Raw genomic sequence first — 144,179 nt, 5'->3', positions numbered from 1 at the left:
AAGGTTACCTGTAACTAAATGACTTTTAATTTGTATTGTTTCTAACATGGGCAGTTCCGATGACTCGATAATTCATATTCTGGTGTGTTCCGAAGCGACATATTTACGCCTCCTGCACAAAAGCGTGTGATTTATCGCAGGAACTTTACGTAGGTTGGACAACAGACGATATCAGCTAAGGGCTTCCTCAATAAATTGTCCATCCAGGACAATATGCCAGAGGGAAGAAATAAGGCCATAGATAGATGGCACTTGTTCATGAAAGGGAAGATTTATTTCGTGTAGGATGGACTTTATCATAGGAGACGGTTAGCAAACTATGCCAAGTATACCCTAAAAAGGTGTAATTAAAAGGTAAAGGAAATGGAATCTAGATAATAAAAATGCAAGTTCGTCTTTGTAATTTATTATTTATATTATTTATCCCTCCAGGTCCTTCAGCATTTTTAATTCCAAGGAATCACTTTGCACTTACGTATCATGTGGTATTATATATTATATATTATTATTATATATTATTATATATTAAAATTAAAATCGAGTCTGTCTTAGACTAGAAAGTTATATCGAATTCAGTAATTGACAATTGACATTTATGTCTTTATGGGTGAAACAAGATTTATTGTCATAAAATTTTATAGTAATATGATATTAAATATATAAAGGTGTATGTTATATTTTTGAAATTTTATAAACTATTTTTATCTATTAATAAAAAGAATAAATTATTTTCATTTAGGAAACTATAATATATATCATTGTTTATAATTAAAATAACTATTTCCAACAATATAAATAGTACGACTGAATGAACTTCGTCTCATACTAATATTAAAGAAAACATGTATTGAAAGATGTGTCATTAACGCTAAACCTTGGTATGCTGTTATAACTGTTTTCATAAAGAAATGTGGAGATAATATTTTGTTACTAGGAAGTACTGTGCACTTGTAGTAGCGATTATATAATACTGCCCACGAGCCGAAAGTATAATCGCTATCATGAATGCACTGTACTTCCGAGTTGTGACGTAACAGTGGAATTAGCCGTAGGAAGGGTCTGACGAAAACTCAACCTTCAGCTAAGACGTAGCAAAAAGAGGGTGGGGCTGAAACTGTGAGGAGAGCCGATGGTTGAACGGTCTGCAAGGAAGACAAGACTAGCTTTCTTAAGACTCCTCCCATGTTAAAAGCGGTTGTAAGAAAACGGTATTCCAAGATATGGAGATATTTACAGTTCGCGTGAAGCTTCTCAACCTCGATGAAAGATCCGAATGATATAGACTGGAAATATTCTGTCTTTCCTTGTATTTTCAGCTTCTAAGAGCCACACCTGTAGTCTACACCCTTCGATGGGGGGGGGGGGGGGTAAGAACAGGAGGATAGTCACTAAAACAAAAGATAAATGGCCTCCGTGACCTTTCGCAAAATTCCAGAAAACACATTAAAAGTGTTCCGAATGGTATTTCGTCCCCCCCCCCCTTTTCTCTCCCCTCCTCCAATTTCAGCGTCCCTTTTTTTTTTTATTCCAAGATTGAAAATCGGAAACCAGAATATCATTCGCGGACGACAACATTCTTTGAACTTTTAAGTCTGCTGAGTTTTATGATGTTGGCGAACGAAGCCTATAATTTCGTTTAAACCACCGTTTCCCCAGTGAAAAGGAATCGCATCGAACAAGTACAGCAATCAGTACATTCCAACGCCAGCCATTACCAAATTACCCTCATCTTAGATTCACCCCGTACCGTCATTTAACTGCATTGGACGCCTGAAAGTACCCTCTGCTGGGTTAGTCTAATTGCATGACAAAACCGATTAATGATATCTGGGTTGGGCTCATCGATCAACAAGCTAGAGCCCGACCCCTTCGAAAAATGTCGATCTTATGAGGTCACGTGACAGGCTACAAACCCTTGAGGTGCGCCTTTAACTGCCTAAAGGGAGGGGGGACGGGAAAAAAAAAGACAACAGTAATAAGCCCCACAGGTAAGTTAAGGCTGTCGGTTCACATTGCAACCGCAAACCTACTGCTCGATGTGTTGAACGAAATTACACTGCTATCTATTGTATGCAGATATGTTGGCCGTGTAGCGATCGTGTCAGACAGCGTTCATCGCATTTACCCCCCCCATCTTTTATCCCCCATCGTCACTTGATTTCAGACGCAACATTGTTTTTAATGCAATGGTTCCTGTTTCTTTTCCTTAATATTACGTTTGAAGGAATATCCAGTGTTTTGGGGGATGATAATTTATTTATTTTTTTATTTCGTCAAGGTCCCCCCCCCCTCCTTAAATATTCTTCTATAGATGCAGACATGGCTACGACCATATTTCACTTTACAAACTCATCCCCTTGCCTTTGGCTATGAGATGATATCTGTGAGTTCATCCTAGCATTATGGTCCTGAGTCAGTCAAAATGCCAACTGCCTAACCTCCAACTCGACTAATGAGAAGGCCACCTATAATTAATGACATGGTCCCAGAAAGAACAAAGGAAGGACGCTCAACAGTCATTAGTTAATAGACCAAACTGCTGATGTAACCTTTGTTACACTCTATGGGACAACGTTTTCTTTCTGATGGGGGGGGGTAAGAAAAAAAGAGGGGGAACGAAGGATGGATGTAAGGGAAAAACAGTTCGCAGAAAGGGCTCAACACAAAAATAAGATAATTTCGATAGGTATAATTTTCGGGCTGATTCCGATGATGACCCATTAGCCATCACAAATATGTATGCAATATAGACACACACAATAAATAGTTTGAACACGCGAAGGTTTGAGCCTTTAGTTATTTTACGCCGTTTTTTTTAGTTAGATGAACAATCAATTCTATCATTTTAATGTTTTAACAGTTGTCTGTACTCAAAAATTTCCTTTTAGTCAATAAATATCATCAGAAACGACATCAGACTGTTATTAGATTTACGTTTGTCAAATGAAAGACAGAAAAATAAATCTACAGATGATTTACAATGCATGTACTTAATTCAACACTTCAGCACCGTTTGTGGAATTCCAACCAGCCGATAACTATCTTAACAGCATACTAATCCCTTTTTAGTTTACTCGTTCTTGAGTTCTTTTTTTATTTTATTTTATTTTATTTTTTTTTTTTTTTAGAGAGAGAAGCAATCCACGCAGTTATATTGTGAGAACTGCCCCACCTTTCCTTTGCCAGATTTGCTGGTAATTATAGACTGGATGACCTAACTAGATGGATACTAAACAAACCTTATGTTTTAATGTATGCCTGAGCATTAAAAGCTTTTCAGAGAACGAATCTATTTATTTTTATTGCTCAGGATGTCTTGTTATTGGTACTTAGGACGTTTTTACGATATTTTTATCGACCTCTATAATTTGGGATCTCACATTTTGAATCCCTACTATATTTTCAAGTCGGAGAAAGGGAGGGGGGGGGTCAGCCTCGAATCTATACACTTGATGTTTTTGGAAACTGGTTGTCTGTTGTCGTTTCGATATCATTAAAAGGAATTTCGTACAGATAGCTGTGATGATTTAGTGCTAGGGGGGAACTTCAGTCCGGTACGTGCCTAGACAGAGGTCATCAAACAGTATCTCAAGTGGTTATTAAAAGCAGTTAATATCCGGAGCGGAGTCGAATTCTGTAGGCGTAGTGCCAAAGCGACGAATTATTGTCCTGAAGTCGAACAGTATGATCAATGTAATTTATTTCGGGTTAATGTGTGAGAGTTTGTAAGCCACTAATGGTGGGTTTCTTCGGTCATCCTGTCTTTTCGTGAAAAAAAAAAAAAAAAAATAAATAAATAAAATAAGGTTTTCAATAACAATAAATAGTTTCATGTTTAAAGAATTTATCCCTTCATTTCTGGAACCATAGATAAAATAATTAACTTTTTTTTTTCATAAAAAACTCTGCAGTCGATCACTTTTTAAGTTTTGATACCAAAACTTAAAGAATTTTCTAGTTTTACATTTATTAAATACGTGTTTTTTAGACTATGCTTTTGAACACAGGAAAAAAGACTGCACATTTTTTCTCGCTAGACTTCACCAGTTGCAAAAAAAAAAAAAAAAAAAAAAAAAAAAAAAGATGACAAAGAAAGGAAAGAAAAAATAAAAGAAAAAAGTATCTCTTCTGCAAGCATTTCTTGTGACATAAGCTAACAACCGAATATAAGATAAAATTTTTTGGGGGTGTAGTGGAAATGTACTGAACCCGAACTGTTCCGATCGGGTTCGGTACGATCTGAACCCGAACTGTTCAGATCGGGTTCAGTACGATCTGAACCCAATCTGAACAGTTTCAGTTGCAACAGGGAAAATATCAGTTTAGACGTATTTTCCCAGAGGTGATGTTTAAAGATTATTAAACATGACCTCTTCTGATGCTCACACTGTGCATTGAAATATTACTAATTTCATCCCCCCCCCACACCTGCACCTATAAAAATATTTGTGTTAAACAACAAAGAAAGTTTTGCGCACTTCAACTGATTGTTACCATGGTAACGTTAAGTCATTCCTTGTCTTATTCGTCACACAAATCTCATATCTTAATTAATCTATTTATGTCTGATTAATAATTTTAGAGCATGGACTGAATAAACTATGCTGATAAGTAAGTAAGTAGATGATAAAATAGAATGAAGAGTAAATATTTCAATTAGAAATGGGAAATATCGTTCATAGCGTCACTGCTACACAGGAAACGGTGGTTAGAATGACTTACAAACAAACATGAAGAAACAATTTATATTATTAAAGAATAGAGCCAAAAGGATTCAATTTGATATTCATAGATAAAATATTGGAGGATATTATGAATCCATCAGTATTTTATAGCAAAATATTGAAATCAATTCAAAAACGTTTCGAAATTTACAGAGAACTTGTAAGAATATAACATCCATTATTTAAATTATCTTAGTTTATGCTACATAAAAAGATCCAAGTATACAGTATTTGCTTTTTTTTAACAGTGCCAAAGGTTATATTCTTATAAGTTCTATGATAAATTTTCAAACTTTTTTAGAGATCTTTTTCATGTTTGGCTATAAAATATCGATGGATTCGTAATATCCTTTAATTTAGTATCAAAAATTTGTGATTTATTTAATATTTGCAAATAGAGTTGCGTTAACGCTTCACCAAGAAATTAGAGAAAAATATAATAAAAAAATTCCCTACCAGTTTAATGAAACTTGAATCTAATATAATATATAATACGTTGTGGTAGAGAGGCTATGTGGAAAGCGAGGGATGTGTTATGAGTGCTGGTGTAGAATGGACAATTACAATTGCTCAGTTTGAATTTTGTTCATCGGTTTGCGTGTCCTGGTGGTTTACAAGAATAAGTCAATTCATCCAGTGACTCGTTCCTTTGCTCTCTTTAGTTCCTTTCGATTCCAGACTGAGGTCTCTACCCGTAATTAGTATAATTGTACTCTTCTGCATTACATTTTAATTGCGGTTTTTCTTGCTTCTCTGATTTCTACCAATTTATGCATCTGCTTAAATTGAACCAACATTTACGATGCGAGTTTTAATCGGAGAGTGCGTATTAATCTTCTTCTTCATCTTCCTAACATGGAATTTAGGCCAAGTGGCCTGTTCCGGTCTCATGCCATCTCTTTCTTGGTCTTCCGATTCTTCTTTTCCCACTTATTTTATGTTTGTATAATATTTTCGGTAGTCTGCTGTTGTCCATTGGATTTAAATGTTCTATCCATTTTTGTTTATACTATCTTATGTAGTAATTAATTGGTTTTATTTTCAGGGATTGTAACATTTCTTCATTGGTTTTGTGGTCCCACTTGGTATATCCAGCTGTTTTTCTGAGGAACTTCATTTCTGCTGTTTGAATTCGTTTTTCATCTTTTCGTTTTATGGTCCATGTTTCGCTTCCGTATAGTGGAGTTAGTTTTGACAAGACATTATATAGTCTGATTCTACTAGGGATGGCTTAAATATATTATTTATTATGCCATTTACTTGGACAAAATTTGATATTTTGATGTCTATGTCTTTTTCTTCTTCGTCATACTCCTCTTGATATATCTTTCCATTCTGAGATGTGTTCTAATTTAACTGCTATTTTATTTCCTGTATTTATTTCTTGAATGGATTGTAAAAGTTGGTTTGGTATGTTTAAATCGGTTAATATTTAAACGATTTTTGTCTACTAATTTTGTCAAAGGCTTTTTCATAATCAATAAAAGGCCACGTGGGTTTCTTTTTGAAATTCTCTTCTCTTTTCTATTAATAATTTTAAAGTAAAAATTGGATCTATGCAGGATCGCCTTTTCAGAAACCATTTTGTTCTTCTAGTAGTTTGTGCTCTACAATACTGCTTAGTTTCTCTTTTAATATTCCTGCTATTTTATATCCTATATTTAGCGCAGATTAATTCCCCTCTAATTATTGCAATCGTCTTTATTTCCTTTTTTATAGATTGGGATGACCAGTGCTTTTTTCCAAGAGTTAGGGGTTTTTCCGGACATCCAAACCATATTAAAAAATTTCAGAAGTCTTTTATTAAATTTTTCACCTGCATTTTTGTATAGTTCTATATTTATATTGTCTTTCCCTGGTGTTTTCCTATTTTTCATCTTCTTTATTACGTTTTTCAGTTCTAACATTGCGATATTTTCTATTAGGTCATTCTTTGTCTTATAAAATTTTATTTCATTGTTCTCATCTGTCCAGAGATTTTGGAAATAGGACACCCATTTTTCTAAATCTATTGTTTGTATTTTTATCTTTTCTTTATTCATGTATTTTATTACTTTATAGGTTTTGGGTTGTGGCTTAAATAAATCCTTTTCAAGTTTTGTTACGAAATTGTTCCATCTTTCTCTATGTTTTTTCCTTACTTCTCGTTTTGCAATTGCACTGTTTCTTTTATAAGGCAATTAATTAATGAACAATATTTATTTAATCAATCAATAAATTAATAATTAATTATTATTTATTAATAAATTATTTGGATATAGATTATGGTGAGCCATTTGGGTCCTGTTTTTTGGGGAGGTGGGGAGGGGATAGCTGAGACTATGATACCTGGTTAGAGACCAGATATCATAGTCATTTTTTTTTCACTTTGTTGTTGTTGTTTAGACTGTGGGCAAGGCTATTACGGCCATTGTATTAGGTCAGTTAAATGCGTGTGTTCTCCGGCCGGTTTTTCTGTGTTGTTGAAGAAAAAAAAACAGTGTTTCCAGAGTGGGGAAGAGCTTCCACTTTCAAATCAAACGGACCAAATCACCTTCAGTTGAAAAGTTATTATTATTAAGGGAAAAGTTATTATTAAGGGATTTTATCGTTATTCGTACAAAAGAAATTTAAAAAAAAATACTCATGGTAAATACAAGAGGGTAGTGTATTTACCTACGGAAAAAAAAGTATGGGTGATTCCGTCTGGCGAGATGGACCTATGCTGATAAATTACAATTCTCGTACTATAGTTTCTTCATTCATCGCTTTCTCTTTTAACACCTGCATCACTTTTTAAAGTTACTTTAAGAAATGCAACTTGACCTCATTGCATTCAGTCAATGGTTTGTGTAATCATCTGAGATCGTTCTACAAGCCATGGAGTTCTTTATGTAAGTCTTACACTAAGGTTTTGTTAATTAAAGATATTAAGATGCATTTGTAGCTGTCTATAATAAATGTCGTCATGGAAACGTTACCATGGAAACGAGGACAGTTCAGTTCACGTCTGTTTCTCTGCTACAAACAGCATTATTCCTAGAAACAGTACCACCTGCCTGTGTCGTTATTCCCCTCGTCGGGGAAGCCATATAAATGCTACGCTCGCACCTTCTTTGATTCCCACGAGCAGTTAATGTCGAAGCCTCTTCTTTTATTCCTGATTTTCGTCGAGAAAAATTCTCCCAACTTTCTCTCCGTCTCTTCAGGCATGAAGCGACAATCGTAAGTGGCGGTTGACCTTGCGTTACATGCAGAATGGCGCCCGAGGGATTGTTTTGCATATAATTTCGGATGGGCAGAGACATGCATGCAAAACAGGAGGGTCGAGATGAGATTTAGGTCGCATTTGGACTCATCGTAAATCATAGTTGCTCAGCGAACGAAGGTGCGCAATTAGCTAAAGGACGCGAGCGACAGAAAACACTAATTCTAGAAGTGGACGGCTACTGAAAGATTCAGGCTAAAAAACGAAAGAAAGGTGGGGGGGGGATCGATGGTGACGGTGTCAGTTTAGGGGAGACAAAAGAAGGTCCTTCTGATCACAGTGATTATCAGCAGAGACGGTAACGACCTGGTGCTGTATCACATGAGCGGCTCTACCCGTAAACCGTCGGGGGTCAATCGAGAGGATATCTGTTCCAATTTTGTCGTCACTCCCCTCTTGCACACGAAAAGCGATCGGTGTCAAGATGGAAAACCGGTCATTGTGTGGCAGTTGTACTAACTGTCTTGGAACGATAGCCCCTTCTGAAATTACAGCAACTGCTTCTTCTCGTGTGCCTTGTTATTACTTAGTCACAGTGGAATATGGATGGCTTTTTGTTTTTCTCGGACCTCTCCGCTGGGCTGGGATGGGACGGGACAACTTTTAACAAACTTGTTCTGTTTTTCCGCCACATATATAATCATCTCCTGTGCTGGTTCTCATTTAGTGTGTTTTTCTTCTTCCACAGAAATATACTTTCTGTTCTTCTTCAGGAAAAATTGCTTCTTATGTAACTTCTTTTTGTAGAAATACGCCTATTCTCAACTTCTTTCATTAAAATGTCTTTTTTCTTCTTAAGAAGTATGCAGATTTTATTCCTTTTCTTTTTCTCCTTATGTAGACGTAAATACTCCGTTTCTTCTTCGTAGAAGTAGATTATAACAACTTGTCACCCACCCCTTTTTTTTTGTTTATAATAATCGCATCTATGAAAAGGTGGGTGCCTATAGCATAGGTACGAAGTTTTTAGTACCTGTAGGATTACACCATCTGTTCCGTCTAGTGTCCAAATAAAGAACTAGACACTTCAGCCTTTAATAAACAAAAGCTGTTGTACTATTGGCTATTAATCATCTATCGCCGAAAGATGCCGACAAACATTCATGTCCTCAATAGGATTCAGTCTGTGTGAAAAGCAAAGACACGATGACTTCAAACAAAGCTACTACCAATATTTCCTCTGGTATTACTCATATTACGAAAAGAAATAAGGTCAAATGACAATCCTCTAAATTCGATTTTCAATAGAAATTTAAAATGTATCTTGAAATATCTTCATAAACACGTGTACTTTTAGCAAGATTATTTATGTTTTACTAAACAGTGATTTGAAAGGAATCTAGAATCCCTTCGACCGGGGATTACGTTTGTCTTTCAAGTCCCTTTTCAAATGTATCTCTCACAAATCCATATAGGTCAGCTCGCGAAGTTTCTTCAAGATGGATCAAGGAGTGATCACGGAAGGTAGATAAACTAAATCTCTGAAAAACTGAGCCACAAATATCGAACAACATAGTTGAGTTCTGCCTCGCCTACGTAAGAAACAGAACACAACCCCTTTATCCCATCCACTGTTTATTGGCTAGGGGGGGTCTTTAATATGATTCTTTACTTCACTTATGGTTTGTGTTGTGTACTCAGTATGCTTTCATTCGTTCTTCTTTCTCTTTTTTGCTTTTCGATTTTTTCCATTTTATTTGTTTGCAGTTTGGTCCTAAAGGGATCAAGTGATGAACGTCACAGACATGCACGAGATAACGGGAAATGGGGAGTTGTATAAATACTTGACGACTAGGAACTCTTATATATTGATATTTTACACCAATTGCCATAAGATAAGTGCTATAAAAATAAAATTAAAATATTAATTCATTTAATTTCACTGAAAAACAAACACATTTAGGCCCAATGATCTTTGAATGCACTTGCTCTCCGTTCGATTTCTCTGTTTACAGGAATAAAAGAATTCCAGTTGCAATCTTCGTCTGTGATCCACTAAAACAATCAACTGAAAATCCGTTATAAATCCGTAGCAGTTCTTTCAAAAGATTATTTCGGTTTACTTTATTTTTGGCTCCTATCATTGTTTCAAAAATCGCTTTTTATATAGAATAAAGACAAGATGGCGCTGATCCCATTAATAGATATGGACACCAGCCACTTACTAATTCCGAGAACTGTGCTAATACTAGGATCAGAATGAGCCACTGATTGAAGTAATCTTTTTAATTCCAAGGCACGGTAGTGTATTGTTACTGACCTGGTAAGTTAACTTAAGCGGTATACAAAGATGGGCGAGTTTTTCATAGCAGAGGGATGACGATACCTATCATAAAGCAGGTTTTCTTGAGTTCGCAAGATTAACCTACATCCTTTGAATTTAAATAAATTTCTTTCGGCACTGTCTTGCTTACGCAAGCTAACCACTAAATTTATTTGCTGTACTTATAAAGGACAAATGGGCCACAGAAGATGAAAATTAAAGGAACCATCTAAGTGAATAAAAAATTTAGAATCATAAATAATGTTATAATCGATTTTATCTTTCTTTTTTCAATTTAATAAAAAATACGAAATATAAACTTAAAAAGTGTTATACACCGTATTCATATTTAAATAATGAGACGTATAACGGCTAACAGTGGTTATCTCGTTTGTTTTGGAATAAGTTTCTTTTTCATCTATTTTAGCTCGTCGACATGACATTACTTTTGCTTCTGTTCATTTAATTACCTTTCTGTCTTCGCACTATACCTGCGCTAACGTTAACTGATCAAGACCTGTGTTAAAAGACTTTCCCGCTTTGGCCTTCTGTCTTGTCCACTGTCTCTTATCTTACAAGACAGGAACGAGCAGTGAAGGGGATTCCAGACTAGGCTGTTGTTTTCCCAGGCTTGTGATAACAGATTCTTTCTTATCAGCAGCTGTGTGTCCGTTGAAGGGGAAAGGTATTTAACAAGCTGGAGATTTTGTGCTACTTCCTTACTGGTCACCTTCAACTGGTGGTATGTAGACCTTACCATAGCTTCTTTCTTTTATTTTTATTTTTTTTTTTCGTGTCGGAAATTACTAAGTAAAGAACTGTTTCAAAAGTAACATTTAATTTTCGTATTTAGCAGAGAAAAAAATAGTTGGTTTCTAAATTATTAGTATTTATAAAAAAAAAAAAAAAAAAAAAAAAAAAAAACAGTCGAGACTGACAAGATGCAACTAAAGACAGCAATTTATTTATTTTATTTTATTTTATTTTTTTGGCTAGATGGGCGAAGCAAGAATGCTTTTCATATTTATCTGTAGAGGAAAATGTAAGGATAGGGTAACAGCAATAGCCGAGCCTCAGTTACCCATTTTAGTCGCTTCGTACGACATGCATGAGCTGGTATATAAGTAAAGCCCTTTCTAAAAATTAAGACGATCCCCGGATCACTCCTCGCGAGTGGCCGAAAGATCGTCCATCTCAGCGTTGGTTCCACTCAGTGACAGGCCTCCCTCCCCCTCCCCCACCACCGAGCAGAACTGCTCACATTCCAGGGAAAAGCATCCACGGACAAGGCCCCTCACGGGCCACGCCAAGAGCACCCTTCCCAGAGACTCAAAATGCTCTCTCAGGGTAAACCCCCCGAAATCTAAGCCTCACTCACCGGGAGCAAAATTCCGGAAGAAACCTAAAAGAGAGAAACTCTGCGTCCCATTTTAGTCGCCTCTTACGACATGCATGGGTTACAGTAGCGATTTTTAAGTAAAGCCATGTTTAAAAATTAGAACGATCCCTAGACCACTCCACAGGGGCCGAAATATCGTCCAATTCAGCGCTCGCCCACTCAGTGACAGGCTCACCCTTCCACCGAGCAGAACCGCTCATATTCCAGTGAACGGCGCCCACACGAGCCACTCCGGAAAACACCCTTCCCAGAGACTAAAAATGCTCTCTCAGGGCAAACCCCCCTCCGAAAACTAAGCTTCCCCTCACCGGGAGCAAAATTCCGGAAGAAACGTAAGCAAAATTCTGCGTCCATTTTAGTCGCCTCTTACGACATGGATGGGTTACAGTAGCACTATTCTTATCTCGGCCACCACACGGGGAGCAATTTAGTTCAATATATATATATATATATATTATACTTATATTCTTAAAGTTCTTAAAAGAACTGGGAGATGGACTGAGTCCTTGACTCTTTATCCCATCATCTGAATAAAGAAAATCTGTGTGGATGGGGTGTTATGAGCTAAAAGCTCTAGTCATGGCTGGGTAACGGCAATAGCAGAGCCCCAGTTAAAACTTCATTGGCTTCAGCATTGCCATTCGTTACCCTGGAAGGCCTAAAAAGAACTTTTTGTGTATATCTATTTATCCCTCATTATACTTATATAGTCCTTATAAGGACTGGCTTAAAGGGGCGAAGCAAGAATGCTTTTCATCTTCCCCGTTATCTGTAGAGGACAGTGTAAGGATAAGGTGTTATTGAGCTATTAAAGCTCTGATCGTGGCAGGAGGGTAACAGCAATAGCCGAGGCTCAGTTAGAGTTTCATGGGCTGCAGCATTGCCATCCATTACCCTCCAAGGGTGTTAATCACCGCATCTCACCTCGTCATTATACAATTGACAATTATGACTTAAGGGGTGAAGCGAAAAGCTTTTCATATTTTCCGTTGTCTGTCACGGTCACAGTGAGGGAAAATATTATGAGCAGTTTGCTCGCCCAGAATGGGCATGGAGATTATACATCAATGAAGGAAGGTAAAATGGCTTTTGGTCTTTTGTATTTGAATGTATCCATAGGCTCATAGGCTAGAGTTTGCTGAACTAGATCACTGGGATGAGTGGACGTCTTTAGGAAGAACTTTGCAGCTAAAGCTTGCAGGAAGGAGAAGATATAAGGAACATTTGTATCTCGGTGAAGTTGATGATTTCTGATGAACCATGGGACGTTTAGGATCATTCTCAAGCATTTGTTCTGAACCCGTTGCAATTTGATAATATTTGTAATGGAAGTGTGGCTCCATGCTGGAGAAGCATAAGTAACTATAGGACGAATCGTCAGCTGGTATAAAAGCAGTTTGATTCTGATGTTTAGCTTGCTGCTTCTGTTTATTAGGGGTAGATCTGAGCGATGGCTTTAGATGCCTTTGTACATGTAGCCGTGATGTGTTGGTTAAAAGTTAACTTTTTGTCGAGGACGATATCTAAGTAATTTGTTTCCGTCTGCCAGGGAATTTTGGTGTTGAATAATAAGATGTCTCCTACAGAAGATATCGACCTTTTTTGTGAAGAGAATAGCTGATCTTTTTAGGGGATTTACTTGCAGTCTCCATTTGGAGAACCATCTTGCTAATTTTAGAAGGTTTTCTTGAAGTTTTCTAGTAACGAAATGTGGTCGAGGAGATTTGACTAATAATGCTATGTCATCTGCATTCAGGGCCATGATGGATGTCATTGGGTTGTGCGGGATATCAGACATGTATACAGAGAATAGCAATGGAGCCAGTAGTAATCCCTGTGGCACTCCAGCCAAGATGGGTCGCTGAGATGAGGTAGTGCCGTTAATCTTGACATGCATGGTCCTGTTTTTCAGATATGAACTAACTAAATGTGTTAATTTCATTGAGTACCAGCTGAGATAAATTTATGTAGCAATCCAAAGTGCCATATTTTGTCAAATACTTTGGATAGGTCAAGGAAAACAGCTCCCGTATATTGACTTCAGTTGTAGCTGGTTCTGCGGATTTGGTGGGTAGTACTATGGCATTGCCTTACTGCTCTTTAGGAAGGATATCTAGTTCATTTATTGAAGCTTGAAGACGTGCGAGGATGACCTTCTCCGCAATCTTGCCTAGGTTGGAGATGAGACTGATTGGACGATAATTTTGAAGCAGGTGAGGATCCTTGCCTGGCTTATGTATAGGAATTACATTGGCCAGTTTCCAGGTAGAAGGAAAATAGTGAAAACTTAGGATTGCATTTATAATTATGGTCAGGTGCACTACTGCTTTTCGGACAGAAGTTTGATCACCCGATTAGTAATGCCGTCTGGCCCAGGAGCTTTTTTGTTCTTTAATTTTTTTTAATAATGTCATATATCTCAGCAGGTGATATTGGTGCAATATGGTCAGTGCTGGTGTCAGGAAGTTTGAGTGAGTATCTGACTTCTGTGAATCTTATATATGTGGTCAAAGTCAAGGTTTTCATACGAAGGCCTGCATTGCTCCTCCAAATTGTTTGCTATAATTTCTGCTTTGTCTACATCTGTGTGAGCAAGGCCCTGGTCAGAGAATATTGGGGGAAGGGATCTTTCTGATATTTTTCAGTAGTCCCCAGATGGAGTAATCACTAGGTGAAAAATGGAGCTAACTTTTCTTCCCATACTTGGTCTCTATGAGCTTTGAGTGCATCTCTTACTGCCCCATTTAATCTGTTTAGAGCTATTTTATCTTGTGGTGCACATGTGTTACGAAATCTTTTCCTAGCTCTGTTTTTGTCTCTGATCAAGTTCATGATGTCTTCAGGCAAACGATCTGGCTTGCGGGCAGATTTTTAGGAGGTAGCTACCATTATAGCAGAATTAATTTGTTGTGAGAGATTTGTAACTGCTTTCTACTTCTTCTTTTGTGCGTATGTGAGGAACAGGTCCAATATACTCCTTGAGAGCTGTTGACAGTCTTTCCCATGTTATGTAGGAGTCAGAAGGAGGAGACAGGTATTCTTGTTTTCCCAGCTGTAGTAGAATTGGGTTGTGATCGGATGATAGTTCATCCATACATATAACTTGTATTGAAGTTTGATCTCCTGCAGGATAGCTATATCCAGGATGTCAGCAGTGCCAAACGTACTGAGATGAGTTGGTTCGGTGAGGCCTGCCACAACAGCATTGCTTGATCCTAAGTAATTATAAAGGATGCAACCATTCTTGTTGGTGGTTGTGCAATTCCACGCAGGGTGCTTGGAGTTCAGATCCCCGGCTATAATGGTGGGCTCTTTGACGCATAAGATGGGATTTAGGTTAGAGTGTAGTAGAGATTTTGGGAGAGGGTTGTAAACTGAGTAGATTTTCAATCTGCCAGCGGAGCTGATGACTACTTCCACGCCTGTGATCTGAAGGTTAGTGGTTGAAGGGTTGCTCACAGAGTGGTGCTTAATGTAATTTTTAATGAAGATGGCAGTGCCGCCGCCTCTGTAGAGTAATCTATCATTTCTGTATAGGCGATAACCCCTTATTTTAGGATTTTCTGAGGGTCTTAAATGAGTTTCACTGATTAATATAACATCTGGTTGATACCTATATGTGAAATCTCGGATTTCCAGAATTTTGTTTTTGAGGCAATTTGCATTCCAAGCAACGATCTGAAGAGATGCTGGAATGAGTTTGTTGCTATTCATTTATGAGAGCTGTGAGGATGACCTGCGTTTCACGAAGTGGAGGTTGCAGTAGGGTTTGACAGGCTGAAATCTCGTAGCATGTTTGCTAGTGAGGCCGTAATAACAGCTGTTAGATTTTTAGGTGCTCTTGGTTGATTTTGTTCTGGTGTATTTACTTTTTCTTTTTTATGGTGTATACGAATTCTTAGTTTTTTTTATGAATAAAAGTAAAACAAGAGAATTCATTGCGAATTTTCATTAATTAAAAAAGTAAAAAAAAAAAAACATTTTAAAGTAAATCTTACTGTAATTCCAATCAACAGCGGAATAGAATTTGTGACTCAGTACAGACAGATTCGAAAACTATATCTTACAAGTAATAATCGCAATTGATCATTTATATGAGGACTGTCCACTGCACTGCCCCGGGGCCGCATGCGGCCCGCCTGTGGGTTCTGATTTTCACGAGCGAAAAAATAAAACAACAATTTGAATCGAATGCGCATTAGATATTTGAATTCTCTTACTAATCGATAATCTGGATGTTGGCAATTTTATTTGGTGTTTTTACATCACCACTGATGTAAAAACACCAAATAAAATTTTAAAAAAAAATTCCTTTTTTTTTTTTTTAAATGCGGCCCTCGGATTACCTAAGGTTGGACAGCCCTGATTTATATCATACATACGAATGTATTCATTTTGTACACATGAAATTAATTCTGTTTAAAAAAAAAGAAACGGCGGAGATTTGAGATACTTTCAAAAATGAACCTGTAGAACGAATTGAGGGCGAGTGGCTTTCTTAGAGACACCACAATAATAACAACGAACGGAACAAGGCAATAAAGAGGTCCGATTAGCAATGGCTTCGTATAAAATAAACTGTACGCTCAGCCTTGTAAAATCGGGTAATTTCTCCATTACACCAAAAAGAGTTTGCAAACTTTTTAGTTGACTCCGAATCGACCACATGACCATGAAACTACCAACTACTCGAGAACTGTGCATAAACCCATTCGCGCATTAAGGGTGTGCGTGCGTGCGTGCATGTGTACGCCTATACTTGGCTTATTTGTCTTATTTTTGAGTCCATCGACTCGCGTAAAGATTCGGTTTCTTGAATCCACTGTGTCCTAACTCGCCGTAGCCGGCTCCAAGCGTGACCAGACCCTTTCCGATTATAAATTAGCGGAATGGATCTTCTGTCAATAAGAAATGACACAGCTATTCATTCCACTATGATCTTTAAGACTCCCACTTGTCGATAACTTAATCTATCTGTTTGCTTAAAGAGATATCGTAGTTTACCAGACAACAGTGAAGACATTTTTTACAAAGACCTGTTTTTTATACTAAGATTCATACGCCAGCAAGACGAAATGAACTCTAAAATAAACACGAGGTCTCTTCTCTATGTCGCAATGCTGTAACAAAACCATTTTCACTCCCTGCCCATTTCCTTTTTTTTTTAAATTCCAGTATATTTTTTCCTGAATAAAAATTAGATTTTTAAGTTCACGCATCCAATTCTTTAAAATTTAGCTGTATTCCAACATATATATATATATTGGAATATATATATATTTTAGTAATATATATTACAAGGTTCCTTATAAGGACTGGCTTAAAGGGGCGAAGCAAGAATGCTTTTCCCCGTTATCTGTAGAGGACAGTGTGTGGATAAGGTGTTATTGATTGAGCAATTAAAGCTCTGATCATGGCAGGAGGGTAACAGCAATAGCCGAGCCTCAGTTAGAACTTCATTGGCTATGCATTGCCATTCATTACCCTCCAAGGGGTATTGGATTGAATGAATCAATCACCGACTATGTAAGTAAAGGTGAAATCTCAAAAATACGGACGATCTCTAGGCCACTCCATAGTGGGCGAAAGACCGTCCTAATCTCAGCGTTGGTTCCACTCAGTGACGGGCTCCCCGACCACTGGGCAGAACCGCTCATATTCCGAGGAAAATAATTCACCGGCAAGCACCCCTCAGCGGGCCGTGCCGGAGAACACCTTCCCCGGAGACTCAATTGCTCCCTTAGGGCAAAACCTAAGAGAGCGAACTCATTAACCCAGGATAACAGCAACAGCCGAACCTCAGTTAAGCTTCATTGGTTCAGCATTGCCATCCGTTACCCTATATGGGCATCTCATATAAAATCAATCACCGACTATGTAAGTAAAGGTGAAATCTCAAAAATACGGACGATCCCTAGGCCACTCCATAGTGGGCGAAAGACCGTCCTAATCTCAGCGTTGGTTCCACTCAGTGACGGGCTCCCCGACCATTTTAGTAATACGGAGCCTTATCATCTTTACCTATAGAAGTTGCAACAAGGTGTTTTTATTTTTAATAAAAATCTCTGGAGGAGATATAGATGTAATAAATTTTTTAACTTGGGAATATTGTATATTAGGATAACCAAGTAATTTTATAAACTTGGTTATTTTAACTCCTAATTCCAAGTATGCAAACAAATAAGTTTGCGCCTGAAACAAAGTTCAAGTCTAAAGATGGTACAACACCAGGGCAACTCGTAAAAGTGGGTAAAGCTCTGATCACTATTCTTAGTATTTTCCCATAATATATATCAGTGAGTACAGGAGGGAAAAAGTATACAAAACACAAAAAAACAGAATAGCAAATCAACGCTATCTGACCGTATCTTAGACGGAATTAAAGTTAAGTACCTTCACATATTAATCCGTGGTCGTCTTCCTTTTACCCTTCCAACAAAGATTTTTACTAGACCCATTCTTCTTCTTGTTATGACTCATTTCCATCGCATGTGTCGTTCGACCGGAGAATTACTGGCATTCAGCCATTGTTATGGTAAACTATATGTCTTATCAGATAGCATTAGATGTTGGCTATCAGCTTAACCGAGTGACATTGCGGCATTTAAAACAAATATCCAAACTCTCCGACAAATAGAATTAGCCGCCATTACAACAGCTCTGTTTAATCAGTTTTTTTTTTTTCGGTCAACTCGTGATCTAAGAGGATCTAGCGCGATTAAAGGAGGGGGATCCGATTCGAATCAAAGACTAGCTAAGTTTTCTGTTCAGCTAAAATCACTTTCTTTTCAGAAAAAATAGACACACCATCATCAATTTTCTTACAACTCACGTAATTCTTATGAAAAATGAAAGAAAAATAACACTGAATATTAAAATTAATGTTTAGGAGCTTAGCCCTCGCAACTCTATCGGCGTTCACCTTATCTGTCTGTCCGTCCATAGGTGTGACACAATTCGGTAACCGATTGACCGATTTTGATGAACTTTAATATTTAATACTTCAAGGAAACTGTCATGAAATTTAATTCATCAAAATCCAACCATAATAACTACTAATTTATATAATTGCTAAAATACCTTTCTCATCGCACCCACGCACAGTAGGGTTACTCTTGGGTGCACGTGATTTCAAGTACGCGCAGCGAACTCCATCGTGTTTTTCCTCTTATCGCATTAATCAGTTTTGACTTTTATTGATTAAGCGTCAAATTCATATCTGAGCACATGTTAGTTTAGACCAACACGCAGATTCCAGCATTTTCTTTTAAATATTAACAAGTATCAAGAGATCTCCGATTATAGTGAAGTGTTGTGTTTTTTTTGAAGCATTCTTGGTTATTGATGTTTAAGCATGACATTTTTAAAAGCTAAGAAATTATGCTCCAAGGAATAATGACTTTGAACTTTCTATTTGGGGGTGGAAAGGGGGGGAAATATAATGTGTAGAGTTCAGTTCCTTCAGAGCAGAATACTGTGTCCCCCCCCGCGTCTTTCTCCATTATTGACGTAATACTTCCAATGCAAAAGATGCACTTTTCCCACAAGAAAAATCCCATCAGTTTCATGTACCGTTTGAGGTGAAGACAGACTGTCTGTCTCTCTCTCTCTCTCTCTCTCACACACACCTGTAGTAATAATGTACACATACTTTTGTATTAATAGTGCACATGTAGAGTAAGATCAACCGATTTCCCTGGGTTTGGACAGCCCGTTAGGAGAATTTGCTATCGGTGTTATTCGGCGCGTCCTCCCTACCACCCTTCACACGAGTTGTCACAGGAAATTTGGGGTTGCCTGTTTACATCAGCGTATCTTTGCTGCGATTATATCTTTGTCGCGGACAGCGTTGGTCAACAGTGTTCCTCCCTCCTCTTCTGTTCCCTCCCTCTCTCCTCTCCGTATTTGCCGCTTTAAGGAAGCAGGGAAGTAAGCACAACCAGCAGGGGTGGACAACGCCTGTAGTCGAAGTGCCGTGTGCCACCTGTTGCAGACCCTCTTTCAAGTACTTTCCGGACTTCCTTATGCTGCCTCCAAAATTGATTCATTAGTCACGCCTGGGCAAATTTGAAACCAGATTGAATATACATTGGAGGAAAGATGCGGAGGGTTGGAAGATCTAATTACTGAACGCATATCATATTCTATTTTACTTAACGCGACCCCACAAGGGGCTCCACGGATATGACTAAAAAGTATTCACTTGTGTTCTATGGCTACACTTAACATCTGGACCACGTCTTACTTCTACTGCTGCGTGTGTTGAAGGAGAAATTTAGGAAAGAGGAAGGCAGGCAAAGCCGACCCACTTCGCCAATGGAACAAAGGAAACATCCTAGTTGAAAACCCTTTTACATCGCTACGTATTATATTATATTATATACTTGATTACGCAGCACGTCAGGCTAAGTTAATATTTAAATTTAAACATATTATATTATATTATATACTTGATTACGCAGCACGTTAGACTAAGTAATATTTAAATTTAAACATACGCTTAATAATGGCAAATACTTGTTGGATTTCTGCTGAGGACATGGACTAGTTATTACTAACACAATATTCCAACATAAAAATGTGCACAAATTCACATGGAGAGAAAAGGCAAGGAATAAGAAAAGTCTCATTGACTATGTTATTGTTGATAGTGATGTTTTTTCCCTGGTGCAGGACACCAGAGTGTACAGAGGATTTGAAATCGAAAGTGATCACCATTTAGTCTTGAGCAGGATAAAATTGAATTTCATATTGAAAAGAATAACATGTAAGAAAGTTTTAAAGTGAATAAACGTTGAGCAGCTCTCAGATGTGAACTGGAGACCAAAATACACAAATATTATTCAAGAAAAAATGAAAGAGTTTGAAAACAGGAATCGAACCTTGGAGAATCAGTGGCAAGCCTTGAAGAAAACCCTGATTGACTCAGCTAGAGAGGCATGTGGTGAAGTTGTCTGCAAGGACAGAAAAATTAGAACTCCATGGTGGACACAGGAAATTAAAGAGGCAGTGAAGGAAAAGAAGAAAGCATATCAAACGTTCCTGGCAAATAAGTCAGCTTGTGCTCTTAGAGAATATAGAGACAAATGTAAGAAAGCTAAACAGTGTGTAAAACTGGCTAAACAAAAGTCATGGGAAGACTTTGGCAAGAACATAGAAAATAAACATCAAGAAGGTGGTAAGATATTCTGGAGGTTGTTGAAGAAGCTTAGGAATGGAGGAAAGAGTGTTGTAAAAGGAGTTAGATATGATAAAGGTGACATGAAAACAGGAGAAAAAGATATCCTTGACCTATGGAGTAATTACTTCGAAAAATTGCTAAATGAAACAAGCAATGATGACAGCACAGTGGTAAAAAACACTGACCAGGCATGCAGTCAGGAATACATATCCATACTTGAAGTAGAAAAAGCCATCAAAAGCCTGAAATGTGGAAAGGTAGCAGGAGCGGATGATATTCAACCAGAAATGCTCAAGTAGTGGTCGTACAGTGTTTGCTCTGCATAGTTGATAATACTGGAGTCTTAACGTTTAGCAGACTGATTTGGAGGAAAAATTGTAGATACGAAATTAGTAATTATGTAAATTTTTCATGTAGTACTAGCATATCCTGTACATTCCTTGAGCTATATATATATATATATATATATATAAACCTCATAAAGGGGCGAAGCAAGAATGCTTTTCATCTTCCCCGTTACCTGTAGAGGACAGTGTAGGGATAAGGTGTTATTGAGCTATTAAAGCTCTGATCATGGCAGGAGAATAACAGCAAAACGCCGAGCCTCAGTTAGAACTTCATTGGCTACAGCATTGCCATCCATTACCCTCCAAGGTTATTGGATTCAAACCCTTTCAACTCTGTATATAAAGTTCTTAAAAGAACTGGGCGATGGACTGAGTCCTTGACTCTTTATCCCGTCATCTGAATGAAGAAAATCTGTGTGGATGGAGTGTTATTGAGCTAATTGAGCTAAAAAGCTCAAGTCATGTCTGGGTAACGGCAATAGCCAAGCCTCAGTTAAACCTTCATTGGCTACAGCATTGCCGTTTGTTACCCTGGAAGTCCTAAAAAGGACTTTGTGATCATTCTCATACCCCTCCCATCCTCTGTATGTATGTATGTATATAAAATTTCTGCTGTAATTTAATTATAATATTGCGATATTAATTATTTAAATGTGTATAATTTATTTTTATAACTAAATAAAAAGTAAGGTATTTTATTAATAATATTTAAGTATTTCAAATTAAAATATAGCTTACATTATTAATTCATAAAAAATTTTAAAAAATACATGAAAATATTTAGTAAAAATCTGAAAAAAATAACATGCGACGTTACGGTTGGTTTTTAACAACTGCCAAACAAATAGAAATTTATGTATTGTACTGTACCATGGTATTATATCTTAGAATTTTATTATTTAACTGTTGAAAACTTAATGCAATAAACAACTGGTTATTTTGATTATGTTTGTAACGCAAAAAAAATCTGAGACGAACTCTACACAATTGAATGATGGTGCATTATTGGCTTCAAATGCCTGTTTCTAAATCATATAATTACAGCATGCAGATCATAACTATTAATTGAATAATTAGGGATTTGACATACAAGAGAGGAATATGCATTTACCCATCGAGATTGAGTCTCCCAAGCACACATGCACCAACAAGAATCTTGTACGTGAACTTACGACCCTTTCTCTCACATTAAATACCGGAATTAATTATGAAAAGCTACACGGGAACAAAAAAGAAAGAAGAGCAAAGCAAGGGTGAAGGACTATATAAGCATGCGGAGTTAACTGCTAACCCCCAAATACCTGCATCGTAATAACATTGGCTTTTTTTTTCCCCCTAACTACGATGGCAAATACACATTACTTTTATTACCATAAAGTCTCAGATAATAGAGCCTGTCATTTGTCATCGGTTGTGTCGCGTAGGGGCCCATTACTCAAGATGACATTGTAGAACGGTATGCTCGGCTGCCTGCTGGCGAGTCCCCTAATAACAGGTGTGCTCTGGTGGCTCCCATCTTCCCCTTACCGAAAAATACATTAACAAATTTTGGAGAGCTGCTATGACCGGGCCTCGTTGCACGCAAACGTCTTCAGCAACCGACAGGATTGTGTACTATCATTATTTCCGAGAAAGCTTTGTGATTAGTTGAAAAGGTCGCAGTAACAACTTACCAGCCGATGCGGCAAAGAGTGTTTTGTAGCATACTAAACAAAGCTCAGGGTTATTAAAAGGTCTCATGAGCCGTTGACGTGGTCGCGTTTCGTGGAAATCTGTTTTTATACACTTTTCGTCCATTTTGCCACCACTTTTTTTTTCTTTCTTTCTCTCCCCATTTTGGTTCTTACCGTTTGTTCCGTAATGGCGTTGTGCCGACGTAATTCCGTACATTGTTAGCGGAGAATTCCCTTGCCTTTTTTTTTTTTTTTTTTTTTTCGCAAATGGAAATCACCTCACTTTTACGTAATAATAATAATTTCCAGCGAATGTGCACTTGTCACTTTAGTCCAACACCTCCGTTTCGTAGAAATCTATGGAAAGGCCAAAATAATAACTAACTACGTACTTCCTGTTGGATTTTTAGAGGAGAAATGAGATGATACAAAGCTTCACCAGGTGTCATTGTAATCTGTGTAAAAACCTGTTATTTATTTTCACTTGTGCGATCTGTTTTAATGTACTCGGAGATTTCAATTGAATGGGCTATGATTCATAGATATGGAAAAAGGTTGAAAAATTATAAATAAATAAAAATAAGACAACGGCTGCTACATAAGTATTGAACTTGTAGCATGCTAGGCTCGGATAAAAATAAAGTAAATTTTGGTTCTGACCAGCGAAATCTGGGACCTTCGAGTTGGAAAGATTCTTGGATTTTCCTGTAGGCACTAACGAAAAGATGATTCTGAGTATGACTACGATCTATCTATCCATCCCTTTGAGTGTGCATGCTGTCACATGTGTATGTATGCGTGTGTGTGTGTGATAGAGAGAGAGAGAGAGACGTGCAAAAATTACCGATTCGAATTTGAACGAATTCATGTATTTATTAAAGTGTCCCTGGTCTTTGCAGTAATCACATGTTTCAGATTAAGTTGAAGCAGCGATAGGAATGTCCAAATGGACACCTGTGAGAGAAATAGACGGAATGCGACATATTAACGTTAAGTTAATATGTCACAATTTTTCATAGCGTAATTGTCGCCCATTAATCAATAGGATGTTCCTGCCATCAATTTCTATTCCACTTGGCCAACTTTCACGGCTTTCAACCATCATTAAAGTGCATGCTGGGAGACAGCAGCGCCTCGAGCGAGTAGAGGGAAAAACTGTGATAAATACAAGTACAGTATCAATGCGATTTGTCCCTCCCATTGGTAGACCGTCAGTGAGTTCACATTACGTGAGGGAGATTAAGTTTCTCCCCCCCCCCCACTTCACACCAACTGTTGTCTCTTTGTGTGTGTGTTTTCTACTTGGATTACTCAACTTCCTTCGCGAACTTCCTTCCTCTTATACACGAAGGTAAATCCACAAAAAACTAAAGTTAATTTAGTTTCTTTTTTATTAAATCTAGAAAAGCTCAAATAGTTAGTGTTGATGTCAACACGGTCCTCTTGTTTTTCTAAGCACTATTTTTAATCCCATCTGAGAACCTTTATCTGTTCATCGATCCTATGGAACCTGCTATTGTCATAGAAAAACGGTAATATGATGTCGTACTTGTCAGTCCTTAAAGAAAACGGGAAATTATTTTATTATATAGAGTATACTGCCTTGATAATGATGGATGCACAGTCATACTGATGCACAAAAGAAAGGCGACAAAGTTGGTGGTTGTGCTAAAGAGAATTCAATTTCCCTCATATTACCGGCAACACGATTAAGGCTCATGACGTGTAACCTAGTCAGAGAACACACACGTGATTAACGGATATCTTTGGTTGCTTTGACGTAATTAATAAACAATCAACCAAGCTTTAACGGAAAGATAATATTAAACGCATTAATCTGATTTAATTCGGGTTTCATTAATGAAAAACTGGAGAAATACCGAAGTTTTGAGCACGATCTCTTACAAAGGAAGTGGATAAACGATTTGGACCAATATGGACGAATAGTGTTGGTTCAAATCCACCTCCTTTGTAATAGATCGTATTGAGTTTAAGTCTGTTTAAAACCGAGGACTGCTTGGCGCACACTGTCCACTTATTGTCCTCCTTCTGCAACTGGATCGCCAGTTTCTTATCTGGTCGTACCAATGCCGGAATTCCCCAGAACTCTGTACTCATTTCCTACACTCTTCCTCCTGTATGATAATAAGGTTTTCTCCCTCACCACAAACTCTATCCACTGGTGATCGAATACATTCGAAGTTTCAACATCTTCCATAGCCAATGCCTTAAATGCTAAATTCCTTACCATTCTCCAGTAGATGATGTTTGACAACCTTGTGAACTTCAATGCCATCGTGTTTGGAGATCTGAATATTATGAATAAAAGGAAACGCGAGGTTCGATCTTTCTTCAATTCAGATATTTTGATAACATTCAGATCTCCAAACACGACCAGAATTCTCTTCCAGAGTTGCCTTGTACTTCTGGCACAAATGCATTACTTCCATGGCAGTAATGGCAGAAATGGTCCTTCTGTCTTCCGTTGAAGACAGAAGGACCATTACTGGCCTGTACGATTCCTAACATTATTAATCTCAAATTCACCCAAGCACTTCTCACATCTAAGCATGTGAAAAACCTCCCTAAGAATGCTTGATGCTGTAGAGAAAAGGGCAGGCCTTCCCGTTTAATAGATGACCTCTCTCTCTTCCTGACAGGTCTCATACGGAGGTGGCAGCGTTTTTTCACCCCAAAAACTCAGGTTTATTCTTTCACAAAAACAATAATTACACTGCCTTGTAAGCGTTAGTTGCTTCTTCCTTAATTCAAAACAACTCTCTCTCTCTCACACACACACACACACACACACACACACACACACACACACACACACACACACACACACACACACACACACACACACACACACACACACACACACACACACACACAGCAAATCACTTTTCACTTGACTTTCTGCCTTGCACCTTTTCTAATTCTTCCACGAGGCCGTTCCACTGACCGGGCTTCGTCTTTCCTTCACTTTTAACAAAAAAGTGATCATAGCTCGCTAATTAATATCCGTCCGCAGTCGTGCCGAGACTTTTCGGCGGCAAAGATTATGTAAAAGATGGTGCTTCTTTGGTAAGTTATTTTTTTCTTCCCACACTAACGCCTATGTTCTCCCCTCTCGAATCAATTTCTTTTTATTGATATTTAGAGGATTAAAAAAAAAAAAAAAACACTTATAAAAAGTATAAGTGATTATCGGAGTTCCTACTATCATCTCACTGCTTGCCCCTCTAAAAACGATGCCCGAGGCAATCGCCTTGTGGTGGCACCTATCTGACCAGCCTCGTTCACAGTCTAAGAAGCGACTTCTTCTCCTCCACTTCATCCACTTTTATTCTTTAGTTAACACACGGGTTAACCTAAAGTATTTCTGCACGTTGTTGTTTGTAGGATACATAAATAGAAAAGTCTGCGTGATTATTCTCGCCATTTGTGTGACTCGGCCTAGTAAGATTTTGTTCCTGTTTTGTGTCTGCATCTTAGTTCAAATATTATTCCTGAATGTGTATTGTCCATCCATGACGGTATTTTGAGGTGGTTGGAATCACAGTTGAGTTTCCCGACTACTTACACTGCAAGAAATTTTCCACAACCGTCTTATATTTCCACAAACCACGTGGATCATGTTAATATGGCTGTTTGTGGGGATGAAAATCCTGAGATTCATTGATGAAATGTCCCCGTCGTTTCTATCCACTTTCTGGCAAAAAGCTCGTCTAAAGGTTCCTAGGATTCTACGAGATTCGAATTCCGGTCTTTGCACTACGACGACGACGGGGGGGGGGGGGGGGTCAGAATATTAAATTATGTTACTGTTCATAGACAATGAAAAAAATGTAGCAGAATGGTGAACTCCGAAGTAAGATATTCTATAAAGAGAAGAGACATTTGTAATGAGAAGTTCACGTCATACAATTCTTATTTCAATTCCATAGTTAAATGTTTTGAATGAGGTTGCAAAACTCAAAATTCATAGACTAATGCAATTGTTCCTCTCATCAAATTGTCTCACATACTTTGTAAGAGACCGAATACAAATATTGCAATGCGCTAAGCTTATTTTCTATTTAATACCACTGCTGCCATCTACGGGCCACACGCACACTCAGGTTATCATCCTTTCCTTCAATAATCATTTTTCATGATTTTTTGGTAGGTTCGTCGTGATTTTGCATTTTCAGTCCTTCTGTTTCAAGTCAGTAATTTCGTTCTTCCAAAATGATTTTCGATTTCTATTAGAATTTGTATTCAAAAGTTCTTCCGAGTGTATTTAGCTCGGTTTCTGTTTAAATTTCAGCTGGTGTCATATTTAGTGACAATACTACGAATGTTTTGCAATTGTTCTACAAATGCGTGTGACTGTTTGTGTTTTAACGTTCATGTGATTTCGATGTTACGTAGTTTAAGCGCAGCTTCGGTTTCCTTTTGTAGCAAAGAAGTCGTAGGATTAATCAAGGATTGTGTGTTGAAAAGATGTCACAAGTTAAATTTGCGCCTTGGGAGGATCTTCCACTCGCTTCTGATGGTCCACTTTGATTTTACAAAGGTCACGGTGACATTGTAAACTATCGTGGGGAAAAGTCAACAATACGGACAAAAATATATCAACAGTAATTCGGAATTTTGAAACATGGATTCCTCTAGAAACATTAATTTACGACATCGGAGCGTGTTTAGCCTAAGGTAAGAATCGTGGTGTCGCAGTATGAGTTATTATATGCTCCCATTTCATAAATAAGGCTTTTCTGGATGCATTGTCCTTAGGAAACTCTTAGCGATAATTGTGTTAGATCTGTGAGCGTGCTATAGTAATCCTGCAAACTTCTTATCAAGGACTTCTAGTTAATATACTTGATAATCATCCTGTTGTTAAGTACTTTAAAATTAACGGCCTGATAACAAAGATTTACGAAACTATTTTAAATTATATTGAAAAAACAGTTCACAAATATAATTTAGTGTTTCACCATCGTAGCAAATATGGCAGAGTTTATGTACAGTATAAAGAGTGCTTGTATTAATTTTAATTACAAAATCAGTTGCTGTTATTAGCCGAGTGGTTAACGTACTCGCTCTCGAACGAGGAAGCTGTGAACATGTTTGGGGATGTCTTTAGATGGGAGATGAATTTCGTCATTTGATTCCAGATCCTCCTTCTCCTTTTATCGGAAGCCTCAAACACTTTAAGAAATTCCATGTTTGGTGTCTAGAGTAGGATTTTCGGATTGTGTAAAAAAATCCTAAAAATACAAAAAACAACAACAACAACAACAAATTATAAAAATTAACATCCTTTGCCCGCACACAGTACTAATGTATTATAGGTTGACAATTTTTCATGTGTGGAAGACAAAAAAATAAAATAAAAATAAATAAAGGGGGAAGGCGTTCGAATCCGGTCTAGGTAAGAATAGAAGGTGAGTTAATTAGGAAGGCTCCTCCCATTTGTGATAATGAGTTAAGTATTTTGGTCCGTTCTCAGTAGAACAGGACTACCGTCCAAAGAGACCGCACTGATCTGGCCCTCATCTGACGTTCCATTTCATGTTGAGAGTTCTCTTGGGTTCAGATCAGGATGCTGTGAAAGTAGTTCAAGGGTTGTTCAAGACCGTTTGATTTAAACCATGTTACAATAGTAACCTGCGGTATGGCATGAGTTTGGTAAAACTTCGAAGTACTACATCATCCAGAAGCATTGCATATCCATTGGATCTTTCTTCCAGATACTTTCATCAAAGATCCGAGTCCATACCAGGGATAAACAGCTCCCGACCATTACACTTCCGCCACCAAACTTCATAGTTGGGACGATACCCTCGGGAGTAAGGCGTTTCCAGGCATCCGACACACCCACACACGCCCATCTGATTGGGAAAAAGGTGATTGTAGCGGGGGTCATCGCTCCACCCAGATTTTTAAATGATATCAAGAGAATCGAGGGTATTTGGAGAAGATCCACTAAGTGCATTGGAAGGACTGCATTGTTCCTGTCGTTATGACAGGTTGGTTAAGTGCGTCAGTTGTCAAAATTGTCTTACAGAAGAAGAAGAGACAGAAGGGAAGTTAAGTTAGTTCGTGTGATAGATGAGAAAGATGGCAGAATTGATTCGTAGTTGACTCTACGACTGGACATAATAAATAATTAGTGAAAGAGTTAGAACAAAGCGAATGAATGTATTTCTTTATTTTTATGGTTAAGGGTAAAGGTTATTAAATGGCACACAGCAACACTGCCTTTGCAAAGAATTTATTTAAACATTAAGAAAGAATTAGATAGTTGGTGATATGACTGGAGGATATGTTCATTAAAATTTGTATATGATGATTGCGATGATCTAATTCACCACAGTTAAACATGTCGGCATCGTTGCGTATTTCTGTATAAATATGCATGTAGCAAATTAGCTGATGCCATTGCCATCTTAATTCATCTAGGATGAACTAAGATGTATTTAAAGTCTAAATACTTATTGCAACAACCCGAACAACCACAGTTCCTTTTCTTAGTTCAATGATAAGCTAGCTATTTATACAAAATTGCATCAAAACATCAGCTTGATACGTCTATAATAACAATATCTGGACATCCAAGGAAGATCTAGAAGTAAATGACAGACAACGATCTATTTTTGTCTTCAATATAGCTTCGTTAATTACACTTATTCAAGGGAATTTAAAATTTGTAAAACTATAATCTAGAACTCCCTATAAATTACTAATTTCACTTCTGTCCTAAAAAAACATAATTGCACATCATAATAAACCTGACACAATAAGACATTACATTTTTGCATCATATTTCAAGTACTAATTACTTTCTTTTAGTTTTCTATAGAGCACACTTATTTTCTATTACGCGCTGAAGAAAAAAGAAATGTATAATTATCGACAATATTAAACTTTTATTTAGCGAAAGTAAATAACATATTTGCCGTTTATATATGTTTTTATAATTTTTTTTTTTTTTTTGCAATTTGTAAAGAATTTACTTAATAGTTGAAAGAGCAGACGATAACTCAATTGCATAATTACAACTAATTGTCGTCTGACAATTATAATGTACTGTCTATTCTGATACGGTAGTTAGTTTTTGTTATTATTATTCGAGTTTGTTTTCGTATTTTTCAATTGCGCATTTCTTAAAACTTATTTATTTATTTATTTTTTTTTTTAGCGCAATCTTTAATTATTACTTAACTGAAGTAGGTTCTGCAATATATAGTGGTTTAATCTTAAACAAAAACAAACGATCAAAGCTGTAATTCTGCTATAAATAATCTGTCATCTTTACAATTCGTCAAAAGCCTGCTGGGCTCACAATGGTCTCATTAGATATGCGATTGTTTGCCGATTTCTTTCATTTGTTATAATGTCATAATGGATCGTTTACCGAGCTTGCTATTCTTGCTAAACCGGGTACAAAAACAATTTTTCAGTCTGCTACGTGCTATGCGATGAGTTGATTATGTTTGGCTTATATACTTCGTGTATTTACTTGGTTCTCATCCTGCCATCTACCGGTCACGTACAAAAACTCTAAGAAAGAACAATCATAGAGTAATTAAAAATGATGTGGGGACATTCAACCAAGAGAGAATTTAAAACGAAACTCGTTAACTATTATTTGTAGATTGTTTGGAGTTCAAAAACTTCATAATTCATCTTCCCCACCACCATATTATACCCTATATATATTTTATTTTTTTATTTTTTACAGAAGGAAATGTGTATAATTTGTTTGCTAAATACATGGGGTCGAATCTTGGAATCAGAGATTATTATTGTAAAAATGATTTGCAGTTCTATGCATTTTATTTATTTAGCTATTTTTTAATTTATTTTTAGGTATTCTATTTTTCTGGAGTAAGTTTAATTTATGATATCACTTTTATTTTATTTATTTATTTTTTTTGCTTCATCATTATTCACATACAGTTTTTAAGAAGATAAAAATTTAAAAAAAATTTTTCTTTTATTTTATGATATTATGTACGCTGTCTATTATCTCGCATCAACAGCATATTTTTAGTTGTTTAATTGTTATCCGAAATGTGTTTCATTTGCGTTGCCAGAGTGTGTCTTCAGATGGGAATTTAATTGAAGGTTCTTGTTGAAACCGAAATGGGTATGCGCTGTTTCTGCTGATTCTTTAAAAAGCCTATCAATATAATGTTGCAGTGTGGCTATCAGCGCATAATGGTAAAAAAAAAAAAATAAAAAAAAAAAAAGTCAGCTTGAAAAGGTAGAACGTTAAACCACTAGAAAACAGAAATTGCGTAGATTCGATACAACTCTATCTTCCTGTTTTGTACCAGAAATGACTTTTTGAAAAAGACAGAGAAGAGCAAATGAAATAGGTGATGCTAACCCTAATTGTGATATACGTGTTGTGACGGCCAGTAAATCTGATACTATTAAAGTAGAAGAAACAAGCAGTTCAAAGAAAAAATACAGTAGGAAATATAACAGTTCATATTTGGAATTCGGGTTTACTTGGTGTGGAGATGAAAGTGAACAGAAACCTCAGTGTGTTTTTGTTATGAAGTGTTGTCTAACTAGTGCATGAAACCTGCGAAACTCCGACGACATTTAGAAACTAAACACTGTGATGTGAAAAATAAGCCAATTGAATTTTTTTTCAGCGACGCTTAGGGACATTAAATCATGGGAAAGATATAGTTTCGGCCATGGGTTCCATTAATAGCAAGGCACTGGAAGCATCCTATCTCTTAAGTTTGCGCATAGCGAAAACAGGGAAAGCTCATTCTATCGGGGAAATTTGCTACTTCCAGCTTTAAAAGATGTGGTAAAAACTATGTTTGGCAACAAGTTACTAAAAGATGTTGATTTGAAATCTGAGGACGCATTTCTGAGGAAATGCTCTTTCAAATGACACGGTCGGTCGCAGAATTAATGATATGGCAGGTGCCGTAGAATCTCAGTTAATAGAAAGAGTTAAAGAAGAGCCCTCGTTATGCGTTAAAAATAGACAAGATGTTACAAATGATGCGCAGTTAATATGCTACTTAATATATGCACATAATAACAACATTCATGACGATATTCTGTTTTGTAGAACTTGGCTATCCCGAACCAACTGGAGGAGAAAGATTTCACACTCTCAATAATTACATAACACACAAAGGGATCCAGTGGGGAAAATGTGTAGGTTTCTGTTCGGATGGAGATCGCTCCCTTACAGGCAGGCATAGTGGGGTTGTTTCTATGGTCCAGATATGAATTGGGTACCATACATGGGGAAGCGTTAGCCTCCAGAGGAATGCCACCAGAATTTAAAACTGTGTTATACAACGCTGTAATGCTAGTTAATTTTATTAAAGCTCGACCGTTAAATAACAGGTTCTTTTCAGTATTCTGCGATGAAATGGGCAGTGAATATATCCAACTTTTGCTTCATTCTGAAATTCGCTGGCTTTCCAGGGTCAAAGTACTAACAAGGCTATTTCAATTAAGGTACGAAGTTTTATTGTTTGCAAATGAATAATTCTGATTTTGCGTCACTCCTTGTTGACGAAGTATGGTTATCAACACTATCCTATCTTTTAGACATTTTTTCGAAAATAAATGAACTAAATTTCTCCCTTCAGGGAAATTCTTTAACTGTTCATGATGCTTACGACAAAATAAAGGCATTCGAGAAAAAACTGGTGTTATGGATAAGTTGTGTAAAAGACAGACAGTTTGCACCTTTTCCAATATTGGAATCCTTTTTAGTGAAAGTGATCTTTTTGTTGATTCTGAGTTTCTGGAAAGAAACTCAGAATCAACAAAAACTCTGAAACAGAATTTTGAAATATATTTTCCGAATAACTTTTATAAGAAATTTCTATGGACTTAAAATTCAATTCCGTGATCTTGGTTTGGCTCGATTCTGAATCTCACCTTCAGTGAGAAGTGAATTTCTCAAATTATCTGAAGAAGTATTGAAACCCATCATGCAGTTTTCTACAACCCATCTTTGTGAAAAAGGATTTTCATCGTGCCTTCAAATAAAAATAAAATACAGAAATAGTCTTCGTGTGTGTGTGTGTGTGTGTGTGTGTGTGTGTGTGTGTGTGTGTGTGTGTGTGTGTGTGTGTGTGTGTGTGTGTGTGTGTGTGTGTGCGTGCCTATCTTCAACTGAAGTTGACCAATATTGAGCCAGATATCCATCAACTCTGCAAGGGCCGAGAAGCTCATCCATCTCATTAAAAGTAAGTAGGAACATAATTATATCATATTATTTATTTGTTTAATAAAAAATAAAACTTTGTTCAATGATGATACACTTTTAATTTTACTTCCAATTTAATTAATTATGTTTCCATGTGTATTCAAAACATGCTTTTAGATTTATTATGTTATAAATGGCACAGTTTTTATTTTTCCCAAATGCTGGTAATCCCCACATAGGTTTTTTATTTTTAGTTTTAAATGACATAATTTAGTGGTCCGTAGAATTATATTAGGCATTTTACGGGTCCTTGGGCTTAGAAAGGTTGAGAAACGCTGATCTATACTATTAATTTGATTAATTCTTGCAATCAGCTAATATTATTTTATTATTCATTTTATTAATGATCTGTTATTATTGCTTTCAAAGAAATATGAAAAAATAAAAAAACGATGTATTTAAAATAAAAGGTTACGTCATGCAGAAAGTAAGGGATCCTAAGACTATCTTAGACTGCAAACGAAGATTGGAATCTATAGCGAGGAAATATTTCCAGACTATTACACCTCCGATGCCAACTGTACTATCGGGATGATGCAACAAGATGGTCTCCCAAGCATCCGCCACATCCACACTAACCCATCCGATCAGAAAAGGGGATAACTTAATTATATATAATTACAATTATCAGATAAATTATATAATATAATTATCATGTAAATATATAATTAATGAAAAGAAATATCAGACATGTGCTGAAATATAACATCAATCTGGTTTTTCATTAATATTCGATTCGGACAGATAAATGTTTGAGAACGCTCGACGTAAACTGTCACGTGCCACGCGAAAAATGCAAGAGTAGTTCACCGTTACCATGGAAACAGTGAAATAGCGTCACTTCCGCTTTTGTCAAGTAAACAAGTAAAAGAATTATTCTATTAAGCATAAAGAGATAAAAATCGTCCGACAAAGGAGTAAGAACTGTCTTGAAATTATTCTAAGCATTTTTTTTAGTTAAATTAAATTTTAAAAAAATCTAACCATGTAAAGAGCGGCTGAAGCTTTACAATATACGAAGCGGTTGAAAGCTTCGTGTATCTTATTATTTAAAAGGAAGCAGATTATGAGGTTTGGTAAATTGTTACCGATCCTGGAAGTTTAATTTTGGAAGAAATTATTATTATTATTATTATTAGTAGTAGTAGTAGTAGTAGTAGTAGTGCTAATTAATGCAAAACGGATACAAACAATAATAATAATAACAATAAAATACGCACTTTTAGCAATAGCGGAAACCGCCACAAGAGGGCGTACTGTGCAACATTTTAGCATGAAGTTAGGAGATTCAGGATTGTATTTTTTTTTTAATTGAAATAAATTGTAACAAAGAAATTGCAACTTCTTTAAATAAGTTTAAATATTACTTATATTTAGACACATTTATAGAATTGAGTTAGCACTTATTAGATTCGTGTTATTATTCCCCCCTCCCCGTAAGCATGGAATAATTCCACTGTGAGTGGATGAATTGTAACGAAATTGGATATTTAGGATCTTTTCTAAAATTCATGTCCTCTTAATTTTTTTGGGGTTTAAATTTGATTCAGTGTTATCTTACAAACGACAATAAATTCTGTCTCAGTGATTAAGAGATTATTCAAGATAATTTCGGTGCTCAATACAAATCCAATTGGCTTTTACACATTTTGCGAAACTCGCCTGTAAAAACCACTCTAAATACATTGCTGAGGAAAAAGGATGACACTGCACAAGAACAGTTTATGAAATGTAACTTATTATTATTACTGTTGTCAATCATTTGCTTACTAGTTTTGAACTCTCTGATGATGTGTGCGACCCCAAACTCGTTGAAATATCATTCTCCAAATTTCTTAATGCTTCTATCATGGAATGACCTCATATATGATGCAAATAATCGTCAAGTATTTTCACACGTCTGTTTTAGCAGAATGACAGGATATTCGCTCTTCGGTTCGAAAAATCGAGGTTCGAATCCCGTATCAAACGAGGAAGCATTATAATGACTTTTCAGTTGAAAGTGAATTAGTTGGCTCATATGCAGAGGAAGGATTTTTCTTCTACAAAAGTCAAGTGTCTATTCCAAACAAAAGTCAAACCAGCCGGAGAACTCACGCAGTTATCAGACACGATATAGTCGTCTCATTGTATAGTTGCATCAACCGTAACCTCAATCAATTTTGGTGAACCAACCGAAATGTTGACATCACTTCATTCCACATATATAGGAAGCAATATGTTGACAAATCACATGACTCTGGAATTCTGGGAGCAATCAAAATCTCACGGTACTACTCCTCTGGCATTGACCAGAGACACGCCATATATAAGACATGAAGGAGGGATCTTCTCTTTGTCTGGTCCAAAGATTCATGTAAAACACTAATGTCGACAATGTTCGAGAAGAATTTAACCTCGTAATTAAAAAAATAAGTCCTAGTTTATCAAATTTTTATCAAAGATAGTGTCGAATTACTATTTATGCTTATTTTTTGCTCAGTGCGGCCAGTGAGATTAGCATTTTCCGGTCACAGCGATGCAAGTTAGCACCGCTGCGTATAGAAGGGAGTCTTCGTAAAGTGGACTGTGATATACGAACAACCACAACATTTGGTCATTCGCGTTGCAGGTAGTCATTCTCAACAAGTGCCGAATACCTGTGAGGATGACGCTCATTTTCGTGGGTAGGTCCGATTACGGTGAAGGTCATGGAAGAAACGTGATCTTCCAGCAATGCGATGTCATTACACCGTTTACCGTATCTCTTTCTATTTCAGGAAACGCCACCCAACTGCGATTCCCAGTGATTACCCCGCCGACATCATGTTTATTACGGTAATCGTTGCGATCCACCTTCCAATGTCGTAATTATCCGTACAGTCGTTCCGTACAGAACCCACTTACGAAATCGTTTTGTCTGGCGATTATCTGCCGGCACAGTTTCACCCGTAAATTAACTCCCATTGTAAACTCGGTCTTCTATGTGCATCCCTTTTCTCCTCTTCTTCCCTCCCCCCCCATCCCAATCCCCCGTTTGTGAATTAGTTACCTATGAGACTGCAAGATTAGGGGCTATTACTATCCCCCTCATCGAGCTGGAAAGGAGGGTCGTGTTTCACGCCTTGCAAATGCGATCTTCACATACCTCGTGATGACTTCAAACAGCATTACAAAGAAACTAAACACTTCAGTTGAATTTTTACCTCCCACCCACCCACTCCCCTCTTATTTCAAGAAAACCTAGACCGAAGAAACTCATCTATCCATCTGCTCGTCGTGTCAAGCGAAGGTTGACAAGATGAGCACAGATTGGCAGACAGAGATCGCATTTCTTGAAGAACTTCGTCAGTATCTAATAACTTGACACGGTAGTATACGTCTTATAGTAATCACTCAATTCTTCTAAAGAAAAAAGAAAAAAAGAGAGAAGAAGTTCCCAACATCTTATCAGTCCATTCTGTTGCAAAAAAAAAAACAACAACACACGCTCAAGAAATGAGCCACTAATATAGAACCCAAAGGCAGGTGTTCCCATGGTAACACGAACGTAAGTGGGTGTGTCAGGGAGGTAAACAACGTATTGTTGACGACGCCCCCCTATCTGATGGACGGTATCGAACACCGATCCCGACCGGGCTTGTTATCGCTCGATTAGTTTTAATTTGCCTCCGGTGTCAGTGATAGACCGGTCGTGGCTGCTCCAAGGCCGCCATTTGACGGAGTGTTTATCTGTTCGTGATATAGCCAAGAGGCACCAACTTTCTCGTGGTGAGATTTATCTGAATGTCGCTTAGAGACACGAAACTTTTAATGGGAGCATAGTTAAAACAAATAAACGATAAGACTTCGTCTTTATGGCCCACCGAATTTGTTCGCTCTCCGAAGAATCAACCTGCAGAGGATATTGCTAGGTACCGCCAGAGGGCACTGTAGTGACCACCTTTCAATCAATCATTTTTTAGCCTTGTACCGAGAGGCCCTTAATGAGCTGTTAGCAGGAAGAGATAGCAACTTGCAGAATTGGCCGATTGTAAAACCCACAAGACTACGCCAATCTTTCTCTCTTTTCTGTTCTTGGGTTTTTCTGTTCTTTTTTTCCCCCCTTCTTCCTGTCGTTTCTTCTGCTTTTGTAGATCCTTCTTTCTTCTTTAGCAGTTCTTTGTTTGTTCTTTCTTTCTTTCTCTATTAAGAAATATTGTCCATCTGCTTATCTCTCTAAACTTAAGTTTTGTTGTTCTTGACGAAGTACTACACTCACGGAATTTGGATCCAGAGATTCCATATGTGATTTTTGCTCTTTTGCTGGTGGTTCTGATGGCTTACTTAGATCTATGTAACAGATATGGAAAACAATTTTTAAAAAATATATATATCACGCAGCTTAAAACACTGACTTGTTTTTATAGACGATAAATAGAGATAAGTTGGAACTACTGCAAAGTACGCCATTTGTAAACAGAAATAGAAATAATAAAAACATGTGCTTCAGATAGCGTTTAATATATGGGAACAATGATGTTTACTTCGCACGCACACACACACACACACACACACACACACACGTATGATGCACCGTTTTATCATGAATGTATATTCTATCATAGACCTGAAATTAAAATTATTAATGAAAATGAACAGTCCCAAAGCTTCAGGAACAGCATGTTCAAACCGGCCGTTCCAGAAATTTGGAACGGATGTCCTTTAAAAGGCCACCGTTCAGTATCTGCGATCCCCAAAAGGAGTTAATGTCCCAAGTAGTTGACAACAAATGATTACCCAAAAGGGTCATTGTCTGGAATCTGAGAAACTCCATCTGACAACCAAGCCGAATCCCAGCTCAGCACAGCCAGAGACAAGCCCGCCACCAAGCGGCAGACAAACCGCCAGAGTACACGTGCCACCCTGTTATTGTTTCAATTTTAAAACGAATTTTAGACCCAATAAATTCTTAGACTTCAATAAATTAGAACTAAGATTTACAAACTGCATAGAATCCTATTGACCATCGGAAATGATGGCCTGATATTATTTTATGTAATATTATGATAGAAAAATACTAAAGGTGTGTTATATTTAAAAAAAAAATTAAAAGAAATTTTAAGCTGTTTAAAATTTTCAGTTTAAAAAAAAAAAAAAAAAAAAAAAAAAAATATATATATATATATATATATATATATATAATGCAAGCCTTTATTTCTTTATTTTAGGCTTGGTCTTACTCTTGGATGCTGCTCAACCTTCGGAAGCTTAAAAAAAAAAAAAAAACAGCAGTTTAAGATTTACTTAAGAAATATTTTTCTGTTCATAATTAAGCCTTAAATGATCTATATAAGAAAACTTGAAATAAGCCCAGAGAAAAACTCAGATACTCGTCCCCGTATGGTGGCCGGGATAAGAATAGCTCCACTGCAGCCCATGCATGTCGTACGAGGCGACTAAAATGGGTACCCAGGGAGGGTAATGGATGGCAATTGCTGTAGCCAATGAAGTTCTAACTGAGGCTCGTCTTTTGCTGTTACCCTCCTGCCATGATCAGAGCTCATAGCTCAATAACACGCTATCCTTACATTGTCCTCTACAGATAACGGGGAATATGAAAAGCATTCTTGCTTCGCCCATCTAGCCAAAAAATAAAATAAAATAAAATAAAATAAATGAGATACTCGTTTTAATTTTTTTAAAATAACAAGAATGTTTGTGTGTAGGTGAATATATTTGTCAGCGATATTTTCTGAATTGGTAATAATGAAAATAATAAAACTGAATCAATGACCTCATAAGGTAGAGGTCATTGATTCAATTAAGCAATTTATGCTAATTCACTACGGCTCTAAAATTCTTAGGTGGCGCTGATGTGAGGGCTGAAGTGACAAGTGGTCGCAGTCACTTATAAATAGATAAATAAATAAATAGATGCTTCAATTCGGTTTCATTGCTAGATTAGGTACTTGGATTTATTTATTTTTAAATGCTACGTCGCAAATGCTGCCAACACCCCTTAGATATTATTAGCTCTTACATCATACACACACACTTCGCAAATCATGATTGAAAACACACAGCGGGAAAGATTCAACATACGTGATGATCTTCAAATCAATTTCAAATGCTTAAAGGTCACAGAAATAGGAATATCCCACCACAGTCTAGTTTAAAAATAATCCGATGCTCCAAGTTATTCAGTTTTGAAGTAAACAATAGATTTTCATGATCGAAAAGAGTAACCTCGACATCAGACGAGTAAACTCGATCAAAAGAACGGAGTCTAGTGCAAAATTCACCCAGTTATCAACATATACTATTTGATTCTTCTCTATTCATTCTGTTTTGCATAACTATGAAGTAGATGGATAGAGAAGGGATCGACAGACAGCGCGTGTTCGTGTGGCCGCCTCTTTATTGTAGTGGTTTAAGTAGGAGAGCCATTTTGTGTAATGGAACCCAAATTGTGCTAGCGGAGTCAATTAAACCTCTTCTCCAACAGTTGAGGACTATCGGCCAGCACGGGAGATGTCCCATACGAAAGTTATCGGCGGAGAAACTGGAGTGGCTCTTTCTGACCGAATAGCAATCACGACTGTAGCGAAAAGACCTTGTATCTATGGAAACGCACTTTCGTCTTTCTGGCAAGAGTGGAGGGAAATTGCGTTCTGTGCAAATATCCCGCCGGAGATGAAGTAGTCCGCATGCGATTGTAATCGATTGTGTCTTACGTCATTTCGCCTGGAGTACTTTTGTAAATGCGCGTGCAAGTCCTCCCTCCCTCCCTTTCCCCCGATTCCACCGTGTCTTTGCTAAAGGGCGTTAAGATGAGGTGATATTTGCTAGGCTGCGGGCTTTATTCAGCAAACGGATGGTAGATGAGACTTGTGTAGCTGGGAGGCGTCAAGTGTTGATATTAACACCTGCAGCGCCTGTCGTGAAATATATCGGTACTGCAGTTCATTGTGCTAGCCGAAAAGCTTGTTAGAGGCATTGCTTTAAAACCGTATATCGCATCTGGAAGAAGAAAAAAAAAAAAAAAAAAAAAAAAATGCTGCTCAGTTTTGCTTTATGTTCATTGTGACGTCACAGCACGTGTGCTAATCACCAAAGCCGAATGCTGGATGTTATTGTTCTGAGCTGCGATTATGTCATTCTGATTATGCTTTGACTAATTTAATGGTAAAGGGATGAGTATGGCGAGCTCACAGCGCATTTCAAGTGACCTTTGAACCAAGATTATTCCGCACACGATTTGGTCAATTACTATATGATGTAGAGTGTAGCTTAAATGTTCCAGGTTTTTCTATATTGAAGAATCAGTGTCTAAATATATCGAAGTATCGTCAACAGACAGTATATGTGCACATATATTCCCAAGGTGTATAAAAAAAATTTAAAAAATTTCCTTGTATAGCTTCTACTTGGATAATGCACGAGACAAGTGTGAACTGCATGAGGCCCTTAACATTGTTACGAGTTCATACAAATGCCATCAATAGCGGCAATCAAGTAAAATATATTTTGTAGAATGTAACTGAATATTAGAAAAGCTATTACTGAACGAGGTGCTTTGATTACTCTCTTTCTAAGCGGTGTGCATATGTGTCGAACGTGGAATGATGTTAACAGTAAATGTTTAATTATATTTTGTTTAATTACATATTTAATTAAATGTACTTTTATTATTAAATTCTTTGTTTTGTTCATTAGCACTGCAAATACATCGCATGTTTTGATTACACCCTCAGAGATCACTAAGATAGTTCTACACTCATTTTGGGTTATCACACCTGATGACCCCTACAATGCCCCCCCCCTCTCAGCTCGACACAGAAAACTGCTCTTCTCTTGAGCAAAAGGAACACTTAACAGTTGCAACAGAGATCGCTCTCGTCGATGAATCCAGTCGAGGTTGGACTCCGCATACTGGGAAGACCAGGACACGAAACAAGCAGTCTATAGAATGTATACAGCGACACGTCAATGCGTTGTTTCTGCTGCGGACCTATACGATCTGTAATAGGGTTCATCAAAATTTCACTCGCTGCTTCTAGTAGTATCTCATGCCTTGACATTGGGACTCAACATCGTGCACTGAGATAAGAGATGAGCTTCCTTCTTGCTCATCACCTAGTTTCAATTCTAGTAAGCATTCCCCCCCCCCCCTTCTTGCAGACCACTTTTATAATTCAGTTTCTAGATAAAAACCGTGGTTTTAAAACCTAAAAGAGTTCTACGTGATATTAAGTTGACTCTCAACTGACCACTAACTATTTTGTGTGCATTAATAGGCTACACTGTCTGCGGTAAAGACACATAAACCTGCGAAACCTTTTGACCTCCGTGCACTTTATTTTGGATCCAAAATAGTTTACAGTAGAGAGAGAATAAAGTTCAAAGGCAACCACTAATTGCAGCTGACTTTGTACCCCGCCCCCCCCCCCCCGAAAATTTGCAATTTAGTAGGTCTCTGGCGTTATCCTTTGCAAACAAGAAATTAAACTTTTGCTAATCAACAGAAATTGAAAGATTGAAATCAAGGCTTAAAGAAGGGAAACGGGTTAAAAAAAAAAAAAAAAAAGAGCAAATTACGTATGGGATGTTATCTTTATGAAATAACAGTCTCGTCATGGGAGCTTTATACAAAATAACGTATTTGTTGCTAGACACCCTGATAAAAGTAAAATCCGCAAGCTGTTTGATTTTCTTACATATCAGAAATTTGAGGAGAAAAAGAAAAAACGTTGTTTCAATAGAACTTTTTTCTTTTAAAATAATTTTTCTCTCAGACCACCCGCGGAGTGATTTGTCAGTGTAATCCCCCCCCCTACCTTTCGCTATCTTCTAACATCCCGCATGTATTCCATGCTGAACTCTAAACTTCCTCGAAATTTGTCTTCATTATTTCCCAACATTTCTCACACGGGCTCTTCCTGTTGCCTTTTCCATGTTCATGACCCCTGTTTCAACGTGTCCTCCTAATATTTACTTTATTTCCTTTTTTCTTTCTTTTTTTTTCCCCCAAGCAAAATTCTTCATACAGGCAAGCTTTCCCCAGAAACTTGGATGTAACTCTCTCTCTCTCTGTCTCTCTCTCTCACACACAGTTGATACGTAATACACTCGCTTTCATAGCCTTTTCTTAACAGAAATTGAAAGATTGAAATCAAGGCTTAAAGAAGGGAAACGGGTTAAAAAAAAAAAAAATTATTATTATTTTTTTAATTATTTATTGTACTTTTACTTCGATGTGTTGATAAATAATAAAATCAATGTCAATTTAATACGTTTCATTTGGTTTTTCTTCCCCCCCCCTACAAGAATGCACTCTAGTTATCCAACTCATGCTACCATTTTTCTTTAAATTGTTTCTGGCGAAACAATTTAAAGAAAAATGAGTGGAGCAGCACTTCATAGTATTTCTCATTGTAATTATTAAAACCTGTGATTTGGCATTTCTAATATCTGATTATCTGAGATAAATCTGATTTTCTTTCTACTGGTCTCAATTAAGTTTTAAAAATTTGAATAAAATTTCATCTTGTAAACTACCTTCTGCTTTTTTTTTTTTTTTTTTTTTTTTTTTTAATTTTAGTGGCTGGTCTGCTTTCTCTACCCTATCATCGATGACTGTTTTTCTTCCGCCATCTTGGAATAGCTCCAAGTTTTTAACTTCTTTCTCTAACAATTTGTTTGTTTGCAAATTTCTAGAGGGATGTGATATTATGCATTTTATTACTTATTTTTTCAATAAAATTTATATTTTGCTTAGAAATAATAATGTAACCTATATTTTTCTTGAAATTTTTAAATAAAAAAATTTCAAAATTAAATCAGTTATTTCTAAAATGCTTACATATTATACACACCTTTATTTAATTTGCGATTTAAATTATTTAAGTAATATCGCATCGTTTTAGAAGTGACGTTGAAAAAGATTCCGTAACCCGTGTGCACAACAAGACAAAACAAATCTAAACAGACTAAATGGGGCAGTAAGAGATGCACTGAAAGCTCATAGAGACTATGTATGGGATGAAAAGTTATCCTCCATTTCACCTAGTGATCACTCCATCTGGGAACTACTGAAAAATACCAAAAACAAAGGCAGATCCCTTCCTCCAATATTAATTGATCAGGGCCTTGCTCACACAGATGTGGGCAAAGCAGAGGTTATAACGCACAGCTTGGAAGAGCAATGCAGGCCTTCGTATGGAAACCTTGACTTTGACCACATACATAAGATTCACAGCAAGGTCAGACACTCACTCAAACTTCCTATCGCCAGCACTGACCATATTGCATCAATATCACCTGCTGAGATATATGACATTATTAAAAATTTAAAGAACAAAAAAGCTCCCGGACCAGACGGCATTACTAATCGTGTGATTAAACTTCTGCCCCGGAGGGCAGTAGTGTACCTGACCAGTATAATAAATGCAATTTTAAGATTTCACTATTTTCCTTCCACCTGGAAACTGGCTGACGTAATTCCCATACATAAGCCAGGCAAAGACTCACACCTACCCCAAAATTATCGTCCAATCAGTCTCATCTCAAATCTGGGTAAGGTTGCAGAGAAGGTCATCCTCTCACGACTTCAGACCTCAATAAATGACCTAAACATCCTTCCAAAAGAACAGTTTGGTTTTAGGCAACACCATAGTACTACCCAACAAATCCACACAATTGTTGAATACATCGCAACCAGCTACAACTGGCGCCAGTGCACAGGCGCTGTTTTCCTAGACTTATCCAAAGCATTTGACAAAATCTGGCATTTTGGACTCCTGCACAAGCTTATCTCAGCCGGCATCTCACCTGGAATGGTTCATTTAATCCACTCTTATCTTCAAAATAGATCAATGCAAGTTAAAATCAACGGTTCTACATCCTCCCAGCGCCACATCTTTGCTGGAGTGCCGCAGGGATCTCTACTGTCTCCATTACTGTTCTCTATATACATGTCAGACATCCCGCACAATCCGATGACTTCCATTTTGGCCCTATATGCGGACGATACGGCAATACTAACCAGATCTCTCAGACCCCTTTTCATTACCAGAAAGCTTCAAGAAAACATTCTAAAGCTGGAGGGTTGGTTCTCTAAGTGGAGATTGGAAGTCAACCCCCAGAAAAGCTCAGCTGTTCTTTTCTCAAAAAGGCCAATGTCTCCTGTAGGAGATTTGTTACTATTCAATACTAAAATTCCCTGGCAGTCAGAAACAAATTACCTGGGTGTAATTCTCGACAAAAAGCTATCTTTCAATCAGCACACCAAGTCTGCATGCACAAAGGCATCTAAAGCCATAGCACAGATCTATCCGCTAATTAATAAAAATAGCAAGCTCAGCAACAGAATCAAATTGCAGCTATACCAGTTGACGATTCGTCCTATAATCACCTATGCCTCTCCGGCCTGGAGCCACACCTCTAATGCTAACATCATCAAAATACAGCGAGTGCAGAACAAGTGCCTGAGAATGATTTTGAACGCCCCGTGGTATGTTAGAAACATTCAACTCCACAGAGACACAAATATTCCCTATATTTTCTTTTTTCTACGATCCTTAGCCACCAAGTTTTTCCTAAAGACGTCCACACATCCCAACGATTTGGTTCAACAAGCTTCAGCATACGATCCAACGGACATATTCAAATATAGAAGACCAAAAACTATATTAGCCTCCTTTAGTGATGCATAATCTCCATGCCCTTTCAGGGCGAGCAATCTGCTCATAAATTTTACCTTCACTGCAACCACAACAGATAGCGGGGAATATGAAAAGCATCTTGCTTCACCCCTAAAGACATAAATGTCAATTGTCAATTGTCAATTAGAAGTGACGAAAAGAAGATTTAATGTTCTTTCAAAAAATTCCCATGTTCTTTCCCTCTCTTCTTTCAACAAGAGCTTGGATTTAGAAGGCTTCTTTAAACCAAAATCAAGGTATGTACATAATTTTTCAACATTTTTTATTCTGCCATAATTGCCTTCTACACTCGCCCATAATGCCCTAAAATATATATATATATATATATATATATACCCCTTTTGAGTTATGTTAGCCAATGTATTAAATATAAGGGACACTCCTAAACAAAAACAGGCTAAAATAGCCGTTAATTATATTAATAGTGTTTAAGAGGAGTAGCATGGGAATTTCCCAGAAATTATACTTTGTTCTTTCAAATTTTTTTTCCACTATCAGCTTCACATACGAGAAGTCTTAACACTCGGGAGGTCGAAATTTTGCAGCGTAGGACGAGGTATATCTGAGAGATACATTCATTACTAGTGTGTGCTAAAGTGCAAAAAAAAAAAAAATAGGGAACATAGAGAACAAACATATCTGAGAGATACATTCATTACTAGTATGTGCTAAAGTGAAAAAAAAAAAAACAGAGAACAAACTCTGCAACAATAATACTTGATGGTACAAATTAAGTGAATATTGAATCCAACATTATTTCATAGCTAAATATAGAAACTATAAGAGTTTCTTGTCGAAAATCTATATAGAAACTAAAAGTCTCGACGGAAACAAGCATAAGTAGTGCAACTTTGGGCAACTCGTTGCAAAGGTGGAACAAGCTACAGGAGTCTCTCCTTAGTATTTTCTATAAATGTAAAACACATCTCCTATATGATAAAAATAATCTTTGGCTCTCTATTTCAGTAATACATGATGGTTTATTTATTTTCAGCTACAATCTAGAAATTAATGAAACAAAGAAATATAAAGAATAAAAATTTTTGTTACAAAATAAGCAAGTATCTGCCGCTACCTCCGCAGGTCAAATATTACAAATCTTTGCATAACACGTGTTAAACCAACTAACAGCAATAAAAGTGCGAAATAGCACTCATAATATACTCATGTTAACATCAGATTCATGTTAACATTGTTAACATGAATCTGATCTGACAGATACAGGTTAACAATTAGCATGTATCTGTCAGATCAGATTCGACCTCCCGAGTTAACGTTAAGACCTATGCCACAGCAATGTCGTGTGTGGACAGGACAGACTGTAGGCGAATTGATAGAACGGGGAAACGGAGTTTTTAATTCTAAGAAATTTCCAATTTAATATTAAAATTTTTAGGCAAGAACACATCTTTAGCTTCCTGAATTATCCGGATGGAAACCAACCAACAAACAAAAATCTATTTCATCGTAAACAGGACTGATCCTAGAGCGTTGTTTCTTAATCTCTTGGGTGTCGCCGTAGCACAGTTGGAAGAACAGCGGAAGATTGCGCCTTTCGATTGGAAAAAGACCTGGGTTCGATTCTCGTTTTAATGAGGGGATCCTTATATGGGCTTTTTCAATTGAAGGTGAGTTAGCCGATCTCATACGGGCGTAGCAGGGTTTTTTCTCCCGCGTACAGACAAATCGGCCTTCAGAACACACGCAATTTACAGATGAAATAAAAAATACTGTTGTTGATGATGGGCGGTAGATGAAGTTGATGGTAGTAGTAGTAATAATGTCGTAGTAGGAGAATTAAGTAATAGTGGAGAAGGCGAGATGTATTTAGAGTAGAGAGCCCTCCCGCGACGAGTCCTTGGACTCCCTGGAGGTGTCACGTAATAATAATAATCTTCAGGTTGTTGTAGCAGTCAGCTGTTTGTGGGCTCTGCTAGCTTCCATAGTTCAGTCTGCAACAACGAGGTTCTTTGGAACAAAAGGCCTAAGTTCGAATCCACTCTAGGAAGGAAAGAACCTTTATAAAGGTATGTGAAGTTTATAAAGAATTACAGATAGGCACTATCAAATTGGAAAATTCGGAGAAAATAGCAAAGCTAATAAGTATCTACTAGATTTCTGTTCTGTCATGTACTAATCAATAACTGTATGCTATTGTTGTAGATAGTAATATGTTTAGACTCATTCAGGGTATTGAGTGTAAAGGGGATTTGAAATGGGAAAATGAGTATCGTATAAAAATAAATAAAATGAAATAGACGGAATTCTTACAGCCAACTGTATTTCAACTTTGCAGGCACACTTTTTAGTGAAGGTACAAATTAAATGTGGAAACTGATAATGAAATAAACAAAGCTGTTATGGTGGGGAGTCAAGTGTATATATGTGTGGAATAAAAGAGAAATTAGTCCAAACACGCAGCTAGCAGTATGAAAGAGAGTGTTAATACCAGCTTTAACCTGGATCTGAAAGATGGGCTAGAATTTGAGTTCTGAGAAAAAAAAAAGAGCGTGAAAAGACGTCGAGTATCCCATACATCCCTTGAAAGAGCATATCAAGAATTTGGTGATGGTGTAGACTAGTTAAAATCATTTTTTTTATTTCTTTTTAAATACCATCTTATTCTTTTATGTGCCGTGTTGACTTTTTTTTTTCTAAAAAAATTTTAACATTTTAAATGCCACACAGATTTTAACCAACCGCCTATTTATACTGTTCTATTTATTCTACAAATTCCATGTGAAATTTGAATTATTAATAACTTCACTTCTACGCAAGATATAAACAATGTGTAAAATGTAAGAGGCAGGGAATTTATTCAAGATTTAAATAAACTTTAAACTTATTCATTAGTTCTAATTTTCTTCCTTATAATATCCAGGTTCTGTACTTATACTGAATAGCTTCAAATGTAAAAAAGTCAGTTGTGTTCTTTGGTAGGCTGAGCTGAAGTCTGTATCATCACTCAAGTTAAAAATTGACTCCTTATCAAACAAGGAAAAGCCGCACAAAACTTCAGTTTCAAAACTGGACAAAAATTTGCAATCGCTTTGTGTGTGTGTGTGTAATAGTTTGATGCAGAGAAATGCCATGGTTGTTAATTTTATACTGATTACAAATGTTATTAATTTGTAATCTGTATCTGTACGAGTTAGTTTTGATAAATTAGTTACTATCTCGTAAAGAATTTGTAACGTGCTTTTGCTGGTCCCGGATTTATAATATTTATTTGGAATATTTAGATTTGTGCAGCATATCCCTGTATCAAGTTGAGTGTAGTTGGATGACCCCCCCCCCCCAATAGGAAATGTTTTCCATATAAACACTATATTAGAACAATTACATGCAATACCGCCATCTAGTGTCTTAAACATGAAACGGCAAAAAAAAAGAACTTTCTGTTGAAATGCATATATACCATTTTATAGCGTCACTTATTAATTAGATATCAGAGAAATACAAGGGCAGAAGTGATATGATTTTAATTCCCCAAGAATTGCAAAAACAACAGTGGGAAGAAGGCATAATAAATATACATCAGATGGAAAAACTCATTCGGCATCAGGAATTTGTATTCTGTTTTCGTTCTGGGGAAAAAAAAAGAGAGAGAAAGAGAGAGACTCTCTGTTTTTTTTTACCAAAATTTAAGTCTATCAATTTCTAAACTTTCACTATCTTATTTATTTTGAATATGTTGTGTGGATTATTCGCAGGGATTACAATGAAATCAAAGTGGTTCAGCGAAATATTATAAAAATAATTCCGTTGCGAAATTGAATGATATGAGTGTTCATTATCAAATTAAAATAAAACAACAGGGAAATAAGAAATCTATAGGTAGAAGTAGTCACGCATTTCTTTTGTCTGTTTTTATTTTATTTTATTTTTTCCATAGTAACCTCAGGTTGGAACCAATAAAAAAAAAATAATAATATGTAGCAGACGAAACAAAGGAAAATAAATACATAATCACCATTCTCAAACTAAGAACATGATAGCGACCTCTACATGATTTCTACGAATATTTGAAGGTAGTTGTTAAACAGTTCAGATATTCATTAAAAATTCACTTCATTATACCGACATAAAATAATCCTATCCTGTCGAAGAAAAATTGATTGCGTTGTTGTTACCAATTGCGTAAAATGTTTAATAATTTATGTCATCAAACCTCATAAAAAATACATCATTGTTCTCTACAAATTCCTTTTTTTAAAGATTTATTATTTTTTTTATTTGCGTTTCCATATATGTAATATGCAGTCAAAACTGCGGTCTTTCGTGTCTAAGTGGAGACGCAACATTACTAGGGATTCCGGCATTCCTGCATTAATCTTCAATTTAGCTGGTCGGTCATTAGAAGCGTTTGGACATTGGATTACTGTTATCAGTCCAGCTTCATCTGCACATTTCGGGTTTTATATTTGTTGGAAGAGTAGCTTTTGTGTGAGTCACTGCTGCAGACAATTAACTGCCACGGTCGGGAGAACTGGAGTCTAAAAGAGCTTCTTGGAAAATAAAGAAAAGGGGGGGGGGAGAAGGCCGGGGTCCATAATTGTCACGTTCCTCCTGTTTTTGTTTCTTGGTAAGGTTAAGGTATTGGAAATCATAGTTAATCACATGTTGTTATTGCACAGATTAGAGAGACGAGACTTGGAGGGAATTACCAGCAGAGACAGAATGCTAAAAGATGTTTCAGAAGAACTCGGAGATAAGAAGGGAATGAAACTAAAAATAAATATTCCTCGATCTAATGGAGGGAGTAGCATGTGGAATGCATTGAGCAGAGAAGAGACAAAAGGTTGTAAGGGGAGAGAAAATTGAGTTTAAGTGGTGTAACGAGGGATCGTATGAAATTAAGGCCTGTCTTTGGAAAAGAGCAAAACTTTTCTTGACGATAGCGGTACCTTTCGGCGTGTGTAAGCCCACTAAACAAGTTGGTCGTACTTCAATAAAGATATCCAATGAACACTGCGATAAAATTAGAATCGGATGTGTGATCACTAAAGATAAGACTAAGATGAAAAGATTCTTAAGACATTCTTAAATGATAACGACACATGTTAAATAAATATATTATGGAACGTCTGTCATGTACAAGATTGAGAGTGATGATATAAATAAGATAAAAGAATATTTAATGATCTATCGGTAGTAAATTTTGTTGTCACAGGGCAAAGGAAGTCTATTGTAACAAAATTATTGTAGTTTCGTTTTGTCATGTTGTTTGGCGAGTGTAGTAGATTGATAGAGAATTCCATCAAGTTGGCAGGACTGTGAGCACTATTAATAATTCCTCTTTGGTTAGACAAATTTTAATGAAATTTGGCATTTAGGAGTCTTTTAATAAAGTTTATCGACTCATCTTGATTTCGATATAATGACACGTTTCTGGTCCCGAATTAGGCAAAACGATTCCGAAATGTACAAAATTATGTGCTACTAAGTATAGCCCATAAAGTTTCATAGGCCAAAAACGAAGATTACATTTATATTCGTGTTTGTTTTAATTTTTATTCGATATTTATTTATATTCCTTCATTAGCTGAAATATTTTTTTGGGATGCGTGTTAACAATGAAAGACGTATTTAACTAAGTAGATATTGGTAGAAAAATTTCAGTTAACCAATATTATTATTATTATTATTATTATTATTATTATTATTATCAATAAGACTTTCTTGGTGCTATAAAATACCGGAATGCTACATGCGACGAAAAAAAAAAACAAAAACAGGGACATTTTTCGAGCCTTGCGTGAATTTAATTTTTATAATAAGCTTTTGTCCCTTGTAAAATGGTAAATTCCTCTATAACTCATCTGAATCCTAAATCTGTTTTAATTATATATTTCGAAAAATATCAAATAAAAGATGTTCTTTGATATGTTCCACTCTCTGTATGTATGTACGTGTTCATCTGTTTTTAACAGGCAATTAGAAAAAGAAAGGGGAACACAAATGAAAAAGAAAAAAATGCTTTAGTCTTTTCTGTACACGAAATGTTGAATTGTTGGAAATTATACAGGTCTTTAACTAACGGTAATTAGTAAAGCGAGATAACCAACCAGAGCGATTTGAGGGTTCCCTTAGGAAGAGACCAATCTCCAGCGAACAACTGAACTTCACCAAGGCGAATATTATTATATTTCTCATTTGCCTATTACATTTATTCAGCTTAATTGGTATCAACGATGTTCTTTGGAAAGACTGACGTTTGAATCCTGTCCAGAACACAAAGCATCATTATAAGTTTTTTCCCTCCTCTCATCTGAAAGTAAGTTTTTCGGCATTATAGGAGGTATGAAGATATTTTCTGCCTGAAACTCAGGATTTTCATACTGAAAAACAGACAAATTGGTCACCAGAGCATACAAAATTAACAAATAAAATTAGAATGATCTCATAGCTTTAATTACTTCGGCCGTAATTCAAAACGGCTCGACCCAACTCTCCAAATGCTCATTTCATCATCCTCTTAATTGCAGAGGGAGGATGGACATCATTGTACCTCGCTGAACTGATGAGCCCAACTGCAACACATTATCTCACACCATAGACTATGTGACAGTAAAGACTGTGAATGCTTATCACTGGCACACAAACTGCCATGAAATACCATCTCAACTCCTATTATTAATTTTCATCATGTTATCTTCTCCTTAACGTATTAGGCTACCAAACTAACTTGGCTTCATGCATACAAATTAATCGTATATAAGGTTGATAACCTTATTAGCATTATCTACCATGGTTGTCCGTTGGGAGTATCCTCTGGCGGCTTGACAAGATCTGGGTTCCAGTCTTGTCTATACTTCCAAGAACCTTCCTAAGGGCTTTTCAACTGAAAGTGAACTGGCAAGTCTTAAATGGTGGTAACAGGAATTTCATTTAAAAAAGGAAAAACAAAAACAAAAAAAAACTGGCAACTTAGACGGATAACATGGTCAATCAACAGACATTATACACTAGTTATATGGATTTGGTTCCGTTTTGTTGTAATAACGACCGAAGAGACTGACGTCAGTGTACCATGTACACTACTAGGAAAGAAGTCAGTGGACATACCCATGAGCAAGCTGCATCGTGCCATGTAACGCGTCACCTTTTGTAGCCGGCATAGATTAGAGGAATATGATACTCCCAAGTCACTGTAACTGTGTCCGGGTGAAACAGCTGCGAATAGGGAACTGAGAGTTTCAAAGAGGGGTTCTGATAGGATGCCATGTCACAGCCCTATCTGTCCGGCAAATTGTTGAAAATTTGAATCATTCCAGGTCAACAATCAGTGATACCATACTGTGATAGAGACACAGGGAGTCAACTGCGAGTGCTACCGATAGGGGACGATTCACCACACTCAGCCGACACGCTGAATACAAAGTTCCGGGCATCGACTAGAACACGAATTTCCATAAAAACATTCAGAACCGGTGCTCATAACATGGGTTTTCATGGTAGGACCGCAATATGCAAGTCCCTCATTACCCGAACCAACATGCAACGTCGTCTTGAGTGGTACAAAGAGCATATACAGTGAGATCTGGAAGCTTGGAAATTGTGTTACAGTGCGGCGAATCACGCTGCATCCTCTACCCAGCAGATTAACGGACGTGGGTGTAACGGATGCTCGGTGAACGTCTCTTACCAGAGTGCGTAACCCCAACTATGAAATTCGGAGTTAACTGTGTGATGCTATGGTCTTGTTTTTCCCGGTTTAGCATCGGATCTCTGTTTGTGGTGCCACGAACATTGAACTCCTAGAGGTATCTGAACATTTTGGACAATGTAATGTTTCCTACTTTGTGGCGTTTCTACGGAACTAACCGTCTCTTTCAACAGGACAATGTGCCTGTCGTAAGGCTATTGCTGTAACTGCATAGTCTGTGGACATAAACCTCATCACTGTTGACTGGCCTTCACAGAGCCACCATCTTAACCCTATTGAACACCTGTGGAATGAACTGGAGCGTCGGGTGAGGTCAAGGGACGGCCGCCTCAAAATAATCCAGGATCCCATTACATCCATGCAGTGAGAATGGTTCTAAAATTCCCACTGATCGCTATTCTACACGTGTGAAAAATATGTCCCTTAGGATTGCCGCAATCATCGTGGCGAAAGGAGGCCCTACATCTTATTAAGGTGGCTATTTGTTCCTCATACTATGGTGTCCATTGACTTCTTTCCAAGCAGTGCATGTTTTGTGTGTGTGTGTGTGTGTGTGTGTGTATGTGTGTGTGTGTGTGTGTGTGTGTGTGTGTGCGTGCGTGCGCGCTCTGCCAATTTTACTATTTTGAGGAATAATTAGAAAATTAGTATTTCTGTCAGGGAAAATCCTTCCAGCCAACTCATCTCTAACTGGAAAGTCATTATAAAGCTTTATCCCATCCCGGATCCTATCCACACTTTGCAAAGAGCTTCAGAGACTTGTATAACCTAATATTATGATTGACTAAAACTTCATCTACAACTAATTCTAAAGTACAGTACCTATAGATAGACATACACCATTCTCTGCAAAAAGAAACAACTTTAATCACTGCATTTTCTAGAGTGTCTGCTTGTACAATGATCCTGCACACCATATGGCATTTAAAACTTTTTTTTCTACCAACACCCAGTGCAATTTAACAATAGAAATAAGATGATAGTATAATCTGCAATAACATATATATAAAACACTTCATATTTCTTTAACTTTATTATCTTTTCTTCAAAAACCATCATAAAAATTGCCCGATTTTTCTTCTTCCTTCCCTTCTCATTCATCCCTTAGGATGGGTAGAGTTTTCTAAGGAGGGGGTTTATGATGAATTAATGCAGCCAACTCGTCACTCCTCTGCTGCCTCCCCTAAAGGCAAATATTCATTACTGTAAATCCATGTGTGCTCACGGGGTCAGTTTGTCTGTTCTGAGGGACGAAAATCCCTTTGCACCCGTATGAGACCAGCTAATTCACCTTTCATCGAAAGAGACCAGATAAAGATTCCTCACGCCATGGACGGGAATTGAACCCAGGTCTTTCCGACCAAAGAGCTTCGTTTATACCGGCTGAGCCACAGTAGCTCAGTCGGTATAAACGAAGCACTTTGGTCGGAAAGACCTGGGTTCAATTCCCGTCCATGGCGTGAGGAATCTTTATCTAAATTTTGATATTACATTGAAATTTATGATGGATACGAAGCTTTTGAGGGTACGTATTTGATCTTTAATGGCCGGTAAGGGGGTTAAAAAGTCATTTTGTCACGAAGGTTACGATATCATTTTCATGTCTCCGTACAGCCAATTGAGAAAGAAACAAATCTTGACTATGGTTTGTCTCTTTCCCGAGATAAACTATGGTTTGTTACCAAATAGGCAAGGAAAAAACGAAACCAGTAACAAAACTCACTAAGGCATTGTCAGCGAATGCCACTGACTGAAACAAGCATATTTCCATAATAGAAAACATTGTAATTTAGTAGTAAACAGTTCCATCTAGGTTAGAGTTTTCCAATAATAGCAGTGAAGAGAAAGAGACAATGAAACTTGATATATTAGTGTCCTCGGTGAGAAGGTTAAATTTTAATTTGTGAATGATAATACGGTAAAGACCGCTGCTATTGTGTTCATTGGCATAATTAAGAATTTTCTCCTTAGCCTTCTGCTAGATAGACATCAGAAAACACTTAAACAATTCGGATACCAAAAAAGGCTTCTGGTCCTTATTTAATCTCATGCTCAAGGGAAGTGTTTCTGAACTAACACCGCTTTTTTATCATCTGTACACTATATTATACTCAGCTAGTATACACCCTACAGCATGGAAGCAAGCCCACATTCAACCAATTAATAAAAAGTGATAAAAAGTGTATCATTCAACTATCGACCTAATACTGTCACCTTAATGTGTAATGGGGTCATACAGTCATCTTCGATATTTGGAGAATTATCAACTAATCAATGACCACCAATATGGATTTCACTAATCAAGATTCGCAGCAGATCTCCTGGCGTACACCACTCACCTCTGGATACGTGTCATGGAAAAGATGGGAAAAATCTTTACTGTCGTATTTGACATTTCCAAGTCATTTGATAGGGTATGGCATTGAAGGCTTCCCAGAAAACTGACATCTTATGGGCTCTCTTCCTTTCCTTCATAAATAGATTACTACTTTTCCCGCGGCTCGTTTTCTGCATGTAATGATGAAGGGTGTTCTTTCTTCCGATTTTTCAGTTAATGCAGATGCTCTTCAGGGCTCTGTTATTTCATCAATCCTCATCTTTGTATATAAGTGATCTGCTCTCACTGACCTTAAATGCTATTGACAGTTTTACTGAATAGCTTTTGCCACTCATCCTGCTTACATGATAAGCCTTGCAGCTCGAATTATCTATTTTCACATCATCCTGAAATGAGCAACAAACCTTATTACTTTCAACGCTTCCAATTCAGAGTTTTGCCTGTTTTCTGAATCGTGCTCCTAGCAAAACACATTTTTGCTTAAGACGTTACTTTTCTCCTATCTAGTTGCTTATTCTGTATGAATCTGAAATCCTCTTAACCTTGGGATACTGCTCTCATATTTGTGGTGAGACACATAAAACTTCTCTAAAATTTCTTGATGAAGTCCAGAACAGAGTGGTTAGTCGAGAGAGAGAGAGAGAGATTATCCCTCTCTTACTGGCTCTCCTCAGCCACTGTTTCATGACCAGTTTCTTCATTGTATCTCTCCTACAGATATTTTTATGGCTACTCTTCAGTAGAATGCCTTCCCAATTTCTGCTAAACTTACAGGGTTATGAACAGCAGCAGCTGAACTGCAGGCTCACCGAAACTGATACTCCTGCTAGTCTTTAATTCCATCTATGGAACATATTTCCCTATGAAGCATTTCCCAAGGATTACAACTTACAGCTCTTTAAGAAGAATAGCAATGGATTACTTTGCTGTTGACCCTAGCCTATATATTAAATTTGCTTGCTTTACTTTGTTTCCTCTTGTTTGTATGTGTGGGAGTGATATATAAAGTTGTAGGTTATAAAGATATATACAAAGAGGTAGGAATAAGAAATTTCTGGTCTATGGCTAGGTGGCACTGTTTGCAGGATGTACCATTCCCCTCAATTATGTATTACTAGCATAGAATTAAGTTACTTGGTCATTGGACATTAATTTCAAAGCTGTAACTTGAATTTTCCGGAAGAAATATTTTATTGAGTGTGTTGTGCCTGTACAATTTCACTTTATCAAAAATTGCAGACATCAAATTATAGAGCATGTATAATCTAGTTCAGCTTTAAACTGTCAACAATCGACCCATAAATAGTTAAAATTTACATTTAGAGGCAACTAGTAAAATTTAAACATTCCACTAGTTGTACGTTTAAAAGTATGCTTGTGAGGCCATGTGGAAATGACATTTGCTTTCATAGCGATAGATCTCGAAAAGAAACACCATTATAAGTCCCTTTCTAATTGCGTAGTAGTGGAACTTTTTCTATTTTTTAAAAGCCAGTTCCGGAGTAAGTCATTCTTTGGCAATATGCAAGTAAAGGTGTTTTCCTAGAAACTACAATCTTTAACCTTGCGACTCAAGAAAAATTGGATGTTCAACTCATACTATTTCAGACAATAATATAGGATGTTAGGTTAGGGACCACGAGATGGCTATACTTTCTTCTTCAGATGCCTTTGAAGTCATCGATAGCATTGGACCAGCTAGCAGCTAAAGGTGGAGAATGGCTGATGTTTTTTTCAAAACGGCAAGGATAAATGGCTTAACCCAACAACTCCCTTTGGGGAATAAAATATGTTAGAGGATTTATTTATGTTAAGGGAAATAACATCTCTAGATGAAGCAGAACGTTGTGAATTTCGACTGACATGTGAAACAGTTAAACTCAGGGGTAGCTCGTGCATAGGCACTGTGGCACCCCCAATTTTTCTCGATATTTAAATATATTTATTAATTTATTTATATTTTCTTTAATATTTAATTTTATCATCAACACTCCTATACAACGGAACTGGCTTTAAAAAAATAGAAAAAGTTTTATTTTATATAAAAATAATAAAAATCCATCTTGTAGCACCTAGGAGGACGAAGGACACTAGCAGCACTGTGTTTACCACAGTGTCATATTGCTACGCGCGCAACCATATGCACGTCATAGTGAGATGCGAGCTATTAGCCTAATGCGGCACTGTCCGTTGCGCAGTTCCATTGTTGTTTATATGCAGTTTGCGCCAGTAGTAGAGTGTTCATAGTGCTTATCGTGTTTACTCCGTCTCTTTAAATATTTAGACATCACAATTAAAAACTAGTTTTTAATTGTGATGTCATACCATAGTTTTGATATTTTATCCAAACACGTATATGTATATATTTTTTTAATATTTTATAAAAAAATTGTATATTTAAAAAAAAAAAATACATATAGTGTATATGTATATTTTGAAAGTCAGCGCCCCCCCACGATTTCAAGCCACGAGCCGCCACTGGTTAAAATATATCCTCATGTACACGTTTCTTTTCTGGTGTTTAGTGGCATCTACAGATGAGGTGTAGAAAATCAGTTAGAGTGGTCCGACTAATAACAAAATTTTTCCAAACAATAAAGTCAGTGCTAAATTCACTGCATCAAGCAAGCAAAAAAAAAAACAAAAAAAAAAAACCTAGAAGTGGGCATTATTGAATAGAATATCATAGAATAGCATGTGAATGCTATTATCCCAGAGAATACTACAAACCCTAGACTGATCTTCAGGACTTAATACGTTTTCTGAAGTTTTCTTTTTGCTAGTTGGTTCTTCAGCTTTTCTGTCTTTTTCTCTTGCAACCCCATCCATTAATAATATTCTGATTATGAAAAAGAAATTCATGACCACTCAATAGAATATCTGAGTGACCACTCAGATGTTCCACTGAGTGGTCACTAGACAGAAAGGAAGAAAGGACAGCAGAATCCAGCATTTTATTTATTTATTTATTTATTGCACAGCATAAATTTAGGCGAACTTCGTGTTTTCTGCGAAATAAACATTATTGAACTATTGTAAATCTTACTGTTAATTTTTAGCAGTTCTAAAAATCCGCTTCTTTTGTTCTTAAGGCCTATTTATATTAAGAGACACTAAAAACTTCCAGAACTTAAATGCTATTCTCAAGTTATGTGTTATGTTTTACTTTTCCACTAGCAGAGGGTGACATAATACGTGAAGTTTTCTCTTTTTCTCGGTAGGGGTTTACGTTAAACAAGATGTCGTCTTCAACGATAGATCGAGCGTTAGAAATTATTCGTTTTTTACCCCGTGTATCATTGCAGAATTTACGAAATAATCCTGGAGGAACGATGAAAAGAAAAGTGTGTATCATATTTTAACTTCATATTTGTGTACTAAAATATTTGTTTTTACATAGTTAATTTTAAAAATCAGTAGACCAATCTCAGCGTTTCTCAAAGTGGTCTACGGTACTAATTCTTGGGGGGTAAAAATGCCGTAGCTCAAAAAATATACAAGTGAAATACAGTAGAGAAAATCAAGCTGTAAAGGATATAAAAAAACAAAAAAAAATAATCTGTAATTATTGTATATTTAAGTTGAATAACTTGCATAAAAATAAAGTTTAAATACACAGAATATGTTTAAGGCCTATTAGCCAACCATTATCAGATAACAGTAAAAGTATTAAAATATCAGTAAAATAAAAGGTTATTTTACTGATATTTTAATTCAGCAACTTACATGGGTAGTTGTGATAAGTCAGAAAAAATATGCAAAAAAAAAAAAAAATCGGCCTTCACTGTGGAATTGTGGATGAACGATAACGTCTGTCAATGCAGTGTTAGTAAATGTGAAGTTTTTACTTTGGCGTGAGGCGATATCTAACAATATATTATATTGGTGGGATTATGCTTGGAGTAACTGACGAGGCTAGAGATCTTGGAATTATGGTGGATAGAAAGCTGAAGTTCAAAAGTCACATAAAAATTTCAAATAGAACTCAGAAGGTAATTGTGATGTTTGGTGGTTTTTGATTCTTGTGAGAATTCAGCTATATAGGGGATTACTATATGACTGAATTCTGATACTGTTTCAAATCTCTTGAATACTCTTTTATCCTGAACCATTCTGAAAAATATTACAACCAACAATAATTAATCAGTAAGACCTTTCTCATTCTTTTGTGTTCCCTCCATGTGAATTTATGTTCCCATGATGTTAGTAATGTCTAGTCCTGTACAGAAATACAGTAGATATTTGTCGTTATTATTATCATCATCATCCTCCTTGGTCTTTTCTTCAAATTTTTCCAAAACGTGTATACACATACATGTTTTGGGAAAATTTGGAAAACCTACATGCACACAAAAAACTGAAAATAAAAGTTAATATATATATAAAAAAAAAGTTAATATATATATATAATATATATATATATATATATATATATTAACATGAATCCCATTCACGAGAGGTCAGAAATTTGTAACAGAGTAGGATTGTGGGTAAGCTAAGGGTTAAATAATCCAGAGATAACTGGTCCCTACTCTAGAGACCAGTTATAGAACATTTTCAAGATACTGTAGGGCACAGTAATTAGAATAGTGATCTCACACTAGTGATGAAATTCATCTGCCACTTAAATACATTGAAAAATATATCTGTGCTTGCAGTGAGATTCAAACCCCATGATCTGGTTGGAGAGTATAAGTGCTGTTCACTCAACCACTAGGGCTGTCATCATCATTCAGTTTCCTGATAGCTTTTATATTTTCAGGAAATCACAACGTATACTAGAATATTAATTATAAAAAAACTTTAATTAATAACTTCCAATATTTTGGCAGTGTTACATTGGGGGACCATACAATGCATTTATGAAATGTGCATTCAAGCTAACACAGTAGATGAGGCTGAATAAAGGCAACAAAAGTCAGGCCTAGAGTCCTAAATGGTGTCCCCTATTGTAGTTTGCAGCTGCATACTATGGCCAAAGAGGCAGGGCAGACAATATCAGGATATCCGAACACAAGGACGACATCCATTTCTACCAATACAGCCACTCAGGACTTGCTCTCATGCTTTGGACACTCACCACAGGATATTCTGGAAAAAGGCCATTCTATTACACCATAGCAAATACAAATATGAAAGACTGTTCATAAAATCTGTCTCAGCTTTGAAAAACTTTCCAAACATCAACAAATTTGGGTGAATGAAACTGCCTCAAATCTGGGAAGCATACATTTAAAGATCATCAGCCTAATGGTCAAAGACAACCCAATTTAGCCTACTAGGAGGCATCATTTAGGACTCTAGGCCTGACTTCTGTTGCCTTTATTCAGCCTCATTTGCTCAGTGTTAGTACCTACATTCACATATAATTTTTTTTTTTTTTTTGTGATTGCTGATGATGGCAATGTAACATTGCTGAAATATAGGAGGGTATTAATTAAAGTTTTTTATAATTAATATTCTAGCATATGTTGTCATTTCCTGAAAAATTAAAGGCTATGTTTAATCAACGTATAACTTATCTACAAGAATTTTCTGATATATACCCTCAAGGGGTGTTCAGACTACTATGACAGCACTACATGATTAAGTTTACATTATTATTAATCTCCTATCTACAATTTTCCTCCAACTAGTCTGTTACTTGTCAGGACTCCAGTATTGTCATATCTAACATTTTGTGCTTCTAAGGCACTTCTGACTGAATCAAGCCACCTAGCCTTTAGTCTTCTTCGGGGTCTCTTTCCTGCCATCTTGGTATCAAACACCCGTTTTGTTAACCTTTCTTCATCCATTCTATTTAAGTGGCCATACCACCTTAGATTAGCTCTGCTGACACATTCTTGAATGCTAACAATGTCAAGTTCCTTTCTAATATCTTCATTTTAGGCTGTCATATGTCTGGAATTCATATTCTACTCAGCTGCTTTGGTCTCCAACAGGAACCATTTTCCATTTTTCTCTATAGACTATAAAAAAACTAGATACAAGAAAGTATTTCTAATCTAAATAACCAACTATTTCAAACTGAAACTTATGAGTCATCTTGACAATCCAAAAAAGGTAGAATAATAACAATGAATTTCAAGTGAGTGACAAACCATATGCTAGAGTGGTCATAGTACAGTAGATATGAAGTTGTTATATTAAAAAAATATTGTTTACAACTAATATGAGTAACTTGTAAACACCCTAACCTGAATCATAGTCATTATGATTCAAGTTGGGATGAAATGGCAGTACTCTCTTGGAATATATGCTCAGATTTGAAATGGCATCTATGTAAAAGATGGTTCCTAGATGAGAAGTTTCTGTGGTTATTGTCGACCCCATGCTGAGCTAGACTAGACTTATGGGGGATTTTTATGGAGGATGTAGGACTGATGTTCCTGCAGTCTCTTCTTAGTGGAATGCCATGTGTCCGAAATATGAGAGAAGATAATCACAAAGAACCTGTTAAATGTGCCTGGGAGAGAGAAATCGAGGAAACTGCTTATCCTTGGTGGAAGGAAACATGGCAGAGAGTTTATTGACAAGAAATAAAGTAGGTACAAAGTTATACTTTTTCAGGATGTTTGTAATTGATTCAGATATTCCATTGATGTAAAGGATAAGAGCGCTATATACAGGGTTCAAGTTTTTAGGAACAGCTTTTACGTTTGTATTATGGACTAAATTTACTTAGATGCCATTTCAAATTTGAGTGCTTATTCAATCAGTGCCAAAGTGCTTCTACTTTGCCCTAACTTGAACCATAACGACTGTTAATATACCAGAAATTTGGGAAAGTCTTATTCTTATGAATGTAAGTGATAATTTATATACATAGTAAAACTTGGTTATAATGAGTGCCGCAGAGACCAAACAAAATTTCTTCGTTATAACTGCTACTCACTATATAAATGATAAGTTAAGTCTGCCTCTGTTTTTTTTTTTTAATTGTCAATAACTCCATAAAATATAGATTAAAAATACAAAAAAAGTATTAAACCGAAAAAATATAATTGCATGCCTAGATTCGTGCAGTTAGCCTAGTGGTTATGCGCTTCGCAACCATATGCCTCTGGAAGGAGTGTCCTAGGTTCGATTCCTGTCGGAGACGTGAGGAGCTTGAGGATCTTCCTCAGCCATAGCCAAGTTAGCCAGTCTTGGGTGCGGGCAGCAGGGTTATCTGGGGTTTTTCATCCTGCAAGCAGACAAACCGGCCCCGTGAACACACACGGATACAGTTGGGGATATTGCCCTTAGGAGATGCAGCAGAGGAGTGGCGAACTGGCTGCATTAATACAGCAGTAACCCCCTTCATTAGGAGGGGACTCAACCCGTCCTAGACAGATGAGATAGGATAGATAGATATTATTAGTATGGATAGGCTTGCATAAACAACAATATGCCAATATTAAATACAATTTATTTGTCCCTAATTTTAGAACCATACACTTAACACAGTTTATTTCTTCATAATTAAAAACAATGCTAATTAATATACAATTTCAATTAGTCTTTTTTAAATTGACATAACATTGTTATATTGGTTTTTAAATCAATCCAGCCAATCGTTGTTACATACAAAATCATAGCCTCCAAATCATTTAGCAAATTTTTTTCACTTGAGCCTTTAAGAATGGACAAATTATTGAGAATCCAGCACTTTGTGTAGCGAACCATTGAAATAATGTTTCATCGATGTTAAATTTTTTCTAAATTTTTTTTTGGTGCTGTTGTTTTTCGGTGTCAATATGTAAACACATCTTTATTCTTCCACAATGTTGATACTCTTGAAGACAAAGAATACTTTTTACACACTTCAGCCTTTTTGCACTGCGTTCTAACTTGTGAATAATTTCAATCTTTTTGCAAACTGAGAGATACTTTCTTTTAGTAGACATGTTTCCAATGGTAAGGTTTGTTTTAAACTGATTTTACAGTTGTGGCAGTGTTTGGGTAAAGTGAGGGAGGACAGTAGACTAGGCACTGGAGGGTGGGTAGAGTGGGATTGGTTCCCAAGGACAAGGTTGTTATAATCTGATGAAGGTGGTCCTAAAAAGCTAAGTCATTCCTTTCATTTTTGTCTATTCCAAGAATCACCTGAGCAATTAAGAATGTTTGCATACTATATTCTCAGGGGCTCACATTAGACCTGATCTTACTTCATACAATATACACTTGGTATATCATATCTGGAGACTGGTCTTCTTACCCCCCAGTGCTATTAGAGCAACTTGAGGGCGAGGGGGTGACTCTTTCCTCTCAAACTGTAGTTTTCACTATCTAAAAAAAGCAGCTGAAATCAGGTTAAGGAGTGGTGGTTGACACTTGATGAAAATTTAACCACTTAAACCGAATGAACTCTAACCAACCTAAAGATACATGAATTTGACCGGCTCGACTGTTGCCTGGTCAAACATGGGTTGCGCCCACTATTAGGGAACCAAGATAGTGAAGGCAAAAAATATGCTATTGGAACAAAACATCACCTAATAGACAGGAAAAACATAACAAGCATAGGAACATGGAATGTAAGAACTCTTCACCAGGAAGGAGCATTGGAAATACTACTGCATGAATTAGACAACTACCGATGGGAAGTGATTGGACTCTGCGAAACCAGATGGACTGGAAAAGGAGAATTCCATCATGGACAGTACAAAATCTTAACTTCAGGCAGGGAGGACAACAAACACCAAGGAGTAGCACTTATATTAAAAACAAAAGCTCAAAACTCCCTATTGTCCTACAATCCTATCTCACCTAGGATATTTAAAGCAAGATTTAAACATCAATCGTATCACTATTATTCAAGTATACTCGCCAACTTCGACATCATCAGAAGAAGACATTGAGGAGTTCTATATAGATTTGCAAAAAGCAGTACAGCAGACATCATGTCAAGATCTCCTAATTGTAATGGGGGACTTAAATGCAAAAGTAGGCAAAGACTGGGATAATACCTGGCCAAGAGTAATCGGAAAGTTCGGGTATGGAGAAAGCAATGAATGTGGCGAAAGACTGCTAAACTTCTGCTCAAATAATAGACTAACAATAACCAACACTCTCTTTAAACATCCAAAACCCCAAAGAAAATGGACATGGATATCACCAGACAGACAAACCAAGAATATGATAGACTATATTATTGTAAATCAAAGATGGAAATTAAGTATCCTAAACTGCAGATCCTTCTCTGCAGATTGTGGATCAGACTATAAGCTAGTATTAGCAAACCTAAGAATAAAGTTAAAATCTGGAAGCACTTTTAGAGTCAAAAGGAGACTGAATATAAAAAAACTACAAGACAACAATATTCTAAGAAAATATCAACTAGAACTCCCGAAGGAACTACCAAAACAGAATATAAACATCGAAGAACATTATTTCCTTTAATTGGTGCAAATTAAAGGAAATAATATTAAATTTGGCAGAAAAAACAATTTTTTACTTTCTCTTTCTGTGTAACCTATTGGATCTCAAATGAAGTAAAAAGGTTAAGCGATCAAAGGAAAAGCATGAAACTAAAACAGAAACGAATATAATAGATTAACCAGAGAAATTAGAAAACTAGTTAAAAGAGACAAGAATAACTGGTTAGAAGAAAAATGCAAAATGGCAGAAAAGCTATCAAAAGAAAATAACCTTCATGGATTTTATAAACAAATAGACCAAATTAGTAAGACACAGACAACAAAAATTATAATGATCAAAAACAAAGAGGGACAACTAATTGAAAGTAAAACAAAAAGAATGGCCAGATGGGAAGAATACTTCAAAGATTTATATAATAAAAACAGCTCCCAGGATATTACGATTTCAGCCACTGAAATGGAAGAGGAAACAAATATCCTTACCAAAGAAATAATAGCACACAGCAAAGAAAAACTCAAAACTAGGAAAGCACCTGGCATTGATCGAATACATGCAGAATTCTTAAAAGCAGGAAAAGAACAACTTTTGGAACCATTAAAAACATTATTTGAATGGATCTACAAAAATGAAGCAGTGCCTACTGATTGGACCAAATCAATCATAACTCCTATTTACAAAAAAGGAGATAAAATAGAATTGTAATAATTACAGAGGCATTAGCCTCCTCAGTATTCCAAGTAAGGTTTTTACGAAAGTACTCCAAAAACAAATTAAGCCATATATAGAACTGGCACATATAGAACAAGCCGGTTTCAGACCAGGGTGAAGCACAATTGATCAACTATTCATCTTAAGACAGCTAATAGAAAAGACACTAGAGTACAACCAAAGTTGCTACATAAATTTCATAGACTTTCTTCAGGCATTTGATTCAATCCGTAGAATTTGAAATTTCCAACAAAACCATAAGAATAATAAAGAATCTATATGAGAAATCTGAAAGTGCAGTATACGAATGGAGGACACCTTAACCAACTGGTTCCACACAGAGAGCAGAGTAAGACAGGGATGCAATCTGTCACCAGACCTGTTCAATCTTACACTGGAAGAAGCAACCAATAAGGCCTTAAACAATGAAGACTCCAGAATCAAAATATATGGGAAGAATGTGACAAATTTAAAATTTGCAGACGACATTGCATTACTTGCAAGCACAGAAGAAAATCTACAGCAAATTTCTGATAAAATAAAGGAGTGTATAAAATGTGGATTAAACATAAATATAGACAAAATAAAAATTATGTAAATAGGAAAAAGAAACGCCAATCTGAAAATTTAAATTGATAGTAAGAATCTAGAGCAGGTAGAAAACTTCACCTACATTGGAGGAGTTATTGAGTACAATGGTGAAATTATAAAAGATATTAACAGACGAAAACAGAAGATATAAAAAGAAGACATTGAGGAGTTCTATATAGATTTGCAAAAAGCAGTACAGCAGACATCAAGTCATGTCTGTGTTGTGTCAAATCACAACAAGCGACACCAACCTGGACAGAATTGTTTGGACTCTCCCGGGACAGACAGAAGTGGAAAGAGTTCATTCGGCCTCATCATCATCATCCACATAGATGATGGAAGAGAGAAGAAGAAGAAAGATGCATAGTATGGGAATTAAGAATGTATGCAATCGTATGGGAATTTGTGTAAATTAAAATCATTATGGATTTTTGCTCATTACAGGTGTGATCTCATTATTTCTGTGCTCATTACAACAAAGTTTGTATATATGTGTGTGTCAGTTTCACATGTACTGTACTGTGACTACTCTAGCAAATGGTTTGAGTTCATTTCTCACTTATGAAATCCACTGCTTTTTTACCGTTTTGAATTGTTAGTTAAACTGAAGATGATCTGTGTGTTTCAGATAGCAATATTTGGTTATTTAGATTAATAATAAACTGTCTTGTGTTTGCATGTTCTTATAGTCTACATCTATGCCATAAGTAACACTTAAAACTTTGTCAGCCTCTCTCTCTCTCTCTCTCTGATGACCTCAAAAGTCCCTGTGCTCTTTCTTATTAGAATCTTCCATGGGGCTATAGATAAAAATAATTCTCCCTTTCTTTTGATAACATTCTGTTCACCAAAAGAAAGGGAGAATTATGGCCTTCAAAAAGCTTGGCATTCTTTTTTGTTCTAAATAGTACTATTTCTCTTCTGCACAACTCCTGACATTTTATAAATCTCAAATCTGATTGACTCTAGAATATTTTTCTCACATTTGGGGTGGTACCCTAAAATCATTATCAGAGAATGCTTGATTGTATTCAGAAGAGAACTGTATGCTTAATAGATGATCCTCCTTCTCTCCTCCCCCTCTCACTGACTCCCTCCAGTTACTTTCCCATAGACACTTGCTGCATTATGGTTTTTTTTGTAAATATTTCTATGGCTACTGAATTGGCCAGTATCATTCCTCCACTATCCTCTAATCATGTATATACAGTTCAGCTCCAAACTTCTCAAAGTAACTCCTCATTCTTTTCCTTCATTCCATATACCTCTGTTCTTTGGAACAGTCTTCCCCATACTGTTCCCCCCCCCCCCCCCCCAGCGATTACATCTCTCAGTTCTTCAAGAAACACATGAGCAAATTTGTTTCCTCTAACCACTTGCTCATAAATGCACTGTCATGTCTTATGTTGTAGAATCTTGTGTGGGACTGATATAAAGCATATCATCTTCCTCCTCCTTTTTTCCCATATTAGGCCCTGGTGGCCTGTTACGTTCGTATTAGGTGTGGCCTGTTACAATTTGAAACTGTGACTGCTTTGAGGATAAGGTGGTTAGCCCTATGCCTCTCAATGTGTCCTATGTCTGTAGATGCATGTGTTCATGGGGGTGGTTTGCCTGTTCCAGAGGGGAGGGGGGATGAAAAACCTGAATTTTTCTCCCTACCTCCATATGAGACCGGCTAACTCACCTTTTGTCAAAAAAGGCCAGATAAAGGTTCCTCACTGACGGGACTCAAACCCAGATCTTTCCGACCAAAGTACTTCATCTATACCGACTGAGCTAGGAGGCTCTAAAGCATATCATAGTTGTCCTAAAGAAAAAAAAAAGATTTCATTAAAGCATATGCACACACACACACACACACACACACACAACAAAAAAAAAGATTCTTGCATTGGTGTATTGATCTCTTTTAAAATATATATGTATGTATGTATTTTTCCCTTCATCCTGTTGGCTGGTGGAGTAGCCATATGCTACAATACCAGGGAGATGATTATGGAACAAGGTGGTTTCCTGTTGCCTTCCTTGCCATAAGTATATTTATGACTGTAGCCATGTGTGTGTGTGTTTTAATGGGACCAGTTTGCCTGTTTTGATGGGTGAAAAACTCCACTTACCAGGAGAAAAAAACCCTCCACCTCCACATGACACCGGTTAACTCACCTTTAGTCAAAAGATACCAGATAAAGGTTCCTCACATAATGCACAGGAATCAAACCCAGGTCTTTCTAACCAGTGAGCTGGGTTTGACGACTGAGCTATGGAGGCTCCATTTATATATATAAAAGCTTTTACAGGTTTTTCCAATTCCTACATTAAGAATTATTATCATCATCATCATCAACAACGGGTTGGAAGGGCTAAGGATAGCCCCGTAACAGGCCACTAGGCCTAATATGAAGGGAAGAAGAATCATCATCAAAAACAGACCTCCATGGAGTCAAGAGACTTAGAGTGGGAAGGTCCCACTCTCACATGCACAGCTCATTGTACCTTGACTTGAACGCATTCACTGTCCCTGTACTCACCACACTCTCAGGCAATGCATTCCAATCACCCACCACTTTCCATGCAAAAAATCTACTCCTTGCTCACACCCACCTTATACAGCTTCCAGGGATGACCTCTTGTTCTCCCGTCTCCAGATATTCTCTGAAAAATCTCATGCACGCTAATCTGGTAATTACCCCTTACCAACTGGTACATCTTGATCATGTCCCCTCATCCTTCTATCTGCTAGCCTGTGTAATTTGCATTCTCTCAATCTGTCCTTATATTCCATATTCCAGAAACTTGATCACTCGTCTCTTCAACGTCTCATCATCCTTTTGAAATCCTGGCCACCAGATCTGTGCACAGTGATCCATATGCGGCCTGATATCAAAGCCTTGTACAAAGAAATCAAAACATCCTTACTTCTACACATTAGTGTTCTCTGCATCATTCCCATAATCCACTGTGCCATCCTCGCATTTTAGTAAAATGTTCAAAGAATTTCAAGTCCTTATCCGTCACAATCCCCAAATATTTCATCTCCTCCAAAATATCTCCACCAATCCTATACTCTGTATCTCATCTTTGCTTCCCAGATTTTAAAACCTTACACTTTGCAACATTAAACTGATATCCCCACACACTCACCTTCTACAACATCTGCTCTACTTCTCATAACTCTCCCCAACTTTGCATCATCTGCACACAACTGTATATCACCATTTAAGCCTTTACCAATGTCTTTTACAATCAAATTAACAACAATGGCCTCAAAACAGATCCCTGGGGCACACCACTAGTGACTTTCTCTTCTGGGATATCAATCCCCCATACATAACCTGTTGATACCTATCATACAGCCAGTCTCCAATCTAATGCACTAATCTACTATCCAATCCCATCTGTTCAGTTCAACTACTAGTTTGTCATGTGGCAGTCCATCAAAAGCCTTTGCAAAATTCCGAACATTTTGTTTCCACGATTAAGGACACACATCTATTAAAGGATCTCTTAGCCAGCTTTGACATCACTTCTCTGTTTACTAATGTACCCACAGAAGAAGAAGAAGTATTAGTTCTTTTACAAGATAAATTTATCTTAAAAAAAATCACAATTTAGGCTACTTCATTTTGGAAACATAATTTACAATTCAAAATTACAGTTTAGCAATGGGCAACCTCTAGCTGTACTAGCAAATATATACCTAGAAGCTTTCGGAGAAACAGCAATAAACTCCTTTCAATTGAAACCAAAATTGTGGAAAAGATATATAGATGAGGTTTCTTGATTTGGAGCCATGGTCTAGATTCACTCCAAGAGTTCTTGAATGACCTGAACAACAACATCCTAGGATAAAATTTACAGTGGAATTAGAAATTAATAGTTTGCTTCCTTTTATTGTTGTAAAATTTACTTGTTCACTTGAAAAACAAAAAATCACCATTACTTAAATTAAGGGGATATTAAATCCCACATAGTTTTAAAACCGAATAAGAAACTCAAAGTTTTTAGGTCTACCTACTCACTGATGAAGCCTCAAAAAAGGCTGAAACCGGTCTGGGTAGTGACCTCCCCCCATAATGTAATAACAGCATACATTTCCTAGGAAATGTGTTTTTACATTATGGAAAATACCTAAGAATAGCGATCTGAACTTCCCCCACCTTTGCAACGAGTCGTCCGGCATTGTACTACGTACTAGGATCACTTGCATTGGCTAATGCTAGTGTCGCCGATACTTTATAGTTTACTATATTCGGCAAGAAACTCTCTGATTCCAATCTTTGAGTTTCTTATTCGGTTTTAAAACTATGTGGGATTTAATATCCCCTTAATTTAAGTAATGTTTTCATTGCCGAAATGAAGCTTATTAGCTCTTTATACTTAAGTAAAAAATCACCATTTACAGAAAGCCTATGCATACCAACAGATATTTTAATGTTCATTATCATCATTATCCACTTCAAAAGTTTGGCATTATTTCTACTTTAGGAACCCATGTGCATACTCTCATCAGCAATGAAGAAGTGATTGGCAAAGAATTAAAGCTACTTTATCAGTTTTTGAGAAGAATGGTTATCATAAACAGTCAATTTCTAAACTCTTGTTTAATCCTCCTACACACTGTGCCAAAAATAGCAATGATGTGAAAGGTTATATCACCATTTTGTATATCAGCTATTTCTAACAAATTAGCAAAAATTCTCCAGAATATAAGATTTGTACCTTATTTGATCCTGGCTTCAACTAGTAAAACCTAAACATAACAATTTGAAGTATCCATGTGTGTGTGTACCATCTTTGTTGTGGCTGTAATTTCCCATATTATGGACAAACAGAGAAATGAATTGAGCTTTGTATCAAAAAACATCTCGAAGATATCACCTGAGGTAGAACCAGGGCCTTATCTAGTCATATTTTTAATTCTTCTGAACCCAATGACCATCAGTCCACTATATACTCAGTAAACTAGGATAGATCCAAAATCATTTACAAATGCTATGATGAACTTGAAAGAAAAATCTTAGAATCAACAGAAATTACAGCAAATTCTATTCACCTTAATTTCAACCTCAGCCACGACTTTTCTGATTGTTACTCCACCACTATTCAGCTATGGCAGTGACGAGACTACATACTCATGCACAAGAACAGCAGTACAGCTAGTCCACAAATTCATTCTAATGTGTGTAATCCATTAATAATTTAGAACTTTGATGATGTACCCAAGTAATGTTTTATATATATACACACACACACAGCATTCTCTCTATTAATGCACCCCGATTAGTGCATTTTCACTTCGTGCATCTTTTTTTTTTTCCCTATACCTAAATGCAATTAGTGCACCTCTAAAATTTGATTAGTGTGTCTATATACAGTACATCTTAAAAATAACTGTTACAGATTTAAAAAATTTTCTATCTATACATTTTTTATGGCTAACTATTTTAAAAAATCATTCACCAGAATGAAATAATTTAGTTACCGATTTAAAACATTTCAAAATATTATGATTAAATTAAAGAGACTTCTTTCTACATGGATCGAAGATTGTAACCAAAAATGGATCCCACTAAGCACTGACCTTATTAAATCAAAATCAATAGCTTAAATTTTTATTTAATGTCTAAACATTTGACTACTTTTTTACAAAAAATTAAGTAAAGATGTTTGAATCGCGCTCGACTTTTTCATCTTGTCATGCAATTTGCGATAGCTGGTGATCGCTTTATCAAGAATTCGGTGACTTCGAAGATTCGTTCCATATCAGGATCAGCATCAAACAAAATTTCATTAGCATACTCAATGTGATTAAAAACTAGCTCAAGTTCTTTTGCAGTTATCTTCTTAGTCGTAACATTCTCTTCTTGTTCGCACTCCTTATCTTCTTCTTCATATGCAGGCTGTTCTTAGAAAGAATGATCTCCTAGTTGAAGGAGATCATGCTTAACTGTTCTGAATGGGAATCATGCAAGTTTCTCACATCTTCATTATCCAGTTCATTAAATTCAAGTTCTTTACCAATTGTGCTGATTTCTTCAATAATGTTAGATCTTGGATTTTGCGCACAATAAACTAACATAGACTTGAGTTTAAATTGTCTTCTGCATTGCTTCCTAATAAAAGCATAAGATGATCTTTAGATACTTTGTATCCTGGTTGATGTGCTTCAGTTTTAGCTCGGAAAGTTTTTGTTGGCATACGCTTCCAAAAGAGACCAATTTCGTCGATGTTGAATATTTGCCAATCGTCATAATCACCCTCCTGAATTATTCTTTACAATTCTGCAGGAAACTTTGCCTCTGAATCTTTATCAGCACGAGCAGATTCCCTAGTTATTCCTAGGTTATTCAGTTTTTAAAACAGTCAAACCATCCTAAGCCCAAAGTAAAGTTTTCATATTCCTCTTGAAATTTGGTCTCTCTCTCTCTCAATGAGGTAAAAATATTGAGAACTTTTGCCTGAATATTCCCTGTACTAAGAGGTATTCTTTTTTGATCATAATCCTCAATCCAGAGTGATAGAAGACGCTCCATCGCGATCATTTAATGGCTTCTATTTTGGGTGATCTGCATTCTTAAAGAAGCAGTAGCAACTTTTCCTTGTTCTTTGTATTCTTTGCTCTTATTCAATATAGTCCAAACTGTAGACTCGCTATATCCCAGGTCTTGCACAGTCATTGTATTACTAGCACCACTTTCATCTCTCTTAATGACTTCCAGCTTTTCCGCTCACTGCAGATTGGTGATGTAAAATTTAGCATGACGTAAAAAATCGCATTAACTGATTAATCACTTGCTTAAAACGGGAAATAGTATCATTTCACTCAGTCATGCTAACTGATTATCGTGTATATCGAACGCATTAAGTGAAGTTTACCTGTATTTCATTGTATGTTGTATTGCTATCTGTTCAATGTTTTTCATTTTATAAAAATTTTTCATTTTTGCTGGTGTGTGAAATTAATGGATGTGAGGCTGTTTTTGTCTGCTGTGGTATCAGGTAATTATAGTGCCTAATAGTCAGATAATTGATCAATCAGTTACTTGATATGGTATCAGGTAATTGACTGACATTATTGTTAGCTTAATCTGCCATGTTGGCTTGGACTCATGTTTTGTGTAAGTTTTTTAAACAATGTTTTACCACTATAAGCATATTAATGAAAAACTTAAAAAATATTAGGAAAATGAGTTGCATATACACAAGAATTAATAATATTGCATTTTGAGGGGGCGGGTGCGAGGGACTTTCCCACCCGTCTCCTCAAACACACAAATCATTCATAAAGAACTTGTGCCTTATTGACATAGTTCTGGACCTAAAAACATGCTTAAAGTGAAACTGAGATGTTTGGTTTAGAATGTTTAGCAGCATTTGGAAGTTGTTCTAGTGTAATAACTAGTACTTGAATAATATGTAGTTTATTGATAATAGGCAAATTTAGCATCTTTAATGTTTCTTGATTAAAGCTAGTTTCAGGGGGAAAATTTGCTAATTTCTGAAAAGATTTTTTTTGTTTGTGTGCATGTGCTCTTTTCCTACATTGTTCATTCTTATTGTGTGAATTTATTATCTTAAATATATCTTAAATTTATTGAAACTATAAAATTTGGAAAATGACCAGACAACTTCTATGAGAATATGGTCTTTGATATCAAATTGCCAAGGTATTGCACTGCTTAAAACATAAGACTTTTCCTTGTAACCCATATTTTCATCTTTTATGAATCTGTTTGGAATTGCTATATTTGGTTCTCTTCAGATCTGGTAGAAACCTTATGAGGACTAAAACCCCCATCTCAGTATGACAGCAGTCCCAATTCTGAAATTTATATCTTGCATAAGTGAACTCTTAACTGGTGTATAAGTCATAAACATTGACAAACAAGAGAGGCTTCATTTGGTCAAGTAGTGCTATTTAGAGTCAGGACATTAAATATTCACCTTTCTAGAGCTAAATATGAGAATATAACCTTTGGCATTAGAGTTGCCTATGTATTGCACTACTTAAAGACAAACTTTGCTCGGAAGACTATTTGTCCTTATGCAATGGATGAAAGTTCACTTATGTAAGATATAACTTTCTGACAAGAGATTGCTGCAGTATTCAGATGAGGTTTTTCTCCTTCATAGGAGAAAAACCTCATCTGAATACTGCAGATGTTATCTATACTCTTTGAAGAGTATAGATAACTTAAAACAGCTGTTAAGTGAGTGAAACCTTGATCGCATGCACTAATAAAAGAGATGAATATACAGATTTCTGAACAATTTGTAATTTTTTTTAGCAGTGCAGTACCTAGGAAACTGATGCCAAAGGTTGTACTGTACTTCCACAGATGCGAGACCCTCGACACTTTTGCGCATGTCAAAAGAAGGAGAATCCACTCCGATAATAGGGTAATCAATCCGTATTGTGGGATGAGTTGTTTATTCTTACATGTCGGAAAATTAACTTTTCTTTTATGAACAGTGTAGTTTTTAAAGTGGTAACTATTTGCTTGTATAACAGTTGGAAAATTTTACGCGAAATCACCTATAAAGCACGTGATTTCACGTGTTGGTGACCAATTCGTGCATCCTTTATTTCTTTTCCCCCTTCAGCTTGAATTAACTCTTCTTGGCACGTTGCCAAACTAGGCTGTCGGATCTGTGGTCATTTTTGAAATTTTATGATGTCAGTATGGGGAAGGCTGAAGAAAGGATAGATATTTATATCCTTTCTTTTAATAAAATTTATGAAAGGGGTCTATATGTGATTTTTTTAAAAATATTTTATTTGTCTACAAGTTTTTAGTAAGGACATGTATTTAATGAACATAAATGGTAAAAAAAAAACCCCAACTCGTCTATGAATTAATAAAAATAAAAAATAAAGTATGAAGGTGGTCTGAAAAGTCTCGGCCTCGACTATAGATGTCAACACTATTCGCATGATTTTTTTTTTCTAAGTTGGTACATCTGTCATAAGCATCCATGTGAAATGGCAAGTCATTCTATCAAGCAGTTTGTTTTATACAGCTGTCTGAAGCAAAAGTTGTCTGTATCCCTTGAAATGGATAAAATTGAGTATCGTGCGGTTATAAAATTCTTTGTAAAAGAAGGTTTAACACCAAAAGAAATTGATTCAAAGTTCATAAAAGTTTATGGGCACTCTTAAGAAATGAGCTGCTGATTTTAAACGTGGCTGTACCAGCCTTGAAGATGATCCATGTGAAGGCCATCCAAAAAGTGTAACACCAGAAATCATTGATCAAGTGTACAGTACGATATGGTATTGGACCGGTGAGTCAAAGTGCATGAAATTGCTGAGAATAGGCATTTCAAAAGAACGTGTAGGATATAATTTGCATAAAGAATTGTAAATGAAAAAGCTTTGTGCAAGATGGATGCCATGCTTGCTCACAGCAGATCAAAAAATCACTTGCTTGAAAATCTCTGAACAATGCTTGGAGTGTTTTAACAAGAATAAAACTGATTTTGTGCATCGACGTATTACTATGGACGAGACTTAAATTCACCATTGAACTCCACCATTCAAACAGCAGTCATAACAGTGGACAGAAGCCGGTTGTTCAATGCCAAAGAAGACAAAGTCAGTTTCATCAGCAAGAAAGGTCACATGGCATTGGTGTTTTGGGATGCTAAAGGCATTTTGTTTATTAATTATCTTGAAAATGGTAAAATAATAACCGGGGAATATTATTCCAGTCTTTTAACCAGACTAGACAAAAAAATTCGTGAGAAAAGACCCGGTTTGCAGAATTAAAAAAATCATCTTTCATCAGGACAATTCATCTGCCCACAAAGGTGTTTTGGCAATGGGAAAATTAAGGGATGTGCACTATGAATTGTTGGAACATCCACCCTATTCCCCGATTTGGCTCCCTCTGACTTCTATCTTTTCCCAAAACTAAAACTCTTCCTCGCTGGTCAGAGTTTTTCTTCAAATTTTGCAGATCTTACTGAGAACCACTACAGGGATGGGATAATGGTGCTGGAGCATCGCTAGAATAAATGCATTAGTCTTAAGGGAGATTATATTGAAAAAATAAAATTAATTTTGAAATTATAAATTTGTTTTTTCATTGTTAGGCCAAGAACTTTTCAGACCCCCCTCGTATGTATATTTAGAGAAGTTTAACAGAATGTTATTCAAGTTAATATAGTATTTTGGAATCTTACAGAACTGAGGAGGAGTTTATTTGTAAAGAATGTTACATAATTAAATTTTTGAAAGTGGCACTGCTACTTGTATGTTAATTATTTGAATTGTTTTATTTTGTATTCTAAATTAGATTATGCTTTTTATTTATTTATTTATTATTTTTTAAGTCAGGTAAGCGAGGCGATCATGGAGGAGGCACTCATGGTCATGGTAACAAGGGATCAAAACAAAGAATGAGTTATGCTAAGCTTGGTTTTGAAGGTGGACAAACACCACTGATTAAAAGAATCCCATCAGAATATTACTACAAAGGCCATCAGTAAGTATAAATATAATTAATTTATTAAAATCACCAGAATTAAATATACCAATATTGTCCCATAATTCTTAATTACAGACACGGTAGGCAGAGGCTGTTTAATAGAGATTAGAAATATACAAGTTTTTTCTCATCTACTTTTTTTCATTGGCTATTTTTATGTGGCTCTCACCCATGAAAAGTTTCAGTAAGCTTATGGTACATTCGTACTACTGTGAGTGTACTAAGAATTTTTAAAATTAATTTTATATACAGGGTGTTCGGGATAAATTTGACAGTTTCGTAAGGAAAAAGTAAATCTTCTTTGTATCTATTAAATTTAATGAATTGACAAAAAAACATTACAGGCAGAGTTAATTACAATACTATCAACAAGATTTACTCAAAATAACCACCATTAGCATCGATCACAGCTTTAATTCTGCTTCGGAACCTCGAACAAGCTGATGCTACAGTCTCCCTGGGAAGGGCCGCAAAAACTGTTTTAATTTTATCCATTAACTGGGCTTTTGTATTACTGGAAGTGCGATTGGTGTCTTTTTCAACTGCGCCCCATACAAAATAATCCATGGGGTTAAGGTCTGGGGAGTTTGGAGGCCAAACATTTGGACTGGTGAAGTCGTAGAAATTTTCAGACAACCATTTTTGACTTTTCCCAGAGGTGTGGCAAGGGGCCGAATCCTGCTGCCATACATACGGCCTACCATTGGCTACCCTTGTTATCCAGGGCTTGACTACAGTTAGCAACTCCACGAACAAAGCCCGAATTCCAATGCCAGGGTTCTTCAACACCTGTTCCTGCAGATTTGCGAGGAATTCTGCTGTACGAACGCAATCAGATCGTCTGCTAGGGATCTTTCTTCTTGCTACATCCTCGTAGTCACCATTGCAAGTCTCTAGTTCATGCCTGATTGTTTTTACTGTATTCAGGGAGCATTGGGCAGCAGTCGTAATATCCTTATTTTGATGGCGGGCACGAATCATCATGATACAAGTTATTCTCTTCCATGATTCAGGTGGGTTCCAGCTATCCATCCTTTCTGACATCTTGTATATGAATGAAGAAGGGTCCAAACTTTTAAATGAAGAGAAGTGTGTGTTAATACATGTAACTTACGGAAAAATATAATTAATTATAAACATGTCAAATTTATCCCGAACACCCTGTGTATATATATATATATATATATATTTAGTTTAGACAGAATTGTTTGGACTCTCGCAGGACAGACAGAAGTGGAAAGAGTTCATTTGGCCTCATCATCATCCACATAGATGATGGAAGAGAGAAGAAGATATTTGGTTTTTAATTTAAATTTAGTTTAATCCTTTATCCAAGTGTGTGCAAACAAAGTTTGCACCTGAAAATATCTTCAGGACTGGTAAGGTAGTACAACACCGGGAAACTCGTAACAAAGGTGGACCAAGCTAACATCACTCCTATCTCAGTATCTCCCATAATGCAAAACACATTTCCTTGCAGATATGTATAATGTTATGCATTAAGGGAAGGGCCACTACCCAGACTAGTTTCGACCTTTATTGAGGTCTCTTCAGTGGGAGCCAGGACCTGAAGTGGAGATACCAGGCAGAAGCAATGGCAAGGTCATCTTTACCTATAGGAGTTGCCAAAAGGTGTGCCACCTTTTTATTAAATTACTCTGGATTTAGAGGAAGATATTGAAAGTTTATTTTTCACTTCGTTAGACTATAATAAAATTATTCTCACACCAGGCAACGAAAATCACCTCCCACCTGAAGACAATCACAAATATCCATGACCACAGTAGGATTCAAACCCACCCCGTTAGTTGGATAGCAGGTATGTTAACCACTCAGCCAGCCAAGCTTTCATTAGATATAATCATTATGAATATAGATATAGTTGATGCAAATTTTTGAAAATCAGTTCAGCAAATGACAGTAATTAGTATAGTTTTGTTACCATGCACCATCTTTTCTAAATTAACTTTATTTAATTTAGTTCAAAGATGACATTGGAAATCATGACTCTTCTGTTTCAGACACTGTGATAAGACTCGATCCCACTGTTTACTTATGAAATAAATTCTTTACTTTCTCTATACTTACCAAATGTCACTTTATTTCTACTTACAGTTGCAGTAAATTGGATGACTATCCAAATTTGCATGAATGTGCAACATGTATGACTACACAAATAAAGGAGATAAATGGTTTGCTTTGAAGTCATTTTGATCCTGTATGCCAAATCATGTGTAGATGAAAAGAGTCAAATTTTGGAGGAGAATGATAGATGCCATTTGGAGAAAATGTCTTTGTGCAACTGCTCAGCAGTTCACATCCCCAGGTTTACAGCTGGCAACAAACTGAAGTTCATAAGTGACTGATTCCAAAATATGATCATGTAGGCTTCAAATGCTGACTGACAGGAATCAGTACTCATTTTCAAAGAGCTGGACAGACAAGCATTTGTTATATATAATATTATCCCCCCCCCCCCCCCCCCATCAATATCAGTGCTCATCTGGACAAGTGGCTAAGAAGGAAGGCAGAATCTCGATGTTTTTCTTGAATATTTGGAGAATTTTAGTCCTTGTAAAAAAAAAGCAGTTTGAGAAAGACTTCAAGGATAAAGTTCAGATCTGGATACTTCCCTCCATCAATTGAAAGGTGGAGTATTTGTGTGAAATCAATAAAGTGTGAGCATCACTTTTTTGCTTGAATTGGCTTAGCACACCTTGTTGGAGAACTAAGGCTCGAATAATGAGCAGTAATTTTGGGTGGAATGAGGAATGAAAGTCTTTATTTCAACAATAATTCTTGCAAGTCTTTATTTGCAAGAATTATTTCAGTTATTCCACCAGAGCAGGTGTTTTAGGTCAGTGATTGGAAACAATAGAAATCATGGAAATCATACCATTTAGCACCACTATTGTACCAAAGAAGAACATGCAGTTAAGAGTTTCTAGAGGAAGGAATCTTAGATGAGGCTGTTGTCTTAATTTCTAAACAGACATGAATTTTGTAGTATATTTATTTTTGAAGGAGAACGGGTTAAGTATAAATCAAGAATATTGAAAGAATTAAAAGGGTTATTTGGTACTCTGGTAAATAAGTAGACAATTTACATTAGGTTATTACTAATAGCAAATATCTTGGCATTTCTTCCAACTTACTTGGTGAAAGTGGAAATGGAAAGTTAATTTGAGTTGTGAACATTCAAGGATTTCAATGTATGTCTCCTTTAAGACTTTGTCTCATGCACTTCATGTTGCAAACTAGCAATAACATTGAATGTCCTGTTATTAGTGTGAACCACAGCTGAGAGAAACAGAATGTCATTTCAGATAATTTAATTATTTTAGAGTTTGGTAATTTTTTTATGTGGCTCTCACCTATGAAAGATTATAAACCTATAGTACATTAGTTTTGTGGGTGGATTTAATTTTTTTTTTTTTTTTTTTGTATTTTTGTTTACTTTATTTTACTGTATTTATGTATTTATTTTTTTACATATTTCAGAAATCCTGCTACAGAAACCGGTAACTTTTCCAATCCACCAACCAATAAGTTGGGCAGTGATCTCACACTGGGAAATTATTATATCATGTCAACTGCTCTAGTTATGTTATAATTCCTGTTAGCTACGTCATTTATTTTATATCTCTGTAAAGAGACTGTTTTTTACATGGAGTTTTTACATTGATGGTCGACTGCACCATTGTTATTATAGCACATCAGCTGCTCCAGTTATGTTATAATTCCTGTCACCTGCATCATTTATTTTATATCTCTGTAAACAGACTGTTTTTTATACCAAGTGTTAGGTAAATATACAAGAGTTCGATCTGATTGATGCAATGACTTTTAACTCTATTCCTTTTAGAATCCAGGAAATTGAGTTGAGACCAAATAAAAAATATACATTTAAGTCAGTCTCAAGTAGAGTAATGTGGGCAAATATGAGAATGGGGAACTGGACAATGAGACTTATTTGTGCCTATGGTCCCACAGAAGGTTCTACTAAGGTAGAAGTGGAGGAATTTTTTGAGGCTTTAGAGAAAGCAACTGACACAATTAAAAATGAAAAGTTGGTCCTTGTTGGGGATCTAAATAGCAGAGTAGGAAATGTTTGTGAGACATACAAAAATATTTTGGAAAAATTTGGAGAAAAGAGCAAAGCTAATAATAATGGCAAATATCTGTTGGATTTCTGCTCAGGACATGGACTGGTTATTACTAACACCATGTTCCAACATAAAAATGTGCACAAATTCACATGGAGAGAAGAGGCAAGGAATAAGAAAAGTCTCATTGACTATGTTATTATTGATAGTGATGTTTTCTCCCTGGTGAAGGATACCAGAGTGTACAGAGGATTTGAAATTGGAAGCAATCACTATTTAGTCTTGAGCAGGATAAAATTGAATTTTATATTGAAAAGAATAACATGTAAGAAAGTTTTAAAGCGAATAAAAGTTGAGCAGCTCTCAGATGTGAACTGTAGACTAAAATACACAAAGATTATTGAAGAAAAAATGAAAGAGTTGGAGAACAGGAATCAAACCTTGGAGATTCAGTGGCAAACTCTGAAGAAAACATTGATTGATTCTGCCAGAGAGGCATGTAGTGAGGTTGTCTGTAAGGATAAAAAAATCAGAACTCCCTGGTGGACACAGGAAGTTAAAGAGGCAGTGAAGAAAAAGAAGAAAGCATATCAAAAGTTCCTGTCAAATAAGTCAGCTTGTGCTCTTAGAGAATACAGAGACAAATGCAAGAATGCTAAACACTGTGTAAAACTAGCTAAACAAAAAGTCATGGGAGGACTTTAGCAAGAATATAGAAAATAAATATCAAGAAGGTGGCAAAATATTCTGGAGGTTGTTGAAGAAGCTTAGGAATGGAGGAAAGAGTGCTGTAAAAGGAGTTAGAGATGATAAAGGTGACATGAAAACGGAAGAAAAAGATATCCTTGAAGTATGGAGTAATTACTTTGAAAAACTGCTAAATGAAACAAGCAGTGATGACAGCACAGTGGTAAAAAACACTGACCAGGCATGCAGTCAGGAATACATATCCATACTTGAAGTAGAAAAAGCCATCAAAGGCTTAAAATGTGGAAAGGCAGCAGGAGCTGATGATATTCTACCAGAAATGCCGAAGTATGGTGGTGTAAAAGTCTTACAGTGGCTGCACTGCATGGTTCAGAAAGCCTGGACAGAGGCAAGAATTCCCGATGATTGGAGTAGAGCTCTCATAGTACCCATATATACAAAGGGAAATAAAACTGCATGTGAGAATTACAGAGGTATTTCCCTACTGAGTGTTCCTGGCAAGATCTATGCAAGTATACTTGAGAAACGGTTGAGAAGAATTGTAGAAGAAAAGCTTTTTGAAGAACAAGCTGGATTCAGGCCAAACAGAGGCTGTCAGTATCAGATCTTCACTTTACGACAAATAGTCGAGAAAGCATGGGAATATAACAAAGATCTGTATTTAAGTTTTGTCAATTTGGAAAAGGCATATGACAAGGTGCCAAGAGAGAAGCTATTCAGTATGCTACAGTTATATGGTGTCAATGAGGCATTATATCAAGCAATACTTAGTCTTTATTTGAGTTGTAAGTCAGCAGTTAGAATTGAAGGAAGTACAGGAAGATGGTTTAATGTTAAATCTGGTGTGAGACAAGGATGTACATTATCCCCTCTGTTATTCATTATCTATATGGATCACATTATGAAGGAAAGTGGTATTAAACATGATATCAAAATTGGAGATGTTAATGTCAGCTCTTTGCTTTATGCGGATGATGTTATAATTCTAAATAAATCCGCTACAAGTCTGCAAGATTCTCTGACTAAATTGAATAGCTGTTGTAATAGATATGGTATGAAGGTCAGCAATAAAAAGACAAAGACAATGAAAATAGGCAGAATCATTGAAAATGTCAACTGTGTTGCGAATGGAGAACCTGTGGAACAAGTAAAAGATTTCAGCTATTTAGGCACGATTTTTACTGAGGATGGTAAATTAAATATAGAAATAGACAGCAGAATCGGAAAAGCTGGTATGGTGGGAAGTCAATTGAATAAATTCGTATGGAATAAGAGAGAAATTAGTCGGAACACTAAATTAGCTGTATACAAGACAGTGTTCAAATCAGTTTTAACTTATGGATATGAGAGCTGGGTCAGAAGTAAAACACTTGATCAAAGAATAGAGACCACGTATATGAGAGTGCTGAGAAAGATTATAGGTGTGAACAGATGGCATCAATGGCAATATCATATTAAAAACGAGGATATTAGGAAAGAACTTGACATTGTCAGCATCCAGGAATGCATTAGCAGAGCTAATCTCAGGTGGTATGGTCACTTAAACAGAATGGGCGATGAAAGATTAGCAAAACAAGTGTACTCTGCCAGGTTGGCAGGAAAACGACCCAGAGGAAGACCGAGATATAGATGGATATTGATACGGTTCAATCTGCCTTAGACGATAGAAATATAAGATCTAATAATGTTGGAGTCTTGACAAGTAACAGACCTTATTTGGAGGAAAATTGTAGAGGAAATTAATAATGATGTAATTTTTTTCATGTAGTACTATCATATCCTGTACACCCCTTGAGGGTACATGGCAGGAATTTGATGATGATGATGAAACTAAAACACTATATACATTGTAAATAAAATTAAATTGATAATTATAAAACTAATTGGATTCCCAACCTTATAAATTAAATCTATACTTTAGAGATCTCCTTTATCTTTAAAGGAATATTTTCATTCTTTCACTGACTCATTCTATTATTGATTTGTTTCACATGTACTTAATCAGTCTACTAGACTGAACATTTTGTTTTTCACAATGAATAATTGTGAAATTGAAATTCATCTCCCACCTAAAGGCCTTCGCAAACATATGTGCTTATAGTTGATTCAAACCCACAGCCTGTTGGTTGGAAAGCAGGTACATTAACCACTCAACTAACCAGGCCAATACCAAACTCTTTCATGTAATTTGTCCTTCTTTCTTTCTTGATATCTTGTTTCTCTTTCCATTTTTCATATGTTTGTTTCAGTTTTTCAGTGAAGAGTGTAGATAGTAAATATATTACATCGATATGATAAAAATGAATTAAGAAGGGCTATGATGGCAAATGATTCAATGTGCAAGCTGTGTAGAAGGCATGGCTGTAAATTTTTGGATGTGTGGAGCAAGTTTGAGGGAAGATTAGATTTGTATAAAAGGAATGGCCTACACCTTAATGCGTTTGGTATCAGGAGTCTTGAAAAACTAATAACTGGTATGAGACCTAACAGAGAGAATCAGAGAAACTAAATTACAATGAGACGAATGTTGAGAATATGAGTGTAAGAAGTGACAATGTTATGTAATTGTGCTAATGACTGGAATGGGCATTATCATGGAAATGATTATGAGGAGAGAACAATTTCAACTTTGTGTTCCTCCAGTTCAGACCCATTAAACATGTGCAAAGATGTCTACATATATTATTATTATTATTATTATTATTATTATTACGGGCAACTCCAGGGAGTCATTAGACTCATCGAGGGAGGCCCCAAATCATTTTCATCACAACTATTCGACATTCATACAGTATCTATCATACCTCGCCTTAAACTCATTCACTGTCACAGCATCCACCACAGACTCAGGGAGCGCATTCCACTCATTCACTACTCTAAAAGTAAAGAACCCAGCTCTAACACCTTTACTAACCACACTTTTGCCCAGTTTCCATGGATGTCCCCTAGTCCTCCCACAACCAGCCCTGTTCTCAAAAATATCTTCTGAATTAATTTTATAGAAACCCTTCAGTAATTTGAATGTCTCAATCATATCTCCCCTCCTCCGCCTATCAACCAATTTTTGCAACCCACAAATCCTCAACCTGTTCTCATACGGTTCATTCCACAGACCTGCTATCATCTTGGTCACTCGCCTCTGGATCCTCTCCACCTCCTCCCCATCAAGAAGAAACCTAGGTGACCAAATCTGAGCACAGTAGTCGAGATGAGGTCTTATCAAGGCTCGATACAGAGGAACAATAACCTGCTTGTCTCTGCTTGTCAACGTATTCTTCAGCAACCAAGTGATTTGATGAGCTGATTTGGCCACTTTTGCAATGTGTCCCCTAAATTTCAATTCCTTATCCACCAACACTCCTAAATCTCGTGCCTCATCAATTTCCTGGAGCACGGTTCCACCAATGCAGTAAACTGCCTCCCATCTTTTCACCCCAAAATGCATAACCTTACATTTTGCCACATTAAATTGACATCCATTCTCCCTAGCCCAGACCTCCAATCTATCCAAATCATCCTGCAAAATTTTGACGTCATCTGCATTCACTATTGCCCTACCCAACTTCGCATCATCCGCAAACAAATGAACTGTTCCTCTCAGATCCTTTCCTATATCATTTATGAACAAATTAAACAGCAGTGGTCCAAGAACAGATCCTTGTGGTACACCACTAGTCACAGGCCGTCTAGTGGACTCTACTCCTGAGTAAACCACTCTCTGATATCTCTCCGTCAACCACCCTCCTATCCATCTCACCAACCCTATGTCCATTCCCATATGCTGCAATTTACTGATTAGAGTTCCATGTGGTATCCTGTCAAAGGCCTTAGCAAGGTCCAGCAGAATCACTGTAAACCCATTACCCTTATCCAGTTCAGCCGTCACTGTGTTATAATACGTGAGCAAGTTACTGAGGCATGACCTACCCTTCACAAAACCATGCTGTCCCCGATACAGTATCCCATTTTCTTCTATCCAATCTTGTATTTTCCTCTTGACTATTTTCTCTAAGACCTTGATAATGATTCCTGTTATGCTGATTGGCCGGTAATTTTCAACAGCAGCCTTGGAACCACCTTTGTGCAGTGGAACTATTTTCCCCTCTTTCCACCCCCTTGGGACTGACCCAGTCCTGAGGCTCAAATTAAACATAATGGTCAAGGGCACTGACAATTCTTTGGCCGCTTCACGTACGACACGAGCTGGTATACCATCCAATCCCACAGATGTATTGACATTGAGGTTCTGTAATAGACTAGTTACCTCTACCTCATTCATCACAATTCCAGTATAAGCTGTTGGTTCCTCCATTTCCGCAAAGCCACCACCTGGATGATATACTCTTGCAAAGTGCTCGCTCAGTAATTCCACAACATCGACTGATTCAGTTACCTCCCTACCCTCAGCATTTTTTAAGATCATTCTACCATGAGCATTTTTCCTTTTACTTGCAACATATTGAAAAAACTGTTTGGGATTCTCTTTAGCCTGCATGGCCAATTTCCTTTCGTAATCTGCTTTTGCTTTTCTTACCACCCTTGTTACCATCCTGGCCTGAGCTTTATACTGTTCATGCACCTGATGGTCACCCTTCTCCTTAAATTCCCTCCACAATTGTTTCTTTTTTTGCAGCTCAAGCTTAATAGTGTTATTCATCCATTTAACCCCTACCTGATTTATTATTCGGACTCTTGGTATACAGTCAACCATTGCCTCCTGCAAACAGTTCTTAACCACCTCCCATGCACCATCAACATCCAGCCCTTGCAGTTTTACATGCCATGGCATTGAGCCAAGCACACACCTAAGCTTGTCATACTTACCAGCCCGGTAATTCCACATATACCCTGTCTTAATTGTAAATTCGACTCCTTTAGCCACCTCCCAAGTCATGACCTTATGGTCACTCTCACCAATTGGTGGCAACATGGTCATGTTCGTTATAGCTACATTCTCAGTTGCAATTACTAGGTCCAGCACTCTCTGCCCCCTGGTATTTTCCAATACATGTTGCCGTAGATAGTTGTCCCTTAATAACTGCATAAAATCCAATTCCTTCCTCCCATGTGCCCTCTCCTCTTTCCAGTCAATGTTACCATAATTGAAATCACCCATAATAATTACCCTCCTTCCATTCATTTCTTCTATTTGCTTATGCATACTATTCCCACCATCCACTCCATCACCCGGTCTATAGCAGCACCCAATTGTATATTTTGTTCTGCTAGATTGTATCTCACACCAAACAGCCTCAAATGTGCTTTTTTCCCCATCCTGCAGTTCAACTTCTATACTCCTTGGCTGAAGCTCATCAGCTATCATCAATAACACTCCTCCCCCCTTTTTATTCACCCTGTCACTCCTGAACACGCTATACCCATCGCATTCAATCCCACTAGCTTTATCATCTTCTGTCAGCCATGTTTCACTAATACCGACAACCTGTGGCCTGGAAGTGCCAACCATGGCCAAAAACTCTTCCTTCTTGTTCCTAATACTCCTGGCATTAGTGTACATGAATCGCAGAAGCCCATTTGTCCCATCCCTACTTTGATTCCTTATACTAATTATCCCATTCTGATTTGTTGTCCGTCGTACTCGCCCGGGCGTAATATACTCATTCATACACTTAACTGCCCCCCCTAAAGTCTGCATATCTACTCCCCCCCCTCTTAATAAATCTAGTTTCCCTGAGTCTGTACATCCACTTCCACATCATTCATCAACACTCTTTCAAGTCTCCGTACACCAACTCCATTCAAATGTAACCCATCCATCTTATATAAGTCCTTTCGCCCATCGAACTCATTCCACACATCCACAAATTCCACACCACTCTCCATGCATAACCCACGCATAAAGTCATTGGCAATTATGGCCCTCCTTCTAAACACTTCGCTGTCATACCGCGGTAAGATACTCACCATCCTAACTCTCTCACTCTTCTCTTTTGCTACCTCAAACAACTCCCTCACATCCTCTATCATTTCCATTTTGTCCTCTTTCAAATCATTCGTTCCTGCCACTATTATCATCTCTTTCACCCTCTGTTTTTGCAGTCGAATAGATTCGCTGACGTCCTTTATGTTCGCACCCGGCTGGTACGACTTCGTTAAACTCTCAATTATTACGCCTCTTAATAGCGAATCCCCATACAGCACTCGCTCCTTCATTTTATTGACGTTTACGTACATTCTATTTTTTGCCGTCACAGACTTCCGCCGGTTATTTGTCGGTACGTTCAACACACATTTTTGCATACGCTCCAGTTGTCGTTTGGCTCTGTGTATCGCGCCATGTAAACGGGCAATTTCGCTACTCGCAATTATCTCACCATTTTCATTATCGATCAAATCATCCATTCCTTCGGTGTTTCTACCTTCATTTACACTTTCAGCGACGCTCTCACACATATCTGGCACTACCACGCAATTCTCTAGTACACCGCCATTTTCTACATTCTGACTACCGTTAACGATATCAGTCTCGATACACGAAACACGCTTGAAGTCTTCATTCTCTTTACACTTTCTACACATATTAACTCCACTATCACTTTCTAACCAGACTCCTACCGCTCTTCGCAAGGCATACATCTCACAGACAGCACATTGCATAAATTCTTTTACATCAAAACTCTTAAGCAAGCATGGCGACCTGGCCGCCATTTTTTTCTTTATCGGTGCCATGTGTACGCTATCTTTTCTTAAAAATAATAATTAAAATAACAGAAAACACGCAAAAATTGCACAGACACACCAAGAATCAAAAAGCAAACAATACTACTTAAAATTCTGGTAAAATATCTAATGTTAACACAAAATAATACTGATCTTTCCAGGAGCTCACGACAAGCCGACGATCTAATCCGTGCGACACCAAGCGACCGCCTATTAGGCACTAGAGAAGAATAGAGATTTTATTAGGCACTAGAGAAGAATAGAGATTTGCAAGTTGTCCAACTGTGTCATGCAGACAAAAGTATACAAAAGAACATGCAGTAGATTATTGTGTCTATAAATGAATTCCAGAAGTATCAGAAAAAAAGGGTTTCTGATAGCAACAAGTTTGTTGCCTTGGTCAGTATGTTGGATCTTAGATTGTAGGCATTAGTGAGACCTGGCTATCAGAATTGGGCATACTAACTGGTATTGGGTGTGTAAAGGGTACAGTATATTTAGGAAGGATAGACAGGATAGGAGAGCAGGGGGGGTGTGCTGCTAATGATATTGAATGACTTGAATCCATTTAGTGTTGAGACCTATGATTGTAGTACTACTACTACTAACAGTATTTCATGTGGCAGTGAGTTTGAAGCCATCTGGTGTGAGGTGGAATCTAACAAGATCAATTACATAGTGGGGTGTTGTTACAGACCTGGCAGATTAGTTGCTGGTGATGAAGAAATGCATTGCCAAATTGAGATGATGGGTGCGGAAAGAGTAATCATAATGGGAAACTTTAATTTTCCAAATATCGATTGGGTAGCAGTAAAATCTCACGAGAAGAATGAAACTGAAATTATTGAGCTCTTGTGAGACAACTTCAAGCAGCATATGGCAGAAGGAACTAGAGGTCAAAGAGTGTTAGATTTGATTATAGTGTCACAGGGTGTTTCAGTTAAAGACATAACTATTCTGCCTCCGGTTGGTGACAGTGATCATGCGGTACTCACTTGGGAAGTTTATGAATTTTACTAAGTTTATTTTTTTACTAAGAATTTTTTTTACTAAGTTTATGAATGTTCCATTCAGAATAGGTTACATGCTGAACTGCAAAGCAGGAACTTATGACCATCTGTGGAGTATACTAAGTTCATTGGAATGGTATCAGTTGCTGGATAGGCAGAATATTGACAGTGCATGGGAAGCATTTAAAAAATACTTAAATGATGCAATATCAGAATGTGTCCCAAAAGTTCAAAGAATAAATAAGGTAGGTGTCAAATAGATGTGTAATCTTATTAAGCAACAGATTCGTAAGAAACATGATGTGGAAGGAATACTGTGTGCATAAGGATGATGTCCATTATGAAAATTTTAAGCAGCAGGCTAGAATGGTCACAGAAAGCTAAGTCTGAGTATGAAAAGAAATTAGCTCTGCAAGCTAAAAACAACCCACAAGAATTCTATCGATATGCTGCAAGTAAAAGAAAGAATGAATATGAAAGAATAACTCTTCTGATTGCAGAAGAGGTTGTTCAATTTGAGTGCCCATTTTGCTAGGAGCTATCAACCTGGTGTATGCAGCATTGAGTTCACTGCTACCTCTTCACTGAATGCAGAAACTCAAGTGTATGAAGCGGAGGTATCAGCTGTTGCACAGACTGAATAGTTGAATGTTGCACAGACATCAGTCCCTATTCTGCAATAGCGACTGATGGGATATCAGCATGAGTGCTAAAAGAATGTTCATCTGAATGACTGTTTCTTTGACCAGTCTATATAATTTGAGTCTCAGAACAAGAAAGATTCCACAGGAATGGAAAGAATGTATGGTAATCCCATTACACAAGGATAGTGCAAAAACTGATGTGTCAAACTATCGAACAATCAGTATATCAGGAGTGGTAATGAAGATTTTGGAAAAATTTGTTAGGGATAGCATTCAGAAATGGGCTGACAGTGAATCTCTACTTTTCAACGAACAGAATGGGCTTACTAAGGGAGGGTCACATTTTAGCAACTTGCTCATGTTCTATAATAATGTTACCATTGAACTAGACAAGGGGAATGGATACACCATGATACTTTTGGATTTTGCTAAGGCTTTTGACAGAATACAGCATGGAAGACTGTTGCATAAATTGGTGGATATGGGTTTGGATTATAAAATATTAGCATGGATAAGAGGATAGCTGACTGACAGATATCAAAAAGTGATATACTGGTAACTAGTGGTGTACCACAAAGATCAATCCTTAGTCTACTGTTATTCAATCTGTACATTAATGATATTGGGAAGGATTTGATATGCAACATACAGCTATATGCTGATGATGCAAAGATAGGCAGGGTAATCAGGAATGCTGCTGATATGCAGTACATCCAGAATGATTTGAATAGGCTGGTATTGTGGGCATGGGGAAAATGGATGTTAGTTCACTGTCAGTAAATGCATAGTCATGCACTTTGGCATGATTAAATATCCAATGTCATATTATATGGTGGGTTATTGCTAGAAGAAACTGATGAGGCTAGGGATCTTGGAGTGTTAATAGCTAACAAGTTGAAGTTTAGGGGCCATGTAGCAAATAGGAGAAAGAATTGAGACTTACGAACTTCTGAAAGGATCATACACGATTTCAGTTGATGGAATTTTTCATTTTATGGAAGGGGAGGAAAGGACAAGAGGGCATCCTTGGACGCTGAAAATGAATGCCGGAGGTGAGGGCTAGATTTTTCTCTCATAGGGTGGTTCGTGATTGGAATGGATTGCCATTGGATGTTGTGTGTGTGCAACAGTGTGGATGAATTCAAGAATATGTATGATAGCTGGTGCATGTAGTATGTGGCCTCTCTTGATGAGGCCCTGACTCCCTGGAGGTAATAATAATAATACTAGCAATACAAAATTAATAACGGAAAATTAAATTACATTTATATCTTAATTGACTTTTAGTAATTCAGAACATACAATAAAAAGCAAGGACCATAACTGTAGAATTAAATATAAATATCATAAATTATTATTATTTTAATTAAATTCCTTTTGTTATTTTATTAAGAGACTTCATTATTGGTTTTCTTCTAGTAGGTGAAAGAAGTAGGAAAATAATAGGTTTCTCAATCCTAATTGTTAGTTTTGTTAGATCTCAACTACACAGTTTTCAAAAAAAGTAATGCCAGCTTTTTAAATACTAAGATTTTAAATAATAGTAATATATAGTTGAAAAAATTAAGACTTAATGCTATAAAATATTGTGAATGATAGACAGTGAAGTCCCCCCCCCCCAAAAAAAAGAACTTCAGTGTTAGTACTAAATTACACTCACAGAGCTAACACTGACTCTCTTTCCTGAAATGGGTATCAAAGTTTGTTGCATACTGTTTACAAACTGTTAGAATGCACTATCTAGTTGGAAATTATATCAGGAGGTTCTTCAAGAAGCGAAAGAATATAATTTTCTAATGTATTAAAAAAAAGCAATACTGTTTGTTTTTCTTTCTCTTTCCAAAGGGGGAAAAAAATCTTAATACTTTTGTGTTTATAAGTGCACACCACATATTCACTTTTTTGTGGGATATGGGGAAAATCATGGAAATTCTAGGTCTAGATATTCAGTGGGTAAACTAGACTCAGACATCTGTTTGTAGTGCCATGAACATTGAACTCCAAGAGGTATCTTAATATTCTGGACAATGTAATGCTTTCCTTCTTGGTGCTGTTTCTATGGAACTGACCATTTTCTCTTTCAGTAAGACAGGGCACCTTGTCATGAGGCTGCTGTAACTGCCTGGTTTGTGAAAATGAACGTCACCACACTTGACTGGCCTTCACAGAGCCCTGATCTCAACCCTGTTGAACATCTGTTGGATGAAGTGGAGCATTGGGTGAGGTCAAAGGACGTCCATCCCACAACCTCATTACATGTCTGCAGGAAGAATGGTCCAAAATTCCCATTGAATGTTTGTGGAAAGTATGTCCCAAAGGATTGCTGCAGTCATCGCAGCAAAAGGAGGTCCGACATCTTATTAAGGTGGGTATCATGGCTGTTTGTTCCTCACACTATGATGTCAGTTGACTTCTTTCCAAGTAGTGCATATGGATGCAAAATTTGAAGTCAGCCTAAATTTAAAGCATAACAAAGTTTCCTAAGATTGCCAGACATCACTTTAACTATAGATGCCTATAATTTTTTTTCCCCTGCTCATTCTTATTGATCTCTGAGTGTTTTACATCACTGGGATTCATCCCAGTGCTGGACAATAAAGAGTAGCTGTTTGATAAACACCTCTCCCCTCCCCAAAGCAGATTTTGTGATCTCCAGAGCTATGTTTTCGCCAGGGAACCAGGGCGAATATCGAAAAGTCAGCTGCTGGAACATATCTGAAAACACACCCCAACTCAACATCACCAGAGTTAAAGATCGGTACTATCAACATAAGAAGTCTGAATGGCAAAGAAATGGTGCTAGCTGAGGAATTAGATAAGTACCAGATTGACATAACAGGGGTGACTGAAATAAAAAAGACAAAAACTGGTGAGATCTTTCTGAGTAATAAATACAAAATGTTATATTCAGGCAATGACAATCAAGGAAAAGGAGTAGCAGCCATAGTATTCAACACAAAATACGAGGCTAATCGTCTTGAATGGCAGGCAGTCAAGTAGAGTAATGTGGGCAAATATAAGAATGGGGAATTGGACAATGAGACTTATTTGTGCCTATGGTCCCGCAGAAGGTTCTACTAAGGTAGAAGTGGAGGAATTTTTTGAGGCTTTAGAAAAAGCAACTGACACAATGAAAAAGGAAAAGTTGGTCCTTGTTGGGGATCTAAAAAGCAGAGTAGATGATTGTGACACATACAAAAATATTTTGGGAAAATTTGGAGAAAAGAGCAAAGCTAATAATAATGGCAAATATCTGTTGGATTTCTGCTCAGGACATAGACTGGTTATTACTAACACCATGTTCCAACATAAAAATGTGCACAAATTCACATGGAGAGAAGTGGCTAGGAATAAGAAAAATCTCATTGACTATGTTATTGTTGATAGTGATGATTTCTCCCTGGTGCAGGACACCAGAGTGTACAGAGGATTTGAAATTGGAAATGATCACTATTTAGTCTTGAGCAGGATAAAATTGAATTTCATATTGAAAAGAATAACATGTCAGAAAGTTTTAAAGTGAACAAATGTTGAGCAGCTCTCAGATGTGAACTGTAGACTAAAATACACAAAGATTATTGAAGAAAAAATGAAAGAGTTTGAGAACAGGAATCAAACCTTGGAGATTCGGTGGCAAGCCTTGAAGAAAGCCCTGATTGACTCAGCTAAAGAGGCATGTGGTGAAGTTGTCTGCAAGGATAGAAAAATTAGAGCTCCATGGTGGACACAGGAAGTTAAAGAGGCAGTGAAGGTAAAGAAGAAAGCATATCAAAAGTTCCTGTCAAATAAGTCAGCTTGTGCTCTTAGAGAATACAGAGACAAATGCAAGAATGCTAAACACTGTGTAAAACTAGCTAAACAAAAAGTCATGGGAGGACTTTAGCAAGAATATAGAAAATAAATATCAAGAAGGTCGCAAAATATTCTGGAGGTTGTTGAAGAAGCTTAGGAATGGAGGAAAGAGTGCTGTAAAAGGTGTTAGAGATGATAAAGGTGACATGAAAACGGAAGAAAAAGATATCCTTGAAGTATGGAGTAATTACTTTGAAAAACTGCTAAATGAAACAAGCAGTGATGATAGCACAGTGGTAAAAAACACTGACCAGGCATGCAGTCAGGAATACATATCCATACTTGAAGTAGAAAAAGCCATCAAAGGCTTAAAATGTGGAAAGGCAGCAGGAGCGGATGATATTCGACCAGAAATGCTGAAGTATGGTGGTGTAAAAGTCTTACAGTGGCTGCACTGCATGGTTCAGAAAGCCTGGACAGAGGCAAGAATTCCCGATGATTGGAGTAGAACTCTCATGGTACCCATATATACAAAGGGAAATAAAATTGCATGTGAGAATTACAGAGGTATTTCCCTACTAAGTGTTCCTGGCAAGATCTATGCAAGTATACTTGAGAAATGATTGAGAAGAATTGTGGAAGAAAAGCTTTTTGAAGAACAAGCTGGATTCAGGCCAAATAGAGGCTGTCAGTATCAGATCTTCACTTTACGACAAATAGTCGAGAAAGCATGGGAATGTAACAAAGATCTGTATTTAAGTTTTGTCAATTTGGAAAAGGCATATGACAAGGTGCCAAGAGAGAAGCTATTCAGTATGCTACAGTTATATGGTGTCAATGAGGCATTATATCAAGCAATACTTAGTCTTTATTTGAGTTGTAAGTCAGCAGTTAGAATTGAAGGAAGTACAGGAAGATGGTTTAATGTTAAATCTGGTGTGAGACAAGGATGTACGTTATCCCCTCTGTTATTCATTATCTATATTGATCACATTATGAAGGAAAGTGGTATTAAACATGATATGAAAATTGGAGATGTTAATGTCAGCTCTTTGCTTTATGTGGATGATGTTATACTTCTAAATAAATTCCCTACAAGTCTGCAATATTCCCTGACTAAATTGAATAACTGTTGTAATAGATATGGTATGAAGGTCAGCGATAAAAAGACAAAGACAATGAAAATAGGCAGAATCATTGAAAATGTCAACTGTGTTGTGAATGGAGAACCTCTGGAACAAGTAAAACATTTCAGCTATTTAGGCACGATTTTTAGTGAAGATTTTAAATTCAGTATAGAAATAGACAACAGAATCAGCAAAGCTGGTATTGTGGGAAGTCAATTGAATAAATTCATATGGAATAAGAGAGAAGTTAGTTGGAACACTAATTAGCTGTATACAAGACAGTGTTTAAACCAGTTTTAACTTATGGATCTGAGAGCTGGGTCAGAAGTAAAACAATTGACCAAAGACTAGAGACTGCAGATATGAGAGTCCTGTGAAAGATTATAGGCGTGAACAGATGGCATCAATGGCAATATCATATTAAAAACGAGGATATTAGGAAAGAACTTGACATTGTCAGCATCAAGGAATGCGTTAGCAGAGCTAATCTCAGGTGGTATGGTCACTTAAATAGAATTGGAGAGAAAAGATTAGCAAAACAAGTGTTCTCTGCCAGGTTGGCAGGAGAATGACCAAGATGTGGGTGGATTGATACGGTACAAAGTACCTTAGATGATAGAAATATAAGATCTGATAATGTTGGAGTCTTGACAAGTAACAGACTGATTTGGAGGAAAATTGTAGATAGGAAGTTAGTAATGATGTAATTTTTTCATGTAGTACTATCATATCCTGTACACCCCATGAGGGTACATGGCAGGAATTTGATGATGATGAGAGCTACATTGTAATAATTTCCTTAAATTACATGAAAAAGCTTATGATACCTGATCAGTTAGCTGGAAAATTGAAGCTTAATTTATGATATTAAAATAATATTGTGTTAAGTTTGAAAGTTGAGAAAAGTTTTTTAGCATGCAATTGTACACCTAAGAATTTTATTTTATTAAGAGGATTTAGGATACTAAATGTTTTCAAAGTTTGTTTATAATGGCAGAAAATAAATTGTATGCTTTTTTTTTTCCCACATAGGCAATTCAAGACATAAGTGTTAGAAGTGAAAACATAGCAAAAAAAGTGGTATTATTGATAAAAAAAAACAATAATAAATGGTCTTGTATCACTTAAATTCATGAATTTTTTTTTTTTTTTTATAGACTCATAAACATACTAATACATAGGTAGTTAACATATTTACTTCAACTCTGGTATGCAGGGTAAAAATTAGCCATAGCATTAACAAAAGCTTATCATTTGACCACATCCAGGAATAAACATGTGACTCATATAATAGGCAACTGTGGTAGAGTACATGTAGGCTAATATCTGACAAGTGAGATATTTGCCTGACTGGTAAGCCAGCACAAAATTTTTCAAGCTGCTGATAGGATTAATAAACCATCAGTGCTAATACATGAATGTATGGTCAGATGGCAAATATACCAGTTGTTTATAAATTGGATGCATTAGAGGCAAAAGAAGAATGAGGCATCACTTGAAAATTTGGTTTAGGACTGAGGAATGAAGCAGGAGAAAGGATGTTGGAATTTTAAGTTGAGAACAGATGCTTTATTGCAAACACTTGCTTTCAACAACATAAAAGAAGATTGTACACATGGACTTCACCTAATGGAGAATACAGAAATTAGATAGATTATATTGTTGCCAGCAGAAGGTGGAATGTTATCCAAGCAGCAAAAACTACCTGGTGCAGACTTTGGGACAGATCATGAATTATTGATAGCCAAAGTTAAATTGAAATTAAGGGCTAAGAAGAAACAAAAGGACAGTATCAGATTTGATTTAAATGCTATAAATGAAGCATTTAAAGTAGATGTCAGAAAGAAATTAAAAAGTTTGGAGAAAACAGGAAGAGAATTAGAAGAACTAATTGGATGTCCTCATGGAGAACACGGGAGTATCCGAGGAAGTTAAGTTTGTTTGCAGTCAAGAAAGGGGTAAGAGCTAGGTTTTTCTCCCAGAGAGCAGTGAGTAAGTGGAATGGTTGCCTTTAGGGGTAGTGAGTGCATCTAGTGTGAATGAATTTAAGGGAAGGTATGATAACTGGTTTGGGTGATTTATAGCCTCCCTCACTGTGTCCTTGACTCCCTGGAGGTCTTAGATGATAATAATAACTATGGGAAGAAATAACGTACAGTCATGGAAGCAACAAAGAAGACACTAAATAAAGCAACAAGAAAGAAAGATTGTAAATGGTTGTCAGAAGAAGCTATTCAAGTAGTGGAAGAAAGAAGAAAATTAAACTTTAGAGAAACAAAGAAAGGGTTAGATAACTGAGTGCAGATTTCCAAAGACAGGCTAGGAAAGATAAGGAAAAACATCTAAACAAAAGGTGCAAGGAAATTGAAGAAAGCAATATGATGAGTAGAACAAGGGTCTGTTTAGAAAAATAAATGTTACAGGGAAATTTATCCCTATATTAGGAGTTATAAAAGTATTAAAAAGGATGGAAAGAGTATGTGGAGGATTTGTACATATAATAATATTGAAAGAGAATTTTTTGAGGAACCCATGATAATGAAAAGTGAAGTGATATCAGCAATGGAACAGTTGCCAAAAGGAAAAGCTCCTGAAGCTGATGGTGTGTCAGTAGAATTATTGAGAACAATTGGGGATGATGTAGTGAATATATTGACTGAAATTTGTCAACAGGTTTGGAAGAAAATATACTGGCCTAGAGACTGGAAAACATCGGTATTCATCCCAGAAAAAAAAAAAAAAAAAAATCAAATCCCATTGATTGTGAGAAGTATAAGAACCATTGTTTTAATTTCACATGCAAGTCAAGTTATGCAGAAAGTGATCCAGAAAAGGTTGGAGACATATGTGAATAGAGAAATGCCACAAGAACAGGCAGTCTTTAGGAGAGGTAGAGGAATTAGAGACCAAATATCAAACATGAGATGGATAATGGAAAGAACCAGAGAATTTCAGAAGGAAGTATTCATCTGTTTTATTGATTATAATAAAGTGTTTGATTGTGTGGATCATAAGATACTGTGTATTGTAATGAGATCAATAGGAATACCTGAACATCTAATTCTTTTGATAAGAGAGCTATATGACAACCATGAAGCTTCAGTACAAACAGTCTTTGGAGAAACAGACAGTGTTTGAATGGAAAAAGGGGTGTGACAGGGTTGTATAATGTCGCCCTACCTTTTTAATATTTATAATGAATATATTATGAGTGGTTGATTTAGACAAAGATTCAGCTGGAATTAAGATTGCTGGCAGAAAAATGAATAATTTAAGATATGCAGATGATACAACCTTCTTACAGAAACTAAGGAAGATCTAGAATGATTGATTCTATTGGTTAAGATGAAAGTAATAAAGCCAGGCCTAATTTAAACATCAACATAACAGAAAAACAGTGATGGCCTGTCTATTCCCAGTGATGGCCTCTGGCAATTTAGATGCATTTATGATTAAGGGAGATAAAATAGAGGTGGTTGAAAGTTATGATTTACTGGGGTCCAGAATACTAAATGATGATAAATGTAAAGATGAAATTAAAAGGACAGTCATGGGGGGGGGGGGGGGGAAAGCTATGTTAAACCTGACAAAAATTTGAAAGATCGAGGTGTAAGACCACGAAAGTTAGAATTGTCAAAGCAGTGGTATTTCCAGTAGTGATGTATGAATGTGAAAGCTGGATTATTAAGAAGAAAGAAAGCGAATTGATTCATTTGAATTATGGGTGTGGAGGAGACTATTAAAAGTCCCATGGACTGCAAGAATGACCAATAAGGTGTTAGAGAATATAAAGACAGAATGCTCCTTGCAGGCAATGATCGCTAAACAGAAGTTGATATACTTTGGACACGTTATGTGAGCTGATGAATCATTGGAAAAGGCAGTTATGTTGGGAAGATTGATGGGATGAGAAGACAACAAAAGAGTTGGATGGACAACATAAAAGGACTTACCAACTTGATTATTAGAAGGACAACATAGAAGAACTTGCCAATTACTGAAAGGAAGGATAAGAGGCCGAGTGGAATGAATAGCCTTTGTTCGCAGCATCACCAAGAGTCGAAAACGACTGGATGGGACATAATAACAACAGAGGCAAAAACAAAAGTGCATCACAGAAACATTAGTATTTCTATCAAGAAAAGACCTAAGCATATCATGGATTCTGGATAGATCCTTGGCATTTATTTGAAACATTTTGCTATCTAAGATAAACTGAATAACAAATGGTTATTCAGTGTGAGGATAAAACAGTTGATGCTGAGTATTGAATGAGATTCTGGTATTATCCTTATTTTTACAATGAGAAATACATTTATCATCATGTTATTATGTTTCAGTTTAAAGTTTATTCATAATTTTTTCTAGATATTTCTTCTGAGTAAAGTAAAGGTTTGCTTTCTTTATAAGTAATTATTTTTTTAATCACATTTCATATAGGAGCATTAAATAATTGGTAATTTTTGTGCTTTCTAGCTTGAGAAGACAGTATCCTCCATTTTCTTTAGCTGAGCTTCAACTTTGGATTGACGCAGGACGCATAGATGTCACACAACCTATTGATTTAACAGCTTTGTGCATATCACATCGCTTTAAAATGGATCCTCTAGAGAGACACTTTGGAGTTCATCTAACAGATGAGGTAGGATGAACCAATTAGTATAAATGAATGATTAACATAAAGCATAAGAAATTCCTACGACTTTAAGTAATTTTACTACAATATTAAATAAAGTCATTCTTGGATAGTGGTAATGCAAATTTTCAAGAAAAATTTTGTCATCATCATCATTGGCTTAATAACCCTTTGAGAGTCCTAGTTTTCCTCAGAAGCTTCTGCCACTCTTCTTTATTTTTTGCCTTAGTCATCCAATTGCATTTTCCCCAATAGTTTTAGTGTCTTCTGTCGCATCATCCTCTCATCTAGTTCTTGGTCTTCCTCTAGATCTATTACCCCCTGAGTTAGAGAGAAAAACTTTCTTTACTGGTCTTAGGTCTTCCATTATTAAATGTCCAACCCATTGCAGGCAACCAATTTGTATGAATGTAATAATATCTGGTTCTGTAAACAAATGATACAGTTCATTATTATACCTTGTTCTCCATTCATTATTCACTTTAACTGGTCCTGATATAGTTCGTAGTATTTTTCTTTTGAAAATACTTAGTTGTCTTATATCCTGTTTGTTTATGCTTGATGTTTCCAATGCGTATACCGATACAGATCGAATTAAGGTTTTATAAATCCTAATTTTACTTTAGAGAGTCTTGATTTTATATGTCTTAAAAGTTCATGATAACATCTATTTGCTACAGATATTCTTTTTCTAATCTCAAGGTTTGTATCGTTGTCATGACTGATCATGGAATCTAAATATATAAAGTTTTCCACATGTTAAAATTTATAATTTCAAGTTGTTATATAACCTAATAAATTCATGTTATTATTACTGAGGCTTGAAACCATGTATTTAGTCTTTTTTTCATTAATCTTTAGGCCCATTCTTTTTGCTGAGTTTTCCAGGGAGATGAATACCTCTACCAAAGCCTTCTGTGTTCTAGCAATAATATCGATGTCATCAGCATATGCCAATACCTGGATTGACTTCTAATAAACTGTATTTGTTCTCTGTATTCCGGAGTCCTTTAAAGTCCTCTCTAACGCTATATTAAACAACAGCAAGCTAATGCATCTCCTTGCCTTAGACCATTTGTTGTTTCAAATTCTTCTGACAAATCAGATTGAATTTTAATATGACATATAGTGGATTTCATTGTCATCTGGACTAATCAAATTAGTTTAGTTGGGATATTCAGTCCATCATTGCCAAAAATAACTGTTGCCTTCAATAGTGTCTTATGCAGATTTAAAGTCTATAAATAAATGATGAGTAGTTATATTGTATTCATGTGTTTTTTGCAATATTTGTCCATCATGAATATTTGCTCTGTTGTTGACCTATTTGGTCAAAATCCACATTGATAGCTTCCTATTTTTTTTTTTTTTTCAGTATATTTGGACAGTCTATTATATAAGATATTAGAGAAAACTTTATATATTCTATTTAATCCCTCTATAAATAGCACATTCCTCAAACAAATTCTTGAGTCATTAACTCATATGTTTGAGGCATTCTCTTCTTCCTCCTTTCAATAGTTCTGCCTACATATTATCTGGTCCAGGAGCTTTACCATTCCTTAATTTAGACATTGCTACTTGTGCTTCCTCCAATATCACTATTATCTAAAATTGTTTCTTTAGATAAACGATTTTTATGATGTCTCTGCCATCTGAACAATATATTTTCTTTATTGTTTATTATTATTATTATTTGACACCTCCAGGGAGTCCAAGGACTCATCGAGGGAGGGCATCTTCTCCACAACTCCTTCTCCACAATTCAATTACCAACTGACCGCAACTACACCAATGGCATCTATTGTCAACCACCACTGGTATTTCCACAGACAATCGCAAACATCCATGCCCATGGTGGGATTTGAACCCGCAGCCTTTTGGCTGGAGAGCGGATACGCTATCCACTTGGTCAACCAGGCCAGCAAACAATCACAAACATTCATGGCTCCTGGAGGATTCAAACCCCCAGCCTCTTGGCTGGAGAGCAAATATGCAAACCACTCAGCCAACCAGGCTGGTTATTGTATCACCATTTTTATTCTTGCATATTGTCAGTCTAGGCTTAAATTCTTTTCTAGTTTTATTTCTCTCTCCATAGAACATCTCGACTTCATTCTTAGTTTTTAAATCCTCCAGCTCTTCCATCTTATGGTTTATGTAATCTCTCTTTTTTCTTCTATGTACCTTTTTCCCCCAATTTATGTAGCTTATTTGCATATTCAGATACAATTTTAGACTCCTTATATTTGTCAGTCAAATTTTTGTACTTTAGTGCCTTGAACTATTCTAGCATTAGAAATCCTGGCGCATATTAGAGATAATACTAAATAATGATCTGAGTCGATGTTAGCACCTCTATGTTCTTACGTCCATCAGGCTGGAGACATGTATCTTGTCAATTAGGACATAGTCTATCTAGTTAAAATATAGTTTATCTGGTGAGCTCCAAGTAGCTAAATGTGTATCTTTATGTTTGAACAAAGTGGATCCTATTACCATATTTCTAGATGCAGCAAAGTTAATAAGTCATTTTCTGTTATCATTAGTTATATTATGTAGTTCACTCATACCTATAATTGGATAATATTCATCTACTTTTCCTATTTGTGCATTTGCATCTCCAGTGATGATTTTTATGTCATGTCTCGGGCATTTATCATATAACTTGGCCAGAGCATCATAAAAACTATCTTCTTCATTTTCATCTTTTTCTTCAGTAGGTGTGTGTATATTAATGATACTATAGTTAAAAAATTTTCCTCTTATTCTTAACCAGCAAAGTCTTTCGCTTATTGCTTTAAAGTTTAAAACAAGGTGTTTAACCTTCTTGTTAACAATAAAGCCTATAAAATATTATACAGTCCTTTTTTTTTTTCAATAATACCCCCCCCCCTTTCCATCTTATTTCCTGTAAACAGGAAATAAGATGAGTATATTGTAGGGTTTAAGTTCATCCAGGAGCATCATCAAGGCTTTACAATGATAAAACATTCAAAGTTCTAATAATCATATCTTTAATTCATTTAGCAGGTCATTGTCCTTTAATCAGTCTGGCTTTTACTTCTTTGGATTTCTTAACAAGGTTTTTTTATTTTAGGGAATGGAGTTGTCGGCACCAAGCCCAACCCCCATCTTGGAGAACAAGGCCTCCATATTTATGACCCCTGGAGGCAGGATGGTCTGGCTATATCTTCTGACACTGGGTTTCATTTGATCACCTTTTACAATTCGTATGAACTCAGTGTGGGACTATTCTAATTCCTGGTCACTACAGGGAAAAAATTTTATGCAATGCTATTTTATTCGATGAATCTAGAGTAGGGATTATCATGTCTGATTTGCATATTTATTAACTTCTAACTGTGCAATTGCCAGTTAATGGAAGTTTTAGTATTTTAAACAGTTTTTATCTACTTATACTAAAGAGTATGTTTCCATTTGCTTGTTTGTGTTGGAAAAGAAGGAGGGAAAGATATGTTCTTAGTTATAATGAATGGATATTTTTAAATAATATAAACCTATGCACAAAAGGTAGTTTGAGGTGTCCTAACCCTTGGAGAAAATATGAGTAAGGCTGTTCCAAAGAACTGTTTAAAATGACAGAGAAGAATGAAAATAAGATTGAAGTTGAACCATATATGGATGTCAAACAGTAATGGCCCATATTTTTATATGTTGAGAGGAAGTGGAGGAATAATGGTTATCACTTTGATAGCACAGCATGCAGAAAATACTTATAGAAAATTCATAATGCAGAAATAGAGCATCTGTGAGAAATGATTGGAGGATATCTGTGAGAAGAGTTATCTGCTAAGAAATCTGAAAGAGATCTGAATATTATCAGAGGTTAGGGACTGTGTTTTTGCAACTTTAGTTTAGTGAATTTCAACACTTTGGCAATGTCAAAATTCACTAGATTATTTTCATCCCACTGGAGAATCCCACTGCCTAACAATAATAGACAAAATCCATGAGAGAAGACTGCGATGGTTTGGCCATGTGACCAGAATGGGAACAGAAAGATTACCAGCTAAAGTCCTGAATACAACGATGGAAGGTAAAAGATCCAAAGGGCGGCCCAGAATTAGATGGCTAGACAAAATAAAAGAGGATCTGAAAACCAAATCAGAACAAGCGACACCAAACTGGACAGAATTGTTCGTACTCTCCATGGACAGACAGAAGTGGAAAGAGTTCATTTGGCCTCATCATCATCCACATAGATGATGGAAGAGAAGAAGAAGACTGGAGAATAGTAAGGTGATGTGTGTTATTTGTTATAGATTTTTAAGCTTGTCACTTGAGCACTGTAATATCTGCAAATGAAGAGGAATGGAATATACTGTCATTAGCAGTATTATGGATGGGTTTCAGGTTAGTAAGAAAAAGTCATACAGGAGGAACATAATGTGCAGGAGGAAGAACGTGGGTGAAAACACAGTCCTGGTGTTCTAGCATTGATAGAAAAATCCAAAGAGAGGAAACCATCCACTATGATGGGCAGTGAATGACCAGAGGGGAAACCAGCAATTCAGTTTCAAAGGGCAGAAGGTAGACTATATGATGAAAGCTTGTTGAAAGGGCTTCTGTACCACTCTTTATTCTCACTTGCACTGCGTGTATGAATAAAGAGTAGCACAGATGCCCAGAAAAAGCTAGCATCTAGTCAGCTGTTACTTACTCTGCCTGGTCATGCTTGGAGAGAATCTTATATAGCAGCTTTCAATGAGCACTATCAAGGTTATCTTTAGCGAAGGAGTTAGGGTTTTCTCCTGTATGGTGGGCATCATGTCGAAGACCTTTATTTCTGTCGTATGTTCCTGCATAATAGATTTTCTCAGTATTTCATTACTATGAAACTTAGCATAACAAATAATAGTAATTTGTACACTGTGGTTAAAATAAAGTCTCCAAAAAACTATCAGAAAATTTTATAACATATCAAAAATCTGACAAAATAATATAATTTTGTAAGGAAAAAAACCATTCCACATTGACTATACCAACATCTGAAGTCTCAATACTAACAATAGTGATGTGTACACTGCCACTTACAGGCATCCAAACCTTATCTCTTAGTCATCATTGAACCTTGGCTAACATCCATTACAATTACAGCTTACTTTAGCTTTCCATATTACATCATGCATGCTGCCTTTCATAAGAGTGGAGCATGTGCTTTTGTTAGGGTTGATAATCCATGCTAGTGGTTATCAGACCTGGAATCTCTTTTATATAATTTGTTTGGCTCAAGATTTCTTTGACTTTATTTGCTGCCTTTTACCATTCTTCGAATTCCAATGCCTATACTGACCTTTCTGATTATTTATTTCTGAAAGTTGATTGTATACAGTCTAATTACCCAAACAGTGAATTAATCTTCCTTCGAGACTTCAGAGACCAAATTGGAAGGGAAGTAGAATCATTTGCTGTTATTAATGACAGCAAAGGTGTCGATTGGTAGAGCCTCTGCTACTAATGGCTCACTAAAAGTTAAGCAAGTTTGAGTGCAGTTAGTAGTTGGAAGGGAATCAATCGTTTGATGCTGTTAGCACACTCTCCCTCGATGAGTCTTTGGACTCCCTGGAGATGTCTAATATCCTGAATACCACATAGTTTTCATCATTCTCCAACACCCTGGACCTTTTCTGTAGCTTGCTCTTCAAACACCCTGGCAATGTTAGCTGCCCTCTTGGCAATTCTGATCATAATCTTCTCTCTCTCTCTCTCTCTCTTTCTTTTGCACGTTGTCCAATTTCAGCTTAATATCCTGTGGTGTTATAGTTCTAATTCATTATTCAAAGCTCATTCTAATTCCAATTAGAATGAGCTTTGGTATTTCTGTGCTTCTTTCCATGGTCTGGTTATTGTTTCGGTTATTTGATGGGAGCAAGTACTTGCTCCCATCAAATAACTGAAAGTATTCTTGCCAGAATGAGTGCCTTTATTTTCCACTCCACTCAAAAAATCCCTGCTTCACCCATCCAAGCCTTTATTCTCCAACAGATGTGCCAAAGTAGTTCAAGACAAAAATTCTGCATGGCTGAAACTCTAGCTTCTCACTCAGCTTACACTGTAGTTTCTAATAACCGTAAAAAAAAAAAAAAATTAAAAAAAAATCAACAAATCCAAAGCAGATTTTATGAGCACCAAATGCTAAGCTTGCCTTCTGGTCTCTTCTCAAGGCTGTTTGCTATAACTTTTTCCCTACCATGTTTCTACCTCTCTCTCATCCTGATGGTATGATGGTAACATCTAAAAACAAGACAGATCTCTTGATATCAGTCTTTTCCTCCACCTCTCGTTTAGATGACCAAAGTGAAACTCTTCTCACTCTTCCATGAACTATCCACTGTATGTCTCTTGTGATCTTTCATAGAAGGACATGAGAAAAATATTCAATAACATGGATACTAATAATAATTCTGGTCTAGATAGTATCCCTCGAGTTGTACTAAAAACTTCTTATATCCTAAATCAAAAAGAACAAATTATTACAATTTGATGAAACACATGAGTTAAATGGTTTTAAGATATATTCTTTCTTGTGGTTATATCAGTTGCTTTAATATCATTTTTGTTCCAGGTGTTTATCAGAACTTTTCAGCCCCCCCCCTCCATACAAGTCAGCAATCAAATTGTTATCCTGTTACCCTCACCTCAATGCTCTCAAAAGTGATTGAACAAGGTCATCAACAGCTGGCTTCTTCCTTGCCTATCTAGAGACTCATCAGTTAATCAGCAATCACCAGTATGGATTCCACCAATCTTGTTTCAACACAGGCTGTGGAAAGATTTGGAGTAATTTGTGTGGTTCCTCTTGATATTTCCAAGGTATTTGATAGTGTTTTACATTGAGGTCTTCTTACCTAGCTATCATCTTATGGTCTTCCTCCTGTCCTTCATGATTGGATTTGCCAGTTTCCTCTCAGGTCATTCATTATTGTCATGGCAGATTGCTTTTTCTCATCACATTTCTTTGCTGACGCTGAGTTACCTCAGGTTCTGTAATCTCACTTCTGCTCTTCCTCCTATACAGGGGGGGGGTCTAGTCAAGGAAAAACTTGCACGAACGTAAATTGCTTGAGCTCCAGGAGACTGAATTGTTTCTCTAAATCTAACATAGGAATGACTTTCATATCACGGCATTTTTTGAGAAAGGCAATCCGTGTGCGAAGCTTACCTTGTAAAACCGATAATTTTCTTAATTTTCGTGTTTGTATAGTGAGTTCTTCCCTGTGAAGGATAATAAGTCTAATCTTAAGAGGTACCTGTGGCATAGTAAATTAATAATAGAACACGTATAGACCACAGTAATAACTTTAATTAAATAAAGGTACAAATATTTCATACTGAAAGTAACAGTACATCCTCAGTGTAGAACAAACAGTTAAAAGGAATGGAATGCAAAGTACAGAACAATCGGTGGATCACCAAATAAATTGTTGCCATGTGCCAGAAGATTAATTACTAAAATATTATTAAATAATTCTTTAAAAATAATAAAATTTATTGATGGTTGCATAAAATAAGAGTCTCCCAAACTTTTGGGGGAGAGAGAGAGAGAGAGTCATTTCGATTTAAATTCTGCCGATGTAAGAGGGCTTTGTAACTTTCTTTAAACATCCTCTGGTTCTTTGTCTACAAGTGTCTATCGAAAACCTACTTTTACTGGAAGATGCATTCATCAAAAGTCTGCTCATCACATCTCTCAGAAAATTGGCATTATCAAATCTTTAATTAATAGAGCACATAAAGTGTGCTCCTCTCCATTAAGCTTAACAAGAACTTTTCACTGTAAAAAAGTTAATAGAATCTAATGGTTACAACCCCAATCAAATCCAGCAGATAATTGACTCCTATGTTCCAACACCTCAAGATTCTTCAATAGACTGCAGAGTTCCAATCCCTTTACATTTCAGGCATCTCAGAACCTATAAGCAGAATTTTGAAGAAGTATCATCTTATTCCCACATATTTTCCTATCAACAAAATTTCTCACTTGTTGCCATCTACAAAAGACAAACTGTCACCTCTATCATTAGCTGGTGTTTACCAAATACCATGTGAATGCAATGTATCTTATTTTGGACAAACAGGCCGTTCTGTGGAAAAAGAATGAAGGAACATCAATATTATATCGAATACATGAAACCTCATAAGTCTGGTCTAGCACAACATAGCATTGACACTAATCATAATATTCAGTGGGATAAAGCTTGTCTTCTCCACAGATGCAGGTATAAATATGAACGCCTTTTTAAAGAAAGTTGCAAAGCCCACTTTCATCGTCTGAATTTAAATCGAAATGACTGTCTCTCTCTCCCAAAAGTTTGGGAGACTAATTTTATGCAACCATCAATGAATTTATTATTTTTAAAGAATTATTTAATAATATTTTAGTAATTAATCTTCTGGCATGCAGCAACAATTTATTTACTGATCCACCGACTGTTCTGTACTTTGTATTCCATTCCTTTTAACTGTTTGTTCTACATTGAGGATGTACTGTTACTTTCAGTAAGAAAGTAACAGTACATCATTAATTAAAGTTATTACTATGGTCTTATACGTGTTCTGTTATTAATTTAGTATGCCACAGGTACCTTTTAAGATTAAACCATAACATTTAAACATTTTTCATCTACCATCCAAAAACTGTTCACAAACATCCATGCTGCTGTGGGACGTTATCCTATATACTCTTGGTAAGACCACATCTAGACTACTGTTTGCAGATATGGTTGCCTGGATTGTTCCAGGCAAATGGGAATACAGTAGAACAGGTTCAGTGGTGTGTAACCAATTTGATAACTAGCTTACAGTACACATATTAGGAATTGCATGTATTAGAAGAGATTGAGGAATTTGGTCTTTAAAATTTGAGGAAAGACAGAGGAGAGCAGATATGATACTAACATAGGAAATTAGTAAAGGGCTTTTACAATATAAATACAAGTGAAAACTTGTAGTCATCCCTGGGAGCTGACTTATAGTTTGGTTAGGATGCATGTGTAGGATGCATCCAGTTTTTTCCATGTTGGGTAGTGAGTGTGTGGAATGTGCTATTGTGTAATGTTGTGAATACATCTTTGGTTACAACCTTCAAAAAGATATAAAGCCCTCCTTCAGTGAGTCTTGAGCTCCTCAGAGCCACCATGATAATCTATACAAATGATGGTCTCACACTTTACACGGTTGTGAGACCATCATCTGTTTTTTGGAGAATCAGGGTGGTTTTGAAATCCTTGTTTGATTTCTGAAACAGCATTTCAAGATTATCTCCATTCACAGTACTTAATATGCTATGGTTTTACAACCCTTTGTGAGTGATTTTTATATAAAGAAGCTAACTATGCTTAGCATAAAAAAAAACAAAATAGAAATAAATTAGCAAGATAAGATATGTCAGATTCAATTTTAATGATCATTTATACACCAGAAAAATGTGGGAATCAAATTCCAGAAAGAAGGAAGAAATTTAGGAAAGATATAATTAGGGGAAAAAAAATTATCTTTAATATTTTGGTGGGAAAAGTTTGCAACATCTTTCAGACTATGCTAGACGGTACCTGTTAAGTATAAAGAGTCAAGAACTATGCTTTTCAATCTTCTAAATATTTTGCTTACTATTATTTTTTTGGACTGAAGCCTCTTCTAGTAAGCTTCAGTCCAAGAATAATTTTGGACTCAAGATTATGCTAAAATATATAAATATCATGAAATATAGATATTTAAGAGGTGGACATGACTATTAGTAAATTAAACATGAAAGTCACTTATGGATATAAATATTTAATATGAGCAGAATTTTCGGCTATCAGTTTCATTTCAAGACCATTTTCATTGCACAATTAAGGAGACAAAATAGAATAACAGTTGTTTGTATTAGAGCATGTTGTGATACATATTAAAGGAAAGAGGAGAACTTGATCTGAAACTATTAGAAAACAAGAAAAAGACACCAAAATTATTATCAGTTAATAAATTATTTAACAGAATTGGAAAGGTTTTAGACTAATTTCTGTTTAGGTTTGGATGTTGAATAGCAGCTTCATAGCTTAACTTTATACAATCTTTCTAATAAATATTGATTTTATGTAAAACTTTATAGTCTTATTCCAGTGAATTCTGTGTCTAGTAGATATGGCATGATTGACAACACCTGAATTATTAGAATCATGGAGCTGGATATAATCTTGATATTCTTCTAGATGTATATTTGAGCAGACCAACCTGTCCACCCATAAAAAGAATTTAGTAAGGAACCACATAATAAGAGATTATGTAAATTCTGGATAGGAAAGAGGAGGATATTTATTCTTAGAAGAGTTGTAAGAATGAATTTGGTTTGCAAATCAGATTGAGGCATGAGGGTTAATCTGGTGTAGAGGTCTCTTGAGCTTCTCACACACCTTTTATATATGGAATTCCTTTCATGACTAGAAACTTCTTTTAACCACATTACCGGCCAGGATGTATATATATGTCCACATTTCCATGGATGCGAAGTGCATATTAAAATTGTAATACCATTGATATTACATTGAAATTTATGATGGATACGAAGCTTTTGAGGGTGCATATTTAATCTTTAATGGCTGGTAAGATGGTTAAACAGGGACAGAAGCTGAAGTTAATTTGGTGATAATGTTTGAATTGTAGCAATTAAAAATGAAAGTAGCTCTAATGAAGTAGTTCTGTTTTCAGAAGAAAGTCAGTGGAACATAAAATATGGGCATGATGCACTAAAGTTTTGATGATGCATGACTTCTGAGATGGATGATGATAAACTGCATCAGTGTATCTCCATGTACTTTCTGTATATGAAAGTACACATAAGAAATGTACTTGTATATGTATAAATATATACAGAATATATACTTCTTTCTGTATACTGAAAACTGAAGACTGCTTTTAGGTTATCTTTAGATGAGAACATCCAGGAAAGTGTGTATTGGGAGAGGAGGAGGGGTTATTCAAGTGATTCAGTCCTTGGATGGATTGACTTACTTTTGTAAAGAAAAACATGGAGCTCAGATAAAGAAGCGTTCCAGACTGAAAATGCTATTGACATACCAAAGCTGTACAGAAGGCTCGGAGAAGACTGGGATAAGTATATGCTGTTCTAAATGTTCCATCTAAGGCTAAGGTGGGAGATACATGTAAATCCACTGCTGTTCCTACAAATGAATTGTATTGTTTAATTTAACAGGAAAAGTATCCTGCATTTATAGTGAGTCAAATAGTTTTACACTATTTGGAGGGAAATCCTTACATAATAACTAATATATCTGTAAGAAGGATATTCATAAAGAGTGAAACTACATTAAAACTCATTAAAAGATTTGTTGATAACAAAATAATCCATAACTCAAATTCTTGAAACTTTCTATGCTTTTAATTGTGTAAAAGAATTTAAGTGTGTTGGAGAATTTCCAGCAAATGAGGAGAGAAATTTTGACAAATGTTTTAAATTTGTAAGTTACACTTTAATAGATCTTAAAGGAACATTTTCTTTATGGTTCTTTGGAAGACCACAATGTCTCTGATGTCTGGCATGATGAATTGAATTTTGTTGATTGTATCTTGATCCCAAGATTGTATTTCATCTAGAAGGTTATTTGTGATTGTGTAGAGTTTCTTGGAAGATGCATTGGTCATGATCATGAAGCAAAATGTTAAGCATCCTGAAGTAATTGTTAACATTTTACAGAGACCTATTATCTCTGGAGATGCATTATGGGAATGTAACAAGGATGAGTATTTAAGTTTTGTAGATCTAGAAAAGGCACATGATAAGTTGCCAAGAGCTGTTTAAATGCAACAATTCTATGATGTAAATAGAATATTATATATTGAGCAATACATAGTCTCTGAGTTGTCAGTCAGCATTATAATTGAAGGAGGTATGGGAAGATGGTTTGATGTAAAATGAGGTGGAGACAAGGGTCATACATTATGTTCACTGTTATTATCATCTATATGGATCATACTATGAAGTTGCACTCTCAACTCTCTACTTTATTCAGATGTTGTTATATGCTTAAATAATTCCATACAAGTCTTCACCATTCTGTAACTACGTTTAATAACTCCTGTAACAAATTTGCTGTAACAAACTAATAGTTAGTGAAGATGGCAAATTAAATATGGAAGTACACAACAGAATTAGCAAAACTGGTATGGTAGTGAGTGAATTGAATAAATTTATATGGAATTAGAGAGAAATCAGTTTAAACACTAAACTAGCTGTATACAAGGTGGTGTTCAAACCAGTTTTAACTTTGCATCTGAGAGCTGGGTTAGAAAGGGCCGAAGACCACAGATATGGGAGTTCTGAGAAAAAATAAGAGCATGAACTGGTGGCATCATCAGAATCATATTAAAAATGAAGATATTAGAAAGGATCTTGACATTTGTTGGCATTCATGCATGTTTGATCAGAGCTAATCTCAGGTGGTATGGTCATTTAAATAGAATGGCAGATGAAAACATTTGCAGAAAAAAAAAGGCATCTTTTTGATGGCAAAAAAATAATGTAGAAGAAGACCAAGATTTAGGCAGATTGATGCAGTAAGAAGTGTCTTAGAAAGCCGTTATATATGTTCTGATGATATTGGAGTCCCGACAGATAACAGACTAATTTTGAGGAAAATTGCTGTTACAAAGTTACTAATAATGTAAATTTGTATATAGTACTATCATGCACCCCTTTGCATCCCTGGAAGGTACATATTACATATCAAGAATTTGATGATAAATATACTCATTCTGTATCATGTATTATAGGAAATTCAGTCACTCAGAGCTCAGTCTGAATGATTGTGTGTTAAGGCTTTAGGGGGAAACATTAGTTTGGATGTTTAATGGAGTATTAACAGCACTAAGAAAAGGTTAAAAACTACTTTAATTCCAATATTTTGTCTCAGTCACTTAGACATCTTTAGGGAGTGCAAACTAACACACACAGCATATGTGCACATGCACACACAAAGGCAACACAATACTAAATGAAACATATGGATATAATACTCAAGTCCTATCTAGGTTGTTAGTTGGGATCTCTGAGGATTAATGTTTCTCAAATTTTGGGAAGATTTTTGCATATATTTAACTATGCTTGATTTCTGAGAGCAGCTACAGATTCCAAAAACAGTCTTTCTGTTTTAAATTTACTTTGATGGAGCATGCTGGTTTTTCCAGCAGATCTTATGCATGGTGTCCAATGCATGATCCACAAGACAAGATTGACCATAGTCATGATTGCGGATGTATTTGTGCTCATCCATGCAATGGTGGATGTACTTTATATACCTTATATATAACAGGGTACTTTATATACCCTGTTATATATAAGGTAATTGAGAGTGAAGGAATCTGTTCGTTAATGGAACAGATGAGGGTAACAAGTTTCAGGTATGGCTTAAAAACTGTGCAGGGAGTGTATTTTTTCAAGGACTTGGCTATTTTTCGCATATACCCCGAATGTAGAGGATGGTGATGGCATTCCTGAAATCCTTCTGAAGAGATGGACATGGATTGAAGGGAGGATTGATTTTTTGTTTTTTAATTCTGTAGTTACTGTAGCCATTGGATAGGAAGATGTTATGTATATGGTTGAGTTCTGTCAAAAATGGAACAAAGATTGTAGGCTCTGTTGGTTAGTTTTTAATGATGCCTTGTTGAGAGGAATGGTGGTGGTGGTAAAGTTTGTGAATTTATCTGCCTGTGTAAGTGGGTTGTCTGCATACAGTGAAGGAGAGGTTACCATTTGGAAGGCATATAACTAAGGTGTCTAGAAAAGATAGACTATTATTAGTTTCCTTTTCCATTGTAAACTGAAGGTTACAGAGGAGTGAATCTAATGTGTCTGGATCATGAAGCCAAATAGAGAACACATCATCTACATATCTTAGCCAGATAGAAGATTTGAGATGAGCTGAGTCTATGGCTCATTTTTAAAATTTTCCATGTAAAAATTAGCAAGTGGAGGGAACCGCTATAGGAAACCCATAGCAGTTCCCTCTATCTGTTTGTAAATTTGGTCCTTCCAAAAAAAAAAAAAAAATTGAATTTAATGGCTAAGAAAAAAATAAACATGCGCGCGCGCGCGCACACACACACACACACACACACACACACACACACACACACACACTCACACACTCTCTCTCTCTCTCTCTCGATTCTGGTTAATAGGGACACATCAGGACTAGAACATTTTGGCCCAGTTATACAAAGTTTCATATTAATAGTTAAAAAGATATAAAAAGACAAACTAACATTTCATTTCACTGAGCAAAAAATCATTCAAATTAATTGCATTAGCAAAATATGTTCATACTTAAAATTTCCTCATTGTTGATATCAGCAGAGACCTGTTGTCTTTCAGCGTAATCCTGTTAAAACAAAATACATAACACATTAGAAAATACAGTCGGGTCTCTTTTTATGCGGTAGATACGTTCCACAGAAAACAGCATATAGAAAATCGCACAAAAAAGGCCTAAACTTATGTTGAAAAATCAGGGATACGTTCCATAATTTTCTAAAACCACATAAAACCGAAGCAATGAATTAAAATAAACCTAACATCGCATAAAAAAAAGTTTAGGAAAATAAGAATGCCTGAGGTTGTTTTGAAGCTTTATTCATTTAATTTTATTGAAAACTAACATTTTTTTTTTAACATTTTGTCATCAGAATTATCATCGCTTTTAGACAATATTCGGCAACGTTTGCGAACTGGTGCAAAATCACTTTCATCACCAGAAGAGATAGTCAGCGCATCAGATCTGTATGGTAAAGGCAATGGTTCGTCACAAAGAGAATTAGCTTCACCCTCTTTCTGTGCTGATTTTTTTCTTCTGACAATGTAATCAGTGATTAAACTTTGCGATGATGATTTCACAAATTTTTTATACAGCTCGCGATATCCAGACATACAGTTCTTCAGCTCATGTTGGAATTTAAAGGCTCGTTTAGAATATGTGTTATTAACAAGAAAATGATTTTTCAATTTATTGCACAGTTCAAGACCTTCTCGAATTATATTTGCAGTGAGGGGGACAGGTTTTTCTTCCACTTCACTATCGTTTTCTGGATCTTCGATGATATCTAAAGTTAATTGATATCCAATAATAATATCGTCACTTAAGGCATTATCCGCAAGCAATTCGTCTACATCCTTCTGGCTAAATGTATCAAAACCTTCTCCACCAATTTCATGTGCCAATGTAATGATTTCATCTGATAATGTAGATGTTTGCATAGTTGCACTGTTTGCAATACATCCAGGCCAAGCTGCTTTCCAGCAAGCATTTAAAATTTGTGGTCTTATTTCAGCAATGGCAGATGCAACATGATTTAAGCAGTCCAAAATAGAAAATTTTTTACAAACGTTAATTACTGTTATTGATTCATTTTCTAGTTTATCCAATATAAATTGAAAAGTGTGCTTAACGTAATATTTTTTAAAAGTTGCAATTATGCCTTGATCTAATGGCTGAATAATGCTTGTTGTATTGGGTGGAAAAAACACTACCTACACATTTGGATGTTCTAAATGCGGATGACTTGGTGCATTGGCAACAATTAATAAAACTTTAAAATTGAGAGCTTTTTGCTTCATGTATGTTTCCACTTCTGGTACAAAGCAATTATTGAACCATTCAGTAAATACAGCAGTTGTTACTCAGGCCTTTGTATTAGCCATCCAATGTACAGGTAGCTGTTTTAGACCTTTGCCTTTTAGAGCACGTGGTCTTATAAATCGATTTACTAGGAGGGGTTTCAAAATTCGATCTTTTGATGCATTGCTACAAAGTAACAACGTTACTTGATCTTTGCTTCTTTAAGCCCACTTGCTTTTTCCTCAGACTTTGCGATGTAAGTTCGACTAGGCATTTTCTTCCAAAACAATCCTGTTTCATCAGCGTTAAACACTTGATCGGGACAATATCCACCATCTTCGATAATTTTGGCTAACTTCTTGAAAATTTTTGGCTTCTGCTTTATCTGCTGCTGCAACCTCGCCTGTAATCTTCACGTTATGAAGTGCATTCCTTTTTAAAAACCCGGTTTACCATCCTTTGCTAACCCAAAATTCTTTATCAGCCTGGGAAGCAGACGGCTCCAATTGCTTCATCTGTTCATAAAAACCGAAGAGCTTTTTGTTTAATTAAATAACCACTTATAGGAATTCTTCTTTGAGTTAATTCTTCAATCCAAATTACGAGCGCTTGTTCAGTGTTTTCTAATAAAGTATCTCTTGAGTACGATGATAATTTGGCACTTAGTTTTGTGCCAGAAATGACAGATTTTCTTATTGCGACTTCATTCTTTTTAATTGCTCTTATAGTAGATTCGCCTAAATTAAAATGTTTACCAATTGCCGTGGATCCCTCTCCTTTTCTTAAGCGATCTAAAATTGCGATTTTCATTTCCAAAGAAGAGAAATTTCTTTGGCGCTTTTTTCTCCATTGGGCCAAATTTAATTAATTATTCATTATAATAAAAATCAGCTAATTTAACAATTAATTATTAATGAATACATTACAAAATAACCAAGGTGTTCCATGAAAATTTCAGGATTTGTAAAGTGTTTCTGTTCTAGGAAAAATTTGGGAAACGCTGGATTACCCTATTATCGGAATGGATTCTCCTTCTGTTGACATGCGCAGAAGTGTCGAAAGGTCTCGTATCTGTAGGCGTACACCGTATAACTTCAGATCCGCATAAAAAGAGACCCGAGTGTATTTGATATTTAAACATTTAATTTAGATAACTCAAATTTAATATGCTTACATTTTCATCGAGACAACCACCAACCATCTGTTGCTTTAAAATCATGGTGACCCAGCTTCTTAACTTGCTCCTTTGACCCCTTTTTTAACATTGGACTACTGACACACACTCCTTGTCCAGTTATAATGGGTGGCCTCAATGTCAGGATCCTTACCTTCACACTTTCATTTTTAGGATGTTTGTTCTTGTCCATTCTTCTCACAGTTTATCTTGCTGTTGTATCAAGTGCAGTTTTAATTTCAGTACTCCATTTATCACCACCACACCCTGATGACTGATATTGGGCAAACAGTCCTTGATTTGTCTCGTAAGGCAATTTTTTCAGATAGTACAAATCTTTATGTGGCATCTTGGTAAGGATCCAAAATTTTATGAAATTAAAATTAAAAAATTAATTATAATTAAATAAATTTTAATTATAATTTAAATTAAAAATTTTAATTATAAAATTAAAAAAATAACAGTTATCAAAAAACAGCACTGTTTTTTGATAAATATTTTCTGATAAAAATCTACATTTTTTTGATTAAGCATTGGTTCATGAAAGACGACACATACACCCAACTATGCTAGTTAGAAACTGTTCCTCTTAGAAGATAATACACTGTATAAGCTTAGTTGGTGAGAGAGGTGATGTCATTTATCACCTAAAACATGGAGAAACAAAGCTAATGAGTCATAAGCAATGGTTTGGTGCAGTATGACTTTTGCACTTGTGCCAATAAGCTTTAAACCAGCTAACCATTTACAAGCGATTACCTCTGAGGGATAATCTTTTAAGGCATGCATCTCCTGTCCCAAATAAATGGTTTGTTTCCCAAATAGGAGAAGAAAATTCTGGCAATTTTCTTGATTTTTGTGTTTGATTTTTTTAAGGTTTGTCCCAAATAAATTGCTCCCCAATTAGCCAGATTCTGCTGTGTGTGTGTGTGTGTATGTACACACACACACACTAAGTTAGCTTTGCATTAGGAACTCCCACCTGATAATTGCAGATGCCTAGGAACAGATTCCACAAGGTGTTGAACATCCTCCATGTGTAACTTGACCCATGTCTGCACAGCATATCCATCAGTTTACACTCATTCCGTGGAGGAAGATCAGCAGTTCTCACACCCTGTTCTAGCATATCTCCTGCACATATTCAATTGGGTTACAGTCAGGGGAGTTTCAGATCAAGGCAAAGTGGCAAATTTGTTGTCGTGTTCCTCCAACTACTCAGCAGTTGTATGAGTCTGATGACAAGGTGCATTGTCCTGTTGAAAAATGGCACTGTGGTTTGGGATAGACCTCCTGTACACATGGATGGAGATGGTTGGCTAACAGGTCCCTGTAGAATTCATGCTAGGATAAAGCTCTCCAGACCATAACACCACCTTCACTGGCCTGTTGAACCTTAATTGTGCAACCAGGGGATAGGGCTGCTTGCTGTTTATGGCAAATGCAAACCTGGCCATCGTGGTGCTGCAGGAAACAGGACTCATCACTTCAGATGACTTTCTTCCATCTGTCGAGGGTTTATTGCTGACATTCCTTGGCTCATGCAAAGTGTAGTTTGCAATGCCTGGCCATCATCATACCCTTGTTGATTTCTGGCTGTGGAACTCTAGGCAAAGCAAGATACAGTGCATGTGGAATTGACCCACTTTTGTCTTAGTGGGTGAGTAGTGTGACTGTTTCATGTCGTTTTTGAGATACCAGTCATGAGACCCAATGCTCACCTCTAGGATCAACCACTCATTTGCTGACCAATGTGAGCCTTTATGCTGGATGTCCATTCATAGTTGATCCACTTCCGTTACACCCTTAATACAGTGGTATGGAAGCGATCAACAAGTGTGGCTGTTTCCGAAATACTGGCACCTATCCTCTGTCCACAGAGGATAGGTGCCAGCTCTTTCCTCATTACTGACTATGTTTACTGACTATGTGTCCATTTATAGTAGCCATTGAGACTTTGATAACATGTCATACTTTGTTAGCTATTTAGCCCCAACTAACTTTTGAAGACTAATGGACAACTAGTCTTCATCCTTAGGCAATCAGAGGATAGCTGGTCCAAGACCATCAATGATTTTAATTGATATCCCAGGAGGAGAGTATGGCAGACAACTGCCTCCATCTCATGGTCATTAACACTATAAATTATTGTCTGAAATATTGAGTGTAAGTCAGTTTATTGAGTTATTACAGGATAAAAAAAAATCCAACTTTCTGGTAGGAAAAAACCTTATTCTCTTGCCATAGATTGGCTAACTTAGGAAGATCGAAGAAACGTTTAAAAAAAGTTTCTCTAGTTGATCAGGTCTAGTTTTTCATACCACTTTCACTGGCCACAATGTACTCTGGCAGAAAACAAACATGTCTTATATAGAAAAAAAACTGTTACATAAGGAAATTTAAAGAAGCTGCAAACATGCTTAGAATTCCAACACAGTGCAATAAAAACCAAGGCTTAATTCTACACCAAGTTTGGTCAGCTTGGATAAAAAATATACCTCAGTCAGACCTCGGACATTATGATCGTGAACAACAGAACGTGGCATCATCCAGCATTGTTTAAACTTAGCACTGCTTTGAATCTGCATTCTGATTTTTTAATTTTATAAACAGTCAGACAGCTACAACTGTATAGTATGAACTGTTAATTTCTCTTTTTTGTTGTTTTAACTTTCAGTTTCCTTTTACCCCTTAAGATGTAAGTCAAACGACTTACGAAACTTGTCGGGTTTTATTTCTTTATTGTGCTTTTAGCTTAATAAAAAAAAATGTGGTTCAATTACCAGAATATGCCTTATGATATAATTTATAGTCTAACCTAATATAATTTATAGTGGAAATGACATTTTCATCTGCTAATACTAGGCTCCCCAAGGAAAGATCATCCTGTCTTCCTTTGGCAAATAAAAGACATTAGCAGGTTTATTTATTTGGAGCAGTGAAGTAAGACTATTTTTAACCAAAAGACTATTATTAACCAAAAAAGCTATATCTTTAAAACTATACCATTCTTATTATCCTCTGTTTCTAAGACCCTGCACACAGTGTCTTAGAAACATTCAAAAGCATCGTATATGACTTGACATTCTGTCGTTCCATCCTCACCTCACTTAATTTAAACTCTAAAATTTAATTCAGGCTTTTGACCTGTGTTTCTCTTAGACAGATTCTGCATGAGAATGCATGCTTTCTTAAGCATGATATCCATTGTTCACTAACACGAAACGATGCCTTATGAATTTCTAAACCACAGAAACCTCCACTTAAAATTATATATTTAGTTTAATCCTTTATCCAAATGTAAGAAAACAAAGTTTGCGCCTGAAGTATCTTCAGGACTGGGACAACTCGTGGCAAAGGTGGACTGACTTCACATCACTTGCCTTAGTATCCCATAATGCAAAGCACATCTCCTTGTGGACATGTATGATGCTATGCATTATGGGAAGGGTCACTACCTAGACCGGTTTCGACCTTATTGAGGCCTCTTCAGTGGGAGCCAGACCCAGAGGTGATACCAAGGTTGAAGCAATGCAGAAGTCATATTTCCATATATGAGTTGCTGAAAGATGTCACACCTTATTGTTAAATTACTCTGGATTAGAGAAAGATGTTGGAAGTTTTTTCACTTGGTTTATAAATTATATATTTAGTTTAATCCTTTATCGAAGTGTAAGCAAAGTACTAAGGCAAGTGATGTGAAGTCAGTCCACCTTTGCCATGAGTTGCCCCAGTTCCCGAAGATACTTCAGGCACAAACTTGGTTTGCTTACACTTGGATAAAGGATTAAACTAAATATATAACCTTTTGCATATCCCTGGTTGTATGTGTATCACACTTGGGGATAACACTGCTCTATCAAAATTCTCTAGAGCAGAGCACAGATAACCTTAGCTCAGCCATTGTACTAAAGTATACTATAGCATTACAGTTTTCATAAAAAGAAAAAAAAAATGTAATTGTCAATTCATGTGACTTTCATACTAGTCTGAGTTCTATTTTTCAAACTTGCAACAACAAATAAAAAAGACTCAAAAGAATTATTGCTGTTGACCATCTATGAATCCTACTAAGTAATTTTCTTCTCTTCAGTTTAAATTTCTTTTGGTTGATGATTGATAATATAAAAGTGCCTAACATTCTTATAACATATTTTTGAATATATAAGCAAATTTGTTCTTAGGCATTTCTGATTTCACCCAGCAATCACTAACAAACATTAAATAGGAGTTCAGATGCACAAAATTTCTTCAAGTTATTACACAGTATTGAGTGAATTACTGCAACATTCCTGATGCCTAACTGAAAGGTGCTTTGGGAGAGGAAATTGCAGGTAGTTAACAGGATGGATAATTAGTAAATGTTAAAAATTATGGTTCAATTTAAAGATGTGCTTCAACATTAAACATATTTTCATTAAAATATAAATTTTTTTTAACTATGGTGATAATTGTCCCACCATACTTGCCTTTGCATAGGTGCTATGTTAGTCACTCTCCAGATAGTTAAAGAGATTATAACATTTCATTTTGGTTTAGTGGGCATGGGAGTGCTTGTGTTATGTAAATTCTGTGAAAGGATATCCTTGTAAGTGACACCAAATCACTCAGTATAGTTATCCTGCCTATGATCATAACCTGCCATACCCTTCTCACCTGGCATTTTAAATGTAAAGAAAATATCCCCTATTCTAGTTTTAACAGTTCACTTTCCCCTGGCAACTATCTGACATGTTGCTTGTCTTTATTTCCTTGAACAGTCTAGTTTGTGGTTCTTGGGCAAAACTCAAGCATATAAAATCAGATTTTTCAAAAATAGTTTTAACAGTCTATGTCTGTCAACTGCTTAACTCTGTCAATAAATATATACAATATGATTTAGGGGATGTCCCTGTCATAATAGGTTTCTTTTAGAGTTTCCAAATACAAAATTATCTACTTATCAGATGATAACTTTAATTTAGAACTAATAGGTATGCATAGCTAGCATTGGCAATATGAACATTATATTTCTCCTTTTCTAATCAACATTCCTTAACCTAGCCAAATCTCTTCCATAAATGAATATCATGAGAGGACAGTGTGTAACTAACCTTCCATCTATTTTACCTTTAATTTTTTTCTTAAAACCTTTTACAAGAATTATTGATCACCTTTCACAAATAGAGTAATAACTCTTTAACTGTTTGCATATAATAAAACAATTTAAATTTGTGAAATATTTAATGGCTCATCATGTTTCATTTGCAACTTCATATATTTGTCAAGAGGTGACAAGTTATAAACATCCTGTCTGTCACTAAACTGACCAAATAGCCACATAAAAAGTTTTCAGTGTCTTCCCTGCTAGGAAATGAGTTTTCCTTCTGGAAAACAGGCAAATTGGATAGAGAACACATAGTTAACATACCCATTTACTGGCCTTATAGCCTTAGTCATTTTAACTCCAATTCCATTTTACCTGTTGCTGCTGTTTTAGCATTTTATGTAGCATTTGTCACACAGATTACTGCTAAAGCTTCCCACTTCATTTTCTTTGTTTTTTTCATGATGCTTAGCTGATGACTATTTCAGAAACTCTCTTCTTTTTTTGTTTCTTTTACTTTTGTTTTCCCTTCCCCCTCCTTTGCACACATTTTAACTCTCTTATTTTCTGACTGTAAATGGTAGCGGAGTCAGCTCAGTTAGCCGAATGGTTACGCACTCTGCAGCCCATATGCCTGGGAAAGGAGTGTCCTGCATTCGATTCTCGTCACTGATGTGAGGAGCTAAAGATCTTTCTCAGACATAGCCAAGTTAGCTGGTCTTGGACATGGATTGCAGGGTTTTCCCTCCCCAGACCAGTTTGCCGCAAAGCAGGCAAACTGGTCTTAAGAACACAATGCTTCACAGACAATTACACATGGTTGAGCATGGGGGTAATGATCCCACCTCATAGTGAGTTATGAAAACCCAAAAATGGGAGGCCAAAGCCCTACATGGGGCTGTAGTGCCAAAGAAGAAATGGTAGCGGAATCTGGCAGTTCAAGCCAATGCATGTTAAAAGTCTGTATGCTTATTAAATAGTTTTCAATCAGTCAGCATTGATTGAAAGAAGGTGATCCTCTCCTGAAAAGTCTGTTTTTCTTCTCTCCTCGTCTTTGTTTCCATTTTGTTTGTTCTAAATTCTGTTTAAAAGAAAAGTTTTTCTTCCCCCTCCCCCCACCATATTACCACAAAAAAAACTTGCTTCTAAAACACTTCATATTTTATGACCATGTTGGCTATGTGGTTAGCATACCTGCTCTCTAACCACCAGGTGAAGGGCTTGAATCCTGCCATTGATGTTTGTAAATGCCTTTAAGTGGAAGATGAATGGTCTCACATCAGGTGTTCATCACCTGGCATGAGACCACTGCTCTGCTTACTGGAGATTTGAAACTCTGCTCTAGCTGTTTTGTCTAGAGCAGTTTCTGGATTATGTGAAGGAGTATAAAAATTAAAAAAAATAAAATAAAATAATAGAAATAAATCCTTAGCCTACCCATGGTACTGCTATAGATTTACAACTTTTTCTGGGAAGGAGTCACATAAAATAATATATCATTATTATGTTGTTTCTGAATTTTTAATTTACAGTCAAAGATATCACTTTAATACTTGATTTTGTGCACCTAGTTTTCCATTCTTTCACACTATTAACCCATTATTGTTTTTAATATCTTTAAGAGCCAACTTGAAAATAGTACAAGGATACCAGTTTACATCATTTTAACTTTTAGGTAAAGTCACATTTTGAGATAAACACAAAAATGTGATATGGTTTCATGAATGTGATAATGTAGATAATATGAATAACTGCATTTAGAAATACTGAAGCATATCATAAACATGTTTTATTTATATTATATGAAGCATATCATTAATGTTTTATTTATAATATTTGAAGTATATCATTGTCTTATATTATTTCTTTATCTGCACTGTTTTTTCTAAGGGTTTAGATATTTTTAAAGCTAAGGTAAATATTGAAGTCCAGCATGCAACTGAGCCAGTTATAGCTGCTGTGGAAAGAAATGGAGGAGTGATCACTACTGCATATTATGATATAGCAAGTCTCTTTTTTGCTGTGAATCCTGAGAAGAGTTTCATGAAAGGTGAGTTAGTAGACATAACAGCAGCACAGTTTTTTATTGTTATTTTAAGCATAGCGTTGATGCTCAGAATTTATGTTCTTGAATTAATATCCATTCTGTATTGCTTATTCAAGGCAATATAGAATGGATATCAAAGGATATTTGATCTGGTCTGGCATAGCTGTCTCCTTTCCAAGCTATCATTGGAAATATAGCCTGCTGTTTGCGATTGAGTTTCCCAGTTCCTCTCTTGTCATTCACTGCCTGTTTTAGTGGATGCTTCCTTCAGATTTCTCTATCAGAGTATATCAGTGCTTTGTACTTTCAACCACCCTCTTCCTTCAGTGTGTTGATGAACTTCTCTCATTAACCTCAGATCCTATCCATAGTATTATTTCTGATGACAGTAAGCTCCATTCCTGTTCTTCATTTGACAAATGTTGCAGTGCTGAAATGATTCAGTCTTCAAGAGTTTCCATAACCAATGTCTTCAACACTGATCTTCTTATCATTCTTGAGGATAAAGATAATCTAGTAATCTCCAGCGCTGCCCAAATGATGATCAAAGTTACATCTGTTTGAGTGCAGAATCTTGGCTTGTTTCCAAAGAAATCTCTGTCTAGTTAGTGGTATAATAAGCAAGGTCCAACTTAATTAGATCACCATCATCATTAAATGCCTGCCATGTACTCTCATGGGGTGTACAGGATATGATAGTACTACATGAAAAATTTACATCATTACTAACTTCCTATCTACAATTTTCCTCTAAATCAGTCTGTTACTTGTCAAGACTCCAGCATTATCAGATCTTCTATTTCTATCTTTTAGGGCATTTTTTAACGTATCAATTCACCTATATCTTGGTCTTCCTCTGGGTCTTTTTCCTGCCAACCAGGCAGAGAACACTTGTTTTGCTAATCTTTCCTCACCCATTCTGTTTAAGTGACCATACCACCTGAGATTAACTTTGCTAACTTTCCTGGATGCTGACGATGTCAAGTTCTTTCCTAATATCCTCCTTTTTAATATGATATTGCCATTGATGCCATCTGTTCACACCTATAATCTTTCTCAGGATTCTCATATCTGCGGTCTCTAGTCTTTGGTCAAGTGTTTTACTTCTGACCCAGCTCTCAGATCCATAAGTTAAAACTGGTTTGAACACTGTTTTGTATACAGCTAATTTTGTGTTCCGACTAATTTCTCTCTTATTCAATATGAATTTATTCAATTGACTTCCTACCATACCAGCTTTGCTGATTCTGTTGTCTATTTCTATATTTAATTTACCATCTTCAGTAAAAATCGTGCCTAAGTAGCTGAAATGTTTCACTTGTTCCACAGGTTCTCCATTCACAACACAGTTGACATTTTCAGTGATTCTGCCTATTTTCATTGTCTTTGTCTTTTTATTGCTGACCTTCATACCATATCTATTACAACAGTTATTCAATTTAGTCAGAGAATCTTGCAGACTTGTAGCAGATTTATTTATTATTATTATTATTACTATTATTGTTCCGGGCAACTCCAAGGAGTCGACAGACTCATCGAGGGAGGCCCTAACATCATGTCAAGAACAACTATTCGACATTCACACAATATCTATCATACCTTGCCTTGAACTCATTCACGGTCGTAGCACCCACAACAGACTCTGGAAACTTATTCCACTCATTCACTACTCTCCAAGTAAAAAACCTAGCTCTAACACCCTTGTCAACCACGCTCTTGCCCAGCTTCTATTCATGGCCCCTAGTCCTTCCACCACCAGTCATATTTTCAAAAATATCTTCTGGATCAATCTTATAGAAACCCTTCAGTAATTTGAATGTCTCAATCATATCACCCCTCCTTCACCTATCGACCAATTTCAGCAACCCACAAATCTTCAACCTATTCTCATAAGGTTCATTCCACAGACCTGCTATCATCTTGGTCACTCGTCTCTGGATCCTCTCCACTTCCTCCCCATCACGAAGAAACCCTGGTGCCCATAACTGGGCACAGTAGTCCAGATGGGGTCTTATCAAGGCTCGATACAGAGGAACAACAACTTGTTTGTCTCTGCATGTTAAAGTATTTTTCAGAAGCCAAGTGATTTGGTGAGCTGTTTTAGTCACTTTTGCAATGTGCCCCCTAAACGTCAATTCCCTATCCATCAACACTCCCAAATCCCTGGCCTCATCAATCTCCTGGAGTACGGTTCCACCAATGCGATATACTGCTGCTATTCTTTTCACCCCAAAGTGCATAACCTTACACTTTGGCACATTAAATTGATATCCATTTTACCTAGCCCAGTCCTCCAAACTATCCAAATCATCCTGTAAAATTTTGACATCCCGTGCACTCATAATTGCTCTACCCAACTTTGCATCATCAGCAAACAAGTGAACACTTCCTCTCAAATCCTTTCCTATATCATTGATGAACAAATTGAAAAGCAGTGGTCCAAGAACAGAGCCCTGTGGCACTCCACTAGTCACAAGCCATCTTTTAGACTCCACTCCTGAATAAACCACTCTCTGGTATCTCTACTTCAACCACCCTCCTATCCATCTCACAACCCTATATCTATCCCCATCTGCTCCAGTTTACTGATTAGGGTTCTATGTGGCATCTTATCAAAAGCCTTGGCAAGGTCCAGTAGTATTACTGTAAACTCATTACCCCTATCCAGTTCAGCCGTCACTGTGTTATAAAACGTGAGCAAGTTACTGAGGCATGATCTACCTTTCACAAAACCATGTTGTCCCCCATACAATATCCCATTTTCATCTATCCAATCCTGTATTCTTTTCTTGACTAATTTCTCTAAGACCTTGACAATGATTCCTGATATGCTAATCTGTCGGTAATTTACAACAGTAGTCTTGGAACCACCTTTATGCAGTGGAACTATTTTCCCCTCTTTCCACCCCCTCGGGACTAACCCAGACCCGAGACTCAAATTAAACAAAATGGTCAAGGGTACTGACAATTCTTTAGCTGCTTCTCCTACAACACGAGCTGGTATACCATCCAATCCCACAGATGTATTGACATTGAGGTTATGCAATAGACTACTCACCTCCACTTCATTCACCACAATTCCCGTATAATCTACTGGTACATTCGTTTCTGCAATGTCACCACCTGGATGATATATTCTTGCAAAGTGCTCACTAAGTAACTGAACTATATCAACTGATTCAGTTACCTCCCTACTATCAGCATTCTTTAAAATCATTCTGCCATGTACATTTTTCCTTTTACTTGCTACATATCTAAAAAACTGTTTAGGATTCTCTTTAGCCTGCATGGCCAATGTTCTTTCATAATCCTGTTTTGCTTTTCTTATCACACTCGTTACCCTTCTGGCCTGTGCTTTATACCATTCATGTGCCAGCCGGTCACCTTTCTCCTTTAATTCCTTCCATAGTTGTTTCTTTTTTTGCAGCTCAAGCTTAATGGTGTTATTCATCCATTTAACCCCTAGTTGATTTATTATTCGGACTCTAGGTACACAGTCAGCCATTGCTTCATGCAAACACTTCTTAACTACCTCCCATGCACTATCGACTTCTGGTCCTTGCAGTTGTACATGCCATGGCACTGAACCAATCAAACTCCTAAGCTTGTCATACTTTCCAGCCCGATAATTCCACATGTACCCTGTCTTAATTGAAAATTCTACACCTTTAGCCACCTCCCAAGTCAAGACCCTATGATCACTCTCACCGATTGGTGGCAATGTGGTCATATTTGTTACAGCCAAATCCTCAGATGTAATTACTAGGTCAAGCACTCTCTGACCCCTAGTATTTTCCATTACATGCTGTCGCAGATAGTTATCCCTTAATAACCGCATAAAATCCAATTCCTTCCTCCCGTGTGTCCTCTCCTCACTCCAATCAATGCGACCATAGTTGAAATCTCCCATAATAATCACCCTCCTTCCACTCATTTCTTCTATTTGCTTGTGCATACTGTCACCACCATCTTTTCCATCACCTGGTCTATAGCAGCACCCAATTGTATATTTAGTTCTGCTAGCCACAATCTCACACCAAATGGCCTCAAATGTGCTCTTTTCTATATCCTGCAATTCAACTTCTATTCTCCTTGGCTGCAGCTCATCAGCTATCATCAACAATACTCCTCCCCCCATTTTATTCTCCCTGTCATTCCTAAACACACTATACCCATCACATTCAATCCCACTAGCTATATCATCTACAGTCAGCCATGTTTCACTAATACCAATAACCTGTGGTCTGGAAGTGCCAACCATGGCCAAAAACTCTTCCTTCTTGTTACTAAATGAATTTAAGACCCCATTAACCCCTGCCCTACCTTGATGCCTTATATTAACTATCCCACTCTGATTTGTTGTCCTTATTTGCTCGGGCATATTATATTCATTCTTACATTCAACTGCCTCCCTAAGGACTGTATATCTACTCCCCCCCCCCTTAATAAATCTAGTTTCCCTGAATTTGCACATCCATCACATTTTCTCAAGTCTTCTTACACCGTAACCATTCAAATGCAAGCCATCCATCTTATATAGATCCTTTCGCCCATCGAACTCACTCCACACGTCCACAAATTTCACACCACTTGTCATACATAACCCACGCATAAAGTCATTCACAATGATGGCCCTCCTTTTAAACATTTCACTGTCATACCATGGCAGAAGACTAATCATTCTAACTCTCTCACTCTTTTCTTTTGTTACCTCAAAATTTAGAAGTATAACATCATCTGCATAAAGTAAAGAGCTGACATTAACATCTCCAATTTTCATATCACGTTTAATACCACTTTCCTTCATAATGTGATCCATATAGATAATGAATAACAGAGGGGATAATGTACGTCCTTGTCTGACACCAGATTTAACATTAAACCATCTTCCTGTACTTCCTTGAATTCTAAACTGTTGACTTACAACTCAAATATAAAACCAAAATATAATATAAAATGATGGTACAACATTGCTTAATTAGATTCCAAGAATTAATTTAATGTAGTCCTTATATTCTTGGACTCTAAATTCAGCCAAATGGCCTGTCTTTCTAAAATAACAAAATCAGCAGGAACAAGTACTTGATAAACACCAAGTAAGAGAAGAGATAGTAATTTATCCTTGGTGGACAATTGAAAAGCAGGCCATTTCCAAAATGGTTTTAAGGTGTTTCAGATATAAATTAAAACTGAGAAAGACCTTTGCTGTTTGTTCTGATGCTCTTTTAAGATAGGTTATGGCAACTGTTTTTACATCCATTTGCAGTAAAATTGAGAGATATCAATTTTGTTTGATGGCAGCTTGCTTATATCCTTTAGCAGTCACAGTGATTTTTATTTTGCTTAATTTTGCCAACAGAAGGGAATCAGTATAAATGGTTGGAGTGAGCTCCAACCATTTATACTTCATTGTATAAGAATTTTGATAATGCCTGTCTTCTGTAATGGATGATAATGTGAGGACTGATGGATGTATCTGCCAGTGAAGGAAGATTTTTAGTGAACAGAAAATTGAATATTGCCTGTAGAGGTGCAAACTATTAAATTAAAAGGGAAAGCTGTTGTTATTCACATTCAGTAGTGAACTTATATTGGAAGTACATGGAATTTATTTTTTCCAAAAATTGTAGCAATTCTCTCTCTTTCTTGCTCTCTGTCTGAGTGTGACCAACCAACAAATAAGTTGTACAAATTTGTATAACTTATTTTTTTTTTGTGAAATAGCCTGTGTTTATGGCAAATTTACATAAGGTAAAAATATCCTCAGGGAAATTAGTCCGTAAAAATTGATGAGTTTCTTGGAGGAATATGTTGGTGAGGAAATTATATCAAAAGAAGTCATTGTTTCATTGCCTAGCAAGCATAGATCTTTAATTTTATCTTTGAAGTCAGTGCTATTTTTAATATAAGACTAGTGTAACCATTGAGGTTTTGAAGCAGACTAGAATGATATTTCGTAATAGTATAGGGTGTAATGTATTACACCCTATACTATTACGAATACTATTAGTATAGGGTGGTCCATTACACCCAATGTATAGGGTGTAATGGACCACCTTCTACGATACATGGAAGGTAAGCATGATGAATCTGCAATTTATCAGTAATAAATGTATTCAGAGAATGTATTTAGTCTAATAATTTAGTTAATTGGCTTAATCATTTAAGTGTTGTCTCTGCTGATTATGCTATTGGTAGATCTCTCCCTTAGTAAAATATTAAGTTTACAATTATAAGCTATGGTATTCATCAGAATAGTGGAGGTGAAATTATTATGATTTAAATAACAGTTATCACATTATTAGCTCTGATGATCATAAAATTGCGCTTGCAGTGCAAGGAATGAAGAAACTTGCAGTTCTAAAAAAAAGGTATATTCGGAGGAAGAGGTTTTTCTTTGTATTGAATCAGGGTTGAAATGCATTGTCTTCAACTTAATTTGTTAAGAGTGGAGTGGGTAATAGTTTTAAGGTGTTTTGGCTTCTTTGTTCTGTTAATTCAAACTTCTGAATTAATTTAAGCTTGCATTGAAACTAGGCTTGCCTGGCTGAAGTTTACAAAATTCTAGAGATTAATTCACAACATTTCTGACTGACATGGTTTTTTTTATGTTCTATATTTTGCACATTATTTAAGAACTCTCCTTGGTTTGATGCAACTGATCTGTTAATAAAGCAGTGTTGGTACTTTGATAAATTCTGTGTATAGTGAGGGATTTGATGTTCTTAATATTTACATAGTTAGGAATAATGTCAACATTTGCTTTTTTCAAACAGATCTTACTGAATCTTCTAGCAGCTTTCCAGTATTCCTGATAGAGATTAGTAACTAGACGATTTAAAGGACTATGTGTTGTAGAAATTATTATGATTTAAATAACAGTTATCACATGTAAAAAAAAAAATATAAAATTGATTAACTCCTATATATTCTTTGTTACAAAAGTATCTTCAATGAGAGAAGAAAAGATGGGTTAACAAAAAAACTGACATGTTACATAGCACGTTTACTTGCTTATATTACTTGTCTTGTTCAACACTGAGTAAATAAAAAAAAAAAAAAAAAACACTGCTAGAGTTCTAAGGAAATAGTGATTAGTTTTTGTAGTTCAGTACAGGGTGACATAAATCATTTCATAGAAATATCCCAAAAAGCTGCAAACAATTAATCTGATTGCTTATTAAATTTTATATCAACTAAATAAAATAGATCCACTGCAGATAAGGTGGTGAAGATGATATTGCGCAGTTTTTCACAGAATGGCTATAAGTCTAATTCAGCTCCTGAATTAGACTTATGGCCATTCATTATAAAAAATAAATAACTGTTTCATATAGAAATTTCATACCAGAATAGACTTTTTATATCTCATTTTCATCTTGATAATGAAATACAAAGACATTTTATAAAACCTTTGGTCCGCTTTTAAATTAATTTAATCACAAAAAATAAACTTAATCTTAAAAAAAAAATGATATGGATGATTAATGTCCTCCCCCCTTTTTTTTTGTCCAAAGTACAGATAACTTTGAGAAGGCAGTAGATTCTTTTATTGCAGAAAGAATTCTGTAAATTTGATATCGTATTACAATAATGTTGCTTACAGATTTGCTATTTGTTTATCTTTATTTCTTTATCATCAACTAATTTCATTAACGTCTTCAGTTACTGCTTTTAAATTCTTCTTTTTCAGGAGTTAATAAAATGAAATATCTTTGGATGCCGTTAGCCTTTCTTTTATTAAAGATAATGCTATGCACTCATTATCTTTAACACAAACATTACTCTAAGAAAAGAGAAAAAAAAATTGTGTAATTCTTTTAATAGGAAATCCTATTCCAAGAAGATTACTGCCTCCACAAGATGCTATTGAGTATTATGCTGATCCAAAGTTTCGTGGTTATCTGGCTGATCCTGATAAGATAGCTGAAGAAAGACTTGTCTTATCACAGAAGTATGGTTATGTTCTTCCAGATCTTACCAAGGACCCATTAGTAAGAATTTCTTATTATATCAGTATTATCATTGGTAACTTGTATTAGTAAATAGAAATATCATGGAGGAAATCAAAGTTCATCCAGTATTGAATAATAATAATAATAAAAAAAGTAGTAATAGTTTCAAATCATAATATTTTCTGTATCACTGATTAGTAGGTATCTTGCTGCAATATAGAATAATTCAAGATTTGAATAATGTAAAATTCGGAGTTGCTAATCAGTCCAGAAAAGTAAAGTTCCATCATAATGAAATTTTAACCTTCTCTTTAAGGCAGAATTTTTAACTTTCTTTTTAACCACCTGACGGCTTCAACATGTATACACATCAAGGTTTTCTATGAATGCAAAGTACCCATTAAAATTGCAATACCATTGATATTCCATTGAAATAACATGGATATGAAGTTTAATATGATTGCTATATTCATCCATACAGACATTTGGGTGGTATAATATAACTTTTAATTTTCTCTTTAAGACAACAACAACAAAAAAAAATTATTTTTTTAAGGTTATGTCAGTACTTCCAAATCAGATCTTGAATATCTGATTTGGAAGTACCTGTTTAATCTTTGAGTTACCATATCAAGAAAGTTACAAGTTACCATATCAAGAAAATTAATTGCTATCTCTTTCAATTCTATGACTTCAAAAAGCACTAATGATTTTCTTGATTTTAATTGCTATACTCATAACTTTCTCCAATTTAATTTTTCCTGTCAGATTATTTTCCCTGTTGACGTGAATGTGACTAGATCTGACTTCTGTTTTCTATTTTTACTGATCTAGAAGTTGTGCTGAAGATTTGTCATCAATACTGATTTAATTAAAATTGTTTTTTTATTTAAAATTAAAATAAAAAATAAATAAAAAGATTTAATTAAAAAAAAGATTATGTAATTTTAGCAAGAGACTTAAATACAAGAATTGAAAACACGAAAATTAATAATAATATAGGAATACATGGAAAACATACTCTAAACAGGAATGGTAAAAAATTGATTGACTTTGTAGTTTATAATAACCTAAAAATAATGAATTCCTTCTATAAACATAAAGACATACATAAATATACTTGGACAGCAAGAGGATGGAAATCAATATTAGATTATTTTATATTAAATGAAAAGACATCAAAATTTTCACTAGATGTTAGAGTTCACAGAAGATATGAAATAAGCAGTGACCACTTCCTTGTTAAAATAAAATTAAGATTACCACCTAAATGGCTACAAGTAATAAGAACAGAAAGAAAATTTGAAACATTTGTTTATAAAACTAGACTATCGAATGATACAAATGTACAATGGCTATATGAACAAAGAATTAACCAATATCTAGATAAAATAAAACAAAATGAAGAAATAGAAATAGAATGGCTTAATATAAAAATGATATTAAATGCAGCAGCAAATGAAAGCTTATGAAAGACCAAAAAATTCAATAAAAAGAAAAAAACCGAAGATCTGGGATGATACAATCAAAGAAATAATCAAAAAGAAAAAAGAAGCCTATCACAAATGGTTAAGCAGTAAAAGATTAGAAGATAAAATAGAATATAAAAGAATAAGAGCCATAGCTAAAAGAGAAGTTAGAAAAAGACATAGAGAATCATGGAACAAATTTGTCTCTAATTTAGAACATGATTTATATAAAATGAGACCCAATGTAGATAAGATTTTGAAACACTTAGATGCAGATACCAAAGAAAACATAAAATTAAACACCGAATTGAAATTAGAAGAATTTCTAAATTACTACACAGAATTGTGGACAGACAAATATTTTAAAAAAGACAACTGGCAAACAATTAACGAAAATGAAAAGGAAATAACTAAAGAAGAATTAGAATTCAGCCTGAAAGAAACAAATAACGGAAAATCACCTGGAGAAGATAAGCTAGGTTCAGAACTATATAAATACGCAGGAAAAAGATTCAAAGGAAGATTCTTATTATTTTTAAATAAAATTTATTCAACTCGTATTCCCCCCCCCCAATAGAATGGAAAAAAAGCAATTGTGATTCCTATCTTTAAAAAAAGGTAATAGAGATGACCCTAAAAACTATAGAGGTATCAGTGTACTAAATTCCTGTTACAAAATATATAGCAGAATCTTAAATAGCAAACTAATGAAATATTCTGAAAACTTTATTTTAGAAGTACAGAATGGATTTAGAAAAGGACGATCATGTATAGACCTGGCCTTTTGTCTAAAATTAATAATAGAGAAAAGAAGAGAATACAATTTAGAAACACATATTGCATTTATTGACTTTGAAAAAGCATTTGACAAAGTTAAAAGAAACATATTATTTAACAGATTAAAAGAAAGACAAATATCAAATAATATCCTAAAAGCTATCACAAGTATATATGAAAATAATCAAATACAAATAAGATTAAATCATGAGCTATCATATACGAGAGAGATAAACCAAGGGGTCCGACAGGGATGTCCCCTCTCAGCAACTCTTTTTAATATTTACTTAAATGAAATAATAATAAAATGGAATAAAAATATATATCAAGGAATTAAACTTTCTCCTACAGTGAACTTAAACATCCTCCTTTTTGCCGACGTCCAAATAATAATTACAAATTCTGAAGATAACTTACTGAAAGCCATTTTAGATCTAAATGAGATAGCCAAAGATTATGGTATGATAATATCAACAGAGAAAAATCAAAAACTATGGCCTTTAAAGGACAAGATCCAGCAAGTACTAAAATAGTAATAGATAACAAGATCTTAGAACAGGTGAATTCATTTAACTACCTAGGATGTATGATCACATATGAAAAAGATATAAATGTCAAAATTGCAAAATATTTAAAAATAACAGGTGTAGTTAACTCTATATTTAAACCAAACCTAGTTCAAAAACAAACCAGACTAAAAGTGTACAGTACATTAGCCCTACTACATTAGTACATTAGCCCTACCCGTCTTAATGTATGGAAGCGAAATTTGGACAATAAAACAAAAAGACAAACAGAGATTAATAACAGCAGAAATGAAGTTTATGAGAAAAACTGCAAAGTATACCCTATTTTGATCACAAAAGAAACAAAGAAATTATGAAAGAATTAAACCAAGAACCAGTAATAGAAAAAAAATTAAAAAATATAAACATAAATGGATGGAACACATTCAAAGAAGGAAAACAGAAAGATTACCAAAACAAGCCTTAAAGTACAAGCCATTAGGAAAAAGAAAATCAGGACGTCCTCTTAAACGATGACTTCTAAGGCCAGAGCAGGCCATGCTGGGCCTAAATCCTTGATACGCATGATGATGATGATGATGATGATTAAAATTGTATAAATAAGTAAAAGATATAGGAATTTCCAATTTAAAAAAAAAGCTTATCACAATTTAATGGAAGATAATGCTGGATATTGAAGATGAATGAAAAATCATAGAGAATTTAACTGTTAATCAGAATTTTCCTTAGTGAATATGAAAAGTAATGTTGTTTGCTTATGTGGCTTATGAATTTATTTGTTTATGTGAATCCTGTTTGCAAAATATTGTCAACATATACCACTTTTGGTAGGCTAAAGCTTAGAATTGGAAAACCCTAGTCTAGAGCACAAATACAGAATCTTTTCAAGGCAGTTCATGTTTCTATTAATTATGGTGGTGGTGGTGGTCTCTTGCTTGTAGTGATATTTAAATCTATAGCATGCTGTTTAGAAAACATAAATACTGTCTGCTTGGCCAACCAGGTCATCAGTGTCAGATTTACTATGAGGCATGTCTCGTTGATTATAGGACATTCATTGAAAAAATAAATTTTTTACACTAATTCTGTAGATTTATTTAATATATTAAATATGCTATCCTGCTAATTTGGCTGTTATGATCACTAACTTAAAAATATAAAAATAAATAAATGACAAAAAAAATTTTATAATTTTTCTTGGGAATCCTGTGAATTTGATACATAGCATGTGAATAACATGTTGGCAGAAAGCGTATAATAAGCGTATAACTTGCGTTTATATGTTAGCATTCATTCATTCATTCATTCATTATGTGTATCTCAACCATAAAAGGCTCTTAGCTTATTATAGTGCATTAGTATTAGTGGACTAAAAGTTACTTGATCTGGAAACCCTGCTTCAGAGACCAAACACAGAACTTTTTTTTTGCAAAGCCACTTCAAGCCTCCAAATAAGCACAGTAGTAGGTGGTCTCACACCAGTTGATGAAATTCATCTCTAACCTAAAGACATTCATAAAATGCCAGCCTGGTTGGACGAGTGGTTAGCATATTCGTTCTCCAGCCAAGAGGCTGTTGAGTTCGAATTCCACCAAGGGCATGGATGTTTGTAATTGTCTTACTAACTGTTTACCATATGTACTGTTGTAACCTGTGTCCTGGTGTAGTATGACCATGAATGTCTTTCTGCCATAAAAATCAAATAAAATTCCAGATTCAAACATTCATAAAACATCTATGTCTACAGTGGAATTCAAATCCACAGTTTGTTGATCGGAGAGTGGATATGCTAATTTGCTCACTAACTCGGCTGGTAATTAAGAGAAGCTTCAATTGTAGGAGTAAGGAAGTTATGCTACTGTTATGCAAGTTTTCAGTCAGTCCAATATTAGATTATGGCTTGAGAGTTAGAGGTGTTCAGGGAAGATTCACTAAGTGTACGTGTTTCTGTAGAGATTTCATCGTGATTGGTGATAGGAATTGGTTGGATAGTTGTAATCTGTTAAATTTATCTCACAGGAGATGAAGAGGAGATTTAATTGTTTATAAGTGGTTCATGGCAATATATATAATAGATAGAGGGAGTTTGATGCTGTGTGCTTAAGGGTCAAAGCTGTATAACTGAGAGGAGACTTCCACATAGCCTTTAAAGGAATGCGGAGAACCGACCAGAGCTTCTGACCTAATGTCCAATCCTCACCTTCTCGTGGTGCACCCTGTTGGGTATCTACTTGGATACTGAACGGATGAGAATGGGCTGGCAATTTGGGATTTAGCCGACCAAATTGTATTCTTATTGGTTAAACCAAAATAAAAAAATGATGGTACGACATTACAAAATTTCATGCCGACTGGGGCGTCGCCCGGTTAAACAAGGCCCCCGTTATTTTCGGCAGGGAACCAGGGCAAACAGCGAAAAGTCAGCTACTGGAACAAATCTGAAAACAAATCCCAACTCAACATCACCAGAGTTAAAGATCGGTACTATCAATGTAAGAAGCCTGAATGGCAGAGAAATGGAGCTGGCTGAGGAATTAGATAAGTACCAGATTGACATAATAGGGGTGACTGAAACAAAAAACACAAAAACTGGTGAGATCTTTCTGAGCAATAAATACAAAATGTTATATTCAGGCAATGACAATCAAGGAAAAGAAGGAGTAGCCATAGTATTCAACACAAAATACGAGGCTAATCTTCTTGAATGGCAGTCAGTCTCAAGTAGAGTAATGTGGGCAAATATGAGAATGGGGAACTGGACAATGAGACTTATTTGTGCCTATGGTCCCACAGAAGGTTCTACTAAGGTAGAAGTGGAGGAATTTTTTGAGGCTTTAGAAAAAGCAACTGACACAATGAAAAATGAAAAGTTGGTCCTTGTTGGGGATCTAAATAGCAGAGTAGGAAATGATTGTGAGACATACAAAAATGTTTTGGGAAAATTTGGAGAAAAGAGCAAAGCTAATAATAATGGCAAATATCTGTTGGATTTCTGCTCAGGACATGGACTGGTTATTACTAACACCATGTTCCAACATAAAAATGTGCACAAATTCACATGGAGAGAAGAGGCAAGGAATAAGAAAAGTCTCACTGACTATGTTATTGTTGATAGTGATGTTTTCTCATTGGTGCAGGACACCAGAGTGTACAGAGGATTTGAAGTTGGAAGTGATCACTATTTAGTCTTCAGCAGGATAAAATTGAATTTCATAGTGAAAAGAATAACATGTAAGAAAGTTTTAAAGCGAATAAAAGTTGAGCAGCTCTCAGATGTGAACTGTAGACTAAAATACACAAAGATTATTGAAGAAAAAATGAAAGAGTTTGAGAACAGCAACCAAACTTGGAGATTCAGTGGCAAGACTTGAAGAAAACACTGATTGATTCAGCCAGAGAGGCATGTGGTGAGGTTGTCTGCAAGGATAGAAAAATCAGAACTCCATGGTGGACACAGGAAGTTAAAGAGGCAGTGAAGGAAAAGAAGAAAGCATATCAAAAGTTCCTGGCAAATAAGTCAGCTTGTGCTCTTAGAGAATACAGAGACAAATGTAAGAAAACTAAACACTGTGCAAAACTAGCTAAACAAAAGTCATGGGAGGGCTTTGGCAAGAACATAGAAAATAAATATCAAGAAGGTGGTAATTCTGGAGGTTGTTGAAGAAACTTAGAAATGGAGGAAAGAGTGCTGTAAAAGGAGTTAGAGATGATAAAGGTGACATGAAAACGGGAGAAAAAAAGATATCCTTGAAATATGGAGTAATTGCTAAATGAAACAAAAAGTGATAGCACAGTGGTAAAAACACTCAACAGACATAAAGTCAGGAATACATATCCATACTTGAAGTAGAAAAAGCCAATAAAGGTTTGAAATGTGAAAAGGCAGCAGGAGTAGATGATATTCGACCAGAAATGCTTAATTATGGTGATATAAAAGTCTTACAGTGGCTGCACTGCATAGTTCAGAAAGCCTGGACAGAGGGATGAATTCCCGATGATTGGAGGAGAGCTCTCATAGTACCCATATGTAAAAAGGGAAATAAAACTGAATGTGAGAATTACAGAGGTATTTCCCTACTGAGTGTTCCTTGCAAGATTTATGCAAGTATACTTGAGAAACGGTTGAGAAGAATTGTGGAAGAAAAGTTTGATGTAGAACAAGCTGGATTCAGGCCGAATAGAGGCTGTCAGTATCAGATCTTCACTTTACGACAAATAGTTGAGAAAGCATGGGAATATAACAAAGATCTATATTTAAGTTTTGTTGATCTGGAAAAGGCATATGACAAGGTGCTAGGAGAGAAGCTATTCAATACGCTACAGTTATATGGTGTCACTGGGGCATTATATCAAGCAATACTTAGTCTTTATTTGAGTTTAAGTCAGCAGTTAGAATTGAAGGGGGTACAGGAATATGATTAAAGCTGGTGTGAGACAAGGATGTACAATATCCCCTCTGTTATTCATTATCTATATGTATCACGTTATGAAGGAAAGTGGTATTAAACATGATATCAAAATTGAAGATGTTAATGTCAGCTGTTTGCTTTATGCGGACGATGTTATACTTCTAAATACGTCCACTACAAGCCTGCAAGATTCTTTGACAAAGTTGAATAACTGTTGTAATAGATATGGTATGAAGATCAGCAATAAAAAAGACAGACCATGAAATAGGCAGCATTGTTGAAAATATCAACTGCTTTGTGAATGGAGAACCTGTGGAACAAGTAAAACATTTCAGCTACTTAGGCACGATTTTTAGTGAAGATGGTAAATTAAATATGGAAATAGACAATAGAATCAACAAAGCTGGTATGGTAGGAAGTCAATTGAATTAATTCATATGGTATAAGAGAGAAATTAGTCAGAACACTAAATTAGCTGTATAAAAGACATTGTTCAAACCAATTTTAACTTATTGATCTGAGAGCTGGGTTAGAAGTAAAACACTTGACCAACAACTAGAGAGCACGGATATGAGAGTCCTGAGAAAGATTAGAGGCGTGAACAGATGGCATCAATGGCAATATCATATTAAAAATGAGTATATTAGGAAAGAACTTGCCATTGTCAGCATCCGGGAATGCATTAGCACAGCTAATCTAAGGTGGTATGGTCACTTAAACAGAATGGGTGAGGAAAGATTAGCAAAATAAGTGTTCTCTGCCAGGCTGGCAGGAAAACTATCCAGAGGAATACCAAATATCAAGAAGTGTACAGTATCAATCCACCAATTTATAGGCAGATTGATATTGTACAAAGTTCATTAGATGATAGAAATATAAGATTTGATAATGTTGGAGTCTTAACAAGTAACAGACTAATAAATTAAAGACTTAATTCTGTATGTTAGTGAAGTAAATGTTAGTTTAATATCCAACGTTTCACTGACTGATATCTGTCAGCATTTTCAAAGGAATACACTGCTAAGCAATAGAAAATAACAAAAGCTAGGAAACTAACCTACAATTCTAAAAATTATATAAAGTTATCACTGTGCGTGATACAATGATATAATACACGTGTTGCAAGCGCAACATTTTATTTGTTGAGATATTTAATGTAATTTTCATGAAAGTTCATTTCTTTTTGGTTAAATGATCTGATTCGAGTTTTCTATATATCTGGTAAGATTAGGCCATTGATTCTTATTTAAGTTACCTGTTGAACGGACGACTGTAGCAGCTTCTTTAAATGTTCTGGAATGGTAGTTGTCTTCTGTGTAGGGCATATGACTCATATCCCATTCAATATTATGGTTGGTAGAGGCAGAGTGTGAAGAAAGGCCTGAAATATCCTGTCTGTTATTCCTTACATAGCCTATGTGTTCTTTCTTTCTTGTATCAAACTTCTAGTTGTCTGTCTGATGTAATTAATACCGCAAGAACAAGGTATGCTATAAACTCCAGAGTATTTGTAGAAAGGATGGCTATCTTTCAGTGATCTTATAAACTTTTGAATGGTCTCAATAGGTTTGAAGGTTACTCTGATATTATATGGTTTTAGAAGAAGAGGTAATTTTCTGGATATGGCACTAACAAATGGAATTGCTATAGAGCTGATGTATTGGGTTTCATCTCGTTGTCTTTGCAGTATGTCACTAAAGAGAATCTTGCTGATGATTCTTGTAGGGTAGCCATTTAGTGATAGATCTTTGGATATTTTCATTAATTCTTCTTGTAGGTCGCCAGGGTCTGTGGTACACTGTATAGCTCTTTTTTTTGAGCATATGGATAATGCTGAGTTTCTAGGATATGTGGTGAGACGAGTCGAAATGGAGGGAGTGTCCAGTGTTAGTAGGTTTTCTATATACTGACAGGTTGATGCTATTGTCAGTTTGTTTCTTATTAAGGGTGTCTAGGAATGGAAGTTTATTATCTTTTTCTAGTTCCAATGTGAACTTGATGGTGCTGTGGAAGCAATTTCTTTGTTGTTCACTAATTTCAGTAGTACTTTTTGGACATATCTGTCTATGTTGTTCTTAACACAGATCCTACTCACAAAAACCATCTTGATACCAATGAACTATTACGTGATATGACCAGCTGGCCTGTGGACTTAATCAAAAAGCTAAAATCTATGCATCCGTTAACTCCAAGACTATATGGTGTTCCAAAAATCCATAAACAAGGCACACCATTATGTCCAGTAGTAGATGGTATTCATTCCCCTACTTACAGACTATCAAAATATCTAGCCAAAATGTTACAAGAACACATTCACAACACGGATTCTTATATCAAGAACTCCCAACATTTTGTTGGAGAAATTAAAAAACATCAGTTTCTCTGAAGATAATATTATGGCTAGCCTGGATGTCACATCTCTGTTCACAAATATCCCAGTTTCAGAAGTCATCGACATCTTAGAAAACTTATTCCCACCCAACATCACCAAGTTGTTCAAGCATTGCTTAACTTCAAATTATTTTACATGGCAAAAAACCTACTACAAACAACTCACTGGATTAATCATGGGTAGCCCTCTCTCTCCTTCTTGTGCCGATCTATTCTTAGAAAATCTAGAAACTCAAATTTTATCCCAAATTACTCCCAAACCAACCACATGGTTTAGGTATGTTGATGACATCTTCATCATTTGGAATCACAAAAAATAATTAATAGATTGTCTAAACAAAATTAATTGCTTCCACAACACCATCAAGTTCACATTGGAACTAGAAAAAGATAATAAACTTCCATTCCTAGACGTTCTTATTAAGAAACAAACTGACAATAGCATCAACCTGTCAGTATATAGAAAACCTACTAACACTGGAAGCTCCCTCCATTTCGACTCGTCTCACCACATATCCCATAAATTCAGCATTATCCATATGCTCAAAAAAAAGAGCTATACAGTGTACCACAGACCCTGGCGACCTACAAGAAGAATTAATGAAAATATCCAAAGATCTATCACTAAATGGCTACCCTACAAGAATCATCAACAAGATTCTCTTTAGTGGCATACTGCAAAGACGAGATGAAACCCAATACATCAGCTCTATAACAATTCCATTTGTTAGTGCCATATCCAGAAAATTACCTCTTCTTCTAAAACCATATAATATCAGAGTAACCTTCAAACCTATCGAGACCATTCAAAAGTTTATAAGATCACCAAAAGATAGCCATCCTTTCTACAAATACTCTGGAGTTTATAGCATACCGTGTTCTTGCGGTATTAATTACATCGGACAGACATCTAGAAGTTTGATACAAGAAAGAAAGAACACATAGGCTATGTAAGGAATAACAGACAGGATATATCAGGCCTTTCTTCACACTCTGCCTCTACCAACCATAATATTGAATGGGATATGAGTCATATGCCCTACACAGAAGACAACTACCATTCCAGAACATTTAAAGAAGCTGCTACAGTCGCCCGTTCAACAGGTAACTTAAATAAGAATCAAGGCCTAATCTTACCAGATATATGGAAAACTCGAATCAGATCATTTAACCAAAAAGAAATGAACTTTCATGAAAATTACATTAAATATCTCAACAAATAAAATGTTGCGCTTGCAACACGCGTATTATATCATTGTATCACGCACAGTGATAACTTTATATAATTTTTAGAATTGTAGGTTAGTTTCCTAGTTTTTGTTATTTTCTATTGCTTAGCAGTGTATTCCTTTGAAAATGCTGACAGATATCAGTCAGTGAAACGTTGGATATTAAACTAATATTTACTTGACTAACATACAGAATTAAGTCTTTAATTTATTAATACTAGTAGGCAAGAAAAAGGTCATAAAAAGCAACAGACTGATTTGGAGGAAAATTGTAGATAGGAAGTTGGTAATGATGTAAATTTTTCATGTAGTACTATCATATCCTGTACACTCCTTGAGGGTACATTGCAAGAATTTGATGATGATGGCAATATTCTAATGATGCTTCATGTTACAATTTTATTTTATTTTTCCCATGAAAAATTATCAACTTGTACTACATTAATACCAGTGGATACTAAGGGTTTTTAAATTTTTTAAAAAATTTACTTATACTTTTTATTAATTTTTTTTACATAATCCAAAAACCTACTTCTCTATAGACCAAACATGGAACTTCAACAAGCCAGTCAGTTAAGGCATCCAGTATCAATAGATTTGCACTAGGGCCATGAAATTCATCTTCCACCTAAAATTATCACAAACATCCATTCCCACATGGATTTGAACCTGCAGCCTGTTGGTTGGACAGCAGTGCTGTAACCACTCAGCCAGCCAAGATGGCAATTACTGGAACTATCTAGTTAACATTATGGAAATTTAGTATACGCTACTTTGAAATGCTGGGCAAGGTTTTAAATTTAACTAAATAAAAATCAAACTATGCAAGTGATTTTTCATCAGTTGATTTTTTCATAAAATTTGCCTGAATTAAAAGAGCAGAGGATTTTGTTTGAGTATTTACATTTAGTTTTTGGACACATCTGCTATCACAAGAAGAGAATGTTAATTGTGAATCTGAAATATCTATTCCTTCAGATCACTATAATCCTTTTGGTTTTCTATCCTTAAATTTGGATTTTCCTCATTCCCACTATCTAAATAACTCTGGGGTCATCTTCCTGGTTGACATCACCAGCCACAATTTCAGTTAGCTTTCCTTTTCCTGTTTTACAGACCAAGGTGGAATAGATATAGGTGAACCCCATCTTACAAACACAGTGCATTCTTAGTAAATTGAATTAATTTTTTTCATTATGCATTTTTACTATTTCAGTATTAAAGTAATTTACATTTGTTAATGTGTTTCTGAAATAAATTACCTTAATACTGAGATGATGATGATGATGTTATATATTATTTAATTTTCTGATTTTCTGAGTATTCTTAGTAAAATATTAAGTTTAATTTTTGAAACTTTTTTTGTTTATAGTATGATATGTTGATAAGGAGAAAAGATCCACGTCAAGTGTTTTTTGGACTGGAGCCAGGCTGGATAGTTAACTTGAAAGACAAGACCATACTTAAGCCTAAAGATGAAACGTTACAGGAATATTATACATCTTAATGTAGGGAATGATAAAAGATGTTAGCACATAGACATTTGTATAGACGATACCTCTCTTGTTAATATTGTATAAAGCTTTCTGTTGAAAATAAAACAATAATATAAAAAAAAAGCTGAATTTCTAAACTTTAATGAGTTTAAAGAGTTTGGAGAGATGTTTTAACATTAAACTTCTTAGGGCGTAAAGGAATACCATCTTTGTGCACTTTTGGAACACCATAGAACACCATTTTGGAATGCTCTATTGTGGATGGAATCAACTCACCTACCTACTTATTGTCAAAACATCTCTCCAAACTCTTACACCAACTATCCATAACTCAGAGAGTTACATCAGAAACCCACAACATTTTGTGGAAAAATTAAAAAACATTACCATATCAGCAAATGATCTTCTAGCTAGCCTAGATGTCACCTCTCTTTTTATAAACATATCTGTGGTGGAGGGCATCAACATCCTAGGTCCTTGTTTCCAGAAGATATAACCTCACTGTATGATCATTGCCTAAATTCAAACTATTTTTCTTGGAAAAATACGACATACCAACAATTAACTGATTTGGCAATGGGCAGTCCACTTTCACCTTCTTGTGCTGACCTATTTATGGAAGATCTCGAAAATAAAATCCTATCTCAAATAATTCCTAAACCAACAATTTGGTGGAGATACGTGGATGACATCTTCATTGTATGGAATCACAACAAGGATGACCTACTTGACTTCCTCAATAAGATCAACTCCTTTCATCATTCTATTAAATTTACTCTGGAACTTGAAAGAGACAAACAACTGCTGTTCTTCATTATCATCATCAAATTCTATGTATCCTCAAGGGGTGTACAGGATATGATAGTACTACATGAAAAATTTGCATCATTACTAACTTCCTATCTACAATTTTCCTCCATATCAGTCTGTTACTTGTCAAGACTCCAACATTATCAGATCTTATATTTCTATCATCTAAGGCACTTTGTACCGTATCAATCCATCTATGTCTTGGTCTTCCTCTGGGCCGTTTTCCTGCCAACCTGGAGGAGAACACTTGTTTTGTGAATCTTTCCTCGCCCATTCTGTTTAAGTGACCATACCACCTGAGATTAGCTCTGCTAACCCATTCCTGGATGCTGACAATGTTAAGTTCTTTCCTAATATCCTTGTTTTTAATATGGTATTGCCATTGATGCCATCTGTTCATGCCTCTAATCTTTCTCTGGACTCTCATATCTCTAGTCTCTGGTTAAGTGTTTTACTTCTTACCCAGCTCTCAGATCCATAAGTTAAAACTGGTGTGAACACTGTCTTGTATACAGATAATTTAGTATTCTGACTAATT

General features: G+C 36.0%; 1 protein-coding gene across 1 annotated transcript; it reads left to right on the top strand.

Moving 5' to 3' along the window:
- Positions 1-58,002: 58,002 nt before the first annotated feature.
- Positions 58,003-142,943, top strand: mRpL15 (mitochondrial ribosomal protein L15). Its single transcript, XM_090401890.1, has 6 exons — positions 58,003-58,118; positions 75,775-75,926; positions 98,474-98,639; positions 122,422-122,581; positions 130,406-130,572; positions 142,708-142,943. Exons 1-6 carry the CDS (start codon positions 58,014-58,016, stop codon positions 142,840-142,842), a joined length of 885 nt encoding a protein of 294 aa, XP_090258016.1. The 5' UTR covers positions 58,003-58,013; the 3' UTR covers positions 142,843-142,943.
- The last annotated feature ends 1,236 nt before the right edge of the window (positions 142,944-144,179 follow it).

The sequence above is a fragment of the Typopeltis vanoorti genome, chromosome 12 (genome assembly GCF_054136105.1).
Source record: "Typopeltis vanoorti isolate ZY-2024b chromosome 12, IOZ_Tvanoo_1.0, whole genome shotgun sequence".
NCBI lineage: Eukaryota > Metazoa > Arthropoda > Arachnida > Uropygi > Thelyphonidae > Typopeltis > Typopeltis vanoorti.
The sequence above is the reverse complement of the archived record's forward strand: the minus strand, read 5'-3'. Positions and strand labels throughout refer to the sequence as shown.

Bases quoted from the DNA above. Each gene is read 5' to 3' on its own strand.
- mRpL15 (XM_090401890.1), top strand. From the start codon at position 58,014: ATGTCGTCTTCAACGATAGATCGAGCGTTAGAAATTATTCGTTTTTTA. The intron at 58,119-75,774 runs GTGTGTATCATA...TTATTTTTTAAG, and splicing joins GAGGAACGATGAAAAGAAAA to TCAGGTAAGCGAGGCGATCA. The intron at 75,927-98,473 runs GTAAGTATAAAT...TGTGCTTTCTAG, and splicing joins TATTACTACAAAGGCCATCA to CTTGAGAAGACAGTATCCTC.